This window comes from Corylus avellana, chromosome 5 (genome assembly GCF_965113065.1).
Source record: "Corylus avellana chromosome 5, dhCorAvel1.hap1.2, whole genome shotgun sequence".
In the NCBI taxonomy this organism is placed as follows: Eukaryota; Viridiplantae; Streptophyta; class Magnoliopsida; order Fagales; family Betulaceae; genus Corylus; species Corylus avellana.
Window position 1 is genome coordinate 18710675 of NC_142494.1, and position 144179 is coordinate 18854853.

Genomic DNA, 144179 nt, shown 5'->3' on the forward strand with positions numbered 1-144179 from the left:
GAAGAACTTGAAAATTACCTTGAGTGAATGACAAAAAGGTTCTTGCTTTGTCTTTGTCTTTTTCTGTTGTTTTCCGAATGACAAAAACGTTCTTACAGTAAAAAAAAAAAAAAAGAGTTGTTTTTTGGGTTGTTTTCCCATTTCTTTTGTCTTTTTCTTTGTGTATCTTCCTATTCCTTTGAAGTTGCACGAACAAGGTATCTTTTGTTTTATATTTCTTTGTTTGTCTTTTCTTATTCTTTCACATTTTCCAGTGTCTTGGTTTTTGTGTTTATGCACAGTTAACGTTAGACTTAACGCTTCTCTTCTTTTGTAAATGAGGTGTCCATTTTGAGACCTTAAATTGCTTTAAACAAATCTCAATCGTGAACTAGATACTCTCCAGTTGCATTGGATTGGAGAGGATCCCATTCCGATGACGATGATAAGTGTAAATTTGAGGGTATACGATTGGAGCTAGAGAATCTACTAGTGCGCATGGCCATGATTGTGAAAGAATACTACTACCATTTCATACACCATGTGTAAGGGTTTGCATTCTACAGAGGACTTCTAAGCTGACTGGCGCGATGTGGATACACTGGGTGCTTACCAATCCGAACCAAAATACATGCTATTAGCAATTTCGTATGTTGCCCAAGACTTTCTTGAAACTATGTAACACACTGAAACACAATGACTTTTTACAAAGCAGCCGGTATGTTAAGATCACAAAGCAAATTGCGGCATTTTGCCTTGTAATGGCACAGTGTCACATGCAAAGGACGGTAGCAGATAGGCTACAACGACCATTGCACACGATAAACATTTAAGTTAATCGGACGGCTAAAGCGCTGTGCAGGCTTGGGAAAACTATTATACATCGAGCTGCGATGGAGATTCCTCATCCATACGTCGTATGAAATAGCTGCTACTATCCATGGTTTACGGTACGCCGTAGTATAACATATCGTATTACTTGTAAATAAATGGCATATATGTATTGTCTTTGGTGTCATATATCTGATCAATTTTTCAGTAATACTGTTATAACCAGAAATGCATTGGGGCAATTGATGGCACCCACGTTAAAGCGTGCGTTCAATGTAAGAACATTATGCCCTACAGAAGCAGGAAATCCACAATAACACAGAATGTCATGTGTGTCACTGACTTTGACCTTTGCTTCACATACATTTATGCTGATTGAGAGGGCAGCACCCATGACTTGCGAATTTTCCTGGAGTGCATCCATGATCCCACCACTCTTTTTCCCATGCCAGTCGAAGGTACTATACGGAGACATGTCTATGTTTCGAGTTTAGGGACTTATAATAATACATTTACCCTTACTTTTATATTGGAACCCTGTGTGATATAATATCGTACCTGCTTATCTTCAGATTACTTTTACTTGGTTGACTCGACCTACGGATGCTTCAAGGGCCTTTTACCCCCACATCGCAACGAGCAATACCATTTGCAAGACTTTCGTCATGGTCGACCTCGTCTGATGAATGCAGTAGAACTGTTTAACTATAGGCACTACTCACTACAATTAGCTATGGAAAGAACTTTTGGAGTATGGAAAGCCCGATTCCCTATCTTCGAGAATATGCATCCATATCCGATTGAGAACCAACGACTATTTGTGGTCGCATGTTGCGCGGGACACAATTTCATTCGCAAAGACTGCGGAGCTGATGATCCACTATTTCGTGTTGCCTTAAAGACGCATTACGAGCAAGATTGGATTGATGTAGCGCAATTGCCAACAATGACACCAATACCATACGTACACACGGACAACCACCGAACCGAACCCTCAAAAGCAAGGAAATGATGATTATAGTCCGAGAGGCAATGACACCTCACATGTGAAAAACCGCCAATGAGGAGTAATTTATGTTAACTATGTTAGGTTTTCCTTTCTTTTTATTGTTGTTTAGGACTATCTAATATGTATCTTAACTGAACTTGCTTATTTAATGCAAGTCGTTGAGCCTAGAATTGCATGTGTACCTTTGCATCTAAGTAAACAGTGCTATCTAACAAATCCCACAAATGGCAATCAAGTAATTCAACAATGCTCAGCTCAAAGGAGTAGCACAATTAAGACAAGAACACCAAAAAATAAAAATTACGACTTAGGGTTAAGTATCTGCTAATAAAGGGAAGGAGTTCGTCTTAACATCAACTTATTAATACTAGATCCGTTGTAACCGCCAACATAAAGTAGCACTAGCAAGATAATCAAAGCCAACACAGCCTGATACATCTTTTGCTTTAACTGGAAATTGTTTTCTGTAGAATGGTTATGCATTACCATAGATTTCCACATCTCATCTCTAGACTATAACACGTTCTCCACAAGTGCTCTATAATGTGCTTGTTCAGTAGCCAACAATTTCTTAAGTCCACCAACTTATGCCCGGGTTTGCTCTTTAATGTCCTTCAATCATTGCATTATTTTTTTTTTTCATAAATTGACATTTCATTATCAACCCAATGAAAGAAGCCACAGTCACCAACTTGCTACAAGATACAAAAATTGGAAGAAATGTCAAAGTTGGACATAACCAAATAAAATTTGTCCAAAAAGTTAGACATAGAAAATGAATGTCAGACGATACCTTATATTTTTTACACCCATACCACTTTCTACTATAATTCTCATTTGTCCAGGAATACCTTACGAAGGCAACAACTCCACAGCGACATAGTGGACAGCCGCCCAACGCATCACTATTTGCAGACATAATTAACTCGTGACGATTGTGAAGGGAAAATGATTTTGTGAAAGACTGTTGACACTGCTCTTAAGAGAAATAAAAATAGAAACAAAAAATATCCATCAATGTACTTACCATTTAATTCATGTGGAAATGATGCACGATGCTATCATATCGCATTATGATTAAAATTGCAAAAGTGTGAATTAGTGTTAATAAGAAATCTTAAAAGCTATAACTTCATAAGGGTATATAGTTTAGTGCAGAACTTAGCAATCAAGAAGAGAAATTTCAAACTCCCTAATTATATATCTTATCATAACGATAAGTTTCAATGTTAGATGTAGATGAATTAGCATTTGATGGTTAGTTTAAGTAATGCACATTAGCAATCTTTTTGGACACTCTGGGCTTGTAATATACATAGGCAGTGCTTGCGGGAAATTCAACCAAAAAGTGGCCAATAGAATCAAACTAAACTGTCACCCAACACGCCTAATCTAACAAAAGCTTGCCTCTTGTTTAACACGAAAGCGATCCAAACAAACAAGCAATTAATTGGAAAATAAGTAGAAATCAGTCACGAAAGGATCATCATTGGAATCTAGAAACTAGTGGTGTCAAAACATAAAAGAAAATGATCTAGGTCCAGACTCTATATTCATATGATTCTATTTTATACATGCAATGTTATTGATTTTGAAATGCAATGATCAAAAAGTTTCAAGCTACAGCTATTTGATGCCAAGTAATAATCAATTTCATGCATTGATGGTAGTGATCCCATCGAAATGGTTCTATAAACCTACAAAGTCTCCTCCCACTAAATCAGTTTTTGAAACTAAATGTACAAGTTCATAAACAGAACGAAAGAAAATATACAAAGTTGGATGTCAAGAAAAGAATTATGAACGATCGTTATCCACTACAATGCCAACAATGTGCCCCAAAAGCCTCATGTATAAAGTCTTAAATGAAGATAAAAAACACACAAGGCAAACAAGAACGTAACAAACAAGACCAACATCTAGTAGTAGCCTGTTTCCCGATGCATCTTTCTCATCCCAAAACAGATCATTAGAGCAAAGCGTACCAGAGCAAACAGTGAAGAAGTGGCTATGATTCCACCCAGATAATAAAAGACGATCCTTTCACAACCTAAACAAAAATAAACGAAAAACGATACTTAAAAAAATAAATAAATAAAATAAAACGAAAAACCCAAATGCCAAAATGATAAAAAGGCAGTGTAGAAGTAATATCAGAATTCAGAATCACACTTACAAAAAAAAAAAAAAAAAAAAATTCAAAATCACGTAATCCACAAAACCCAAAAGACAAAGAGGGAGTGTCAGCGTGTGTACCAGCTCTGCAAAGGGAGGAGAGGAGAGGGCAATGGCATGACTCACACTTGGCAGCACAACTGCACAAAAGAATGAGGCCCTGGGTAGATGGGCGTCACCGATCGACTTCCGTGGTGGGCGTCGCTGCTGTGGGTCCGTGGTGGGTGTCATCGATCGACTTCCAGGGTAAGTGGGTGTCGCTTGTAAAGAGGATGGCTGTCAAGACATGACCAGAGGATGCAGGTTTGGGGGTGGGGGGTGAAACAAGCTCGCAAGGGAGAAGACAAGTCGTGAAGGAGAAGACAAGCCATGAGGGAGATGGAGGGTAGACCAGTACGCCGAAAAACAAAAGGAAATAAAATTAAGGCTAATAGGGTAATTTTAGGAAGTGGTTCATGAGGGTTACGTGTGCAATGCACCTAAACCAAGACTGTACAGTGTCTAGGCAACCCTCAACCCGGTTGCCAAACACCGCCTAAGTAAAAACACACATGATAACACATTGATGAGGTGAGCCCTTTTTTATAAACATGTAAGTAAAGCATTTCATGTATTTAAATCACTCTTAAGATACTCAGGCCATCAAAGGAAAACAAATTAAATCACTCTTAAGATCTTCTCCACATAGAAAATTATACACCCACATGGCTATTAATGTGCTATACATGGTAAATTACACTCTACAAGAAAAATCACACCATATTAATTTCAAGGCAATGATATTGGACAAGATGCCTTTCTTATAAAAAGAGGTACACCCAGGTACAAATTATGCTCAGATGGCTCATTCTCCCCAAAACTCTCTATTCAGTTTTCTCATTTACTCAAGATTGGACCAATGACTACTTTATTTATTTTCAATCAAACCTGCCTCACGGTTACAAGCTTTCTTGTGTTTCAAGAGGTGGTAAAGTGAAAAGCTTATCCAACTCTTCACAATCTCTAAGTCCTACATTCTTTCTTTTTAAAAAAAAAAAAAAAAAAAAGAGTTAATAACTTTTTTGGTACCTTGATTTTCACTTCTTCTTTTTTTCCCCCTAAGTTTTAAAATGGAATAAATCTAATACTCAACCTATGAGAAAAGACAAAATTAATACCTCCATTAGCGGAATTTTTACATATCACTCCCATAATATGCCACGTGTCCTAAAAATTAAAAATAATTAAATAATAATTAAAAATAATTAAATAATTTTATTTTTAATTATTTTTATTTTTAGGACACGTGGCATATTTTGAGAGTGACACGTGGAAATTCCGTTAATTGGGACTCACGAAACTAATGGAGGTATTGATTTTGTCTTTTTCCATAGGTTGGGTACTAAATTTGTCCCCAAAAAAAAAAAAAAAAAAAAAAGTAAAAACCAAAGTACCAAAAAAGTTATTAACCCTTTTTTTTTTAATATATATTGACAAGTTTACTTTTTCTATTACTCTCTGCAATTACCCATTTTCACGCAATCTATTTTGCCAAATTTTACTTCACTTATGAAAGTAACTTTGTTGGTTACTGAAAGGGCCATAACCTCAAAACAAAAAGGAAGTTAATTGCTTTAGAAAAGAAGGCACTGTGTTGGCCACCTAAGAGCATTCCCAGCAGCTATCCGATCATTTTTCCTAAATTTAAGGATCCAAACTACTTTTTGCTTCCCTATGTCAATTTACGCCCCAATAGATTTCCTATATCATTAAAATATTATATTTTTATTTTACTTTTTTTATATTTTATTCCTTTAATTTATACTTTCTCTCTCCCTCATATTTTCTTCTTCCTATGATTTCTTCCTTTTCTTCTCCTCTCAGCAAGGAAGCTAATGTCCTCACTCCCGTCCCTGTGATCCTCTTGCACCCAACCACCTCAAATTTCTTCAATTTCCAACACCCCTTGCGATGGCTATCAACCTCATGTCGTCCAAGTCCGCCAAGTTCTTTATCGACAGCGACTCCAGCCCTTCGCACAACGCGACCCCATCCAACTGCGACCCAATCGGCATGCACATGCCTTGTGTCTTTGATTTGATTTCTGGGTTTCTTTGGTTTGATTTGATTTATGGGTTTCCAATTTTCGCTATTTTTTAAGCACAACTTTATGAGATTTCTGAGTTTTTTTGGTTTGATCAGTTGAAAGTTGAAACAAATCTCTGATTCGGTCTGAAATCTCTGGTTTGATCGGTCTGGGTTTCTGGGTTTCTTTGGTTTGAATGCATTTGCTGCTCGTTTGGTGGTACGAGCGAGAAAGAAAGAGAGGTGAGAGAGAGAAGTGAGACGAGAGGAGAAAGGAGAGAGAATTTTTTTTTCTAATTTAATAAGCCTTTGAATCGCTACAGTTGAACCCAAAACATTGGGTTCAACTGTAGCAGCTGATGGTTTAAGGAATCATATAAAGAATCTACTGTGGGATATTTTTTGCGATTTTTTAGACATATTTCTTAAACTTAGATAACAGACTCCCTTATAGGGAGTCTGCTGAGAATGCTCTAAGCCTGTTTGTTGTATACATTTAAGACGCTTGCACCATTTCAACCGATGAGTTGTTTGAAAACGCCATTGAACAGGCAAATCTGAATATTTATTTTTACAAGCAATTAGGCATTCTGGTATGGACATTTACATGTGGTTTCGTCTATTCTAATAATTTGTCCATGACTTGGTACATTTGTTAATAATTTGTACGATTTGATTTTAACATTTCCCCTTTATATATATATATAAAGTAGAATGCACTAGCTCTATGGACATTTTGCTCTTGTTGATTCATTGATTTGGTAAAAGTTTTTGTTGCCTTATCATGACTAATGTTTTTGCTATATGTATTAGAATCAATTTATAGCATTTATACCCGTTGAGTGTGCCACGCTGACCAAGACAATAAAAGATGAGACGTTGTACATGGAAGGGCCCCTTGTAAAGGTTATAGCAAGTCAATATTAATCCTTTTGACATGAAGGACGAAATTTACGTGTGATAAAGGAGAACACAGAGGTCGGACGAAGGCTTTGACCAGAAACACCCCTTAGCTGATAATGTAGGATACAAATACACCTTGGACCCAACAGACCAATTGTCTCTCAAATCTGAGAAACTACCTCGAACCGATCGTTTCAATTCCACAACACCTCCTCGGGTCTACGGAACCACCTCGAACCCAAGGGGGCAATATTGATCTTGAGGCACCTCCTCAGCCCTCAGACTAGCAGTCTCAAACATGAGGGACTACCTTGGACCAACCATTTCAGTTCTACAACACCTCATTGGGTCCATGGAACCACCTTGGACCCGGGAGGCAGCATTGATCTTAAGCCACCTGGCCCTCAGATGGGTAGTGCTACAAGCAAACACTGCACAGGTCTAAGCTCTCGGAGCTTCGCGTATACTTTTGCTTTATACTGTAAATAATGTAAAACCTTTTTGCACAAGCATTGATCAGACAATGTCCAATCTTAGCATGTTTGTTTATTAAGCTAATATGTTGTACTAACATGGACTAAGCTCCAACCATATTTGAGCTAAACAAGCAGCAAAGTTGTTGCGACATGTTTTTGTCTATATTTAAGCTTCTTTAGGAAACACCTGAAATATGAAGCCTCCTCAGCCATCATGCTCAAATGTTAGTCTATTATGCATCCAACCTGCCAGAATCTCCAAATTCGCTTTTCAGCTAACTAAAGACATGGCCTCGCTGCCCGTTAAAGATGCGGCCTCGCCCATAGTCCTACCCTCGGGAGTGTCCCACTAGGCTACTCAAAATCCTCCTTGGGACCTCATGATGGGCTTATCGTGCACGTTGCATAACGTAGGTTTTCCCTGTATAGAATTGCAATCCAAACACGAGACAGCTACAAAAGTGCTCTTCTACTCTACTATATTTTTGCAGAATCACTTTTAGAAATGAACTTTCTCCACTTAAAGGAAGTACCTCCCATTTCCAATAAAGCTTTGACCAAATGGGATTACAGATGTTAAATGAGGAGTTAGAGCAAAAAAAACTGTGAATAAAGATAATCACGGATCTTATAATAATCCTCACATAAGGGGCCTTCAATGAGAATTTGCTGAGGACCAGATGCCCCACCCTGGACACAAAAAGAAGAGAGTTACTAGTGAGGCTTTTCCTCCACAAACTCAAAAAGGGGATCAGAGACCTGCAATTTCCAGTTGAACTTCCATAACTAGAAACAAAAATGTAAAGCAGAATCACTCACTTTCTGGCTCGCATCCCCAACCTTTCGTATCGTCACATACTCACCGCATCGCAAGGCTCCACCGGCAAATTCAACCTGTAGAGGTTATCAAGCTATCATATTTCTTTTATCACGCACATCCAATACTGGCCTAAACCGTTTCCCAAGTCTAGCTCTAGAACATAAGATAAGTTCATTTCCATATTGTGCGACCAAACATGGCCGATGACTGACGGGTCTTGATCATCCAGCCGCTTACATTTATGGCATGTATCATAGCAAAAACATGGACAAGGATCCTCTCCATTTCAAATATTTGAAATGAATAGTATCAATTTCACGTTAGTGCATCTAAATGATGCACAATATGTGCATTTTATTGAAATTTTTTAAAAGACATGTGAACATTGACATCATGCTCACCACTATTAGATGAATCAACTTTAAATACTGACCATTAAATGGAGAATCCTATTCTGGGAAACAGAAGGTGACATGTCACCACAACGGAGATTTTAAGCAGATTCAATCAACTGTACCTGGATGCCCTTACTGGCGAGAAACTGTTTGAAATCTGCCATTTTTAGATCACCAACAAGAACAGATTTATGCGGTGGAGCTGTAGTTGAACAGGGATTTAAAGACAGCATGCCACCGTCTGTCTTCGCTACTTCAGCATCTACCCAAGCTATTTCATAATCTCCAAGCTGTTAATTGCACTTACATTAGAAATGCTGAGGGAGATCACGTATAAATGATCCGATATTTTTGAGACAATACTACATGCTTACCTTCTTAAAGAGCACGTTACTCATCAGCTTTTCAGAAAGTTGTACCTATATTTCATATAAGAAGAATAAAATGAATTCTAGTTTCTAAAATCATTGGTCCATAAAACAACAGACAATTCTCTAATTATACCTTATAAGCACACAAATCAGAGGTAACATCAATTGTTTCCTCAATATGGGGAGCATACACGTGAGGGCAAACGTGTTTCAAGCAGTGTTGCTTTAAATGTTCTGTGGCTTCAGCTGATCCATGCACCAGAACCTCCAAGGAGAAAGAAAGTATATTTATGTGTATATGGTAAGTAAAAATAGATGAAGCTTCCACATGCAAGTGCTGAAAGGAAAAACATTATTAACTCAAACAGTAATAACTAATAAAAAAAGTTCAAGCCCGCTGACTGTGAGACTCTGTGAAGACTGGATCAGCTTATAACACTTACAAAAGACACTCTCCCTTTCCTACCATTCTAGAGCTTCACATGCAAGTGCTGAAAGGAAAAACATTATTAACTCAAACAGTAATAACTAATAAAAAAGGTTCAAGCTCGCTGACTGTGAGACTCTGTGAAGACCGGATCAGCTTATAACACTTACAAAAGACACTCTCCCTTTCCTACCATTCTAGAGCTTCACATGTCTTTAGCCAATTCCCTTTTGGAACACTCTCAACCTCATTTAGAACTTCTCATTGCTCAGGAAAAAGTACTGGACACAGAAAGCATTGTACTCTCATGCAAGCATGGCAACTTCATGTGAAAATTAGCAGACACAAGATGTATGCACATGATTATATGTTTGCATAACAGTGGCAAGAGATATCATCCTAACGTTAACTACAAAATCTTGACCTTAACTAACAAAAGTACAATAATAATTAGGGAACTGGTAAATTAATGAGTATAAAAAGCATTCTTACAAGCTTCAGGGGAGCCACATGGGAGAGAATTGATTTAATAGAACGCCCATCAGAACGGCCCTCAAAGTCCATGTAAATCAATAAACACTTCACTTGCACCTGAAAATAGAGAACAGCATGAGCAACGTAGGACATAACTTCAATGAATAGCCAATTCATGAAGTCACAACAAAACAATAGCACAAAAGGAACTTAAAATAGAGAACAGCATGACCAATGTAGGACATAACTTCAATAAATAGCCAATTTATTATGACATGTCTCTTTCTTAGATTATCCAAGGTCAAGATCCTTTCTAACGTTGATGTCTAAACAAAAAAAGTCACTCTCGAAAGTGCCTTATTTCTGAAAATGCACTTACAAGGGAAAGAATGGCTAGGGGGCCAAGCGCATGATAAAAAGATCTGGCCTCGAATGTCTATCTTTTGGAAGGGGTACAACAGATACTATCCTTGCCACCTCGACTCAGCCTCATAAAATAGAAGAGATTGAAGAATGAAGTGACCAACTCCATCTCCCAACATGCACAGATCTGATGAAGGTAACATTCTACTGCCAGGTGTCATTCGAAAACAGCATATGGTTTGCCACTAAGGCCTCCTTAAAGCGAGCAATGCTAAACAACACTGAGAAGGCTTCCTTCATGGTCTGATTTCCACATCATATGTCATGCCAAACCGAACCTTAGACCCGCCTCTTACCTCAAATCTCACAAATATAGAGAAATCCCCCCACCCCCTGCTAATGTTTTTTCACACCCTTACCCCATAGGACCTCTACAATGCGTTGGAGCATCACCCACCCCACATGCTCTCATATTTAGCTTCCACCACCGATCTCCACAAAGCCTCCCTCTCCATAGAGCAACACCAAAGCCATTTTTCCAAAGGAGCTCGGTTAAACAAAATCAGGTTCCTAACCCCCAAACCTCCTGAGGACAACAAAATACAAATCTTAGACCAACTGACTAGATGGAATTTAAACTCGTCACTGACTCCACCCCACAAGGAATCCCGTTGAATGTTCTCAATACGGTTAGCAACTCCAACTGGGATGGGGAAAAGGTGCAGAAAATAGGTAGGCAAATTAGAAAGAGTGATTTTAATCAAAGTGATCCTACCACCCTTTGCCAAATATAGTTGCTTCCATCCTGTCAAACGCAGTTCTACCCGCTCCATAGAGCAACACCAAAGCCATTTTTCCAAAGGAGCTCGGTTAAACAAAATAAAGTTCCTAACCCCCAAACCTCCTGAGGACAACAAAATACAAATCTTGGACCAACTGACTACATGGAATTTAAACTCGTCACCGACTCCACCCCACAAGGAATCCCGTTGAATGTTCTCAATACGGTTAGCAACTCCAACTGGGATGGGGAAAAGGTGAAGAAAATAGGTAGGCAAATTAGAAAGAGTGATTTTAATCAAAGTGATCCTACCACCCTTTGCCAAATATAGTTGCTTCCATCCTGTCAAACGCAGTTCCATCTTTTCAATATTACCATTCCAGATAGATTTTGCCTTAAATGAAACTCCCAACAGAAGGCCAAATACTTCATAGGCGGAGAGGACACCCTACAACTAAGGATACTAGCCAAGCCTCCAACTCTTCTATGGCGTCAACAAGGACTAACTATGATTTAGCAAGGCTAATTTTCAACCCCGAAACAGCTTAAAAACATAAGAAAAGACACCGCAAATTATGGAGATGATCAAGATTAGCCTCGCAAAAAATCAAAGTGTCATCCGCAAATAGGAAATGATGCAAAAGGACCACACTGTTATTCTCAGACCCCACCAAAAAGCCTAATACCCCCCCCCCCCCCCCCCCCCCCCGGTGGCAAACAAGATTCTACTCGACACCTCCATGACAAAGAATAAATGATCCACTGATCCATATGTCTCAAGCCACAGGAACTATTAAAGAAGTCGGATGCAGTTGTTAATCAAGTCAAAGAAACGCACAATAGAGATGCAATGAACTATCCATTCACGAAACCACATCTCAATAGATACAACAGGAAATCCCAATTAACATGATCATAAGCCTTCTCTAGGTCCAGTTTACAGAGCACACCTGAGACCTCTAATTCTACAATTGGGACATTCATTTGCAATAAGGATTGAGGCTAAAATATGCCTCTCCCTGATAAAAGCATTCTGAGACCTAAAAATAATCTTCTCCTGCGCTGCTTTCAGCGTGTTAGTTAGGACTTTAGAGATGATTTTAAAGACACCACCCAATAGCGCAAAAGTCCTTAATATCTGCCGCCCTAGCTTTCTTGGGAAGAAAGCAAACTTACCACGAGGATGGAACTCATGAAAGGCATTCATGACATCTTCTTTTAGAACCTCCCAAATAAGACTAGAAGAAAGCCAAACAAAAACCATCCAGGCTCAAGGCCTTATCGCCGTTAAAATCTTTCACCACCTTGTAGACCTCACTCTCCTCAAAGGCTCTTTCCAGCCATGTAACCTCGTCAATACCAACAGGATTACAAGTAAGACCATCCAATTTAAGCTGCCAAGTGAATTGTTCTTAATAAAGATGAGTGTAAAACCTTGGTATATGCTCGCTTATAACCTGAAGAGACGAATCCATTAATGTTGTTCCTTCTATTTGAAATTGCTACACGGTGGAAAAACTTTTTATTCTTGTCTCCCTCCCTCAACCAAAGGGCCCTCTCGATTTCTGTCTCTAGCTCATTTCTTCCAATATAGTAGTCCTTTCCAAGTCAATAGTAATGTCGGCCTTTCCTTCCTTTTTGATAGGGATCTTTCTTCTACAATAGCATCCAGATCATGGAGTTCAACCAAAAGAGCCTTCTTCCGCTTCTCGACGTTTCCAAACACCTCCACATTTTATTTTTTCAAGTCAAGTTTCAAGGCTTTTAGTTTGTGAGCCAATAAAAACTAGGGGATCCTTGAAAGCTATAGACAACCACCATTGTTTCAACCTTTCCACAAAACCCTCTGATTTTAGCCACATATTCTCAAACTTAAAATACCCTCTACTCCTAATGATATCTACACAATCAAGCAATAAAGGAAAATGATTCAATAAAACTCTAAGGAGCCTCCTCTAAGAAACATCAAGAAAGTGGGCTTCCCAGTCAAGAGAGAGAAGAAACTTGTCAATTCTAGACCATGCCAGAGGATCACGATTATTAGACCACGTGAAGATACCGCCAACAAGAAGGATGTCCATAAGATCTTGTTCAAAAATAAACTCGGAGAACTCCAACATAGTTATGGACGAACATAAACCGTTAGATCTCTCGCTTGGGAAGCAAATGATGTTAAAATCACCCCCAATACACCACGGACCATTCCCCCAACTAGTCAACCTGGCCAATTCATCACAAAGAACTCTTCTATCACCATCAACATTAGGACCATAGTCATCAGTGAAAGCCCACTCGAAGTTGCCATTGACATTTCTAAAGGACAAAGGCACAAAGTATGCCCCCATACAATCCTTAATTTTTTCTTCAACCCTCCTATCCCACATTAACAGAATCCCACTAAAAGCCCTAAAGAACCCAAATAACACCAATCCACATGAATACAACCCCATAAACTTAGCACAACAGCCCTAGACACATACTCCAATTTATTTTATGGCAAACAGACAATATTCTCCGTCCATTCTCTAAGAAGATTTCAGACCCTCCACCTTTTATCCCTCTCATATCTATGACCTAAGGCCTAATCCACAACCTTAGGAGAGCGCATGGGCTTGTAGCTCCAAGATGAGGAATGTTTGCCTCATCAACAGCGGATGAATTGTCCAAAGGAGAACCCAGAACCAAAAGTGGCCTTGGGACTAGACCGACAATGAGTTATAACCTGGTACTTAAGCCAATCCGAGCTTGGCCTCTTAGATTGCGCCTTAGCGGGTTGGGCCACTAAGAATGGGATGGGGCTGAGGCACCATGGCCCACAGGCGAACGGGCTCTCCCTTTAGCAATGGGATTCAACTCCTGAGTATAGCCAAGCTAACTAGAACATGAGCCCGCTCCTAAGCCCAAACCCACAATAGAGTCCCCCTCCCTCCCTCATGCTTGGGCCTATATAAACCATTGGACTTAAAATCAATAGGGCCTGAAATTAAATAACCCGAGCAAGCAAGCGAAGTGAGCAGGGCCTTCCCCTTCTGCTTGGGCTTCAACTCAGTTTCCTTCGCATGGCCTACATCTACCTTAGGTTCATTGTACTCCTAACCCTCTAAACACTCTAGCCAACGTTCTAGTACTTTTAGTAAAACCAACAGCTGTCTCCAAATGTGCTTATCTGTATTTTCACCTACAACATCCTTCATGTCCTTTGTATTGACAAAACTAGCTAGAAATCTAAGGTTGCTATAGAGAGTAGCCCAGGCACCCCTACCCCTTAGGTCTCTGTCCTCCAAGATACCCACTTTGCTGCTAGTCAACATGGCAAAATCCGAAGGTTGCCCCCACTCCTACCAATGCTTCCACGTAAGACCCACTGCCACCATCCGCTAGAGCCTTGCCAGCATTGATGAAGAGCCAGCCAAGATGAGCGATTGAGGGCCACCAAGGAACTTTCTAGACTGCAACCTTCAATTGTGGAAAGACACCTCGAGAAAAGCTGCCACTTTTCGCAAATCGGCAACACAAATTCTCCATCCCCTTCCTTCACAACCCTCCGGGATGGCAATGAAGCTTCTTCAACCACCACCCCCGTACTACACCAATGCTAAGAACTGGCCAAGACTATTTCAACACCTCTATCCAAGGAAAGCTTTGCTACTGACCCTAGAAGATTTTATAAACTCCTACCCGTCCCCTTGGACCAGCGCCTCCACAATAGCCAACAGCCATACCACACTCACCTTGCCCTTGTACACTGCTCGAGAGACCTCTCTGCTTCTTTCAAATATACACAATACTGAACGCCCTCTTCGACCAAAAGCTCAAAGGCTTTAGCTTCAAAAACCAACTCAGCAAACCCATCACTGAATACCAATAACAATAATCTAGAAAACAAGAATTACAAGAAATAAAAATGACAATATTAGAGGGAAACACATTTTTCCAAGGTAATAATTATTGCAAGTAGCAAAAGGATGTGAAACAGCCAAAATCACATTTCTAATCATCATAATATATCCATTTCCTAAATATGAAACCATATATGGCAATGCAACACAAAAAGAAATGACTCAAAGTATACTATAATGCCATATGCACCCTGTCAAATGTAAAACACAGTATCAATTATTCATAAAATCTAAAACATATGCAACCTTAGTATGATCAATGACGAATAACCCTTTTATACAACCCCAAGGCAGAGTTCAACTTACTGTTAATTCATTAGACACGACTTTTGAAGGTTTTGTATCAAGCATCATACTGGTAGATCCTTCATCAAATTTTCCATCTAAATAGCCACCAACCTGAGATAGATGAGAAACACAGTGACCTCCATAAGATGAAGCGTAAAATATCCAATTTTCCATCCATTATATTAAAATATGTAATAGCAGAGAGATGGTAGTGCAAGCATTTTCATAAGTGAGAGATGCATGAGTGATAACATCTTCCAATTAAATCACAAAATTATGCATGCAACCCTAGCTGGAACCTAGCAAATACTGCTAGTTTAAACCACCATCTATTTCTGTGAAAATTATCAAACAGCATCAATTTTCAGATCAAACTACAGATTCCTTCACCTAATTTCTCATAACCTTTAGGAACCAACAGTTTTCAAATGCTTTATCTTTTTTTAATACGACCATCCATGTTTTCTGTCTCTACTTTTTGCAAACCTCACCATGTTCCATCTCATTTCTTTCTGAGCTCTCCACACATTAAGAACTGGTAAAGCCACTTCGTCAATCTTGTGTTGTGACTATTCCAGAACTCCACATTCTAATGTCACTTTTTTTTGTGGGCAACTAATTTTGATCTCGTTTCACTTGCTATAGGTGCAGGTTTCCTTAACCCTGAATAAGAAAATGCATTAGCATTTTTATCCAGGAAACATATATAAAAAAGCGTGAAAGCCATTGATCAATAGTTATGCAAGGCAATCAGAGATCCCTACAGAGGATAGCTTTCAGAAGCCTCAATGTTGAACACAGTCATTACTATCATGCAGCTGTTCCTCAAAAATCCGATTTAATGAAATTTGCACTTATCAATGAAAGTTTTTGATAAGTAATAATGCATTAAAGAGCGCAGAGAGGCGCAACCCAAGGATAACTTAACTTTCACTTATCAATGAAAGTTAAGTCATTGTTCTATATACACTCCAATATAAGAGGGCACAAGTAGTCAAGAATATTCTTCTCTCAAGTAGAAGATAAAGTTTAAAAAGGATAACTTTCAGTGTTTCATATAATGACAAGGCAATTCTATAATAGAAACAGTATCCCCGTAAACCAAATCAGCATACAACCGAAAAGCACATTCAAAAGCAAAATATGCTTATCAAGTATTGAACTTCACAGCAACCAAAGGGGTACACATCTCACAAATAGAACTCACATGCATTCCTGTTTGGTCCATGTCTTCATCCTTGATTACATAATCATCAGGATTTATGACTTCACCAAAATCATCCCACTCAAAAGTATTTTCATAAAAGGGAAACATTGGGGCAACACTGGTGGATGAAGGAACAAACCCATCGATTAATATGTCCCGGTATCCAGCACCATGTGGACCAGCCACTGCAAGGTACAGTGAAAATAACTCAGTAAATGCACCAGAAAATGGTTTTGAGTTTAGTGTACAATGAATCTAAATGTTAATGGAATACATTATTATCCCTTCACCTCAAGACCCATAGCACCTCAAGCTTCACCATAAAGAAGATGAAAAAAAGAGCAGAAACAAATCACACATCCCAATCAACGGAAAAGAAACATATGTGAGAAATGTTAAGGAAAAATCACAAGGGTTGTTGGATGCCTGCAATGGTAATTAATGTATAAACTCTTGATAAGACGAACACAAAAATGACAATTACATATGGATAAATTCAAGAAGTCAACATGTCATACTAATACCATTATCAGTGTCATTCATGAGCACATAAAGACACTATATTTTGGTTACGAAGCTGTGGAACAAGACTCGATGCAGTAATAAGTTCTAAATGCAGCATTCATAGTATGATTCAAAGAAGGCTAACGGAGGTCAAGTCATCTGCGTTTTATTTCACAAATTACGAAGATCTATATCACTTTCAAGAATCCAGTTAAGAAAAGTAGATCCTCCAATTCCATGCAAAACACATTTTTATATTAACAAGATATCATTCAGTTTTAGACAAACAGAATTAGTCAAAAGACCCAAAACTGAGAGCTGATATTTCAGGGGGATTTTACAGCAAATGTTGTCGAACAAATACATGAAAAATAAAATAAAATAAAAATTAAAGGAGAAGAACGGAACTGAACTTTGCATAGTTTATTCAAGTTACAGAAGTAATATATATATATATATATATATATATATATATATATATATATATATATATGTGTGTGTGTGTGTGTGTGTGTGTGTGTGTGTGCATGTACACATGTATATACATGTTATATAAATACATGAAAAATAAAATAAAATAAAAATTAAAGGAGAAAAACGGAACTGAACTTTGCATAGTTTATTCAAGTTACAGAAGTAATATATATATATGTGTGTGTGTGTGTGTGTGTGTGTGTGTGCATGTACACATGTATATACATGTTATATAAACACACAAGAACAGCAGCAGCAGAAACCACCACAATAACAAGACATTGATGTTCATTTTCAACTAGAGCATGCCCTTCCAAGGGGATTATCAAAGATGCTCAGGATAATCCCTCAAGCCATTAGTTCCAAGGAAGGAAATTGCAATTCTTGCGATCATACCATCTGGCAAAGCATGAGTGTTGCTAACGTCAACAACCATTGGATCACTTGCATCAATATCAGCACCATGAGATGCTTTTGTCTCCTCTTTGATGAGAGTAGCTTTTAAAGTTTCTTCTTTTTTTATTCGGTTTTGCTCTTCTTCATAAGCAATTAGCTCCTCTCCAACCAAAGGAACCCTCTTGGACATGGCGACTTTAACAGCTTTTGGAGGTGGATCTGCCTGGAGTATACGAGCTAATGTAGCAAACTACATATTCACTGTAAGGTGTCAGTACCGTTCCTATCTTATAACAGAAAAAGAAGTTCCACATAAATTTGAAACGAAATTGGCAAATAAAAAATGGGGACATCATACTTTAAAGTTATGTAATGAGTACTGAATGTTATCATATAAGGCCGAAAGTAAAAAATGGCATTAAGTTTTTTTTGATAAGTAATGTCAATGTATTAAAAAATGCACGGGGCGCAACCCATATACACAGGAAGTATACAAAAGAACCCACAAATACAAGCTTTAAACTGAAAATGACGCACATAAATCTAGAAATTCCGCAAGCGTTGAAACTTGGGAAGAATACCACAACACTCTCCATGAGAAAAGTGTTTGAAGCACCCTTTTCTTCAATTCTATAATTCTCATTTCACGATCCTCAAAACTCTGTGCATTCCTTTCTCTCCATAAGCACCACATTACACACAAAGGGATCATCCTCCAGATTTGCATGACTGACCGCTTACCCCCTTTGCCCTCTCCAACTTCCCGAGCATTCCTTCAACCTACCCAGCATCACCCACGTTACACCAAACAGCTAAAGAATCATATTCCATATCTCTACAGCAACTTCACAATGCAATAATAGATGATCAATAGATTCACCACTCTTCTTGAACATATAACACCACTCCATCACAATGATGTTCTTCTTACGTAGATTGTCCAACATTAAGATTTTCCCCATCACCGCCGTCCATACGAAATAAGCCACTCACGGAGGAGCTTTTACTCTTCCAAATAATCTTCCAAGGGCCATCCACCGGGTCTGAATTAATCTTCACAATATAGAATGACTTCACCTCAAAATTCTTTCTCTTTGAGGGAATCCAGCAAATTTTATCTACCCCACCATGCCTTCCCTGTTGGGAATACAGCATTTCGAAAAATCTCGAAACCTCCTCCAGTTCCCAATCATGAACAGTTCGAATAAACCTTACATTCCAATGAATAGCACCATTTACTGTCTCCATATTCTCCTCTACCCATGCCTCCTTTACACATGCTACATTGAACAAAGCGGGAAACAAAGTCTTCAATGATACCTCCCCACACCAAACATCCTGCCAAAACAATACTCGAGACCCGTTTCCTACCTCAAACCGCACATGTTGCTTAAAATCATTCCACCCCCTTTGGATACATTTCCACATTCCCACCCCATACGATCCTCCTACCTCCTCGGAACGCCAACCACTCCTCATCACCTCATATTTAACCTTCACTAATTTCCTCCACCACTCATAAAAAAATGGCATTAAGTACCAACATCACTTGGATAAAGAAAGGAAAAAGACTATCCATGTGCAATCAAGTTGAAAGAAAAACAATAATATAGACAGAAGCGGGAAATAAAAAGTTATCTCACAATGCTTACTAAAAATTCAAAGATAAGTCCAAATAAACCTTAATAACATGGATTCTTTGATTCCCATGTTTATAATATCAGTAACCACAAAAGTTCATTAAACCTCAAACAGAAGGAATTTTGCAGCTATATGCCATATAGAGAAAAATATATCTAATTCCATCAATAAACAAATCCTTAGGAGAGGAAAATCAGGAAATGCTCTCAACAAATGTGACATGTTGACTGGAAAGGGTCCATAATACATCAGAACACTTGAATATAAAGAAATCCGAGAATCAAATATCTCTTTAGCTTATGGTCAAATGGTCATTGCCAGACAAACTTAACAAACTTGTTTAAGAAGATGCCCAATGATGCCTGTCTAAACATATAGTTTTATTTGAAAGACTAGAACAGGGATGCTATAAGATAGAGCGATGAAAGGATGCTTTAAAGCAGGTTGTAATTAAACAAAAGCTAGGCTTGCTAGTGAGAGAATAGTTAAAACTAATGGCCACAAGGCTGGGAAACTAATGGTCAGGATTTGGGACAAATCAACCCAAGAGTTAACAGGGGCAGTTGGAGAGGATTAAACAATATGCTAGGGCAGGATGAATGAAGTGGAGAAATTTTTGTGGGTTGCATTATTATTAGTTGTTAATAGGTTTGTAGCAAGAAGTTTGGAGGGAGAAGAGGAGGCTGCTGTATTATTCAGCTTATTATTAACCTAATACAAACATCCTAACATATAGGATTAGAGAAATATCACAATGACCAAACTACCATCAAACCCTAATGACTTACTAACCCTAATAACTCTTCTAACACTCCCCCTCAAGCTAGATGATTTAAATCATATAAATCCAGTTTGGAAGAAACAAACAAACAAAAAACACATAAAAACATACTCTAACACTCTCCCTCAAGCTGGATCAGCTTGGAGCACACAATACAAAGACCCATAAAAATAACAAGAGAATTTGCTAACACTTCAACGCCCGTCGAAAACTCATCGGAAACTGCAACAGGCGATCGGATCTCGCCGAAAAACACCAAGGCCGATAGGATATCGCCGGAAAACAACAAGGACTGGTCGGAACCCATCGCAAAACACCAAGGCATGTCGGATCTCGCTGGGAAACACCAACGGTTGATCAGATCTCACCACAAAACACCAAGGCCGGTAGAATCTCACCGGACAACAACAATCGGTCGAAAACCACCATAAAACACCAAGGCCAGTCAGATCTTGACAACTAACAACGATCACATTTCACGTGATCAACCAACAAGTCTCACTGGAGAATCGCCGAAGCTTTGCCGGAGATAGGAAGACCTTGCCGAAAATACCAAAAACAGAAGAAAAACCAAACAGAAACCTTCGTAGGAGGCTTGTTGGAGACTCGCCAGAGCATCGCCGGAACTTCACCAGAAAACCCGAAGACCACCCAAAATTGACGAAAACACCCCAAAACACCACAAAGGTCGCTGGAAACTTGCCGGCAAACACCATAACAGCCATCGGCAACCACAAAAACCATTGTTAATGGCTAGACGTCGCCGATAAGCACCACAGAAACCTTCAATTAACACAAGAACTACTCAAAGGAACACCACGAAAAAAAACAAACAATCGTTTTTTTTTTTTTTTTTTTTTTCTCGGTTTCCAAGAACAACTCTAAAGCTTCATCAAGGCACTGCCCGTGTGGGCACTATGCCCACATGGGCCATGCTGCCACCAAAAGGAGCCTCACCAACAACAGGACGAAAAATTCAACCAAAAGAAAAAGAGCGGAAAATTAAGACAACAAACAAAGGGCCAAGGATTTAAACCCTAAGGCTTTGATACCATGTTAATAGTTTTGTAGTAAGAAGTTTAGAGGGAGAAGAGGAGGTTGTTGTATTATTCAGCTTATTATTAACCTAATACAAACATCCTAATATATAGGATTAGGGAAATATCACAATGACCAAACTACCCTCAAACCCTAATAACTCTTCTAACATTAGCAATGCTTATCATCTTATATCTTTCATAAACAGCTATAGCCTCTAAGGTAAACAGTACAGATGCCAGGCAATCAGAAAAATGCTGCAAAGTGTAGCTAAAATGGGATGTAGAGATTAATCTATTAAATTACCAGTTATCCTAAAAGCTTAAGATGATAGGAAGAAATAAATTTAAATACTTAATCATTACTTTAACACCCCCCCTCACGTGTGGGCTCAAACTCTCTTTTAATAGGTGAGGCTCAACATGTGGAATATTTAATTTAAATGGAGAGTGAATTGACGGAGTCAAGGTTCGATCCCAGGACCTTTGGCTCTGATACCATGTTAAATCACCATTTGTCCCAAAAGCTTAAGCTAATAGAAATAGGCAAATTTAATCACTTGATCCTTACTTTAACATAATCAACAAGAATTCGAAGAAAAATATAACAAGAGATCAATGCACTCATCCAAAACTAGTACAGCACCACTTGAAGGCAAGATGAGGGAAACTTTGAAATGATCTACAACACATAACAATACGCAAAATACAAAAGTTACAAATCAAAGGTGCCCCAAAGCAAGAAGAGAATAAGTGGTTTTGGCAATGACTCAAAATACAGTATAAAGGATATCAACCTTAATAGAGAAATTTGACTAACAAGGACCCTGCAGCCAACCCAAAAAGTTGAAAAAGCTGATAATACCCTAGCAGATACCTATGAAAGCATCTGTTCTCCTTAACATTTTGAGAATGAGCAGCAGCATCAATTTAGACCAAGGGTGAATGGTAAATTCTACATGAGCAAAACGATTGATTTCCTTAAGAAAAAAGAACCATGACGAAGTTATTAATTTCCTTGAAAATGATACAGCAACAATGAAAATAATGAAATGGAAATGAAATCAAACACAATCTTCATTATTTTCAGAAATAAAACTTCCACAGCTATGATGACAGAGGATAGTGACTTCTCATATTCCAGCTCTAAATATAGCACATTGAAGTACACTAAGTCAGTCACGACATTAGCTTCTAGGAACAGTCATCCATCAATCAGATCAATTACCAATATCAGAATTTCAGAAAACAGAAGACAATGCTAACAGTTCTTTCACGAGTGTAATGCAGCTTAAAATGCGTATCATGGAAAAGTAAACCAAAATACCTGGCCTCTTTCCGTAAAGAGCACAAGATTCTTGGCATCGGATGCCCATTCAACGAAAATATCATGAGAAAAACCAACTTCCAAGCTGGCCATGGATGCTATAACAACCTATATACGATGTGTAAGTCAATTCCATTGACAGTGGCAGAAGTGAAGTTAAGTATACACAATTAATCTAACCTTTGGACCATCTGGAGCATTATCAAGTTCGCTCTTGTTAATTAGAAACGTAACATTCCTACAAGTGACAATTCCCAATAAGTAATATCACCAAGACTATGAACTTGCATAATGCATGATATTAGCGATTCAGATATTTAGATCTTTTTTAAGTATACAGCAAACTAGAAGATGAAAAGCACTCTAAGGTAGCACAAAACGTGAAGACAAATATACACTAAGAAAGAGCCACTTACTTCAGAAGAAAGGGATTTTCACGATTTTGTTCAAAAGACTTTGCAATGGAATCACTCATCCACTCAAGGAAACTCTTGACATAATCTATGGTGCTAGATGCAACATATGTAAGAAAGAAGATGGGATAGTTCAAACTTTTATCTGTCCAATACTGCAATAATCACCAAGATCCAATGTTAAAAGTTGTTTCATGGTTTTTGTACAAGGCACAATGCCTGCCACTTAACTCAACTGAGAAAAGCAGTGTTCTCCCTGCTAACCTGTTCCAGTATCAAAATAAGTTCGAATACTCGCCCAGCCGTGTCTACAGGTAGGAGTACATTTCCACCGGCACCTAGAGTTTTCTTTATAGTTTCTAAATTAACAAAGGAAGATAGCATAAGAATTTCGAATTATAAAAATTAAGAAAATGAATAAATAAATAAAGGTTCATCAGCAACTTGAAATATATGGTTGTCATCTATGACTGTATGCTATGCTTTCATGCATGTGTGTATAATTTTGAAATGGGAAAAATGATATTACAAAATTAGGGCGCAACAACATGAATTATCTTACACCAACATATTTATCCAAATCCATTGTTCTTTTTGCATCTATAAGGCTGGTGTTTAAAGCATTGTCAACACCTGTTATTAGAACAGTGGGTCACAGAAAGATGCTAAACCACTTCCCTTCATGAAAGGTAGCATGCCAATCAATGTGCTAGGTAAGTTGGTAACACACACGTCTTTGCTATGGGAAATATCAAAATTGAACATACAGGCAGACAAAAGTATGGATTTAAGCGGGGATGACAAAGTTCAAGATCATTAGAGCTTAGTACCTCCAAATTCATTCTCCTTTTCACCACGTCTATAAGGCTGATTGTTCAGAGCATTATAAGCATCTGTTATTAGAACAGCTGGTCGCACAAAAGATGCCAGAACAGTTCCATTCAAATGCCTGATAAAAACCACACCAATAAGTAGCCTTTTTCATATTTTTTACAGAAGTGTATAAAAGTAAAATCAATCCTATGAAGCAAATTTTGTAATACGTATATGGAAGGGATATGGGAATGTGGCAAACCACTCCTCCCAAAAACAGGGATTAATTGCATTAGGTTTAAAAACTTAATAACATATAATTTAATAATATTTGAAATATCGGATTCAAAATTATATAAATAAGGAAAGAAAATGAAGGTATTTTCAAATCACCATAAGTTTCGAATGAAGTGTACCAAGTTTTGGATGGAGTTGTCCGGAACACATTTCTCTAGGGTGATGCTCTATTACAGCAAGGTAGTTGGAAGGAAGATTTACCTTTCTTTGCGATGGTTTAAGTCCACAGCATATATAACATCCTCACCATCCTTTGTTATCTTCCATACAGTACCTCCCAACAGATGCCCAGCCACATGAGGAGCAATTACAATTCCCTCCCCTTTGCCTAACATTAGTCATAAGGTTACCGAAAGCAAAGCCAAAAAAAAAAAGGGGGAGCACACAGTAAGATTTCAATGCATCCAAAGTAAATGTCTTAACCACATTTCACTGATATTGTAAATATTGTCAACACGATCTAGCATCTGATCCTTTTGACCTGTATTAGAAACAATGAGAGGGGACCAGGTAGAAGCTCTTCTAAATGTGGAAACATGCCAAAAGTTTATATGCTCAAAACAGGTACTGCCTTATGTAAGAGATAATATGTCTTCTTCTTTTCTTTTTTCTTTTCTTTTTTTTTTTTTTTTTTTTTTTGATAATAAGTCAATTACTTTAGATCCATCACTGTCCTCACTAGGTGCAGGAGCATAAAAGACCATCAATTCTCATTGTCTACCACATGTATATCAAAAGCCTTGTAGAACAGACAGCAGAACACCTCAACTAAAGAGAAAAGAAAAGGCTAAATCAACAAGCACAGCCATGTTACCCAGAGAATTATTATCAACATTGAAAACACATACCAGACAGATGATGGTTCTGAGAGTAGGTTAGCCTGGTCACTTTTTGGAAAGCAGAATCAATGTCATCTAAAGTAAAGAGATCAAAATCCGATACTTGCTACAAAAGAGGAGAGAGAATTACACGTCAATTTAACTTATCATCATTCATAACACAAACGCTTGCAATGAAGACTGAGATAATGCAAACTGACAAAAGGAATAAATGGAACCTCTCAAGAATCCCAATCAGAATACAGGGACTAAAGGAAAAAGTCTGATCTTCACAAAAAATTAAATAAATAAATAAACAAAAATGCTTTGAGAAAAAAAAAAAAAAAGAGCAGTTGAGGGATTGTGATTAAAAGGCCAAAAGGACAACAACATAAGAACAATATGTACATAATATAATCAGGTAAGTTACTCTGTTCCAATGACATTATTACATAAACTACATAGTTGGGTGTATATTACCTTTCTCCTTTTTTTCCGGATTAATAGCACAGGTTCTAGGTTTTAAATTAAACTTCTCTACAACCTAGATTTAGTAATGGACCATATATTTTCATTTGTTTCTTGATATACTCACCAATCACACAAAACATATATGCAGAAAAGGTCTAAATAAAAGTTACTTTATCATCAAGTTAGTAATGTATTAAGATATATATAATCAGGTTCATGATGTGCTTATAAGCCTGAGATAAGTCAAGCACCGTCAACAAACTCAGAAAGTAAAAACTACAACTCAGCTTAAACAATCATGGATTGCGAACAATTTAAAGAATTCTTTGGAACTCAAAGAAATGGATAAAACGATTAAAAGCATTTAGTTATCAAAGAAGCTCAGAAGTCCAGGATGAAATCTTCACCTTCCGGGAGAGATACTGATCGTACATAGTGAGGAGACCTAATCTGTAGGTCGGCTCCGTGGTGAAAACCGGAGCGGAGAGGCCAAGCTGTTTCACGGCATACGGCAAGGCACCGAGGTGAAGCGTGTCTGGATAGGACAGTAACACAGCATCTATAGTTGATGCTACCCTGCACAAACAGCCAAAACTTCATATATCGAAGGAGAAATTTGAAAGAAATGGTACTGAGAGTGTAGAGAGAAATTGCCATTAGACATTGTGAAATTAGGTTAAGCAATTTCAAGCGCATAGTGCCGCTCCAATGGAAAGAGAAAGAAAAAGGAAAAGAAATAGCAGAGAGTACTTGGAGAGGGGTTGCAGGATGGTAGGGTCGAAGTGGTCGTGCCAGCCACAGTCGATGAGGAAGTTGAAGCCGTCGATGGAGACTAAGTACGACAGCGGGTTCTCGTTGTACACTCCGCACAGCGGAGTCACCTGCACCGACGTCCCCATGTCTCTCTCTCTCTCTCTCTCTCTCTCTCTCCGGCGAAGGCGAAGGCGGTCGGCGGGGAAGCAGTTAGGCGGTCTCCTGTCAAGTGTTTTTTGAAAGCAGTAAAGTGTTTATTCTCGTAAGATTTAAGTTCCTTTTTGTACGGTGTCGTTTTGAGTTCATTCGTGCTTGGGAGGTGGGAACCGTGGTTGGGCAAATGCATTAAACCAAGCAGCCCTGTAGAAACCCTTTGGCAAGTAATTTAAAGGGAAATTCGGAACCGTGGTTGGGCCTCGCGATAAACCAAGCAGCCCTGTGGAAACCCTTTGGCAAGTAATTTAAAGGGAAATTCAAAATATATATATATTACCTATCTAAAGTTTAAAAACTCGCAATATGATGTATCAAACTTTTAATTTTTTACAAAGTCACCTATTTGTTAAATCTTGTCAAAAAAATTTAAGATATCTCTGTGTTTTTTATTTAAAAAAATTGCAAAGATTTAGGCATCGATATTTTTACAAATTCCTAACGCCTGAATTTTTTTTTTTTTAAATAATGAGGGGTATTTTAGTAATTTTGACACCTCTAAGTTAGGATTTAACAAATGAGTGACATTACAAAAAATTAAAAATTTGATACGCTTGAGAGTTTAAACTTTGAAAGCGTAATTGCAAAATTGATAAAGCCACCTTTATAGGGTGGAGGGATCAGGAAGAGGATCCTCTCCAGTCCAAAATGAATTGGAGAATATCCGGTTAATGGCTAGAGAGATTCGAGGTCATAAATAGGACATCTATCCATTAATAAAAAATAATAATAAAATATTAGGTAAAGTCTACTTAATCCCTTCAAACTACCACCCCAATGACAATCTACTCTCCAAACTATTAATTGCGACAATTTACCTCCAAAACTACCAAAACAATGACAATGTATCCCAAATTTTAACAAAATAACAAAATTACCCTTGCTAAAATTAAAACAAAAATACTAAAATTTATATTTTTTTCAAATTTTTAAGGGTATTTTTGTCTTATTGAAAATTTTATAGGGATAATTTCGTCATTTTGCTAGCATTGGGGGTACATTATCATTGTTTTGGTAGTTTAGGGGGTACATTATCGTAATTAATAGTTTAGGAGATAGATTGTCATTAAAGTAGTAGTTTGAGAGGATTAAATGGACTTTATCCTAAAATATTATATATATTTTAAAAATAACTGCCTTCTACCACCCCTTAAGTTTTTTACATTATTTTTTTAATTTTTTATTACTTTGTTTTTTAATTATTTATAAAATATATATAATATTTTTTTTTATTTTTTTATTAATGGGACAGATGTCTTATTTATGACCGTACGATCTCTCTAGAGAAATCTTAACCATTAACTGAATATTCTTCAGTCCATCAAAGGGGCTGTCCTACTCACCCATACAGTTGAGGGTGCAGGCTAGCGTACACACCAGAGAGTGGGGAGACTTGCACCCAACCCCTCATCCATGTGGGCGGAGGATAAAAGTAAGATAGCCGTCCTACACACCCATACAGATGAGGGTTCAGGCTAGCGTACACACCAGAGAGTGGGGAGACTTGCACCCAACCCCTCATCCATGTGGGCGGAGGATAAAAGTAAGATTATATATATATATATATATATTATTGAAAAAAAAACTCATTCTCTCATTAGCTTTAACTACAACTAGGATTTGGTAATACAGTGAACAACATTAGACATATTAAAAGCTTTAGTTGCTATCAGCCACTTTTGAGCCATTGTGTCATCGACTACCTCTCTATGTTTCACAGGGCATGCATTTATAAGACATCAATTTACATCAAAACACAGGAAAATTCTGATTAGGTTTTCAATTCTTGTAATTACTGCCAAAAGCCGTGTGTAACCTTCTTCTCAATGCCTCAAGACATTAGGTCACGATTTTAGAATTGGAAATGGATAATTTATCTTGTCACAAAAGATAACTCATAATAGGTTTATGCAGGGATCACATAAATTTCCCTATTTTCATTGCTGGGCAATTAAAGGGGAAACATTTTGTGCCAAATGTTAAATGCCCAAAATAAACATATAATTGTTGATTTTCTATTGAAGTTTAACAAGGATAAGAGGTTTCAAATGAATCTACAACTTTCAATTGGTACTTCCAAGTAGTGAGGAAGAATTGGACCATAAAACATCTCAAACTTCTGTTTGGTGAGCTTTATCGTTTAGGTTCGGTATGTTTCCTTCCCATAACTCCATTAGCTCCTTCCTAATGTAAGAGACCACAATAATTGGTCCTAGCGTGGAAGGCACCTACATTCACCAAAATAGCATAAAGGTTAAGAGGTAGAGAGGTGCAATGATTCTTCCTTGACATAAAACTACAGCACCTATTGTAATTGTGATGCAGCCAGATATTTTCATGAAAAAGATGCAAAAATCGAGTATAACCAGCTTTCTCCCTGAAATTAATCAAATCCAAAGCCTTTTTTTCTCCCTCTCTCTCTTGTGGTGAGTAGGAGGCGGGTGGATTTTACAGAGTTTAAAACCAATAAATCAATCCTCAAGTGTCATCCAATCAAAGATTGCAGGAGACTCTCAAAACCATTTTTAACATTTACTGCCCATAGAAACCTACAAGGGACACCAAAAAATTACATTGGCTTGGACAACTTGAACAATCAAGTTGTGAATGGTGACTGAGCTTTCTGCTTATAAATCTTATATGGAGTCATATATGCAATAAACTGTTACCAAGAACAGAGAAAAATGAATTTGCATTCAAATTTCATTATTGCAAAAACATTAGCAGAAGATACCATCAAACTTGACAAAGATAGCAACATAATAGTTTTAAAAAGAAAAAAGTACCAGATAAAGAAGTGCAGGTTGAGGTGCGTGAGTCAAAACACCGGCAGATAAAGCAGTTACCAGTCCAATGGCATACCCAGTAAGGGCATACCATATGTATTTGTGCCCCTTTGCAGAATTTATGTCTATGAGATTTACTGAATCCCTGCTCTTTCGATGATCAAAGCAGAGGACTAAAGCCAAAAGCATGGAAGGAATAGCCTGCGATGAGAACATAACCAAAAGTTTTCTTTTAAGATTTTCTCAGATATAGCAGAAGACATAATTAGCTCAAAAAAGGCAATAACATTCTGAAATTCTCAAAAGAAAAGTGAAGCAAAATATGTAAAAGAGAATATTTCTTTCTTGGCATATGCATTTTGATATAGTATATATATCTGAGACAAACAGAAACATCCAAGAGATGCTAGATATTGAGCAATCTCGTGCTCTCTGAAAGACAATAACTCCATTGAAAATAAAACTTTTGGCTTTATGTCAAATGTTGTCAAGATGTTCATTATCGAGTATGCAAGAAAAATTTAGAAAACATATTTTCAGTTGGGCCTTAGTGTCACTCTTCAGGATAGCTTTACCTTAGGCATAGCAATTGGTCAGCTTTAGTTGGCAATATGACCCATCACAACCAGAACAGTCAGGTATTATGGCGCTTGATACCATGCAAGAAGAGATCGATAAAACCCAAGCAGGTGCAGGATCATTTTGGGAATAGGGATGATGATTTTGCTGGCCTCGCAAGGGCCCTGCCCTAATGGGGAAGGTTTCCCACACTGTATAATGCAAGGGGGTAGGCACGGGGCTTTTTACTAAAGCCTGCTCCAAGTATAATACATACATAAATACTTTCTTTTTTTAATAAGTAATGTTGTATATACCAAAAAGCGCAGAAGGGCGCAACCCTAATACACAGGAAATATACAAGAAAACGCCTAACTAGAAAGAGAAAAGAGAGTAAGAAAGTTGGAAAAGCTAATAACTAGAGGAACTAAATAAGCAGCTATCCAAGTAAAGAGAGAAAAAAGAAGGATAAGATCCTCTAAAGTCCTCTCAGGGTCAATGAAGATCTTGTCATTTCTTTCCCTCCAAAGGCCCCACATAAGGCAAAAAGGAACCATCTTCCACACTGTAGGGCTCCGAAAGCAACCCCCTAACCACCAATAGGCGAACAAATCTGCCACGCTACTAGGCATAACCCAAGAAAAAACAAAGTGACTGAATATAGCATTCCATAAAGCACTGGCGATCTCGCAGTGGAGGAAGAGATGATCGACAGACTCCCCGTTTAGTTTACACATGCACATACAACACCTGTTGACCACGATTAGATGTCTAATCCCGAGATTGTCCATGGTGAGAATCTTCCAGAGTGCTGCCGACTAGGCAAAGAAAGCCACTTCCAAAGGGGCCTTGGTCCGCCAAATACTCTTCTAAGGGAAAGGAAGATTATCTTTGTGAACTAGAATCTGGTAAAAGGATAACATTGAATTCCCCTTTGCTTGTCCACCCCTACTCTATTCCCCTTAAATGAGTACAAGAGGGAATAGAAGGAGGCTCATCACTTCTCAATCGTGAGGCAAACAAATAAAACCGACATTCCACTAAAGGGAGCCACTCAAATAATCCATGTTAACTGCGACAAACACATCCTTCGCACTAGCGATGTTATATAATACTGGATAGGCTTCCTTGAGACATACCTCGCCACACCACACATTGTCCCAAAATTTGAACATACATAAATACATATACATGTGCAAGCATATGTGTTTACTTTTTTAGTGTTCTCTACCATGCCACTCTTTTTCAGCGCCTCCTCCACAAGTTCCCCTTCTCGATGCACAAATCACCATATTCAAAATCCCAACCTAGTCCTCGCAATGGTGGCAATGGGAGACCTATCGGCGCTGTACATGGTAGTGATGATGGCATTGCAGGTGGAGATGGGGGCTAAGCATTGGAGAAGACAGAGCAGCAAGCCAATGGCAGAGGTGGCATCGAGGTTGTTGACTCTAATGAGGGACTGGACATGGTCGTGGAGGTTAAGGCAACCTGAGGCCATGGTGCCCTGAAGGCAAGTCGCTGCAAAGGGTGTGAAGAGAGGTTCCAGTTTTTTTGTTTCTTGGGGTTCTGTTTGGTTTCTGCATTTACAAGTAATTGTAGCCTTTGATCTTGGGGCCAGAGACTATAGAGAGGTTTTGATAAGTACTTTGGATCAAAAACATAACATGAGCATTTAGATGGATGCTTGTGCATAATTGGATCAGTGGTTAAGAGTGGGAAGTAGAAGGGGAGGGATGGGGCAGGGTAGGACAGGATGAGTTTTCACATACATAAATAGGGTGGGGACAGGGCCTCTCGTTAAACCTTGGCAGCAGGGATGGGACAAGGGTAGTTTTAGGTGAGGCAGGGATGGGGAATGGGTTTGCCATACCAATTCCACCCTATTGACATCCTCTATTTTGGAGTAGAGTTGGGTAATAAAACCCAGCCAGGTAAGTGTACATATTAAATAAAAAAGCCTAGTGAATATCATATTTAAAAGAGTGCCCTGGACTATTTAGGGCTCTAAAATCCATAACTATCAATGGGCTATGTTCTGTGAAAAGGATTCTTTCGTTTTGCGTTGTCCCTCTTTGGCATCAGCAAAATATGCTAATTGTTCGTTGCAGCATCTTCCCAGGAAAGGATAAGATTAACCATCAAAGTCATTTGAGGATTCTCAATCACCAGCTAAGAGACATTGAAGTCATTTGATGATTCTCCTAGTTCTAATATGTGACTTTGACAGAGCTTTCACAAAATTCAAGAGCATTTATACATCTTGCAAGTCTGGACCACATTTTTTTTCTGAGAAGTCCTGACCACATTTTTCACATGCAAAAGTATAAAGAACACAATCAAAAAGAAGTTATTTCCTCATAAGTAGTAAGCATGACTCACTGAAGTCATTGGTTGTTGTATTACATCCAACTTCTCTCTCATTTTCATTTCACTAGCACAAGACAGCTTGACATTTGTCCCAAAAAGGTTAAGCTTTTGAGATTTAGAACAGCTTCCGTGAGCTGAGCTCAAGCTGTTCGCCAGCTCGCTCAATCCCAGTCGAGCGAGCTCAATCCATGACTCCCTGACCATAGACGAGCTCGAGGCTAGCTCAAAAGGGATGCACATAACATGCTCTACTGGTGAAGCAGTTAATTGCATGTTATGCAGTATAGGATGAAAAATTGCCAGGTGAGTGGGTTAACCAATTCAAATCTTGACGCTATGGGTAAAGTAAGAAAAATAGCTGTCCACTTGTAAAGAAAATCACAGATCCACATACAAGATAATTAATATCTACTTGGGTCTCAAAACTCAACAAATTTTATGAGTTTGTCTATACATCCAAATCCATCACACATCTCCCTGAAAATTTTTCAACAGTGCCAACAAAGCTGATTGCATTAACTAGGGTTGGTATTGGAGAGAGTGAAAGGACAAGGATATGAGAATATGTGGATAAATTCAAAGGGTTTTGTGGAACAGGTAAAACAGTGGTGGGTGTCGTACAGTTACTCTTTTGAAAGTAAGCTAGAGACTGAAGTCAGGGGGCTCTTTGGTCGGGGGACGGGGACAAGAATACAACATCTTTCCACTTTATGGCTAATTCAAATAGAAGAAATAACATTGTGGAATGCTAGTTGTTAATGGTTCTATTTCTTCAAATTCTTCATAAATTAGTGAGCATATTTCACAGTTTTACACCCAATTGTATTTAGAACAATTAAGTTGGTAGCCTAAATTGGACAGTCTTTCTTTTGATGCTGTCAGTACGGAGGAGGCTATGTGGATGGAAGAAGCTTATGAGGAGAGCAAGGTCTTCAAGGTGGTGAAAGCTCTTAATAGGCTAGTATTTTGGGTTATTGAGTGTCTTCTCTTCCCATGAAGTACCTAGGTCTTTCGTTGATGGCTCTGTTTAAGGTAAATCAATTTGAGACGGTATTATTGGAAAGATGGAATGCTGCCTGGTTGGTTGGAAGAGGATGTACTTGTCAAAGGGTGGTAGGCTTACTTTGATTAAAAGTTCTCTTTCTAACTTGCCTCCTTATTTTTTATCACTCTTCTCCATCCTTGTTGGAGTTGCAAACTGTATTGAGAAATTTCAGCGAGATTTCTTGTAGGGCAGAATTGTAGAGGAGTTTAAATTCCATCTAGCCAGTTGGTCCAAGATTTGTACCCCGATTTCCTCATGTGGTTTGGGGGTTTGAAACCTGCTTTTGTTTAACCAAGCTCTCTTGGGGAAGAGGTCATGGCTCTATGCCATGGAAAGGGAAACTTTGTGGAGAGCAATGATGGAAGTTAGATATGATAGCTTGTGGGGCGGGTGGTGCTCCAATGCGGTTGCCAGGTCTTATGGGGCCAAGGTGTGGAAAAACACTAGGAGGGGATGAGGGTAGTTCTCAAGATTTGTGAGATTTGAGGTGGAGATGGGTCTAGGATCCAGTTTTTAGCATGATGATCGGTGTGGAGATCAGACTTACTAGGAAGTTTTCCCAATGTTTCTATCGCTCGCCACAAGGAGGCTTCGGTGGTGGATCATGTACAGCTTTCTAACGGCTCTCTACAATGGGATGTCCCCTTTATCAAAGCATCAAATGACTGAAAGGTGGACTTGGACAATTCATTTTTTAATCTTTAGTATTCTCTTAGGTTGAGCCGATGAGGATAGAATGTGTTGGATCCCTGTTAGATCGTTTTATAAAGCACTTAGCTTCCCCATTGGCCTCCCTTTTTTTTTGTGGAAGAGCATGTGGAGAAATAAGGCACCTACAAGAATGGCGTTCTTTGCTTGGACCACTGCATTGGGGAATATATTGACTTTGGATAACCCGAGGAAGAGGCATATCTTTATGATGCACTCGTGTCGAATGTGCAAGAAGAGCGAGATATCCATTGATCGCCTTCTACTCCATTGTGAGGTGGCTAGAGTCTTGTGGGTTTCAGTCTTCTGTCTTGTTTGAGATAGAGTCATGCCCCAACAAGTGGAGTCGTTGACTAGTTAGAGAGGTCAGTTTGGAAGCCACTGTTATATAAGCCCGGAGGATGGCTCTCTTGTGCTTAATGTGGTGTATTTGGCACGAATGCAATATACAAAACTTTGAAGATTGTGAGAGCTCAGTGGTAGAGTTAAAAGCTTTCATGTTCAAATCCCTCTGTGATTGGGCAGCTTCTCACAATAGTCTTTTATTTTCTAATTTCCTAGAGTTTCTGGGTATGTGTTCTTCTCCCTAGTTGAGTGTCTCTCATGCATACTTGTGTTGTACCCCTTAGCGCTTTATAATAAGATTTAATTACTTATAAAAAAAATAAAAGGAAATTCTAATCAATAACTTGAATGATGAAATTCTAAGCAATAACTCAATATAATGGCATATCCATGAGTTGAAAGTGTACTGCAGAATAATTTGTACAGCACAGCTAGGCACTCATGGAACAATAAAGCCATGCAAAATATATCATGCCTAGAGCAGTGTATAAACAGGCAAGGTCACTCAATAATTTTTAACATTGGGACACAAACTTTCAATCAACCAATAGAGCATGATAAACACATTGTTGGATCTACTAATATCTTTGCGCCGACAAAAAAATATGAAATCATTAAAACTTAAGGATATGCCCTAATAAGTACTTCCCTAATAGAATTGCAGTGGTGAACATCCAATGATGACTGAGCACAAAAATCAATTGCATCAAGATACTGACTAAAATGTGATAGTGATCAAATACTTCCAAATTTGGTAAAAAAAATACAGAATTGCCACTAAAGAGAAACGGATGTCGTACCATATCTCCTAGACCAAGCATCATGAAGTCTCTAGCACTTTCTCCAGGAACCACTCCGCCCAACAAATTCCTAGGGAAAACAATCTTCACGGGCAACTCCAGCTTCTTTGTTATCAATTGCAACCCCGGAAGACTCAAACTATTAGCAACTGTGTGCACAGGATTCGATGCTTGTTGTGTGGCCACTGATACCATGACATTCGCCCCAAAAAACCTCTCAGAGAAGAAAACCCAGAATATGTCGTATACGAACAAACAAACAAGGAGCATTGCACATATTTTGATGTTCGGCAGACGCACATGGCTCACAAATGCAACACATATGGAGATACCCAACAAATTATTTAATATCCAATGGCCAGAAACAAGCCAGGCTGCAACAATACCAGAGCAGGTCAACAACAATAACCCTTGAGTTCGCGTGAACGACTTTGAGCAGCACCTTGACACAAATGGATCAGTCAAACCAAACTGTGACTTCATATAGGCAACATAAGGAGATAAACAGAAGAAAAGGGATGAAACAGATGCAATGGCTGTGAATGCAGTAAGGAGTTGTGAGACAGACGAGAACAGGTAGAACATCAAAAGCAAACTGCAAGAGCTCATTATGGGGATCATTAGTGCTTGTGACCTATCTAATGTAATGGATGCTTCAGAGAAGTCACGGTTTCGCTCCATTTCCTTTCCATAATTTAGAGCCCGAAATGCAGATCCAAATGTCACAGCTACTGCAGTCACAATGAGCGTAATGGGTGCTGGCTCCAGCAAATATGAAAGCTTCCACAGGGGCTCCATAACTTACTAGTTCCTTCCAATTTATTATCTTAAACTTTTCTGTCTCGCATAAATAAACTTCAACAGAGGAAGTTGGTAGTTACAACGTCTGTAACCAAAGTAGCATTGTCTCTCTGATAAACACTTGACCAAAGAAATCCATGCAAACTGCAAAATAATCATATCAAAGGAAAATGAAGGGTGCATGCAACTAGTATAGCCGGAAATATTAGATGCTAAATCAACTAAAAAGTCAGCAGGGCCTAACTCATAGATTAATACTTTGATGGTTGCTGATAAACTGCAGGAAATGAGAGAGACATAAAGACTCGAAACGTCATGGGTCTACTGGGTTACGTTACAACCATGTAGTTATTGAAAACAGACAAATTTTAGAAAAATTGGAGAAGCAAATGCAGTGAGAAGTCCATTTGGGCATTTCCTATTAATTCATCTTTTAGATGAAACGAGAATATGAAAATGTGAAACACAACTCTTGACAGTTGCACAGAGGGGGGTTGTGTGTCAGGGCATTTCATGTGACGTGTTTTACCAAACATATTTGCCGAATTTTCTTTTTCATATTCTTTCTTTTCTTGGTTTCAGAAGCACCCAAGCATGCATCTTTTGGATCCCAACGAAAAGTAAAACCACACACACACGTTAACTGAAAAGTATCTTTTGGAATAAGTATCCCAACAAGGCAACAACTGAAAACCTCAGGCAATAAGAAATCCTACTTGTCTAAACCTACATTAAGCCTAAAATTTCTACCTTCCATTTTTTTTTTCAAAAATAAAAGAAATTGAAATAAAAAGTCTCACCTGTATTCTTTCCCAAGAACCCAAGATAACAAAGACCACCCCCCCCCCCCCCCGACACACACACACACACACTAAACCGAGCCTAGAAAACTACTACCTTTCCTTATTGAGCTGAAAATTTGACTAATTCATAAACCAAAAACAGACAAAAGAGTGAAATTCTCTTAATTTCTCCCCCAAAATAGTCATCTAGGGTTTGCGAAATAGACAAACAAAATTGGCGCGTGTGGGTACATGGATACAGATGAAAGAACACATATACATACATACATAGCTGAAGATCTGAAAAGAGAAGGTGATGGAGTTAGGAAATCAGGGCTTTCGGAGTTGATTAATGTGAATGATTTTGGGAAGACTAACCTTGGACTTCTTGAAGAGGTTGAAAAACCAATCTTTTGCAGCTCTCTCTCTCTCTCTCTCTCTTTCTGTCTGATCAACCCGGTCTCATTTCTTTTCTCTAGGCTCTATATATAATTTTTGGGTAATTTTCTATTCGGCCCCACCACTCCTTGGAACTTGCAAATAATATTTTTTTCTTTTTCTCTTTTATTTTTTCTCTTCCAGGAAATTCATTGAAATGGGGTTGTGCGTCTTCGCTTGTACAAAGTGGCCTTTTAGGGAGAAATAGGGACAAAATCACATCGGCGAAACGTGAATATAGAAGAACACTTCAGTCTTTTTCGAGTACAATTGCCTTGCAGAGTTGTGAACATGAAAATTGTTAGAGAAATTCCTATTTTATTCTTTTTATATTTTCTGACGTGGTTGTGTGACCTTTACTGCTGCATGGAAAATAAATAAATAAAAAATATATATTTTTTGCTCATAATCACTGAAAAAAAAACAAACATTTAATCCAAAACACAGATTTTTTCCAAAATTTTAGTTAATATATTTTCAAAACAAACTCTAGCAAATTACTTATTTTGTTCTCTATTTTCTTTATATATTAATTTTCAATATTTTGAAAGAGAGGAACCAATAAAAAATAAAAAATAAACTATTGCTCTTAATATTATATTGAAAAGTTTATTGTAGCAAACATTTTACTTTGAAGCATACGTTGGAGAGCCAAAATAACTCATTTTAGTTAAATATAACTAATATGAGCCATTTAAAGCATATGTTGGAATAATGGCCATTTTAGTTACTTAGTACCCACATTTTGTCCTTAAGGAGTAACTCAATCAGCTAGAGACCACGCCTTATAAAATAGAGATATCTAGTGCGAATCTATCCTCCCCTTTTTGAAGCATACGTTGGAGAGCCAAAATAACTCATATTAGCTAAATATAAGTGATATGAGCCATTTAAAGCATATGTTGGAGTAATAGCCATTTTAGTTACTTAATACCCACATTTTGTCCATAAGGAGTAATTCAATTGGTTGGGGACCACGCCTTATTAAGTAGAGGTCACTAGTTCGAATCTTCCCTCCCTCCTCTTGTATGGACATGTCAAAAAATAATAATAACCACATTTTTTCTAGGAGAAAATACATTTTACCCTCGAAGTTTGACCTAATTTTCAATTTATATCTCAATATTTAAAAATTTGCAATGTACCCTCACAAAATTACAAAATTTTGTAATTTGAACAATCCGTTAGTCAATTCAGTATTCTCAAACGAAAAGCTAAACACGTGCATGGCACATAAGAATTTTTCTCCCAAACATCCGAAATTGCTCATAATTTATTATAAAAAAAAAAAAAAAAAAAATTGCCAAATGGCCGAATTAGGGGTTGCGAGCCACCCTAATGCCCAAAAGGGGTGGCTAGCCACCCCCCAAATGGCGTAGCCACCCCCAAATTTTAAAATAAAAATAAATAAAAAATTAGGGTCAATTTCGGATGTTTAGGAGAAAATTTCTCACGTGCCACGCATGTGTTTGACTTTCCATCTGAGAAGATGGAATTGATTAACAGATTGTTCGAATTACAAAATTTTGTAACTTTATAAGAGTACATTATAAATTTTTAAATATTATGATTCAAATTGAAAATTGAGTTAAACTTCGGAGGATAAAGTGTATTTTTCCCTTTTTTTCTATTTTGACTACTACATTTTCAATATAAATCCAACTGGTTATATATTTCATTCTTTACTTTCTTTAATTATTATTTTGGAAAAACATCATAAAACTCCCCTAACTTTCATTCATTTTGACACTACCCATCCAAAGTGTTTAAATCTCTTAATTAAGGTTATCAAACTTTCAATTTCTTTCAATTACCTCATTATGTTTTGATTTTTTCGTTAAAATTTGTCAAAATTTCCAAAATACCCATGTTATATATAAAAAAATAAAAAAAATTGCAAAGATGCTGCAAAAATATTGCAAATATTTTTTTTTATAAAAAAATAAACACCTGAATCTTTACATTTTTTTATTTTGAGAATTTTAACAAGATTTAACGAAATATTCTTATGAAATTAGGTAATTGAAAAAAAAAAAAAAATGAAAGTTTGATACCCTTAATTGAGAGATTGTGAACTTCAATGGATAGTTAAAAGGAGTTTTATGAAGTTTCCCCTATTATTTTTCAATGTGTTAAAGGGAGATATAAACCAATAAAAAAACGAAATGTAAATCATTGCAAAGTTCATTGTAATATAAATTTTAATTTGAACAATCTCTCAGAGAGTTTAAATGGCTCATATTAGCTAAATAATATAAGCTCTTTAAAACATCTGTTGCGGTTCAAATGGTAGGAAGCTAAGATGAATGTTTAAGGCCTTCAAAGATACAAGATCTTTTTAAAAAACAAATAATAATAATAATAAGGGTTAAATACTAAATTAGTCCCTAGGGTTTCACAACTTTATTTTTTCCCCCCTGGGTTTTCATTTTTATCATAGGAGGTCCCTGTGGTTTTGATAAGTGACCAAATTAATCCATCCGTTAGTTGACCGTTAGTTGACCGTTAAACTGGACACGTGGACCAATCAGACGTCGACACGTGGCACATATATTAATTTTTTTTTTAATTTTTTTTTTAATTAAAAAAATGTTTTTTTTTAAAAAAAAAAATTTAAAAAAATATATTAAAAAAAAAAAAAAAAAAAATCGGAAAAAACTGGGGGTGGCTCTTGGCAATTTGGGGGTGGCTCGGCCACCCCCTTTGGCCATGGGGGTGGCCAGGCCACCCCCATCTGGCCGGATGGGGGTGGCCGAGCCACCCCCTGGGCACCAATGGTGGTTTCGGCCACCCCCAAGGCTCCATGGGGGTGGCCCAGCCACCCCCAGTGGGAACCGGGGGTGGTTTCGGCCACCCCCTTGGGGCCCAAGGGGGTGGCCGAGCCACCCCCTGGTGCCCAGGGGGTGGCTCGGCCACCCCCATCCGGCCAGATGGGGGTGGCCTGGCCACCCCCATGGCCAAAGGGGGTGGCCGAGCCACCCCCAAATTGCCAAGGGGGTGGCTCGGCCACCCCCAGTTTTTTCCGATTTTTCTTTTTTTTTTTTTTTTTTTTTAATATATTTTTTTTAATTTTTTTTTAAAAAAAAAACATTTTTTTTTAATTAAAAAAAAATTAAAAAAAAATTAATATATGTGCCACGTGTCGACGTCTGATTGGTCCACGTGTCCAGTTTAACGGTCAACTAACGGTCAACTAACGGATGGACTAATTTGGTCACTTATCAAAACCACAGGGACCTCCTGTGATAAAAATGAAAACCCAGGGGGGAAAAAATAAAGTTGTGAAACCCTAGGGACTAATTTAGTATTTAACCCTAATAATAAAATAGTATTTAAGGTCTCCAAAGGTACAAGATCTCTTTAAAAAACAAAAACTTTAAAAAAATTGTATTAGAACCCCCTTGAAAAATAAAGACCTCCATCCTCAAGGGGTAGCTCAATCGGCTGTGGACCACGCCTCATGAAGCGGAGGTCACTAGTTCGAATCCCCCATCCCCTTTCCCTTGTGTGGACATGTCAAAAATAAATAAATATAGACCTCCTAATAATAAAAAACAACATTAATATCTCATAATATCAAACTTTAATGTACTCATAATATGTTCCCTCCTCTCCCCTTCCCCACTACTACCCTTTTATTTCCTCCCCCCTCCCTTCTTTTTTTTTTTTTTTTTTTTTTTCGTCCATTGCCATCTCATCGAATCTGATTGGGTTTCTAGATCTATTTTCTTCAAAATCAAATATAGTTTTCTCCATTAGTTTCGTCCATCCATGCTACCGCTTATCGTGCTTACCGGCCACCCTTCTTCTAGCCGCCGACCTTCATGCATCAATCTAACAGCCACACGCTGGCGTGTTAGAGACGTCGTCACTAGCACAACTTCAGTCCATCAGATCTACTCTTCCACAGTCTCACACGCTGGTCTGACAGCACTGATCGCTGATCCAGTTTCTATGTCACCACTGGGAGTGGGGTGTTTTGCCGTCTTTTGTTTTTATTTATGTATTTTTATTTTTGCTCCTAGCTTTTAAAAGCTAATGATGGATAGTTTTGATGTGAAATGTTATCTCTTATGGCCGGTAAAATAAAGTTTTAAGGAAAGTTATGCTACCCATGTCTTAGATATAGAGCATGTTTGGGATTCAATTTGAGAAATAGAGTTTTTAAGTACCAAAAAAAAAAAAAAAGTTTTTTGCCAAAAGCTGAAAAATTGAGCTTTTGTCAAAAGTGCGTTTTTTCATTTTTAGGCTTTTTGGATCCTTAAAGTGCTTGCAATTTTTTTTACCAAACGGGTAACTTTTTTTTTTCTTTTTTTTTTTTGTGAATAAACTGCTCTCATTCAACAATGAGTACAAAGATTACAATGGGGAAAACAAGGGAATACAAAGAGAACAGCAACAGGAAACAAAAAGAAAATACATGCTTAACAGAAAAAACAGATCTAGCCAAACTTCTAGCACCTCAAAGTCCTAGAAGGAGGAAGTAACCTGCGGATGTAGCCAAAGATAGCTGCGGCGCACTTTAATGGATAAAACCATCAGAGGTAAAAAAAAAAAAAACCCTATAAACTTAAAACTACACAAGCTTCCAAGGAAACTGTGAAGATTAAGAAACATAACAAGCCCAACCATATCTGTTTAAACGAAAAGCAACAAGATCGAGAACACAAAAGATAAAAGCACATAAAATAAAACTAAAAGCAGGAAAAATCTAAGAACAAAAAATAGCAACAGAGGCGGTGGAGGAGGAGGTTTGGAGGAGCTCCGGTAGGCGCGTGAGGGACACTTGCCGACGTAGCTTGCCTGAAAGATGACGGGGAACGCCAAGAATGGCCGGAAACAGCATGGATGGGAGGAGGAGCGCCATAGACGCGACCACACGTGCCAAAAAGTGAGAACCACTCTCAGGCTCGTGTGGGCCACGCGCCGACTTCTGGTGGTCCGATGGTGGCACAGCTAGTGGCGGTTGAAAGTTGGAAGGCCCAAGATCTCAATGGAGTGGTGCAATGATGGATATGACTTCTTGAAATTTACAGATCTAATTTTGAAAAAATTAAATCTAAAAACTTCACAAAGGTTACAGATCAGGGGCGGAGGATGACTGAAAGTTGCTGAAACCGGGCATCTAGCGGTGAAGAAATAGTTGGTTCTGATTTTTGGCGCAGATCGGATGACCTCCGAAGAGGCAGATAAAGCCTCCGAAGAGGCAATAACAGGAAGGGGAGGGGGAAAGAGGAAGGGGGGAGTAGGGGGAAACGGGTGGGAGGAGGGAGCCGTGACTCCCTCCCCTATAGCTGGAGCTTGCTTCTGGATGAGAGAGAACATAGAGTTTTGGTGAAAAAGAAACTAAAAGGAAGGGTTTTGGGGTAACTTTTTTTTCAAATGGGGGTTTTAAGTGTTAAACGCACTTTTAGATCCCTCAAACGCACACCCAAACAAGCCCATAGTTTGCTTTTGAAAGCCAAAGCATATATGTTCCATAAGTGAAGTTGTGCATGTGTTAGCGAAGGCTGCTCTCATAGATAGTTTTTTATTGTGATATTTTACTAACTGTGTCTATGACGTTATATTAACATAGCTTTGGGCTATATATATATATATATATATATATTTCATATTTTTAATATTTTAGCCCCTTAATTTATATGTGTTAATCTCTTAATTGTGCTATTTTGTGTTGTTTTACTTCATTTTTGTATTTTTGTCTGTTTTTAGGCGTTTAAAGGAAAATGAAGCGTTTTTTGAAGTTTTGAGCATGAAAGATCAAATTTGGGAAAAACTGGAGCATGGGATCAATCGGATCAGAAACAGGCTCGAGCGCATCAGACATAAGATCGAGTGCAAGGTAGCGATCGAGCACACCCTATGCGATCAAGCGCATTCGGGCGACCCAGATGCGGAAATACTTATTTTCCACTTAAAATTAGGTTTTACAAAACCTAATTGGATTAGGGCTTTGTCCTCTAATTTTGTTAGGTTTTCTATGGTTTTTAGGTTTTCCAAGAGCCTATAAATAAACCTTTAAGTCTCACAATTTAGAGATTCAATTTTGGAGAGAGGAAAATGAGGCTACTTCAAGAGCATTTTTTCGGTTTCTTCTTTCCCTTTTTCTTTTTAGTTTTAGTTTAATTATGTGTAACTAAACTCCTTGTTAGGGCTAGATTGAAGCTCTAATAATGTCTTTTAAGTTTTATACTAGTGCCTTTGTTTCAATCATATGGTGATTTATTTTAATTGATTATGTCTATGTGATTGAATTTCTCATATTTTATGGTATGGATTTGTTAATTAAGTCAATTTAGATGACTAAATCTTGGGCTTAATAAAGTAACAAAAGAACCTCATCATGGGTTCTTGACTTAATCAACATGGGTACTACGAGTAGATACCATGCCCTAGAACTCTTGTGTTTATTGATCTCCATAGAATTATGTTTCTCTAAAGAACAACTTAGTAGATATCATGTTAAATCCTTTAGGGAAGAAACAAATTAAATTAGATACTATGTCTAATTCATTGCTTAGGGAGATCAATAATTTAAGGTGTAGATATCATGCCCTTAGGTTGACAAGCATTAATTATACCACTTGATTGGAACATTGGCCTAGTATTTTCTGAATTAGTCGAATTAGTGGTGGATATCAGAATCCTAACATTTTCATTATCTTTATCTTTTTTAACATTACAAATTTGTGACAATTTGACAATTTAATTTGAAATTTTAATTTTAAATAAAATCATCAACTCTCGTGGGAATGATCTCGAATTTGTCGCATTATACTATCGTTTGATCTTGTGCACTTGCGAGTAAAACGTACAAAGTATTTCCCATTAATTTAGATGGGTATTTGGCACAACAAATATATATAACAAAGAAGCTTAACTTAAATTTATCGTTTTAGGCCTCAAAATCTATCAAACTAGTCCTAAATCACCTCCATGATCGCGATCACCCCAACATATAGTTTGGCAGTCGCAACCTCCATAGCAAGCGATTGTGACCATCCCGCTTGGGGGTTATGGGTGGCATTAACAACAAAATGGGGAACAATTTTTTTTTTATTTTTTTTTTTTTTATTGGCACTATCACATCATAAAGTAGGAAAGAGAAAGTGAAATAAGAATAATGATCTATTTGCAATTTCGAAATGGACGGTTTAAAAATAGTAATTTTAAAGATGTGATTTCACGATTTAAAAAAAATACAGTTAAACATTTAGGAAAATCATTGTTTGATTTTTAAAATCTCAATTTAGCATTTACAATTGTGCATTTATAAAAATTTTCTCATTGCCTGTTATTTGAAAATGCATATTTTTCTAGATTTTTAAATCATAATTTTTTAAAATCACACTCTCAAACAATATATTTTTTGCAATTTAATTTAAAAGAATTGTTTACCTACATAATTACAATACCAAATGCACTCTATATAGGGTCTGGCTTATGTGCTGTAGTAGGAACTACAGCACATGTTTTGTAACAAAAATGGAGGGCTCGGGCTCAAATTTAATCAAACTCAGTTTAAGCCATATGTTTGTCGTGTTTTAGTAAACTCAAAGTTTTCTTCTTCCCTTACTGACAAGATAGAAAAACACATTCCAAGCAATGGAGAGAAGCCAAAGAATTACAACCAATCTATATAAGTACTCAACGTACCCAACTAAAACACTATACAGTTTTCGCTCATATAGTGCCATTCAAAAGCCAAAATACATTAAAAAGAAACTACATTTTATGATTTAAACCAGTAAATCAACCTTTACACCTAAATTAGCTTGGTTCTATCCTTAAAAGTTTACTTGAGTCAGCTTACAACAACATATTATTATCCTTCAATAAACAACAAACCAAGAGTAGAAAACAAAATTCTCTAAATTCTATTCCCAACCCACAAAATAAACTCTTATAAACCAATTTAATCAGCCTTTATGCTTAAGGGAGATATAAATAGTATGGGTATAAAAAAAAGAAAAAAAAAAGAAGAAAAGAAATTAAAACACCCTAACCTACATAGATTCAGTCATGATACACAATGTATATGAAAATTTTGATTTTTCATTAAATATTCCATAAACTGGAGTTCGTCTCTTGAATGGGGGAAATGAGGTTATTAGTGGTGAAAGACAGAGAAAGACAATAAATTTAAGAACCTACCAGCGGTGGAGTAGTAGCGGAGGAATCGTTAACGTTAGGCGGTGCTCATAAACAGAGGAGAGGGTAATGGCTCGATTTGGTTCTTACCAATTGAATGAGGAAAATATTGGGGGTGGGTGGGGGGTGGGGTTTGTTGATTGAAAGGAAAATGGTGGTCTTAATCCTATGCTTTCATGTTATTCTTATTTGGTGTGACATGTTGATATGTCCATTTTCTATTGGAAGGCATAAAAGATTTCATTTTTGCCAAGTTCATATAGAAGTTGTTTTCAATTTTTAACTTTTGGCATTTTGAGACTTAAAACCTAATCACCCTTAAATTAATTATGATTGTGATACATACTTTATTATTATTATTTTTTTTTTGTTAACAAGAATCTTTGTAATTTCATTGATAATAAGATTACGAGCATAAAACTCTTACATCATAGAGCATAAAGCTTTGAAAAGTCATAAGCCCAAAGACATGAGATTACAATGTCATAGATTTAATACAGATCTTACAATTAAGTACTATCTATGACCTCAACTTTTCCGCTAACCCATGTATAACTACAGTTAATGCACAGATCTGCTACTGGGCAGACTAGATCTAAGACATAAGGTAGCCATATTTTTCAACCTTTATTTTTCAGCCATGAGAGAAAATCCATCACACCGATTTAATCCTCCTCAACCCAACAGTTATGATACTAAATCCTTCACCTCATAGATCGCTTATGAGGGCAAATATAGAGAGATGAAAACTCTTATTCAAAAAACACAAACACAAACAATTAACCAGCAAGCAGCAACAGTGGCCGGAGCGAAGGAAACGATGCACACTGGTCGGTGTTGGCTCATGGTGGAGCGAAAACAGGTTGAGGAGAATATATCTAAGTTTGAAGAATTTGATCTAAAACCCCACTGATCTCAAGGAAGAGATGAGCGGCACAGCACAATGGAGGGTGGACGGAAGAGGTCGAAGTTGCTCGTCTAGTCAGAGAACACCTACAAACAAAAGGAAAAAGAAAAAAAAAAAAAAGGAGGGGGAAGATAGAAGTGGGGAGTGGAGGGGGTAGGGGAAGAGGAGGAGGGAGCAGCTTAAATCTGGTATTTTGAAAAATTGATACGTACTTTATTTATATTTCAATATCTTATAATGATTTCACAATATGTTTATATAATTTTTCACTTTTTAATTATTTATGAGTGTTACATTTATGACCTTTGACTATGTCACAATGTTGAGATTTTAGTGTTTGCTACTTTAACATTTTAACATGTGGTCTATGATCATGTATGATAAGGTTTAAATGAGCATTATTGGGAATGCCACTTGACTGAAGTTGATTGGCATGAAGATGAAGGGAAGATTATTTGGTACCACATATGTGTTGTGTTTGTACCCACTATTGGCATGTTGTGTTGCTTCTTGAATATTATGACATAATTGTGAGTGCATCGTGTGTTTGTGGATGTTAAACATTGATATGGAATATTGGACTAGAGAGGAATTAGAAATGCTTAATATGATGTGACCAAACATAATGAAACGCTTTTATAGATGTTGTTATGTTGGTCCTTACAAGATTTTTGTATAGTGCTCCCAACCTTTTTATAAATGTGTGCTTTGTGGTCACATAGTCTATTTTTCAGTATGAACATGATTGAAAACAAATAGAGATCGATCTAGATACATAACTGGGTCGTGCCCACTATGTATAAGTGAGAGATGAAGCCAAAATTGGTGCCCAGTAGTTGCAGGTCAAATGTTGTATAATGGAGTAATGTTTTGTACGTTACTCCACAATATTAAAGATACAGAAGATACAGCAAATGCTAAAGTAAAAGTTCTTAACATTTTGCTATTTCAGTAATGTTATTACAACATTTTTATTTCACAATGCTAGCCTATTAGTCTTAACTAACTCTTGAATTTTTTTTATTTTTTTATTTTTTAACAATGACTATTCAATAGATTAATTGGAACTGCCATGTCAGTATTATGAGATGTTTGTTGGATAAAAATGTTGTTTCGAGCACTTTGCCACATGTCATAATTGACAATGTGGAAATTTCTCTCCCTCTCTCAAGAGTCGAACACGTGGAACAATTATATCATGCAAGTCTCAATATAAGCAAGATACGTTAATATTTTATTCTGTTAGTTTTTATTTTTATTTTTGGGAAAACTTCACAAAACATTCATGAACTTCTACGCAGTTTGAAATTATCTCCATAATGTTCAAAATTTCTCAATTTAGGGTATCGGACTTTTAATTTTTTGCAATGTCCCCACAATTAAGATTTTCCGTTAAATCTTCTCAAAATTTCTAATTTATCATTTTTTTTAATGGCAAATATTTAGGCATATGTATTTTTGCAAATTCTATTATATCATAACCAACGCCTAAATCTTTACAATTTTTTCTTTTATTTTTGGAAAAAGTTCACATACCCTACTTAAATTATCACCTAATTGACAATGTCCCGCTCCCAAACTTTCAATTGTGATAATATCCCCTGCCAAACTACCAAAACATTGTCAATATTCTCCAATGACGAAACAACCATTAGTAAATATAAACAAAAAAATATTAAAACTGTAAACTTCTAAAAACAACCTAAAATTGAAAGAAAAAAAATAAAAAAAATTGGAGTAGCCAAATTAAAAAATAAAATAAAATAAAATCCATTTTAAGAAAAAATAAAATTTTCGTTTCAAATTTTTTTTTAAAAAAAAAAATTAAAAAGAAATTCTTTTTCTTTAATTAAAATTTTTCATTTAAAAAAAATTAATTTTTTTTTTCGAATTTATAGGGGTATTTTTGTCTTATTGAGAAATATATAAGGACATTTTTATCTTTTTGCTAGCCTTGAGGGGACATTGACAACATTTTGGTAGTTTGGGGAACATGGTCACAATTAAAAGTTTGGGGAGTCCATTATCAATCGAGTGGTAGTTTGAGTGGGTATGTATGTTTTACCCTTTACTTTTTAATGATAAAAATGAGTACTTTGAGAATTTTGACAAGATTTAACGAAAAATCCTAGCAAGGGTAGACATTGCAAAAAAATAAAAATTCGAAACCCTAAATTATAAGTTTTGGAACATTGAAAATAATGTCAAAGTGTGTGAAAGTAAAAGGAAAATTTTATAGCTTATAAATGCCCTGCACTACAAATAAAAAGCTCGATTAGTGATGTTTGAAATAGTGACGGTTTTAGAAAATGTCACTAATTTGAGACATTTTACTATTCAAGCACCCCTATTCATAAAATAGGGGCATTTGAATAGTATGTTACTATTCAAACATCTCTAATTTTGAAAATATTAGCACTTAAAGTTTGCGTTTATAACAACTACTCACACCCAAAAACTTCAAAATTTTTCATCTTTCACCTACACACTTAAAACTAATTATTATTAGGGGTGCAAAGGCGGGCGGTTAAAAACCGCCCGCTAACCGCTAACCGCTATAACCGCCAACCGCCTAACCGCCTAACCGTTTAACCGCATTAACCGCTAACCGCCTAACCGCCATAACCGCCTAGCGGTTAGCGGTTAGCGGTTATTGGGTCTACTAACCGCTAACCGCCTTTTTATATAATATATTTTTATAATTATACATATAACATAATCACTTGATCATTAAATCACAATTTTTTTAAAAAATAATTAAATCACAATTTGAGTATTAATATATTATCACTATAATTTATATGATTAGGGTAAAGATAAAGAGCACGCGGCGTGCATGGCACGCCGCGTGCAAAAAAATTTTTTTTTTTTTTTTTTTTTTTTTTAAAAAAGTGATTCCTGCACGGGCGTGCTACGCACGCCGCGTGCAGTGAATCATGACTCATATGATTATATCATATAATCACTTGATCATTAAATCACAATTTTTTTTAAAAAATAATTAAATCACAATTTGAGTATTAATATATTATCACTATAATTTATATGATTATATCACATGAGATTGATTATTAAATCATTTGATTATATAATAACAAATTATACATATATAATATGACATAACTCATAAGTATACTAATTCATACTAATATAACAATTAAATATCTAGAGACTTATTTCCAATGTATGTTATAAACCTATAAGTCTATATAAGTCTACATATGTATATGAATAATATAAATGTATAATATCAATAGTTAATCATATGATTCAATGACAATTCAAATACTTTATTCAAGATTTCAAGTGAATCATATTATTAATGTACAATGATGATATGATTCGTATAATATCAAATTAAATAATTGACATTGGATTAAACAATGACCAATGTGTTACTTATAAACATAATTTAAGTATTAATGTATTATCATTATAATTTTAGTAATTTATATATTATCACTATAATTGATATGATTATATCACATGATGACTTGATCATTAAATCATATGATTATATAATAATAAATAATACATATATAATATGACATAACTCATAAGTCATAAGTCTACAAGTTAATCATATGATTCATGTACAATGATAATCACAATTGATTCAATTGAATTAAACAATATGTTACTTATAACTACAAGTCTACAATTTAATTAAAGCATTATTAGATACTTTAGGAATTTAGGATTTAGGAGTTTGAACATTACCATTTACCATTAGATATTAAGTTCAATTCAAAGAAAAAAGATTATAAGTAAATATGATAAGAATTTAAATAATTAATCATATGAATCATATGATATAATTTAATGAGACTATATGATTATATAATATCAAATTAAGTAATTGACATTAGATTCAACAATGTGTTACTTATAATCACAATTGAAGTATTAATGTATTTTTTGAACATTTTTTAGAAAAAGAAATTTAACCATTTTTTGAAAGAAAAAAAAAAGAAAATTAACAATTTTGAACAATTTTGAATTATATATATATATATATATATATATATATATATATATATATATATATATATATATATAATTGCTTATAGTTATATTATATGCATATTGAATAATATAAATGTATAAGATAAATATTTAACTATATGATCCAATTACAATTCCAATACTTAATCAATTATTCATGTACAATGACAATGACAATGTGATTCATATAATATCAAATTAAGTAATTGACATTGGATTAAACAATGTGTTACTTATAACTACAATTGAAGTATTTTTGTTTGTTTGTAAGTTTATAAGATCAACACTTAATCATATGATCCAATGACAATTCAAATATTTATAGCAATTTGGCCCAAGAAGATATTAAAAATACAAGAAAAAAAAATGAGGGTAAAAAAAAGCAAAAAAAAAAAAGCCCAATTTTAAAAAAGCGGTTAGCGGGCGGTTATCTATTTCACTAACCGCTAACCGGCCACTAACCGCTAACCGTTAACCGCTAGGCGGTTAGCGGTTGCGGTTAGTGAAATTTACTAACCGCTAGGGCGGTTACGGTTAGCGGTTATTGCCACTAACCGCTAACCGTAACCGCCTTTGCACCCCTAATTATTATTATTATAAAAAAAAGCTAGCCAAACCAGCAGCCACTCCTTCTAGAAGGTGACATTTTATTATTCATACATCCCCTTCTCAAATGAGACGTTTTTACAAAAATGTGGCATTGAGACATTTTTACTGTTTAAACGTCCATAATTTTTATTATAGTCACTATATTTAAGAGCATTTGCAAAATGTCACTATTCGAATATTCCTAATTAAATAGAGACAATTTTTGAGCTTAAAATATGACATTTCACATGTCACTATTTTGCCTAATTTATGTAGTTGAATCCTCCTGGCACGCACTGATTAGCCATAAAATCCAACTTCAAGACCCAACCATGAACGGTTTCAGCTTACAAGTGGTTCGTTACCTAACTAAAATAATAGACTTCAACATCCACACCCACGTTACACGGCACCATCACAGATAAGATTTCAGCATGTAAAATCATATTTTATTTAAAAAAAAATTAATTTTGTGCAATGGAACGCTTGTGCACTTGACAAAGATGGAAAATTAGAGAAAAAGCTACTAAATTTGCTTGCTGTGAGGACGAAGGAAAGAAATTTCTCCACGCTGTCATCGTCATCAACTACCATTCGTTATGCTGTGTGGGTCCCATTTACCCTTCCATCTCTCTCTCTCTCTCTCTCTCTCCCTATTGGCTTAAGGAATCCGCTAACGACTCGCATCACATTTTTCACATCCCCTCTGAATCTGCGTAGCTTCTCCTTTGTTCATCTTCATCTTCATCTTCTCCGGAAACTTTCGCATCCAAACCCTTCAATTTTTTGTATTTTGGTATAGAAAGAAATCTGAACCCTTGGTAGAATATATATTTTTCCCAACAGATTTAACCGAAAACGATTCATTGCTTTAACTGATTTCGTTGTTAATTTTCATAAAAATAGAATTTTCAAAGTTTCTAGATTCCATTAAATCTCGCTAATCAGAAAACCAATGCCACTGACACTGATATATCTCTCTTTTGCCAGCCCGCATCATACGTAAAAGGTAAGAGATGATATGGTTTGATTATATTCCAAAAATATCCCACCTTATAAATACCCCCATTTCTTCGTATAAAGTATATATATAAACACAGTACTCATCAATCATCAATATATATTTTTCTTCCTAGTTTGAAAACTTGTATGAGAAGTCTGAGAAATCCGTGAAAGATGAATTTGAATGGAGTAGTCGTCGCGCTTGTGCTGGCCCTGCTAGCGTGCGCGCCCCGGCGCAGTTACTCGCAGCAGCGGCTCGCCGTGCCCATGACTTTGGTTCGAAACGCTCCCGCTCTCGGCGCTTGTAAGAAAGTTAGCTTTACGCTCTGTTCTGTACATGTTCTTATATATATACTCAGCGCCTTGAAAAAAAGTTTGTTTTCATTATTATTATTATTGTAAATAAAAAGTAATTTCTTTGGAAATATCTGGGAACCGCAGTTTGCTTGGATGGGAGTTTGCCGGCGTATCATCTCCACAGAGGCTTCGGCGATGGCGCAAACAACTGGCTTTTACAGTTCGAGGTAACTTTTTTTTTTTTTTTTACTTTTAAATTTTCTTTAAAAAAGTTGACAAAATGCGAACAAGTTGGGCTCGGACCGTGGTGGGTACTGACTGATTGGTTTGGTGGAGACTTTGTTCTGACAACCAGTGTTTTTGTGTGATTGGATGGATTTCCCGGTAAGGAAAATACATATAGGACAGCGCTTTTTGTGTCACCTAGGGTTACGTGCTTGTCGCTGGGCAGCTAGCTGGCTCATTATATAGTATAATATATTTCGGCGGCCGACAAGTGGCTTTGCCGATTGTATAATATTAAGCGGGCAACCGGTCAGGTAAACGAATGTCAAGAATCGTCACACGACGACTGTTGTCCTACTATTACGAGGATAGTTAATTAATTGATTTTCCTTAGATTAGCACGTGGGATTCAATTATTATTATTATTATTATTTGTTGATCTGCATGTTATTCATCGTGCTATGTTTTGGAAAATAAATTTAGCTAATTTTTTTTAAAAAAATAATGCAACATTAAATAGTAACGATAAGTGGGGGGCCGGTTAGTTAGGTTAAGTCGTAGTCAGTGGGACCATGGGGTCTTAATTTGTTTTTGCATTCATAATGATTAATGATATTCTTACAGGGTGGTGGATGGTGCAATGATATAGCGTCATGCGCGGAGAGAGCCGAAAGTCGCAGAGGATCAACACGTCTGATGACCAAGTTGGAAATCTTTTCTGGAATTCTAAGCAACAATCCCTCTCTCAATCCAGGCATGTAATTTCTTGAATTTTCTTTTTTTAATCTTTAATTAAAAAAAATGGTAAGTTTTGTTTTTCAGACATAAAGGGTTTTGGTTCGATTCTGTAATAAAACTTGATTGATATAAAAAAAAAATGTTTAATTTGAAAAAAATTTAAAAAAAATTATTTTTTAATAACTTTTTATTTAAATAATAATAAAAAATAATTAATATAATGTAAAAAATAAAAAAAATCAAAATAATAATATTGAATCAAAATAATTTAGCAAACGATGTTCTTTTGACGAAAGGGTGAATCTGGAAACATGATATATATATATATAGATAGTGCAGGTTCTTCATATTCTCTGCTGTCCCTTTCACGTGATCAATACATGAGAGCTCAGCTTATAGCACTTTTGCTCACAGTTGTAGCTTTTGACAGCCTATAATGAGCCCTGCAAATTTTGTCTCCTGTATGGGACCCGTGACCTTTTTTATTTTTTATTTTATTATTATTATTATTTTGGCAAATTTGTGTCTCTTTACTCATTTGTAAAGACAACATATGCAGCCTTTGTCAATCCTACGCGTTCCTTGATTATTTTTTTGTTTTTTGGGTAGGTAGTTCTTGATTTTCTTGGTCGACAGTGATGCGTAAAGAACTTATATATATATTTTGGTTTATAGATCATAGACTCGGCAATTATCTTAAAAACGAAATAGGATCTGAATATTTTTTTTTCAAATGACATAGATAAAATTCTAATTGTTAAAGACACTTGGTGTCAGGTGTATTAATAATTATTATTGTTGATTTATGTACCAGATTTTTACAACTGGAACCGTGTGAAGCTCAGATATTGTGATGGAGCTTCATTTGCTGGAGATGCCACTTACGACAATGGGGTAATATTTCTAGAAACCAAAAAAATTTGTTTGCTTTTAGTTGCCCATTTGTAGCGTGCTCCTGCATGCTCTTGGTTACTTTGTGCTTTTTAGTTCCAAATATCAAAATGGGTCCAATCAAACTTTTGAGCAAAACCCTTTAGTTCTTGGGAATCGGGATCCTTCTGCTTTATTTTTTATTCCCCCAGAATTTTACTAAAGTTCTGCAGTGATTGTTAGTGGAATTTTGGAGCGCCCAGAAATTATAGCCACATATGCAATCGTTCACTTTTCATAATGGGCGGTGGTTCAACCTTAAAAGGGTGGTAGTTTAGAGGCTTTAAGGCAATTTCGATATGATTAAGTAAACGTTAGGGTAAGTTCGACTTTTGCAACAACAATTTTGTATTTAATTAGTGTAAATTACTTTAAATCTCACTGAAGACTGAATTAATTTATAAATCAATTAGACTTGATAAAGTTAGAGTAACATTTATGGCGATGACTCAGTTTCATTGTGAATCCGACAATCACTGCAAGAAGTGACTATATGTTGCACTTTATAAAAACCATGTCAGATTCTTTTATCTTTTCATTTTTTTTCTTCTTTATTTCCTGGGTAATATGACAGTGTGGCCCATTTGTATAGTAGAGCATTATAACAGTTCAAATTTATTCATCTAAGAAAAAAAAACAGTTCAAATTTTTCTATGTTTGTTATTTCTTTGAGCAGTCAACATAAAATAAAACCTTATCGTTGTTGTGATTTACGGTAGAAGTTTGCATATTGGAATGACTAAGTGATTAACTTGTTTTTCTTTTTTCTTTTTTAATAGTCGAATTAAGTGATTAACTTCAATCCTTTTGTGTGTGTTTGTGTAAAACAAATGACAGACGTCACTGCTTTATTTTAGAGGGCAAAAGATTTGGGAAGCAATTATTCTTGACCTTCTACCAAAAGGTTTGGGACATGCGCGCAAGGTAAAACTCAAACCTCGGTGGATTTATTGATCTTTTCCTCTTCAATTCATCTCTCTAAGCTTCTTAGACATGATTCGTGGTTAGAGTTGGCACAAATCCAACACAAAATTAATATGTTATGTTTAATGAGTCTGACTTGGTTAATTAAATGAAATGAGTTATAGTTGATCTACATAGTCTTATAAAAATATATAAGGACTGATAATTTTTGACACGATTCACGAACCTAACACAAACTCAACATGAAATTTGCAGGTTAAGGTCAAGGGTATGATTCGTTTAATTAAATAAGTTGATTTATAACCTTATGCATATACCTTGACATTACTCAAACACAAGTTGCAACTCTCACTACAAAAAAACCTTAGAATTAGGGACATCTTTATTGTGACATCTTAAGGCCAAAAAACGTCTCTAATTAATTAGAGATGCTCAAATACTGACATTTTGTAAATGTTCCTAATTATAATGATTATAATTAAAAGGGTAAAGTCCACATACCCCCCTCAAACTACCACCCAATTGATAATGTCCCCCCCAAACTTTCAATTGTGACAATGTCATCTCTAAACTACCAAAACATTGTCAATGTCCCCCCCAAGACTAGCAATAAGACAAAAATGCCCCTATAAATTTTTCAATAAGACAAAAATGCCCCTATAAATTCAAAAAAAATAAAATTGATTTTTCTTTTTTAAAAAATTTAATTTAAAAATAATGTTTAAAAAAATAAAAAAAATTTAAACAAAAATTTTTATTTATTTATTTTTAAACGGAAATTTTTATTTTTTTAAAAAAGCTATTTTTTTTTATTTAGTTTTAAAAAACAAAAAAATTCATTTTATTAAACGAAAATTTTATTTTATTTTTAAAGTAAATTTTTATTTAAATAAAATTATAAAACAAAAATTAAAAAAAAAAACCGAAAATTTTCAATTTTTATAAAAAAAAAAAAAAAAAATAGATTTTTTTAAAAAAAATTTCTTATAAAATTGATTTTTTAAAAAAAAAAAACTGGCCAACGTTTGGATTTTTTTTTTTTTTGGTTAGTTTTAGGTTTTTTCTAGAAGTTTTAGTTTTAGTTTTTTTTTTTTTTTTAAGGGTAACTTCGTCATTGGGGGGAACATTGACAATTTTTGGTAATTTGGGGGGGAACATTGTCACAATTGAAAGTTTGGGGGGGACATTGTCAATTGAGTGGTAGTTTGAGGGGGTTATGTGGATTTTTCCCTAATTAAAATTAGGAATGTTTAAACAGTGAAAATGTCTCATTTTAGAAGGGGTCATGTTACTATTCACAACGGTGAACGACCCCTGTGAGTGGGGTCGTTTACTGTTCAAACGACCCCTCTCAGAAGCAGGGGTTGTTTGAACAGTGTTGTAATGTTTAAATGACCCCTCCTTCTGAGAGGGGTCATTTTACTATTAAAATGACCGTTGGTGGGGTGGATAAAACCACCTCATAAACAAATGTCCATAACTCTTAAGGTTTTTTTAAGTGTCTTAGAGGCAGTACTTTTATCTACACCCAATACCATGCTCGGTTGGTGGTTACCTGACACAAAAAAAAAATTGATCAAGATTGATGTGAACCTTAATAATAATTTAAATAAGTATTGATTGGTTTTACTTAAAAAAAAAAAAAAAAATTAAATTATTAACTCCCTCTCCCCTCTCCCTGTAGGCTTTACTTTCAGGTTGCTCTGCTGGGGGTTTAGCATCCTTTCTACATTGTGACAATTTCACCAAGTACTTACCAGAGAATGCCAATGTGAAGTGCTTAAGTGATGCTGGATTTTTTCTTGACGAGTATGCATGTTTGCTCTTGTTCAATCAATCTTAAATGCAATATTATTCCATCTTCTTTGTTTTTTACTGAAGAAATTTTACTCTTTTTAATTTTTTTTTTGCCTTTCCTTTTCTACAGAAGAGATATAAGTCTGAACAGCAGTATGAGGCTTTTCTACAAAAAACTTGTTTCTCTACAGGTACGACTCTCCACTCATGACTTACATTATGAAGCACTCGTTTTATGTGTATAAAACTTCAGTGCACTTCTATTCTTTGAAGATGTAAATTGCTTAAACTATAGAGTCTGGACATTGCACATATGCAGTGTAATGTTTCACGTATAAAACTTTAAAATAAGCATTTAACATGCTAAGAACTACTAATTTGACCTGAAACAATTCCTTTGATTTGGTTGAATCATGTACGCTGAAAATTATAATTACTAGTAGCCAGATTTTCCTTTCCTTTCCTTACTCTTCTTTTTTTCATGGACTTCTAACCAAATTATCAATGTCTTAAAAGACATCATACGCAATTCATGTATATATATATACTATCACCCATTGGACCCATTGGAAGCTAAAATCTTATGCCTTCTAATGACAGCAAACTAACCTTTATATGAAAAACTTAATAAAATCTTCCCATCACATACTCTTAACCTTGATTAGAATTTCAGGCCTACCTATGTTGAGTCATATTCCTATACAACTAAGGTGTATAATGCTCAAAACTTAATGATCACTCACTAACAAGATATTGGGCCTACATGTCTATCATTATAGGTTAAATAGTCAACCCGTTTTAGCAAATATAAAAATCACAATCAGTGAAAGCTCATTATATCACATAGCATTTTAAATGGCTCTCTTTTTTCCTGAATTTGTTACATCATTGTGATGATTACCTTTCCTTAATACTTTACTTTTGACCAGGGGTGGGCAATGATTTTATTCTTATGGTCAGTAAGTGCATGATACCCATGAGATAAAAAGTAATGAATTTATCATCATGTAACAGTCCTAAATGCTCAAATAAAATTCTCTAAATAAAAGTTAGGACAAAAGAAATACTCTGTATTGATATATTGGACAGCGGTGCAGAAAAAGGAAAGAATGTGGTTCCTTTTATGACAACAATCATAGCAAGTACTGAATTTCCATTTGGTTTTTTCAATATACATATATATATTCAATTGTGAGAAGTGTGTGTGTATGTATGACAGGGGGTAGAGAAGAATCTGGATAAAAACTGCACCAATTCCCTCAATTTGCCTTATTTGGTATGTTGCAGAGGTCTTCATTTGTGGCTGCGTTATATAGCTTATATGTTTCTGACATTTATCTCGTTATGGTGCAGTGCTTCTTCCCACAGTATGCATTGAAATACATTACCACGCCATTTTTTATCTTGAACTCAGCATATGATGTTTTCCAAGTAAATATTTTCTTCTACCTTAGTTGATTTTATATCTAATAGATTTCTAATGAACAATGAGTAAAACTTTTAATGTTGACAGTTTCATCATATATTGGTGCCACCTTCTGCTGATTTGAATGGACAATGGAGTCATTGCAAGCTGAATCCAGCAGCATGTGATGTAAACCAGATAGAAACTTTGCAAGGTTGCTGACCAATTCATTCTTTCAGCAAATATAGACCACACTTGATTAAATGGCATCAGAATTTCAGGCTTTGCAAAAGAATTATTAAATTTGTTGTATTTGATTTCTTCATTCTTGTTCTCTGCCCCCTAGGTTTCAGGCGGGATATGCTTTTAGCATTGAGAGAGTTCACACATTCAAGAAGTGGGGGGATGTACATAAACTCATGCTTTGCTCATTGCCAGAGTGAGTCACAAGACACTTGGTTTGGAGTGGACTCCCCAAGAATTCACAATAAGGTACTTAACTTAATTACACCAATTTATTTATTTTCCCACAACCCAAATAATCAAACCCTGTATACCAACCCAACCTAATAAGCAGAGAATGCTAAAATTCAGGAGTGGTCTGTTTAATACATTTACATTTTTATGTTCAAACATGATTTGGAGTAAGATCCGATTCAATCAACATGCAAATTTATTATTTTTTTCAAGAATAATATTTTTTAGTTACTGCCATATAACTTGATAATGTGGCGGTAAAAATAAGCAATTAAATCAGCACTTGTTAAAAAAAAAAAAACACTGAGCCAATTTTCACTGTCACGTCATTCTAATTATATGACAATCATATAACGGTCTAATGAATGACATTACTCTTATTTCTATTTGTTTTTGTTGTTTAGTTGTAAATCAGCCATGTGTTGCTTCCTGCCTAGAAAAAAAAAGGAAATGTGTTACTCCAAGCCAAATTATCAGTTCAATTGAAATGATTAATAGTACTTGAGTTTCAGAAGTGATTACCAACTTAGCTATTTGCAATTATCTTTCCCAGACTATTGCAGAAACAGTTGGTGATTGGCACTTCAGCAGAAGCGTAAAGACTAAAGAGATTGACTGTGCATATCCATGTGACAGTACCTGCCACAACATTATACCAGGTGATGTCTTATGAGTTTCAATTATGGTTTTTTCTTTTTAGCTTTATTTGGAGCACAAGGTGTTCTTATTTCTATTTCTTGTGTGGATAAGTTATTATTTCCATTAATCTGAACCAAAGGGAAATATTGCAGGTCCACAATAAGATTCACATTTTGGAAATGACAAAGGAGTTTGTTTCTACATTCAAGGAATCAAGGGATAACGCAAAGAGCAATTCTGACACAATGAAGACTATACCATATATATAAATATGTGTCTACAACAAGATCACAAATGAAGAGGAAAGATTGTACATGTACCACATTTTTTAATTCAATCAACCAATAAACTGCCACTAATTGCAGTTTGATTCTTGAATGGTTTTTGTATTCTTTAGAAAATTTAGAGAATTATGATATTTATGTAGTTATAATTCATGAAATGAATCAAACTCCTCAAGTTATATTGAATGTGATTAAAAAAAGTAATTTTATCTGTTATTGCATTTAGAATGCATTGAATTGGACCACCATAAGCTCTGCTGGAGTGCTGGTAGGTGAATATATTAAAATATTTAAAAGGCATAGTATTACATTTAATTGTCCTATTTAAAAGACAGTTTCTTTTTTTATTTTTCTTTTTTTGTTTGTTAGTGTCATAAAACTTTCTGACAGAAGTTAAAGTTAAAATTAAGAGATACAAATTGGTCCTAATATCTTCTTAAGACATCCAAGAAGTATAGCTCAAAGTGTCATGTAGCATTGGACAATATGACTTAATGAAACCAAAAAAAAAAAAATCATTTGTATTAAACCTAATTTGAATTTGTTAAGTGAAGTTATGTTTAAAATATGTATATTAACTTTAGTTTTAAAGGTATAATCAGAGAGAAAGGGAGGAGAGAGATGGAAGTCCATACTCAACTCATTAACAGTGGACAATGAAGAAGAACAAGATGGTAATACAAGTATACAGTGTGATACCTTTTATTATGAAAGGCCATTTGTATATGCTACACTAAATTTCTACCTAAAATAGTTAATTCATACTACCTTTTTATTTTTGCTAAAGGCTTTTCAAATACATTATACATCCTATTATTTATTTTTTATCTGTAAAATTTAAATATTCCTTATTTGTCTTTTTTTTAAAAAAAAAAACTAAAAAGAGAGAACAATTTTATTAAAGAGAGAGATTGAAAGAAATAATTGTACTACATTGTGCTACAATGCTTCTCTAAATTTAGTTTTAAAGAAGTAGCTCAATCGGATGAGGGTTACGCTTTATAAAGCGAAAGTCATTAGTTCGATTTTTTTTTTCCCTTTTCCTCCATTTATGCGGACATGTTAAAAAAAATAAAGTACACTTTACATTAGATAATAATTGATATAGCTCATTGGATTTAGAGTACTTATGAGAGTTTCTATCTAATTTTAGATAGCAATCTATTTTAAGGAAAATTACACTTTACCTCCCCCTCCCAAAGTTTGGGGGTAAAGTTTGTGGTTTTTAAGATCACTATTGGATCAAACTTGTCAAATGATTTAGTAAAAAAAAAAAAAACCTGTGACTTTTATTGTTATCTTAATTATCTTAACGGATTGTTGTCTTTATAACATTTAAAAAATTTTCTCTTAAAACTAAAATGAGAGTGCCGCCTAGGTTCTCCCCCTCCTCCCCTTTTTCTCCTTGGTTTTTCTTCCCCTTCCCTCCCCGCCTCTTCCCTCCCCCTCTTTTTGCCCTTTTGCTTGTCTTTGTTTTATGCTTGTTTTTTTGTTTTTGGCACACTTTGTGGGTTCCGTTCTTGGGGGATTCACTCAAACTACCCGTAGTTTTTTTGAGTGCACCGCTTTGTCATCCACCGTTCACTGTCAGGTCTGTTATTGCGCCCCCCTCACCGCGTTTTACTGGCCCTATTCGCTTCCAACGCCAACTTCAGTTTCCGGCAAGCACGCGATTAGCCTTTCTTCCGGCCGTCGTCATCCGCCTAGTGTGTTCTTGTTTTTTGGCTTTATGGTTTTTTTACTTTCATTTTCCTTGTATTTTTCGATTTCTGTTGTTTTTTCCTTTGTTATTTGTTCCTTATTTTATATTACCTGTTGTTTTGTTGTTTGTAATAAGGCCATATTCTCTTGTTGATCCGTGGTGTATTTGTTTATGGTCCAAACCCTTAGGCTGTGGATGAGATCTATATTCTAGCTTTCGGGTCGAGGAGGAAGAGTTTCGGTATGAGAGTTTTCTACTCCTAGGTTGAGGAATAAGAGCTACTTATGCATTAGAATGAGTTTGTCTAGAACAGATCTGTAATTATATCTGAAAATTAGTTATAGGTTAGCGGATTTTGTTTGAGATTAGGATGGTTGTATCTTTGATATTTTGTAATCTTGTAGTTTCGGTTATGATTGCTTCAGAGCTTTTTACTCTATATTGTAAGAGTTTTATGCTCGTATTATCTTTAAATGAATGTGATTGAAATGTTTTCCTAAAAAAAAAAATAAAGGATTGTTGTCAAAGACAAAAAAAGTGTCAAAGTGACAAAGTCGGAGAAGTTGCCCAAAAAAGACAAAGCCAAAGAACTACCCAAATACGAAAAACAGGACCAAAAAAATATTATTAGGTAATTAATTTTCTACCTTTATTGCCCACTGCGATTTCTTATTTTCCACAATGGCAATGCGATGGTGTTCTTCCTCGAATCCCCGTACATGAAAATCAATAATGTTATCACAATAAGAATAAGAAAAAAGAATAAGTTCTCCCCATCATGCAGCCTAAAAAGAGAGAACTGATGCGATATTCTTTGTTGACACGATTACCTACCGATCCTTTTACACAAGAAACATTTTATTTGATAATTACAATGTAATAGACTGTTGTATGACTATAATATAATTAAAATAATGCGATAATAAAAAATAAATTATAATTTTAATTATACAGAGATCAATTCAATAATTGATAAAGACTATCACATTCTTACATTACTATAATATAATTAAAATAATGCGATAATAAAAAATAAATTATAATTATAATTATACAGAGATCAATTCAATAATTGATAAAGACTATCACATTCTTACATTATCGAATTGTATCATCGGTCCCACGCGTTGATTGGAATTCCTTGGCTTTTTCACAAAGGGACATGGATGTCATTACGTTACGTGCAAGGACAAACACTGTAATTTCACCCCAAACGAGGGCCTGGCCACCCATACCACATCCAACTATCCAACCAAACCCACACCCGCCCGGCGCCCAGAACTAACTCTTCTGACTCCTCCATTCCCCGCAGCCCAACAAATAACAAACACGCTGACGCTACACACCACCCCCGCCACTATCGGTGAAATTACCGAACCACCCTCTCACGAAAAGCATGCAAAGCCCAACATTAGCGAAACTCACCGTTTTACCCTGCACCCCACCCGCGTCGCGGCTTTTTACTACAGCATTTCTCTCACTCATTATTAGAAGGCCCAGCACAGCAGCAAGAAGAGCAAGAAAGAGAGAGTGGGGTGGTGGTGGTAGCAAGGTTAGGGCGATGCCTAGCTCTTCTATTGGTGATACCAGCGGTGACGATAATGGGCGTTTGCGTAACTTCAAGCTGAACGAGTCGACCTTCCTTGCCTCCCTCATGCCCAAGAAAGAGATTGCCGCCGACCGCTTCATCGAGGCTCACCCGGAGTACGACGGCCGCGGCGTCCTCATCGCGATCTTCGGTATAAATCTGTGATATTTCTGTTTGGATGAAAAGAAAAACAAGAGAAAATTTTAAAATTCTAGAACACGTATTCAGGAAATGAGGCTGTCAACGGGAGGACTAAAACTTGATTGGTGAATTGAGTTTCAAAAACGAAAAGGATTTCTTTTTCAAATTCAGTGAATTTAATTCTTAGTATGTATTTATAAGATGCTAATCAAGAGAAGGTAGCACCTTAAATAGTAAAATCCAAATTTGCTGCACATTTTAGTTCAGGGAGGAAACAATGTAGAGAACCTGGGACGAATTTTTTTTTTTTTTTTTTTTTTTTTTTTTTTTTTTTAGAGTAGGTGTAAGCGTTTTTAACAATACGTATTGTGGTTTGACTGTTCCATGTATTTATCATAGCTATTGAAATGATAAGAATGAATTGTTTTCAGATTCTGGTGTTGATCCAGCTGCGGCTGGGTTGCAAGTTACCTCGGATGGGAAGCCGAAAATCCTAGATGTCCTTGATTGGTATTTATTAAGCTACTTGAGCATAGAAATGGTCTTTTTGAATTTCTTCTAGAAAGACTGACAGTGTTTGACCTGGTATTTTCTTTTTTCAGCACCGGGAGTGGAGATGTTGATACATCAAAGGTGGTGAAAGCTGATGAGGGCGGTTGTATTCGTGGAGCTTCAGGTTGATGTTATGATATTAGCATATAGTCTATGGTTATTAAGCACAAATTTTTTGTTGTTTGGTGTAGTTCAAAATCTTAGTCAACGGAAACATTTTACTTGATCAACGAAAAACGAAGCTAAGTGGGCAGAAAATATTTTATGCTTTTAAAGTTTCTCTCTTAAGGCATTACTATTCTAGTTCATTGTCCACCACATCGATGTTGGTTGCCGCTGCCCTTTCATTGCTGTCTCCTCCCTCCCTCCCCCCCTCCCTCGTTGCCATTTTTGTCTTCTTCATATGCTATTTTGCCTACCTCGGTCACCTCTTGGGCAAACCTGTAGACAAACCCATGGAATCTGCCCCTGCCTTGTTGGCTTCAAGATCCTTAAGGTCGCCAACATGTTGCAAGGCTCTTGCTGTGTGCTCCTTATTGATCTTTCTCGAAATGACCAAAAAAATGTGCACTGACAATGCTTTCTACTTGTTCTCCATGGTGGTTGGCAACATTCTTGACGTTGCCGCTGGGTTGTGGTGGCCGGCAGTGAGTGGGATATCGGGTTTGTTTATTATTATTAATTTTTTTTTTTAGATAATGGACTGGCAGTTGTGTTGGTTAATGATTTCAACACAAGCCTAATAGCGTATAATGGTTTCAGATAATGTTTTTGGGGTTTTAGCCAAACAGCAGAAAATTAATAATTTTTTGACAGCAAATGTTGTAGGTCAAAACAAAAATAGTGTTCAACACTTTATAGGCTGTAATTAATTATTGTATCTAATTTATGAACGTGTGGTGGGAATTGAAGGCTATGGCAAGTAAGGATCTTTTGTTCTTGTTGTAGCCACGAAACTTCCCACTAGGAAGTCTCTTTCTCAAACTCTAAAACTTAGTTGGATCATTGAAATGTACAGTTTAGGGTTTTTTTACTGTTCAAAATGTGAGAGAACGGTTGAGGGGGAATGGAAAGTCCCTAATCATACTTTTATGCTGATCTACTGTAAGTTTGGCATGCAAATTTTCTATACGTGCGTGAATTGAATACTCGATACAGCCTCAGCTTGTATAATGTGCATGACCTTTATAGATGCAAGATATGTGGAATGTTCCCTGATGTACATGGCAGAAATATAAGTTCGGATCGCCTTATCAATAACTGCCGGCCCTTTGGTGGCCTACTTCAAATACTATATGTTTTTTTTTTTTTTTTGTTTTTTTTTTTTTTTCTGGGCCATCAAATTCTGTATCTGAACCCTATTCTTCACACCTGGAGCATTTCCTCTGGTAAATGGCAGAAATAATTAATTATGCCTATATTTTACTCCTATGCTGTCAACTAGTGAAGGATCTTTAGCTGCTAAAGGATGTTGCTTCTTTGAAATTTGGAATGGGAACATCTCTAGATTTTGAGCCGGGTTCTGTTCCTGAAACTATCCTGCCTGGGTTTGAACAATAATTATTGCAGGGGCTTCTTTGGCTGTCAATTCTTCATGGAAAAACCCTTCTGGTGAATGGCATGTGGGTTATAAGTTGGTGTATGAGCTATTTACTGACACATTGACTTCTCGGTTGAAGGTAAGCCTCTTATGATCCATTTGGTGGATTATATGAACTGCACTCTTTTATCTCAAGCCTTACTCTTCCCCCCTGGCCCCCCTTTTATTTTGACAGAAAGAAAGAAAGAAAAAGTGGGATGAAAAGAACAAGGAAGAAATTGCTAAGGCTGTTAAGCTTCTTGATGAATTTGACCAGGTGGTTGACTATCTGCTTGTTAGTTTTTATTAACTTAAACTTAGATTTGAAGTATGTATATCTTAGTCACACAATTTGTGCTTTTACATCACACTGAGAATATTGTGTTCACAGGAGTGTTAATTAATTTGTAGAACTTATTGCTGCATTTTTTTTTTCGTGTAGAATTCGTCTTCCTGTGGACTTGGATTGTGTGAGTCTTCACGTATTTGATTTTTGATTTTTGATTTTTTTGTTTTTTGGGCTGCAGGTTCCTTTACATTTTGTACCTTTCATCCATTCTTGCTGGATTGGAAAGATTAGCTTTTTTCCATTGTTTCACGTAAAGACAAGCTATGATAATTTAAGTAGAGTTTGTTTAGCATTTAGAGACACCGTTCATTCCTTTGGTTAGCAATATAGAATGATGGAATATTGTAAAATTGTAGGTCAAATTTATCTATCAGATGATAAAAGTTTGTAGAAGTTTATTTGCCAACTATTCAACTATCATGTTTCTAGATATTTTTCACTGTGCTTGCATTGCATGCTGTGTTTCTTCTCATTTTTATGTAACTTACTATGATATTATCTTTCTAGAAACATACTAAAGTGGAGGACGGAAACCTGAAAAGGGCTCGTGAAGACCTCCAAAACAGAGTTGATATTCTACGAAAGCAATCTGAAGTGGGTGCCAAGTATCTTAATTTTTTTCCCCCAAGTTTCCATTGTTACTAAGTCGTGATGTTTCTATGTTGTAGAGCTTTGATGACAAGGGGCCTATCATTGATGCTGTTGTGTGGCATGATGGAGAAGTATGGAGGGTTGCTGTTGACACACAGAGTCTTGAGGATGACCCAGATTGTGGGAAACTTGCTAACTTTGAACCCCTAACTAATTACAGGTATCTTAGGTTACTTGTGACTGTAGTATGTGTCCAGAAGATTCTTCATTAAGCAGAAGTAGGAAGATGATGAAAGGAAGTGAATGTAAATATAAAAACATGCTTGACAATGTTCATATAAGTGATATGCATCTTCCATTTCAGCATATCACTAATAGTTTCTGCTATAAATTGCCTGATAATGGTCTTCAATGGCAATTGTATAAAAAATTCTTTCATTTTTCTTCTTTTTCCAATAGAGCACCTGAAATTTGCCTTTTCTGATCTGTCTTCGGAGAAATGAAAAAGAGAAGGGGTAGGAGTGTGTTTGCTACTAGTTGTCTGGAAGAGGTACAATTGAAAGGTGTACTCTAGGTTATTGAAATGCTATGTGGTAGACCCTCCTGACTCGCAGAAACCATGAATAATTACAAAGAAAGAGGAAGGGGTTTCCCCAACAGGTACTTGAACCACAAAATTACAACAAATAATTTACAAGTGCAAATGAATGCTAATAACCTGATAAACAGCTAAATGAGAATGTGCATTTCGGAAATAGATCCTTGTCTTTTATAGTATATGCTCATTTGCCAAATATTCAACTTTTGAATGTCCTGCCCTTGGAGTTTTTGTACCGCGTAGCTTGTGACATTCCAATGATCTTCCAAATGTAATGGAGATAAAAAAATATATTTTATTTAACTTGGGACGTTGAAAAGATAAACTGACCCCCTAGAAAACTATACACGTTTCCTCTTACAGTCATAGTTTAGTCCCTTTGCCAGAGTAGGATGTGTCTCCTATGGTATGATCCCAAGGTCTTTGGGCTTAAATAATTATGCATTAAAGGGATAAGAAGTCGTTATTTGCCATCGTCAAATTAATAATGAGACTTGTCTAGTAGGCATTAAAATTCCTTACTTGCAATTATTTGAAGCCTTGTCCATTAGGGACTAGGAACTTTGGGAGGTCTATAAATTGTAGTTCCCTGTCACTTATCAAAAGAAATAAATTGTAGTTCCCTGTGGGCTTATTATTTAAAAAATAAAAAAATTAAAGCTTTTTGATATGATCTCATGATTTTTGGGTTGAAATATTTGTGCATTAATAAGTAGGAATTCTTGTCCATTGGGGATTAGGAGTTTTGAGAGCTCTACAAATTTTAGTGTCCTATGGGCTTATTATTCAAGCAGTAAAAGTAAAACTGTCTTAGAGGGTTAGATCATCTCAAAGAGATCTAGGAGTTTAGATCCCCTTGAAGTGATCTCTCTTTTCTCTTTTTCTCCTATTTGATTTATTCATTTACAATTCATAGAACCCTAGGGTTCTGTTAGTTGGTATCATAGGATTGGCCTGGTGCATGCCATGGCTTCCGAAAACAATTTTCAATGGATTGATGAGACATAGTTGGAGGATTGAGGCAAGAATTATGGGCAAGGTTCGATCATGTGTTTGAGTAATTGTAGGGTTTTTTTTTTAAAGGATTCAATCAACAAATCTTTTGCCAAGAGTTGTCAAGAACTTGGTTCTGGCGCGTCCGCTATTTCTTTTGTTGGTGGTTCGAGTTCCTGAGTTTTTTGGGTCCCTTTAGTTCTTGGTGTTAAGGGAGGATGTTGCTGATGGTGTTTTGGAGTGGTTGATGCATTAGTATTTTGAAGGCACAATGGGCAGGTTCTTTGTTGAATCAAAGTTGTTTGACTACTTTTCCATCCATTCTAACTTCTGACACTGGTAAAGGAGCGTTTTTGTCACAAAAATGGTAGTTTGGTGGATCTTCATATCACACTTGGCAGTTTATGGAGTCAACTTGAAATATTGTGGTAATTCATGGGGCTTAAGTATATATTCCCCTAGTTTTTAGCAATTAATTATGTATTCTTGTTTGGTGTTCTAATTTTCAATTGTCTATAATTGGTGATGTTGGAGTTTACAGATCTTACTATTTGAATATTTTTAACTCTATAGAATCTAAATGTACAGGATTGAACGGAAGTTCGGTGTGTTTAGCAAATTAGATGCCTGTACATTCGTTGTTAATGTGTATGATGAAGGGAAAATTTTGAGTATTGTGACAGATTCCTCCCCTCATGCCACTCATGTTGCTGGCATTGCGACTGCTTTCCATCCAAAGGTACCATCAGATAATCTCATCTTATGTTTATCCATCCACTGCAATTTTTTTTCTTTTTATACAGTGTGAACCCTTATACCTTCTAATGTATGTGATTGTTTTTAGGAGTCCTTGTTGAATGGTGTTGCACCTGGAGCACAGTTAATTTCTTGTAAAATTGGAGATTCACGCTTAGGTTCCATGGAGACAGGGACTGGCTTGACTCGGGCTTTGATAGCTGCAGTGGAGGTGCGTTATGGTTTATTTATATTGACTACATATTTCTCTACAATGAACATTTGGAATTTTTTTTTGTGTTTTGCTACGGAAGATAGCACTGTGGTAACTTTGTGTGTGAGCCTTTTTTTCTGGTTGTGGGGGTGGGGGGGGGGGGGGGGGGGGGGTGTTGGGGGTGGGGGTGGGTTTGAAGTGGGTGTTTGTGCGTGTGTGTTTTTACTGTAATATGCACTGCAAGTGAATTACATTCAAGATTTGTTATGTTATATAATACATCTTAACCATGGTCAATGATTTTTGCAGCATAAGTGTGATCTCATCAACATGAGCTATGGAGAACCTACATTATTGCCAGATTATGGTCGATTTGTTGACCTTGTTAATGAAGTACCAAATCTTAACTCAGTGAACTCATGTTGGATGGTTATTTTTGTTTATTATTTTCCTTCTTTTGTCTTTCATGCTCTCTAATATGCTATAAACATCTGTTGTTTTTAAATTTAGGTTGTGAATAAGCATCGTCTGATATTTGTGAGTAGTGCTGGCAATAGTGGGCCGGCATTGAGCACTGTCGGTGCACCTGGTGGTACTACTTCAAGCATTATCGGAGTTGGTGCTTATGTCTCTCCAGCAATGGCTGCTGGTGCTCATTGTGTGGTTGAACCTCCTAGTGAAGGGCTTGAGTACACTTGGTAATAAACTTATTTTGTCTGGCTCTGAGCTTTAACATGAGTTCCCTGCTTTTGCTGCCTTTAGGTCTCTGTTTTGGCTTTTAAATTTGAGCGAAATATAATGGGCTTAAATTGCATGCAGGTCCAGCCGAGGGCCAACGGCTGATGGAGATCTTGGTGTCTGTGTAAGTGCTCCTGGTGGGGCTGTTGCTCCTGTTCCAACATGGACTCTTCAGCGACGAATGCTCATGAATGGAACATCAATGGCATCTCCATCTGCTTGTGGTGGAATTGCGTTACTCTTGAGTGCAATGAAGGTCTTTTGATTTGCTGTACTTTTAATCATGTTTTTGTCTTTGTGCCATCCTGCTGCTAGTTATGATGAAGCTTATGATATTTGATGTTTTCTAAGCAGGCTGAGCACATTCCTGTGAGCCCCTATAGTTTAAGGAAGGCTCTTGAGAATACAGCTGTTCATGTAGGTGGAATGGCCGAAGATAAACTAACCACTGGACAAGGGCTTATGCAAGTTGACAAGTAAGATTTTGTGCTCTTGACCTTTGTTCATTCGTAACTCTAAGACATAGTTTGACTTCTATAATCATAACTATCCAAAAAAATTCTTCATGACAGGGCATACGAATATATACAGAAGTCCCGAAATGTTCCGTGTGTTTGGTATCAAATAAAGATTAATCAATCTGGAAAATCAAGTAAGTTTAGGTTCTCTCCCCCTCTGCCACAGAATCTCTATGTGCTTCTAAAAGGAAGAGAATTTTTGCTTATGGTTTTTGGTTTATCAATAGTATGATATTTATTAAACCACCAATTATAAAAAAAAACTTAAAACTGATAGGATATAGTGAATTTAGTCATATAGTTAATATTCTAACACTTCCTTTCATTTTTGGGCTCAAATTCCCCTCAATAAGTGAGACCTAACATGTGTAATATAATTTAAATGGGGGCGAACTCTCCTTCATCTTGGAGCTTTGGGAATTAGGAGTTTGTTCAATTTCAATCAAGCCCTTTTTGGAAAGTGGTTATGGAAGTATGTTGCCGAGAGAAAGGGTTTTTGGTGACATGTAGTGTATAAAAAATGTGGTAGTTTGGTGGGTGATTGGTACTCTAGTGTTGTAACTGGACCCTATGGGTGAGTTTTTGGAAACATATTAGGAGGGGTTGGGATGACTTGTCTAGTTTTGTTTGTATCGAGATGGGTGATGGCTTTTGAACTAGGTTTTTGCATGATTTCTGGTGTGGGAATTGTTCTTTGAAGAAATAGGGATGCTATGCTGGTGGACTACATGTTTGGTCACAATGATGAGGTGCATTGGGACATGGATTTTATCAGATTGGTGCACGATTGGGAGGTGGATTTTAAATCTTCTATTTTCAATGCTTTGTATTCCGTTAGGATGGGTCAAGGAGATGGCGATAAGTTCTGTTGGATTTCTTCAGAAAGACGATATTTTGAGGTCAAAACTTTTAACAAAGTTCATCCCAACAATGATTTCTCATTCCTTTGTAAGAGCATCTAGAATTTTAAGGCTCCTTTAAGGGTGGCTTTCTTTTGTAACGATTCCGGGAAAAATGCTAGCCATATCTGCGCTACCACACCCAAAAGACTAGTCAGTTTGGAGCTTCCCAATAATCACTTATAAACCCAGTTTCACATAATAAGTAAGCAATGTGGGACTTAATACCCATGAGTCTCTTTATAAACTACTCACTCTATGTGGACCGGTGTGTTACAACACTTGAACAACATCTTTAGGAAAAATTCTCAATATGGATAATCTACGCAAGCATTACATTATAGTGATGGATTGGTCTTATATGTGTAAAAAGAGGGGAAAATTTTGATGACCTCTTTCTTCATAGTGTGATATTGTGAGAGAGTTATGGAATTTGGTTTTTCAGATGTTTGGAATATAGTGGGTTATGCCCTGACGTGGATAAAGCAAATCGACTTTGATTCTTGAATAATCCACATCACTTCTGCTTCGATTGTAACAAAAGATTCCTTTTTTATGTGGAAAAGGCCCTTGCCAATAATTATTATTTTATGTATGGACAATTCCTCAATATCTTGTTCATTTACAACAAAATATTTTCTTTGTGCGGCGGTAAAAAAAAAAGAAGCTTTTTTGGAGAGAGATACTATCTCACCAATCGAGTCACAGGTCTCTAACATATTCATACCTAACAATTTTCCACAAAGTGATAATGAAAGGTATAACATGTACAAATCTTTCCATTTTCCAATTCGATCCGATCCTTTCTTATTTAATGTGGTGCAAGGAATGCTCAAAGTTTTGAGGATTGTGAGAAGACGAGTTTAAAGTTACTACTTTTTTTTTCTTAAATGCCTCTTTGAGAGGATTTCTATTAACGTCCTCTTTAACTTTGTATATTTTTGTGCTCTCTTTCCTTGTTCTTGATCTTGTTGGTTGTTTTTCTCTTGTATATGTCTTGCGTACTTGGGTTGCATCCCCTACACTTTTAATGAACTAGCTTTACTTATAAAAAAAACTTGAAATGGGGTGAACTGTAGAGTCAGGGATTGAACTCAAGACCTTTGTTATAATATTGTGTTAAATCACCAATTATCCCATGAGCTTAATCTGATAATAAATAGTGAATTTAATCATTTAATTAATATTCTAACAAGAGTTTTTAAGATATCAAAAGTGATGGTTTTGTCTTGCCTATAATGGAGTATATATTGCCTCTTTCATGGGCTTGTTTTTGTTTATAAATCTTTCAGCAATTGTTCAACTAGTGACCATGACTTCTCCCAATTATGTCAATATTTAAGATTATTTATTTATTTATTTTAAATTCTTGAGTTTTGGTTGTGAAGTGAAGTTACATATTTTTTTATGTGATTTAACTGCAGGTCCTACATCTCGAGGCATCTACCTAAGGGAGGCTAGTGCTTGCCAACATTGTACTGAGGTGAGATTATTGATAGACTTTATGGACGTTAACTGTATGATATAATTATTTCTCTTTGAGACATGATCTAATGTTAATTATTTGGTTGCTTATCTATATTCCAACAAATGCTTCATCCATTCCCCATTGCTATTACTCTAGTTATTAGCTAAATGTTACCAAGTTAGTTCTCTTTCTATCCCAAGTATTGCTACTTTAAACTTTCCTCTATTTTCAAACATAAGAAGTATCTTTTGCTACTGCGAACAACATTTATAGTTTCTCTTCATGCCTTTTGCTATGCATCCGTCTGATTTTGTTATTTTGATGGCAATGCATTATTTTGTTATTTTGATGGCAATGCATTTTTGCTTTCCAAAAATCAGCATCATGAAGCGTGGTGGCCTTAAAGGTATTAAAGGTATCTTATAAGTTAGCTTTGTTATTATCCTTTCTTTGTAGAGGAGAAGGCTAGTGAAGTTGTAGAGCAACCCATTTCTCCACCTTCAGCACCCCCATCATTTGTTTGAGTACAATGAACTCTACCACCAGAGGAAGGAAGTTCAAGTGAAGGACCATGAAGCAAGTGGAGTCTTCAAGTAATATATGATATCACAGAAGAGGTAACAAAAAGATTAAATAATCTAACTTGTTCGACGCCAGAGAGAGACCAAGGAGACCCAAGGAGTAGTAGAACCAAACTGCATTGTTGTTGGCTTCGCTGGTGAAGGTGCACAAGGTGGGTGGCCGAAGATGGATTTTGTGGACGGTTTTATGTTGAGGCTAAAACGTTCGAGCTCTTGGTGGTTGAAGGGGCCTTTGTTCTCTGGCCGAAGGAAAGGAGAATGGGCTTGCCTTGTGTTCCGTTTTTGGGAATAATGTGTACTGCTTGGTTGAAGTCCACGGTGGAGGAGTTGGCTCGCATTTCTGAAACAAAGGAATTTATCAAGTTGTTTAGAGAGGGATCCAAGGTGTTTATTGTCTAGAGAGGTTCCAACAGGTCTGACCGGTTTCTAAAGGTGGCGGTGTATGTGGTGGGTGGTCGTGGATAACTCATCTTGTCCTTTGAGGCTCAAGAAGGGTGGGGATGGTGTCGTTTTGCCGCCAAACTTGGTAAGATGGTCTTCTTTGATTCCAAGGTTGGGAAAGGAACCACCTCCGTGGTGTTGCGTCAGCCGTCTGGTGTTCCCTCTTCGTTGGGGAAGGAGGCAGGGTTTGGGGTGGGTAAGGTTGCAACCCATCTTGGCGGGAAAGGGCCCACTTGTGGTAGATGGCTCTTCGTCATTTGCGGAGGTGGTGCACTCTATGAAAAATTTTTCAATGTTGGAGAGGTGATGACGATGTGTCTGGATGGTCTGTTGGACAAGAAGCAATCTGACATTGTTAGATCCATGGGTCAGAAGTTAGGGTTCATAGCTTGAGGATCGGTTTCTTCCCCATTTTGTGCTTTAGAGGATTATGCGATTTCTCAGGATGGAAATGAAGGATTTTGGGCTGCTTTGGGCATGGAAAGGTCATCTTGAACAAATCAAAGTAGAGGTTGACCGGTCCTTTTTGTGTGTGCTTGAAGGATTGGAGGTTTTTGGGCTGGGCCCTGAGCACCGTTCTTTAGTTGCTACCCAGAAGCCCACTTTTATTCCTAAGGGCTTGTTTGGGATTGCATTTGAGGGGTCTAAAAGTGCTTTTAACACTCAAAATCCGTTTAAAGAAAAAAATATGCGTTTGGTAAGAAAATAAGAAGCGCTTTTAATAGTCCAAAAAGCTTAAAAATGGCTAAAAAACACTTTTGGCAAAATCTTAAAAATGAAGCTTTTGTCCAAAAGCTCTTTTTGACTTAAAAGCTCTATTTCTCAAATGCAATCTCAAACATGCTCTAAGACCACTAAGCTTTGTAAGAAGGGGTGAAGTTGCAGGCTGGATTAGGCCTTTTCCTTGACTGCAAGCCCAACGCCAAGAGGGCTACCAAAATTGGGCTTAAACACGGGTCTTGTGTCTAAAGTGGGCTCTAGTGCGGGTTGTGGTTGCCCAAGTCCCCCTTCGCCTGGGTTGATGACTCTCCAAAGGCCTTGCTGGTGATTATGGCTGACGTGCGAGCTTCTCTGTACCCAACAATTACGTCTGGTGACTTCTGGCATGATGGGTCTGCTTCAGCTAGGTTGAAGTTGTCGGATGTTGCTGGTGGTCATTTCCAGCTCTCGCCGAGGCCGGTTCTCTCACCAGTAGGTTTGACATCCATGAACTAGCTGGCAGCTCAGGGTCTCTATTAGAACTCGTCGGAGATTTCATTCTCTGACTCCTTTTTTGCGTCCTTTGTCTCAGAGGGGCTTGGATATGGCCAATATGGCACTGGTTGTGGGTTCTAATTTTGATGTTTTGTAGTTTGATGCCTGCTCTGGCTAGGTTGAAGCTGTCAGATGTCGCCGGTGGCCATTCCTAGCTCTTGCCAAGGCAAGTGTTTGTCTTTGATTTTGTTGGGGATCTTTCCACATACTCGTTGGTAGGCCTGGCCTCCTAGAACTAGCCAGTGCATCTTTGCCAAGCATCCTTAATCTCCTCTGTGGTGCCTACCAGTCTGCTAGTTATGGGTAGGCAAGAAGTTGTGGTTGACGTTGCCATTTCCCCCACCAGCGCTAATCAAAGTTGGTTTTGTCTTGGGGGGGGGGGGGGGGGGGGGGGTTGAACAACACAAGGAAGGGAAAGGGAAAGATGCTGCTTTGTGTCTCGTGGATGAGATGGATGGGGGTGGTGATGGTGGAGTAATGTTTACAAGTTCTTCTTGAGTCCCTCCAAGAATGATATGGCTATTAAAATCACCATTAGGCTTGTGATTGATCATTATTGGATTTTGATCAAATGGTAATTTTAATAGTCACATCATTTTTGGAGGGACTTAAGAGAGACTTCTAGAATTACTCGTGATTGTGAGGTTGGAAAAGTCCTATTATCTCCTTTGTGTACCTATTCCCGTATTGTGATGGGTGAGACCGGCTAAGATTGGGTTGTGCAATGTGCGAAGGAGATCTATCCTGTTGTGGAGATTTCGCGTGTGCATCATGAGGAACGGTTTTTGGCTCTTTTGACACTTCTTGAAGAGGAACATCGTCTTGAGGTTTTGTCTTCTCTATCTAAACTTGGTATGAAAGGTAGTAGGGAGCTAAGATATTTAGAGTGCTCTATCAACTATGCCGCAAAGTTTAATGTTCTAGCTGCGGTAAAGGTAAGTGAAGGTACCTCTAGTGTTTTGAGGAAGCCCAGATTACTCTCCTAGAACATGAGAGGGTTGAATGAGGGGAGGAAATGTCTTGAGGGTTAGGACTTTGCTTAGAGATTGGAAGGTGGATATTGTTAGTTTTCAAGAAACTAAACTTGATGTTATGTCTTGTAGTGTTGTGTGCAGCTTATGTGGATGTAATCATGTGGATTGGTGTTGCTTGGATTCCGGTGGGGCTTGAGGGGGTATTTTGATTATGTTGGACAAAAGGGTGGAGAAGTAGATGAGTGTGTGGGGACTTCACCTTGGCTATTTCCTTAAGAACGTTGAACATCATTCCATTTGAGCTTTTGCGGGTGTCTCTATGGCCCTAATTCTGATAGGGATATAAGGCTTCTTTGGGATGAGTTGTCTGGTTTGCTTAGTTGGTGGAACCTGCCTTGGTGTACTAGGGGTGATTTTAATGTTACATGTGGATGCGGTTATTTGCGATATCCGCAGCCGTATCCGTAAAATGCGGATATCACTTTTAGATATCCGCATTCGCATCATGTTTTTACTAACTGCATCTGCGCGGTTATGGCAGTTATTATTCGCCATCCACATTTTAGGTATAGAGCCACATGCGGATGCAGATATTTCTTCCTTTCCAATTGGATTATTTAATAATATTTGTCGATGTTTCTACCTTTTTGTTTTGTTTTTTGTTTACACAGTTACATGAAAGATACATCTATAATATCTTGTGACTTCATGTTCTCCTTTTTGTTCTGCTTTTCTTACACTTTTCTCTATTGGAAAATTTGTCTCAAAAGTGTTCTTGTGTCCTTGTCCATGCAACATATTCTAACTCTACTTGATAGTGGTTGGCTATCCTACATGTCTATTGGCTCTGCTTGAGAACTGCAGTGTAGTAGGCTTGTTCTTGAATGCTCTTAGGACTCTTGTTTTGCCAGAAAAGTTATATGAAACTTGCGGTTTTCTTTGACATATTTAGTAAGCTTCTGATGTAACCTGAAATGCTACAACTTTTCTTTGTTGTGCACTGAATACGTAGGTGGAACTTTGAGTAATTTATATAGGTTTCTTGGCCTGGCTTATATTAATTGTACATCATTGGCATTGATTAATTATGTTTACGAGAATATGAGAATATGGTTTGTAAATTACTTATTAAGCATCTTGAAGTGGACTCTTGCGCATTTCCTTCCTTTTCACCCAGCGCAATTCTTGTTAATTCTGAGTGTGAAAGTGCTGCCCTAACTGTCATAATGCCCATTACATATTTTAGTGTTGTGTTTTGAACTAAATTCATTACGTATCTTTCTTCTTTCAATTTAGAATAAAAACAAGAAAGATAATGGGATATATCAAACAACTGAAATAAGTTAATCAATTGTGGTGAATTTTTTCTTGTTTATCTTTCTGAGTACTAGTTGGCGTCTGCATATTGTTGTAATCACTACTGCTTATTTCAAAGAAATCATCTTTTCTTTATGCAGTACTTTGTGAATTATAATTATCACTATCTATTGTATTGAATTTCTTTTTGTTACATAATGTTTTGTCCTATGTTGTATGAGATATTCATAGTTGCTTCTGTATGTTCATACCACTTCTGTTTCATTCCTTTACTTAGGTTGAATAAATCTCTTGGCAAGAATTTTTTCTGTTTACAATGTTATATTTCCACTGCATCTCTCATTTGTACAGCAACTAAAGTAATATCCTTGACAGTGGACAGTGCAAGTTGAACCGAAATTTCATGAAGATGCAAGTAATTTAGAAGAATTGGTTCCTTTTGAGGAATGTATTGAGTTACATTCCAGTGAAAAGGCAGTGCTGAGGGCTCCGGACTATCTCCTTCTTACTCATAATGGGCGTAGCTTCAAGTCAGTTAGCATTATTTCACCTTTCCTTCTTCTTCCTAAGTATCCATATATATGTTAAATTGTACATGTTATTTCTCTCATTTCCCAATATTCTCTTTTGCTTTTAGTAATTATTTTCTGATGGAATTAATGCCTCAAAATCAATTGTTGCGAGCATGTAGACTTAGTAGTATGTGGCTTGAAGTATGTTACAGCTTTAATATTCAATGCATGGATTCATGCAATGTTGTAGGTGTGTGGATGTGGGTGGTGTGCCTGTCATTCTTTTTCTTTTTTTCTTTCTTTTTTTTTTTTTGGTTGGGGATGGTACTGCTCCCGTTAGCAGCTGTGTCCACTCCTTGGGAAGCCAAATTCCTGGAAGCAAGCCGATAGTCAGTGTTGAGCTCTTATATGCATTCTTGCATCTAGTTTAAGAATTGAAGTTTGCTAGATGTGGCTTCTATTGGCCTTCTCATGAGGTTGATTATGAGAATCCTTTCAATGGCTGAAAGTTGGATCGTTTTCTTGGGTAGAAATTGTTTAATATGCCAATTGTTACAAGGTGGGAATACATATTTGAAATGGAAAATTCTCTGTGACAGATGCGTGGTGGTATTTATGATTTGTTTCATAGTGAATGTAATTTATTCACTTTCTGAAGTTGATTTTGAAAGAGCTCAGTAATAAAGCAAAATTTGAATAAGGTATTAGAGCACTAGCAGCAGATGCCTTATATGGCATTCCCTTCCCTATGTTTAGGGAAAAAAGAGAAAAATCCACAAAAACACACCCACGTCAATAGTCCTAAATTTAACCTACCCCAAGGGGTAGCTACAGTGTTTCTCAATGCATTGGGAAACACTGTAGCTACTAAATGCTTTATTTTAATGATAAAATACTACAAGTCTCTCTCCTCTCTCCTCTCACGTTTCTCGATCTTTTCTTCCTCCACTCTTCTTCTTCTTCACAGCACTTCCATCTTCCTCTCCGCCTCTCTCTCTATCTCTCAAGGAACCAGATCTCTATCTCTCATGTTCTCTCCTCCCCCATTCTCAGTCAAGAACATAACTGAACAAATAAAAATAAATGAAGACCAAACTTTTCAAAATGATGAAACCCATAAATTCCTCAAAAAGAACAAATCACAAATCCACAAAATCATCAACCAAAAAACATTGAATATTCCACCACTCGAAATCAGTTATGGAGGAGGAACCGGAGAAGTTGTGGTAAAAAATTTCCCTATCGAAGAAGGAGATGGTGGGAATCATGTTGAACGACCACGAAATTTCAGAGCTTGAAAAGAAAGGTAAATCAACAAACAAAAAAAATATCAGAACCTAGAAATCAATGCAGACTAGAGAGAGAGATTGAGAGATAGAGATGAGAGAGAGAGAGAGAACGCAGATGGAGAAGAGAGAGACGGGGAGAAAAGGGACATATTTTTCTAGAATAGAAAAAAGAAAGGGGAAAATACATTTTACCCCCCCTGAACTATCCACCCATTTGCACTTTTACCTTCAATGTTTAAAACGTGACACTTAACCCCTCCAAACTTTCAAATTGTTGCAATTCGATCATTCTGATTTTTTTTTTTTTTTTTTTTTTTTTTTTTCCAAAATGCCCCCATCCCAAGTTAAAAAAAAAAAATTTTATTTAAAAAAAAAATCAAAAAAAAAAAAAACCAAAAAAAAGAAAAAAAGAAGAAGAAAAGAAGAAATGTGCTGGGGTGGCCGAACCACCCCCGGCCACCCCCTATGGGATGGTTTGGCCACCCCCTAGGGCCAAACCCTCAAATTTGTTTTTGAGGGTTTGGCCCAAGGGGCGGCCGAACCACCCCATAGGGGGTGGCCGGGGGTGGTTCAGCCACCCCAGCACATTTCTTTTCTTTTTTTTTTGGAGCCACCCCCTAGGGCCAAACCCTCAAAAATGGTTCGGCCACCCCCAGACGGCCAGCCTGGGGGTGGCCGAACCACCCCCTGGCCAAACGGGATGGCCGGCCACCCCCACCCCAGCATATTTCTTCTTCTTCTTCTTCTTTTTTTTTTTTTGGTTTTTTGTTTTTAAAATAAAATATGTGATGGAGGCATTTTGGGGAAAAAAAAGTCAGAATGGTCGAATTGCAACAATTTGAAAGTTTGGGGGGGGTCAAGTGTCACGTTCCAAACATTGTGGGTAAAAGTACAAATGAGGGGATAGTTCAGGGGGTAAAATGTATTTTCCCCAAAAAGAAAAGTAAAATAAAAAAAATATTATTTTAATGATACAAGGAAGATTTAGAGAATTTATTGTGGGGTGTATTTAGATAGGGAACTAAAAAGTAGTTTGGTTCCTTAAATTTAAGGAAAATGATTAGGTATTTGCTGCTAGTGCTGTCAAGGATGTTGCATTACAATACTAGAAACTTTTTTGTGTCTGTTCTCTATCTTATATCTTTATGTATCACATAGTGGCAAAAACATCAAAACATTGTTTAGCCTGTTTTTGTTTATTAGTGAAAATCATAGATTAGAGTCAAATGCCTCTGTAATTCTGACCTTGGAGTAATCCCATAATTTATAAAAGCTATGGCCTTGTTTGGGAATGCGATTTTTTGGTTTTGAACTCAATTCATTTTTGAATTTTTTTTGAGTGTGAATATCGAGGAGAAAAAAGAGTTGAGATTATGTTTGGATGGTAATTGATAAAATTAAGTAAAAATATATATAATTTAAAAAAATATTAGATATTAAAAAAAAAAAAAATTAATTAATTAATTTTTAAAATTAGGGGCAGTTTTGAACCAACCCTAGGGGTTGCTGGACCACCACCGAGGGGTGGATCAGCCACCCCCAGGTGTCTAAAGGTGGCCGAGCCACCAAGGGGTGGATCGGCCACCCCCAAAACTAATGGGGGTGGCTCCCAACACGAGCCACCCCAAAAACTGCTTAGTCAGCCCCAACGGCTACTTGGGGGTGGTCCATCCACCCCTAGTGGGTGGATTGACCACCCTCGAAGCTAATGGGAGCCACCCTCAGCTGCTACTTGGGGGTGGTTTGCCACCCCCAAATTAGACGAGGGTGGGGGTGGCTCGGTCACCCACCATTAGGGTGGTCCGACCACCCTATGTATATTTATTTATTTTTTAAAATCTTTATTTATAAATTTTATTAATTGGGTTGAGAATTTTTGAGTTAAGTTGAAATTTTTTGAGTTGAGTTTAAAAAATTGCCAAACATGAATTTAGAAAAAGAGATGGAAAATCTAGTTTCCCAAACAAGGCCTAAACCTTCCATCTTGTGTACCATAATACATACAACGGATACAGAGACACATTGCCTGCAAAGTGTGGTCAAAAGCACGATTTGAGATATGCATTCCACCAGTTTGTTAAGTGATATTTCGTTGCATTACTGATATTCATGATTAGATTTAAGTTTTTGAAGAAAGTAAAATCCTAATTAGCTTAATTCATGACTCAATTTAAGTTTTTTAGTAAGTAAATATGATTAACTTAAGTTATGAGATAAATGTCTAAAAGGGCATCTAATTTTTTGAAGATGATGATAAACCTATATTACAATAAACATTTGAGTGAATCTATGTATAGATTGTAGAAAGCATTGAGATTTTAATTAAGTTATTTGATCTCATTGGTTTTTAAGCATGAATTCAGTTCCCTTTATCTGAAGTCAGACTACAGTTGACACTTTGTGTCTAGATTACATGTTCTCCAAGTACGATAATTAATGAAGTGCGTTCATTGTGGCTTTTCCAGTAGCATATTGAATCTTAGATCACTGTAGAAAATGTTTTCCCTTGCAAATTATGCGGTTGATCATTTTCTCAAATTATGTTTCTGATAATATTCTGTTGGCTCTTTTGTTTCATATATTTTCCCCTCTTCCTTTATTATTTAATCTTTTTTTTTTTAGATATATATTTTCCCTATTTTTGGAGCATTAGGTTGTGTTATTCTACTAGAAATGTATGTGCCCGTGGGGGACTGACCTGAGCTATAGGCAAAGGACTTTGATAGGCAGCATACAGCACTTGGACATAAAATAGCTTTTGAGTCTGTATGTTGAATTATTAATGGCTATAATCTGTTTGATTAATCATTTCATGGAAGTGTGACAATCTTGAATTACATTTACCAGTTTTTCATAAGAATTTAGACAGACTTGAGTTGGAGGGATGCCCTATAATTAAAGCTTGACTGATTGGATGGTTAATATTGTACAATTAAGACTATATTAATGATGGTAGACGGTAGACGAGTCCTACTGGCTGGAAACTGCATTTGACTTTTGCACAATGAACTTCCTGGCATGGTGACATGCAGGAGATGCTCTTGCAGCCTCCAAGATGGGACTTTAATCTATTATCCTGTAAAACAGATCCTAGCTCTTATTATTCTAGAAATTGTTTAAACAGTGACACCCATCAGGTTGTAATGTTATGTCACTCCCGAGCGTATTGTATGTTAAATTTGTGATTGGTTAAACCACCATTAGTTCTTGCTTACTGAATTGGCTAGAATGCTTTTATAATCATTATGCAGACACCAAAGTGAGTACAAACAAGTGCACATATATAAACCTGAGCGCAAGCAGATCAGTGGTGGTTTTGCTGAGCTGCTAATCTGTTACCTTTATGGCTATTGTTGTTTTGTGATTTGAGAAGTTTATCCTTTCAAGTTTGTTGTAACTTTAGTCTTAATGCTGAATGGTAATCACTTCTACTAAATAATTTCAAGTTCTTTCTGTCTCTTCAGTATAGTTGTGGATCCTACCAATCTGGGGGACGGTCTGCACTATTTTGAGCTCTTTGGGGTTGATTGCAAAGCACCATGGCGTGGGCCTCTGTTCAGAATCCCTATAACTATCACTAAACCTATGGCTGTAGTGAATAGGCCTCCTCTAGTTTCATTTTCAAGGATGCCATTTCAGCCAGGTGTAGTGTCAACTGTCTTTTTCTCCTGTTTGTTGTTACCATGGTTGTTACTGTGCATTTGACTGTCTTGAAATTGCTTCTTTAAAGGCAGGAAAATTCAACAAGTGGTCCTTCATCTAGTTTCTGGTCGTACTTTAATAACTGGAACTAATTCATTTTTCTCTTTCATGGATGTACTGCATTATTAGGCCACATAGAAAGGAGATTTATAGAAGTGCCACTTGGTGCTAGTTGGGTTGAGGCAATGATACAAATATCAGGATTTGATACAACTCGAAGATTCTTTGTTGATGCTGTTCAGGTACAGTATTTGATGAGAAATTCTATCAGCTGTCTAAACCTGCTTTAACATTTTTGAAATTTCCAGATTTGTCCTTTACAAAGGCCTAAAAAATGGGAGAGCGTTGTAACATTTTCTTCTGCTGGGACAAAAAGGTTTGCCTTTCCTGTTGTGGGTGGTCGGACAATGGAGTTGGCCATTGCTCAGTTTTGGTCAAGTGGCATAGGAAGTCATGAAACCACTAATGTTGAATTTGAGGTAGCATGCTTTTATCAAAACTTTGGATATATTGTGAATCTTTGAAGTTCTTAAAGTTTTCCAGCTTCACCATTTTTCTCCATTTGGACGTCTCTTTATTTATTGTGTTGTTTGTGGCTCACTTTCTGGGCATTTGGTCTTGAGTTAGCTGTATGTATTGCTTCCTTTAGCCAGCTCATGTGCACTTTTTTTACTGGAAATGGTTCTTCTAATCTCCAGAACATGTTCAAATATTCTCATGTTTCCTTACAGATCAGATCCTCCACTCCTTTTTAAAAGTTTTATTTTTGAATGAATTTTTTGTCGCAGCATGTATTCCTTCTGGTAAATTTAGGGTTATCATGTCTATTGTGATTTCTTTAAGAGCGGTAGAATTCTTCTGGATTCACTATACATGTGACTTTTATATGAAATTCCTAGGTCGTGTTTCATGGGATTGACATCAATAGAGGGGAAGTATTACTTGATGGAAGTGAAGCACCCACCAGAATTGATGCTGAAGCACTATTAGCATCTGAGAAACTTGTACCTGCTGCCCTTCTTAACAAGGTGATTGGTCACCTTGTACAGATGATGGGGGTCATATATCTTCATTAATGAATAATTTTTTTTTAATGCTGTCAATTGTACTGAAATAGCTTTTACCTTTCTTTGTTCCAGATAAGAACTCCATATCGTCCTATTGAGTCTAAACTTAGTGCCCTTGCAACGAATCGTGACAAGCTACCTTCAGGCGAACAGATTCTAGCACTGACATTAATGTGAGTTATGGTGTGATTTTTGTTAATTTCCTACTTCATTTGGCTTCGTTTTGAGATTATATTGATCCATTTATTCTTCTAATTCTTCAGTTACAAGTTCAAATTGGAAGATGCAGCTGAAATAAAACCTCAAATACCATTACTTAACAACCGCATATATGACACTAAATTCGAGTCTCAATTTTATATGATTTCTGACACAAACAAGGTACATAGACATTTCATTATAATGAAATTCTGTAATGCTTTTATTTGAAGTTAGGGGGTATAATTTCCATTCTCAAATGCAATCCTTTTGAATTAGTTACATACGCTCAAATAATAATGCTGTACTTGTATCGCAAATCCATATTCTGAAATTTGAGTGCCATGGCGATTGATGAAGTTTATCTTTTATATTCTAGCAGTCTTTTCATTTCCTTTTTATTTTTGTTCTGATGGTAGTTTACTTCCTATTTCCCTGTAGATATGCTGACTCAATTTCCAATTTTTTCCTTTACAATTGTAGCGTATATATGCAATAGGTGATGTCTATCCAAAGTCTTCAAAACTTCCTAAGGGAGAATATAATCTACAGTTATACCTAAGGTATGGGCCTCTAAGGCAGTACATAAAGTGCATGCAAGCACATACTCTTCCTTCTCTCTCTTGCTCTTTCTTTCTTTCTTCTTTTTTTAGTGAAATTTGTGCCTACTCGGGCTTGATTTTGCTACATAAATTTATTAGTCTGGTTTTTCTTTTTAACGTAGAAGATGGTAATATCTTGGTAAGGAAACCATATAAACCACAAATGATGGCTCTGTCTTCTTTAGGGGTGGTTACCAACCCCTTCAGGGCAGAAATCTATGTTTTCTGAATAACTTTTGAGTGATATGTGCAATCGAGTTATAAAACTTGTTGGAGGTGATGAACAATGTTAAATTACTACTTATTCCAAAAACTTAAGCTGATAAGAAGAGATAAATTTAATCATTTAATCAATACTTTAATTAATCAATAGAAACTTAACTAAGTGTTGATAAGAAGCCATGGCCCTCCTTAGTTTTCATATTTTTTCTTAATTTTTTTATTATATATATAAATTAGACTTGATCCATCACTTATATTTTAATCCCTTGGATGAAAAAAATTGGTTACGTCCCTGATTACAAGGAAGGAGAGCCATGCTATCTGAGGGGGTTGGAAATGGAAAGCCCGTTACTGACCTTGAGCTGAATTCTGTGTTTACTGCACAGTGTCGGAATTCTCGAGTCAGCTCGGGGTCCGGTTTACCATCGGAAATTCCTTTAAAAAAAGTTTCTATTTGTTTGGTTACCGAAAGGAGAACACAAATGAAAACGAATTCCATTCCTTACTGAACTCTTTGTATACATATCAACCAGAAAAGAGAGAAGAACAAGTCCTGAAACAACCAAAGCAAATACCACCCGCCCATCTCAAATTCAACACGTAATCGAACCAAAATTCCAATATAACCATCCCCACGAGCCCACATCCAAACCAACTGTAACGAAAACACCACCAATGTGTGTGTGTGTGAGAGAGAGAGAGAGAGAGAGAGAAACCATCTGGTAGATTGGCCCAAAAGGGGGCGGCAGGCGGCCGCAGCGAAGAGAGAGCGGAAAGGGAGTGGGTGAGCAGTGTGTGTGTGTGAGAGAGAGAGAAGTTTTTTAGCCTTTTAGGTTGGGGTTTTTTGGAATACTTATCACCCTTATTTTTTTTTAATTAAATTATCAGGTCGTGTTGGAATTCTTGTTTCTGGTGAAATGGATACTGAATTCCACCCTGACCCAGCCAGAAATCCAAAACTGGTTACGAAACCTGATCTTACCCGAGTCAGGAGCTGACCAGGTGGTTTGGGTTTGTGTGGGTTTTGCCCAGCCTAGTTTTCTTTTCCTAATTTGAGCAACCTGGTATTTTCTTAGAACACCAATATTGGTGTAATCCTTGAAAGCTGCAACAGCTTAAAGTAGACTTATTTTACAATTGAAGAACTTCTGAAGAATTTGAAATATAAGTGGTGCTTCCACCCTCCCAAGTTCCTTTCTCTCATGGCAATTATCTTATTCCAGGCATGACAATGTGCAGTATTTGGAAAAGTTGAAGCAGTTGGTCTTGTTCATTGACAGAAAGTTGGAAGAAAAGGTGATACGTCATGTTCTTTAAATAGCTGTCACAGTCTATGAAGAATGTTTTGCTTTGATGTTTCAAACATCTGGTTTAGCGTTATACTTCAGCAATTTATTTCATGCATTTTGCTTATCTTATTTGTATTATGTTGTGCTTACTCAAACCTCTAGTTTTCTGCCTTTACTTTATCTAAAGAATATTTTTTGACTGGAAATTGAAGTTTTGTTGAAGTAACATAAAGTAGCATGCCCTTCAAATCTGCTGAGTGTCCCCTTAAAACTAGCCTTAAAGCCTGTGCAGGATTATGTTTAGAATTCCTTCCTCCCATGGTTGAGCCTTTCTATATCATACATTGGTTGACACTATTTGGTGGCTATGTTATTTAATTTATAAAATCTAGCTAAACTATCTGGTTACTCAGTTATCGGTGCTCTCTCGGGCTTTGCTTTTGCTATGATAAAACTGTTAGGGAAATTGGATATTGAAATTTATCTACCATTGGGCATATATTTTGAAAGAGTAATTCTATTCATTACCCTCAATCCCCCCAAAGCCAATATGGCATGGTCCCCTAACCAAAAAGCTAATCTCCGTGCGCCAAATGCTATGGGAGGCCACGCCAAATACGCTTTTTTGGGGGGGGGGGGGGGGGGGGGGATGGGTTAATTTTGACCCTTCCTGGTTTGCTCTTGTTAGCTAATGTGTTCCGCTTAATGAGCAGACCGTGTGGGGGGGGGGAATAGGACTGTACACGGCCTCCTATGGGTGGAGATCATCCATTTTCTGCCACTGTATCCACCTCCAGTGGATTTCACCATCCAGCCACCCGTCAGCAGGAGGCGGAGTCCATCCGTATCCACACACGGGCGGTCGGACAATTTCACTTAACTGCCTGATATGTATTCACCAAATTATTCTTATTGTCACCTTACCCTAATCAAATCTATTTATGTGGTAGTCCTTGGAGTGGGGCAAGTTTCTTAGCACACTGTACTCCCTGTTACATTTGAATTATATGCAAACATGTGTGCAAGCGCACACACAAATACACATACATATGTGATACAAACTTTGCATGGGGCTAGGAATTTGTCCATATATGATTGTGTTGGTGCTGAATAAGGTGACTATTTTTCAGAAGATCTTTGCTATTTATAACAATGAAAAGCAAGCGATTTAACCAGTTCTGTGTAGGGAAACTTCCGAGGGTGCGGTGCACGGGATCGGGGTTTACTCAGTAGGGGTGGGTTTGAAGGGCCCTGCCTTGGAGAGGTTCCCCGATGTCAAAAAAAAAAAAAAAAAAAAAAAATTTATAACAAGTTCTTGTGTACTTCATGCTTTTATGATGTGTGAGGTCTTCATGGGGTTTAATAACTCCGTGAAACATTGAAACTGTTACTATTTAGGTTAATCTCTGTTTGATATAAGAAGTATTTAAATAATATTGCAATTTAAAAATTTAACATGGATTGTATTAAATAATCTGTTTCTGTTATTTTAGGTATAAGATCTATGTTCCAGTGTTTCAAAGAGGATAGTTTAAAATTATTAATATCTTCACTGAAATGACCAGTGCGGATGAGGAGTTTTTTAGTAAAGGCTTATGCAGCCAACGATGCGGAGTGCACATTTTAAATTTCTATTAATTTTTCCAGTGGTTTGTTTTTAATCCAGGATGTTATTAGATTGAGCTTTTTCTCTCAACCAGATGGCCCTGTTACAGGAAGTGGCAGCTTTAAATCCTCAGTTTTAGTTCCTGGGTATGCGCCTGAATGATTTAGTTGTATGGTTTACATATGTTATTATCTTCATATGGTAGTTATTTTAACTTAATGCATTCTTTTGGTAGAATAAAAGAAGCAATTTATTTGGGGCCACCATCCAAAGACAAGCTTCCAAAGGTACTGCGTTCTCCAGTTTTGTTTTCCACTTAAATATAAGTGCAGAAGGTGTTAAACAATGCTTGTAATATTTTTGTAGAATTCTTACTTATCAAAAAAAAAAAAAAAATTTTTTGTAGAATTCTCCACAAGGATCTGTATTGCTGGGAGCAATCTCATATGGAAAGCTATCATGTGGTGGTCAAGAAGGGGGGAAGAATCCACAAAAGAACCCTGTGTCCTATCAGCTTTCTTATATAGTGCCACCAAATAAGGTTGAAAAACATGCTGTGATGAATTCTTCTCGTGTCACTTGTAATGGTGTAAAACAATAGTGTAAATTTGGTTATGCAACTGTCTGGGCTTCAGTTGCTTGTGATGTTATTCTTGTCCTTTTATGTCCTAACTCATGTCCATTTGTCATTTCATTAAATACTTTTGATAGCTCGATGAGGACAAGGGAAAAGGTTCTTCCTCAACCGGCACCAAGACTGTTTCTGAACGTTTAGAAGAAGAGGTATGCGAGGCACAGGAGTGAAATCTTTTCATATGATGTGGGTTTATGAAAGCTTTACTGATTAGTTTACTTTTTTGCATCTATTGTATCGATAACTGTCAATTCGTGTATCATATGGAGTACTTCTTTGTTTCTCAGGTTGCTTATGTATCATAATGAACACCATAAATTGAAATACATTCTAAAATATGCAATAAGTATGAAAAGTTTATTCTTGAACATCCTTCGTATTATTTAATGCTGTAAATTTGGACTCTTTATACGATACATTTTCAAAATCTGATTCCACTTTGAATTGCTTCAAGTAGGAATTAAAAAAAAAATCTATAAAATTAGTGCGTCTTTCAGTTTTTTCCCAAATATTATGTAATTTAAACTTGTTTCCTAGTTTAACTTTGTGCTTTCTTTCTTTAGTTACAGAATTCCCGGGTAGCTTAAACTGTTTCCATTCTTGCTTTCTCCTAAATTTTATTGCTTATCCACCAAAAGGGAAAATAAAATTTTGAAAAAACCGCAAATCTATATTGCCATGGCGAATGTGACATTTGGTCATAAGTATTGACGAGAAGATAGGAGTGGGCTCGTTTTATTCTAAGGATATGTATTAATGGTGCTAATACATATCCTTATAATACATTTGCTTTATAATACATTTACTTATCAAAAAAAAATATGTATTAATGGTGCTAATACTTGTCACCATGGAGACTTCCCTTTTTCCACAGAAAAGGCATAAAAAGCAAAAATGCTTTCTTTTAACCTTTGTATCAAACAATTATATATAGTCTCGTTAGAATGTGGAATAGCGTAACTTATCAAAAAAAAAGAATGTGGAATAGCGTATTATTTGTATTAGAATTTTTATATGACACAGGACATACACATGACAAACTTATATTATTGCTTTTGAAACTGATAGCAAATTTATGTTGTGAGTTCCTTCACTTCTCTATGATCTTGTTCCCGTGTATAGCCTCTTGTTTTGATTTAATTTTCCAGCCTGTTAGATTGTGAATTTCCCAGTTTTTCCTTATCTTGGTTAAACAGAGACATGATGCTGTTATTTGTGAATCAGGTTCGAGATGTGAAGATTAAAATTCTTTCAACCCTAAAGCAAGACAGTGATGAGGAGCGCTTGGAATGGAAAAAGTTCGCTTCCTCTCTCAAGGTTAAAGCTTGTCATACTTTGAGTGAAAGTTATTATTGTTATCTTTTTTTGATAAGTAATAATGCATTAAAGAGCACAGAGGGGTGCAATCCAAGTACACAGGGAGAATACAAGAGAGCGACTAAGCTGGGGAGAAAGAAGAAGAGAACATAAAGAGGAAATCAGGAAAATTAATCACTAAAGGAGCTCCGATTCACACATACAACATCGATTAATCACCACAATACCTCTCTTCCGAACATTATCCAATGTGAGAGATTTCCCAAGGGCAGCCGACTAAGCAAAAAAGGCCACTCTCGAAGGAGCCTTTAGGCGCCAAATACTTTTCCAAGGGAAGTGGTTGAACTCTTTTGAGACAAGCATCCTATAAAAAGAGTGAACCTCAAACTTCCCTCTTCTTGAAGGGGTCCACCACATTCGATCCTCCCCTTCCCCATGAATCGATGACGAATACAAGAGCAAGAAGAGAGAGGCTAAGACCATCTCCTCCCAATCATGAATTCTACGGGTAAAGGTAACATTCCAGTGAACCATACCATTAAAACACTCCCGGATATCCGCAATGGAAGCATCCTTATTGCTAGCAATATTGAAAAGACGGGGAAAAGCTTCCTTGAGGGACATCTCGCCACACCAAATATACTCCCAAAATTTGACTTTCACCCCCAGTCCAGGATCAAATCTAAAATGGCACTGAAACGACCTCCAACCCTTACAAATGTGTTTCCATAACCCCACCCCATGCGTTCCACGAGGAACTTTAGAACGCCAACCACCCCAATCCACCCCATACCTTGCCACCAAAATACTTCTCCACCAAGCATCTTCCTCATTTGCAAATCTCCATAACCATTTCCCCAAAAGAGCTTGATTAAAAAGACGCAAACTCCGAATCCCTAGACCACCCTTAGCAATCGGAGAACAAACCTCGTGCCAACTGACCAAGTGGAACTTAGGCTCGTCGTTGAAACCCCCTCATAAAAAATCCCGTTGAATCTTCTCAATGTGATTCGCCACAGAAGCAGGTATGGGGAAAAGAGACAGAAAATAGGTGGGAAGATTGGATAAGGTACTCTTGATGAGAGTGAGCCTCGCCCCCTTGGATAGATACGAACGCTTCCAAGGGGCCAACCTTCTAGCGATCTTCTCCAACATATCATCCCAAATAGCCAAAAGCTTGAACGATGCCCCTAGCAGAAGACCCAGATACCACAATGGCAAAGAACTAGTGCCACAACCCAGAATACCAGCCTGCTCCCCCGTCTCCACAGAACCTCCGACTGGGTCCAAGACAGATTTGGCCCGGTTTACTTTTAACCCTAAGACTGCCTCGAAGCCAATAAGGAGGGCTTTAATAAATCTAACTTAGTCAGGAGCGGCCCCACAAAAAACCAGCGTATCATCAGCAAAAAGGAGGTGAGAAAACAATTACCCGCTCAGGCTCTCTAGCACCCACATAGAAGCCGTTGATGAAACCCCTATTGATAGAAGCATTAATCATCCTACTGAACGCCTCCATGACCATAATGAACAAAAAAGGCGAAAGAGGATCACCTTGTCTCACCCCACGTGAACTCTCAAAGAAACCGGAGGAAGAGTCATTAATCAACACCGAGAACCGCACCGACGAGATACAATGCTCAATCCATGTACACCATTTCTCATCAAAACCACACCTCCTTAACAAGTAGATTAAAAACTTCCAGTTCATGTGATCATAAGCCTTCTCCATATCCAGCTTACACAAGAGGTCGGGATCCCTAGATCTAATACGGCTGTCCAGGCATTCATTGGCTATAAGCACCGAATCCAAAATATGTCTTCCTTGGACGAAAGCATTCTGCGGGTTAGAAATCACCCGATTCATAACTCTCATCATTCTATTGGCTAAAACCTTCGCAATAATCTTATAGATCCCCCCCACAAGGCTGATAGGGCGAAAATCTTTCAGATCGGAAGCCCCATGCGACTTCAGGATAAGAGCAATAAACGTAGCATTAAGGCTTTTTTCGAATTTACCTCGGTCATGGAACTCTGCAAAAACAGCCATGATGTCCAGTTTGATCATCTCCCAGCAATCATGGAAGAAAGCCATAGAGAAACTATACGGGCCTGGAGCCTTGTCCCTATCCATTTTTTTGACCACCTCCCACACCTCCCTTTCCTCAAAGGGAACTTCCAGACTAAAAGACTCATCCACCTCCAACATATCGAAATGGAGATTATCCAACCTCGGTCTCCAACTAAGAGTCTCTGTGAAGAGCGACTCATAAAAGCGAGTGATATGATTACTAATAGCCTCTTGATCAGAAGTACTAGTGCCATGAATGTTCAAAGACTCAATATAATTCTGTCTTCGGTTGGCATTAGCGATCCGATGGAAGAATTTTGTACACTTATCGCCCTCTTTCAACTAACGGATCTTAGATTTTTGCCTCCAATTGATTTCTTCTTGAAGAAAGGGAAGATTCTAGCTCTATTGCGAGCGCCCTTTTCCTCGATCTCTTCCGTAGATAGACCTCTCTTCCTCCACACTCTCCAGGGCTTTAAGATCTTCCATACGAGCCTTAATACAAACCCCCATGTTGCCAAAATCTTGAGCATTCCATCTTTTAATATCCCACTTAAGAGCTTGTATCTTTTTAGAAAGAATGAACCTCGGAGTACCCTGAAAATGATACGAGTCCCACCAGCTGCGCACTTTATCCACAAAACCCTCCACTTTGAGCCACATATTCTCAAATTTAAAAGGCCTTTTGCCTCTTGAGTAAGGATTGTAGTCCAAAATAATAGGAGCATGATCAGAACAAACCCGAAGCAACCTCTTTTGACGCAAGTTCGAATGACGGGCTTCCCAATCCGGAGAGACAAGAAAGCGGTCAAGCCTAGACCAAGAACTATTATTTGACCAGGTAGAGATCCCCCCCAACTAAGGGAAGGTCCATGAGGCCTTGCTCCAATATGAACTCACCAAAATCCCTCATTGTAGACCGTGAGTGAGCTCCCCTCGACCTTTCGCTTGGATAGAGGGTGACATTGAAATCCCCACCGATACACCACGGCACGTCCCAGCAACTCATGACCCCTGCCAGCTCCTCCCAAAGAAAACGCCTAGAGTTTACTCTGTTAGGACCATACACCCCCGCAAATGCCCATACAAAACCATCCTCAACATTCTTGAAAGAGCAAGCCGCCACATAACTCCCCAATACTACATCTACCTTCTCAACAGCCCTCTTATCCCACATGAGTAAAATGCCCCCTGAAGGCCCAATGGAAGGAACATAGCACCACTCCACATACGGGCAGCCCCATAAACTCCTCACTAAGTTATACGAAATAAAATCCATTTTTGTCTCTTGGACACAAACTACATCCGCCTTCCAACTTCTAAACAAATTTCTAACCCTCAACCTCTTATCCCTCTCATTCAAACCTCTCACATTCCACGAAAGAATCTTGAGCTTCATGATTTAACTCGCTTGGCCCTCCCCTTTTTCCTGTCCCTCGAAGAATACTCCAAAAAATTGACAGAAGATTGCAAATGATAAAGCTTCCTCTTACCTTTTTTAGCTGCAAAAGTACACTCTTCTCTTTCCAATTCATTGCCTTTGTTGTCAGCCATCAGTAACCCAATGGTCTCCTCAAGCTTTCCTTCTTCTCCGTCACAAGATAGTTCGACTTCCTTGCAAGCCTTAGTGATAAAGATCCTCTCTTGCTCCTCCAACGGCTCCTCAGGAAGAGAGTTTGGGACAATAGACTCCTGGAAAGTAGAACCCTCTACTGCGATAGGAACTCCACCCAAACTTTCAACCGGTGTCACACATAACCCTGGCTCCTTGCCCAGAATACCCAACACAGAACCACCTAGAGACTGATTAGCAGGGTTGCTCCCCAATAAATCTTCCCTCCCGGACTCCTCACAGACACCGGCAGCAGACCCAGAGAAAACCGGAGACGCCCACTTGCCAGGCTTCTTACCCAAAATCCCTGTAGCAGAGACACTCGAACCCCCCTTCGGGGAACACTGATTAGCAAGACTAAGAGGTGTGGAATCGATCGGCAGGATAGAAACGCCGTGGGCCTCCTTGTCGCAGGGCATCAACCTAGTAACGGGGCTTACAAAATCACCGGCCGAACAGGCTCCTTCCCCAAAATCCCCAAAGTAGACGCACTCGACACACTCCTCGGTGAGCTCTGATTAGCGAGGTCGATCACCGACAGAGGAAAAGCATCAGGAACGATGGGAGTAACTTGTGCCTTCACTAGGAGACCCACGACAGAATCGCGCAGACCCATCGTCGGCGTTGCCTGACCAGTGTAGCGCATTGTCGAAACGTGACCCTGACTACCAACCTTCGCTGGATTCTTCCTCGCTGGCTCCTTTCCAGACACTTCTACCTTCGTCGGTGCCTTTGCCGTGAGCTCAGGAACGATCGGCAAAGGAGGGACAACATGGCCGTCCTTGGCGAAGGGCAGTGACCTAGGAGCGGGAGGCTCAGAAAAACCTATGGCACCCACCGGAATACTAGGACCGCCTGCCACAAGCTTTGGCGCACCCACCGGCTTCGTCCCTGCACCCGAGCCCTCCCCTATCTCCAAAGGCCTCGTCACAGCCTCCATAATAGTATAGTCTTGCAAAGCCAGGGCCTTACTATCAGGGCCTGGCTCGTTACCGAGGTCCAGAGTGAGCCTTGCAAACTTCTTCCTAAAGTACTTCTGGACAAGTTGAGGAGGCTTCTTCTAATCCAGCTTGGACCACCCACGCTGCAACAACTTGGGTTGGGCCACATCAAGCTCAGATTTATCCCCTCTAACTGAACCACCATCACAAAACCCACCAAGTTTGGATGAAAAGCTCCGACACTCAAAGTTTTTAATTGCTAAGTCTAACCTATTCAAACCCACGTCGACCTCACCTCTCAGTCTGCACAACAGCTCCCTAGCATTAATGAGCTCAACTTTAGCACGAAAGAAAGATTGCTTATCGTGGCAACCATCCCCCTCCTGTCCCTTCACGTGATCAACAACAATATTTGAAGTTGACAGCCTCGTCGAAGAATACCAATTGCTCACCGGAGATTGGCCTCTGTTCGCCGGAACCCTGCTGCCCTCTCTCGACGGTCCCCCTTCCTTTGGGTTGCACTTTCCTGCCACAGCAGCAAGATGGGTCTTCATAGTACCCTCCACACAACCGCTGACAGACCTCACCGGAGCTATAAATTTTTGTGAACCCAGCCCTCGCTTGCCGGAAATATGGGCTTGCTTGTCCATCTCTGCCGAAGCCTCTTTCAGCCACCTTGGCACCCTGGCTATCGGCTCTGTATAAGAATTGAAGCATTCCTCTGCCGGTTGCACCGACACACCCAAATCCTCCACATAACTCCTCCTTCCCACCCCCTCCTTAGCCTTCTTTCCCTCCTTGGCCTCTTTGAATTCACAAAGGAATGACTTTGCCAGACGCACCTCCAATATAAAACGTTTCCATCCTTGACCATAGCGACCTTCTGGGATGATGATCGAGCCACTTCTTTGCCTTCCATTAAATTCTTCTACTGTCAAAAAACGCCCATGTCTATTGGAGCATATTTGCGCAATAATCCATGGATATCCTGCTTTGGATTGATCCCAAAAAACTTCAGAAGTTTCTACTGCCACCAAATCCTCCACTATGTGCACCAGCCACACTAATTCGTCCTTCTGCAAGAAGATAGCTTTTTGTTTCCTGCTACTTCTTTCAAAGATCCTCACCCCTGAGGCCCCTCCCTTAATCAGCAATTCAAAATCTTTGGACTCCACAGACCATCTTCTCGAAACAGCCATGACACTAACTAATGACTAAAGACTAAACACCAACACAGTTCTCACGCGCCACCCACGCGCCTATACTTAGGCGGGGGTGGAAGAGAGAGAAGAGAGAACTAAGCTGACCATTCTTCATCTACCTAGAATCTTGTGAAAGTTATTATTATTATTATTGTTATTATTTATATCTGCAAGTTAGGATATTTATTGAGATTAGCAGCAGCAATATTTATGCTTCTTTTACCTGCTTTCTACATGCTGAGGATTTGTGAGCTCTAAGCCCAGCTAGGAAGTTGATTTTTCCAGTCAGCTGGAACGTTTAAAGTTTACTTTTGCTCCCACATAGTGCGAATTAGAGGATGTTAATTTTACATTGTCTTTGTTGGAGATATATATATATATATTTTGATTTTCAACATTTGTGATTGTAATTGGTGGGGGATGCTTGATTCAGCATTTGTACTTTGTTTACTTATAAAAAAATATAGTAGGATTTGTTGGTTACTCAATAAAAGAATCTTCCTGTACCTTTTATTTATTTATTTAATTTTAGTGTTGGACTTATCCAACTTTTGAGATGACATTTTCTTTGGTATCTGATTAGAACATCTGCATTTAAGTCTCTTTTGGAACTAGTTTTTGTGGTCTGCCAAATTTATGTTCAAGGTGCTAAACTCCATGTGTTTCATTTGTTCTTTGGCAGTCTGAATATCCAAAATACACTCCTTTGCTTGCAAAGGTTTTGGAAGGTTTGCTTTGTCAGAGTAATGTCGCGGACAAAATTCGCCATGATGAAGAGGTGAGTACTATACAAGCATATGGTCAATAAGTGGAATAGTTAAAAGATAAGAGGGAAGAATTTGAGCTTATTCTTTCTTGATGATTCTATGATATATCTACACACTTATAGAGAAGCAATACACACTGATATGGAATCACAATAAATGAAACATATAAGGAAAGGAAATCAAATCTAGAAATCAAACCCTGAGATAAAATCAGATTTGCATATCTTCAACACTCCTCCTCAAGCTAAGGTGAAGATATCTTGTATGCTCAGCCTGCACAAGGCCGAATGAAGAACACTATTGGACACTCCCTTCATTAAAATATCTGCAAGGTTCTCCCCTATGTTCACATAAGGTGTACAAATCAACCTTGCATGCAATTTTTTCTTGATAAAATGTCTATTAATTTCAATGTGTAAGTTTGATCATGCTGAACTTGATTATGAGCAATATTAATCGCGGCTTTGTTGGCGCATTATATTCTCATAGGCTCCTTGCAATCATATCCAATTTCTTTTAGCATAGGCTTCAACAATAATAACTCACATATCTGATGAGTTATGGCTCATGGTTCAGCTTCTGCACTAGATCTAACAACCTTACTACACCAAGTAACTAGATTTCCTCCCACAAGTGTGCAATATCTCGAAGTAGTTCTTCTCTCTGTGACTGACCAAGCCTAATTGGTGTGTATAAGCTTCTACATTCAGGTGTTTCGGGGTGAAGATTTCAAATATTGAAGTATTCTATAAATTGCTTTCTTTTGAGACTCTCAGGGTGAATGCATAAACTGAATCACTACATTGGATGAGTGTGCGAAAATATATTAACTTGCCAACTAATCGTTGGTACCTGCCTTTATCCACTAAAGGACTCTCAACACTTTCTTCTAACTTTTTATTTTGATTTACTGGATTGTCAACAACCTTACAACCGAGGATTCCCGTTTCCTTGAGTAGATCAATAACATTTTTCCGTTGGGAGAGGAAGATGCCTTTATCCACTAAAGGACTGTCAACACTTGTGCAAGTTGGTGGTCCTAAGGAAGGACGAGGAGTGCCGTTGTGTGGAAAATGTTGCCCTTATGTTTGTTTAGGACTATTTGGAGAGAGAAATAATAAATGCTTTGAGGACTTGGAGAACTTGGTGGAGGCTATTTTAGCCTCGTAGTTGATTACTTTGTACATGTGGACAGCAGCATATCTTGCCCCTTTCCCAATTACTTACGTGGACTTCCTAATCCGTTTTTCCTTTTCTAGTTAGGTGTTTTCTCTTGTATACCTCCAGTGTACTTAGGGGCGCCTTACGCTTTTAATAAAACATACTCATTACTAATCGAAAAAAAAAAAAAAAAAAACTTTCTTCTAACTTTTTATTCTGCTTTACTGGGTTGTCAACAACCTTACAACCGAGTAGGAAGCTTAGGTGTTTTCTCTTATATACCTCCAGTGTACGTAGCGGCGCCTTACGCATTTAATAAAACATACTCATTACTTATAAAAAAAAACAACCTTACAACTGAGCATCCCTGTTTCCTTGAGTAGAACAAGAAAGGAAAATGTTACATCCCTCTACAGCCCGCATTGCCCTTTCATTATTTTAATTATCATGGGATTTGCATAGCAAGCCTTCACAGATTCCTAGGTATATCAAAACTTAAAAATTTTGGAACTCAAGTGAACCATTTCTAATACCTAGGGTTGACTACCAACTCTAATATAGGGCATCTTCACCCATCTTCTGTTGCCTGGAAGTTCATGGATTGAAGAGTACGAGTTGAATGGGTCACACCTTAACCAAATACAATCTCATCTTATATGTGAATAATTTTGTTGAAAGCATTTGGTACTTCAAATGTGTGGTTGGATTTCTTAAGATAGAGGCCGTGTTTCACTGACGGTGAAAATGTTCATTTGCAAATTGGTAATATGTATGCTGATTTCCTTATGAAACAAATTTTTTCTTTGTTATTTTCTGCCTGACTATTGATGAATTAACCATTAATTTTCTAGGGGTTCTCTAAAAGTGTATACATTCCTAAATGAGAGGATCCTATGAATATAGGTTTACCTGGACTTACAAAGTGCGATATTGCAGGTTATTGATGCTGCAAATGAGGTGATTGGCAGTATTGACAAAGACGAGTTGGCAAAAGCTTTCTCCCTCAAAACTGACCCAGAAGATGAGGAGGCAGAGGTGTGTATCTTGTTGTAAAATTATTATTCTTGTTTCTTTGTTTCCTTATACTTGTTTCCCTTTCTGAATAAAAATTATTGGAAGTTCATCCTTAGCAATTCCTTCTCTTTGAACATCTGTTTCACTCTGTTGCTTAACATTATGCCACTATATGTCTGTGTTTCTGGTTGAGAGACAATTAATATTTTCTTCTTTTTATCTAGAAATTCAAGAAGAAGATGGAGACAACCCGTGATCAATTAGCAGAGGCATTGTATCAAAAAGGATTGGCACTAGCGGATATTGAATCTCTAGAGGTAGGAGCAAGTAATACTTATGGGCTCATTTGCTAATGCTTTTTAGGAGTACTTTTTTCTTTTTTGTTAAAAAGGAAAACAAAGAACCAAATGCATAAAACTCTCACAAAACACTCAAAACTACTTTCACCTACATCACAACCAAAAAGTAAAAAAGTAAAAAGCAAAAAAAAAAATTCTCCTACGTAAAAAACTACTTTCACCTAATCTGAGTAAAGTTCTCCTACGTTATCAAAAGAAAAAAAAGTAAAAAGCGCCTTCTAAAGAGTATTAGCGAACGAGCCCTATGTTTTACAAGAAATTTTGACATGAAGTATGACATGTGCGTGTGATCTTGTAACATTCTTGTAAATTGCCTCGCTGTTTTTGGACAAGTAAAGAATAGTTTTATTACGAAAGAACAGAGAAATGGTGTAAAGTGTGAAGATGTATAGAAGAGGTCCTTTTGAAAAGTATAAAGTTTAACAAATCAAAGAAAATCTAGAAATGAGAGATGGATGACGTTCCCAAATAGTCCTCCATTCATACAAAGTCTTAGGAATAGCGCTTTGAGCTTCTCTATAGAAAGCTCATCCCTTTAAAATCTGATTTTTCTTTCGTAGCAAATAGTCCACATTATGCAAGGTGGGATTTAGCATTCCAGAGCAAACAACTTCTGTGGTGGCCATACACCTCTTTCCAATAAAGATGCACTTCAACAAAGAAAGGAGCAAAATAAAAAAGAAAAAGAAAAAAGTGACGACAAACCTCTTGCAACTGAGTAGCGCACTGACAAATGGTCAATTGTCTCTCTACTAGATCTACACGTGACACCAATTTACGATAATAATGTTCCTCTTTATGAGATTATCAACCACAAGAAAATCTTCTCCAAAGTGGCTCGTGGTTACATATATGGTTCTTACAACAGTGAACTTCTAGCATGATAGTGTGGATTTTTTTTTTTTTTTTTTCATTTTTCTTATCCCTATCTGATTTGATGCCAACGGCCGCCAAAATCAAGAGCTGGACTTGTAAATTTCTTTCTTATGCAGGTAGGGCCTAACTGGTTAGATAGTTATTAAACTAAGCCCACTTACTTCACCTCGATACTCTTCTTCTCTTCAAGGTCAAACCTGTCCCCCGAACCTGTTGGCAGATTGGGGTCTCCCTCAGAACTCACCCATGCCCTTGAAATTTTACAATTGCAAGAACAAGGCCAAGTGGGTTTTGAAGATGGATGCTGGTCTTGTGGGTGAGTGTGTGCTGGGCTTTAGTGCCCCGCCTGGTTTTGCCTCTGGTCGGTGGCCAGTGCACCGGGTTTTCTCGGCTGTTTTCGGTGGTGGAGCCTTATGGTTTGCAAGAGGTTATGCTGGAGGAAGTTTTGGTCCTGGCGAGCTCATTTTACATGATCCAGCATGCTGGGTCTATTATGGCGAGGTCGTTGCCTGCTGACGTCAGAGGTCAGCTCTCGCCTAGGCCGGTGTTTGTGTTGACGACAGTAACAGGGTGCTTCCTTCAGTTTCTGCCAGGTTTGTTGGCATAATTCCTTCTACATCCTTCTTAGTTGTTTCAGTGGCCTCCCCTTTCTCATCTCTCCTAGAGGCCCGTGGCCTCCACTTTGAAGGGAGGTAATGTGGATGGGGCTGGTGTTGGAGAGAATGGAGAGGTGGGGGATGTCGGTTATTTTGAGGCAGTGCATAGTGCAAAGATCTTCCCCTTTCTTGGGATCACTTGTGGGGTAATGAGAAAAGGCTTCTGGATCTTTTGACCGTCGTACAAGAGGGACGTCGTCATGAGGTTTTGGTTTTTGTTTCTAAACCAAAAGGGAGGAGGGAGCTTAAAAACTTTGAGCGCTCGATAAATTTTGATGCTATAGGTGAGTGTTCAGGCCCTGGGTAAAGGCAAGAGGGTTTTTCAATGTTATGATGAAGCGCATGGCGACTTTGCGGGTTTAGGGTTTCTTTTGGGGTTGTCTTGGTGTATTTCCTTTCTTTCCGGTTTTTGCAAGTGGTTTTGGCTTGGTTTTCTTTATTCTTTTGTTTTTTTGTTTTTGTTTTGGTGTTCCTTGTGTATACTTCTTGTGTACTTAGGACCGCCTCATGCTTCCTGTGTACTTGAGGGTCATCTCTCCGCACGATACATCTGATCTTGGACCCATCTCCCAGCTCAAATCTGGTATGGCTAAAAAACAACCTCCACCCCTCCTAATATTCTTCCAAAGTCCCATCCCGTGCGACCAGGGGGATCAATAGAACACAACCCGCCCCAAGTACTACCAAATTTAGCGTCTACAACAACTTTACACGAAACCTCTATGCAAATTAACGCCACAACCATTTCCCTATAAGGGCCCTATTGAATGGCCTCAAGTTCCAAACCCCCAAACCTCCCTCAGAAGTAGGAGAGCAAACCTTGGGCCAACTAACTACGTGATATTTAAATTCTTAACCTATCCTACTCAATAAAAGATCTCGTTGAAGCTTCTCTATTCAATTTGCCACACCAGCTAGAATGGAGAAAAAAGACAAGAAATACGTAGTTAAGTTGGAGAGAGTGCTCTTTATAAGGGTAAACCTACCACCCTTAGACAGATACATCATTTTCCAACTAGCCAACTGACACTCAATCTTTTCCACAATGCATCCCATATAGGCTTGGCCTTATAACAAGCCCCCAACGGAAGACCAAGATGCTTGAAAGGCAAAGAGGAAGTGCCACAACACAAAATGCCAGCCAGCCCATCCACATTGTCCATATTACCCACAAGAACCAAAACTCACTTGGTCATATTAACCTTTAAACCAGAAACAAGTTCAAAACATAAAGAATAAAACACGCATATAGCGATTAGCGAAGATGATCAAGATTACAAAATTATCATCCGCAAATAACAAGTGTGAAATATTTACCACATCAGAGCCTAGATCCCACATAGAGGCTTGAGAGAAGGCCCTGTCAACAGTAGCAATAATCATTTTACTTAATACTTCTATGACAACTACAAACAGAAGAGGACATGGATCACCCTGCCTCATCCTACGAGAGTTACTGAAGAAGCTGGATGGAGCGCCATTAACCAAGATGGAGAAGTGCACTGAAGAGATGCAATGCACTATCCAAGAACACCATTTCTCCCCAAAACCCCACCTTCTCAACATATACAATAAGAACTTTCAGTTAATGTGATCATAGGCCTTCTCAATATCTAGCTTGCAAAGCACCCCTGGTTCTCCAGACTTGACACGATTATCCAAAAATTCGTTAGCTATAAGAATTGAATCCAATATTTGCCTACCTTTAACAAAAGCATTCTAAGGCTTTGAAACAACTTTCTCCACAACCCTTCTCATTCTATTAGCAAGAACTTTAGCAATGATCTTGTAGACACCACTCACAAGAGTCGAGACTAATAAGCCGAAAGTTCTTGAGATCAATTGCCCCAGACTTCTTCGGGATTAGAGCAATAAACGTGGCATTAAGGCTGTTTTCAAATACATAATTTTGACACCAATTAAAAAAAGAAAAAAGAAAAAAGAAAGAAAAGAAAAGTAGCAAGCAAGGTGCCAAGGGCTGGAGGTAAGGTCGTGGATTCAAGAACCATTCGATGTCTGTAACTTATATCATGAAGAAAATAAAAATAGAAAAAAAAAAAAAAAAAAAAAAAAAAAGGAAGCAAAATTTAATTAAGTGTTGCAATCATCATTGTCGTCATCATCATCATGAATCTTATTGTTGTCATTTCAGGGTGAGAAGGCATCAGCCCTGGCTTCATCCAAAGATGCAAAAGATGTGGACAAGACTCACGATCAATCTCAATCAGATTCTGGTGTTCAGCCAGATTTTTTTGAAGAGAACTTCAAAGAATTGCAGAGATGGGTTGATGTGAAGTCCTCTAAATATGGAACTCTCCTAGTGCTACGTGAGAGACGTAGTGGAAGGCTTGGAACAGCACTGAAGGTATTTTCTTCATTCCTTTTCATATATTGTGTCTCAGAGAATCACGAGACTTCATTATTTCATACTTTTCCGTGGTTTGAATGATTATACACTTGGACAATGAGTCACCAAATAAACTCTCTATCACAAGTTGGTGGCTTCCATTGACATGTAGAGATTACCTCAAATAAATGTTGTGCAATTCTTTTTTTTTCCTTCTTTTCCCCCCTCATCCTATAAATACCATGGACCTTACCTATTCCACATATATCCTTTGAAACAGGATATGGTGGCCCCAACTCAGATACCTATATTCAGTCTTATGTTTTTCAGGCTGGCATGCTCATTCACTTTTATAATTTATATGTGTTTAGTTAATTATATGAAAACATATTTAAGATAAGAAAGACCCAATCCAGCCAGAAAAATATAAAAAAATAGCTCCATAAGAAATAACCAAAGTTATCTTACCCGGTGAGCTGGGATTATAATTGTATTATGTCAGTGAAATTTGTTACCCTGCAGAAAAATATTTATTGTTGCAGTAATTCGATATATATATATATATATATATATATATATATATATATATATATATATATATATTCTCAAGTGGTATAAAATATTCTTCGGCGCCTGTTAGTTATCAACTTTGGGTCGAGTATCATAGAACTCTATAATGTGAATAAAAAATTGTTTTATGTTTGTATATTCTTCGGTCAAAATGATGGTAGTTAGGTTCACATGATTGGCAACTTAAACTTTTCAGATTTATAATATTTTCAAGCATTTATCAATTTTGCAAAATTCTCCTTTATTACTGGTTGCGTCTCCTTTCCTAAATATGGTGTCCAACAGGAAAAACCTGGTATCATTTGAAGAATATCGAAAATGAATTGATATATTGTGAAACTTAACCCTTTTACCTGATCAGGCACTGAATGACATAATTCAAGATGATGGGGGGCCTCCAAAGAAGAAGCACTATGAACTAAAGCTGTCTTTGCTTGATGAAATTGGATGGAGTCATTTGGCGACATATGAGAGACAATGGATGCATGTGCGCTTCCCGGCAAGCTTGCCACTTTTCTAGGGTTGTCTTGTATTTGAATAAGTAGGGCTAGGCCCATTCCCATGATTTGATTCCCGTACGCATGGATCTTCGCACAATAAAATTAATATTCTCTGTACTGTTTTATTTCCATTTTTCCCAATTGCATTTGGATGACATATTTGAACAATGAAAATATGTTAACCCATTCAACCTTAAGCCAGACTCCAATCTGACACTTGTTTATTGTTGCTTGTTATGCTATTGCTGGAGACTTTGATGCACTTATTATGCTTACTCCTGACTTCTTAGCCAGTGATAGTATGTTCGGTTGCGAGTATATATATATATATATATATATATATATATTCACAAATATGTTAAGTTAAACTACTGTTCATGTATTTTACCACTATATATTTTAACTATTTTAACTATTCATGTCTATCACTGAAAATATTAAAATCGTATGTCAACATGAATAGTTAAAATAAATATAATATGTAAACATACTATGCTTGCTCCTGACTTCTTAGCCAGTGATAGACACGAATAGTTAAAATATATATGTTAATCACTGGCATGAATGGTTAAAATATATATAATATGTTAAGTTAAAATTGACGGTTTCAAAATGTAAAAAATTGTAAAAAGTTAAAAAGGACCATTCCCCTTATTCGCGGAAGTACATCCACATGGGAGCAGGGGTTTCTTCCACCCTTTCCTTCTAATCTAGATCCATTATACGCGGTACACCACCTGATGGATATGATTTTTTTTTTTTCCAAACCATATGGTCGATACAATAATTTGTTTTGATTACCTTAAATTAATGTTAACTCTACCTAATCTTTATTCTACTCAATATGGGGAGTGTTCTGCCTAATCTTTGATTGGAGGTTTATTGGCACATGTTGGAAAAATTTGCAAGAGATGGAACCCAAACATTAAACAAGTTGTTTGGTCAACTAGTGCAACTTACGTTGCGTTGTGATCTTATCTGCTATATCATCCACCTATTAAAATTAAGGGCACCAAGTCTTTTCTTCTACTCCAAACTCAGAAGCTAGAGAAAATGGGTGGTGCTGGCAATGAAGAGAAAGCTGTGGTAGAGAGCAGAGAATGGTACTTGGCGGCCCATGCACCAGAAGGTGTTCCAACCTCCGATCATCTCAAACTCCGTACTGTCCCGCTATCGCTCTGCACCGATTTGATCCCTGACCGCCATCTCGTCGTCCAAAACCTCCTGATCTCTGTTGATCCGTATCATCGTGCCCAAATGACTGGTCTTGAAGACGGGCTTTACTTGCCTCAGTTCAAACTAAATGAGGTACTTTAAACAAGAGTAATAATGCATACTACACTTCCATTTCACTTCACTTTCATTGAGATGATGTGGCATGCTCATCAGCTTTTGATTTTTTTTTTTTATTATTATTTTTTGATTTATTTATTTTAAATAAGGGGCATTGCCAGATTAATCAAGTGAAATAAGGTGTAATATGCGTCATTTACTCTTTAAACAAACATCACCTCACACCACTACAAATATACTGGCTAACATATGCAACGATATTAACCTATGTATTCATGAGTAATGCTATATATCATATTTTATCCTACAATGTTGACGTGACAATCCCAACTAATCATTGATTTTTTTTTTTTTTAGCATTTTGGTTAATTGTGAGATAAAAATGTGATTTATAGCATTACTCATTCATAAAATGCTATATATAATTGACTATTGAGTGTTGTTAGACGTTCTACAATCTTTACTATAGTTTTTTTACAAATACATGTGTCAATATATAATTAGTAAAATAATTAAGCAAACAATTTGACTTGTCAATTTAATTAATTCGTGATTGACTTGTCAACCATAGATACAATCTTAATTGTTCATTAATTAAGATTGTCATATTAGTTTGTATGAGGATTATAGTAAAAGTTATATATAGTGGCCCTTCTCCTTCAAAAAAAAAAAAAAAAAGGTTATAGTGGTCCAAACATTTAACATTTTCCTATATTATTAGCTTATTTACCTTATAATATATTTGTTAGAATAATTTATATTCTATTCTATTCTATTCTATTTCCTTTCCTATTTTATTTAGTCTAGGGGTTTCTTGCTCACTACTTTTGTCTTTCTATAATAATCTCTTCAAAATAATCCTCATAATCCCAATTCTAACGCCACAAAAATCAAGCCAAAAAAAAATCTGTACAGATTTTCAAAAACCCAACAAAAATATAAAATTCTAAACTGGTATTAGTTAAAAGACAATTATCTTTGTCCATTTCATGTTATCTTAATTACCATCAAGTCTGATACTACTTGTTAAGGAAATAAAAATCGTTAAAAAAATTCAATAAAATTAGATATAAAAGTCTTGTCAAAATTTTATTTTATGTTTTTTATTTTCTATTTCAAACACAAAAATAATTTTTACCTTTATGTCATATTAGAACTTTTTTTCCAAAGTAAAAGTAAAAATTACCGCAAAATACATATATGCTGACATGTTAACATTAACGTAAATTTTCAAGTTTATAGATTTTACTCCAGTTATATTATTAGCAATAATTTATTATTAAGATACTATTCAAGGTGAGGCTTGTATATATATAAAAATTGCAGGTGATAACTGCAATCACTGTTGGAAGGGTAATTCGATCAAAGGACAATAATTACAAGGAGGGTGATATTGTCCTTAATCTTTTCTCTCCGGTTGCTGAGCATTGTGTTGTACCATCCGAGTTACACATACAGAAGGTTGATCCAACATCTGGGGTTCCGTTGCCTGATTATCTCAGTTCTATAGGTAATATTTTTTTCTTCTTTTTAATTATCCTAATTTTTTTCTTTTTCTTAATATTAGTTGTTTAAACTTAAGTCCCCAAGAGGTAGCTCAATCGGTTAGGACCACGCCTCATGAAGCGTAGGTCGATCGCTAGTTCAAATCTCCTCCCCCCTCTTGTCTGGACATGTAAAAAATAAAAAAAAGTTGTTTAAACTTAATTTTTATCCTCTAAAGTTATACTTTTAAGGCAATTATATAATGAGATATGAAATATGGTATATATGTATTACAGGGATACCAGGTTTTGCAGCGTGGGTGGGTATAGAGGTGCTAGGAGATCCAAAGCCAGGGTCAAATGTGTTTATTTCAGCAGCGGCTGGAGCGGTCGGAATGTATGCCGGACAATTGGCTAAGCTCAGAGGTTGCCGGGTCATCGGAAGCACTGGATCTGATGAGAAGGTATGTGATGCAATTGCAAACCATGAACGTTTCTGGTAAATGTAATATTTCTGGTGATTAAAGTAATATTAATTAGTTGGAGACCCAATCATAATAATATACTTTCGAATGGTAGTAATCATATATTATATTTGGTATCCTCTATTGGGCTTGTAGAATGTGTCTCTAATATTTTTTTGGTTGTCATGGTGAAATGTGGTAAAAAAAAGAAGAAGATAGAATTCATTGGATTGCAAATAAAAGAAGGGAAATGTCACAAAACCCTCATAAATTTCAACACATTTTGAAATTACCCTATAATGTTTAAAATCTTTCAATTTAGGGTATTAAACTTTCAAATTTTTCCAATATCGATCTCACATATGTTAGGATTTTCCATTAAATTTTGTCAAAATTTTCAAAATACCCATTTTTTTTTTTTAAAAAAAAAACAAAAATTTAGGCGCAGATATTTTTACAAATTCTATTAAATCATGACCAACGCCTGTATCTTTGCAAATTTTTATTTTATTTTTCTAAATAAAAAATTGGTGTTTTGAAAGTTTTGACAAGATTTAACGGAAAATCTTAACAGATGGAGAACATTGCAAAAAATTGAAAACTTGATACCCTAAATTGAGAGCTTTTGAACATTAATTAGGGAGTAATGTCAAAACACATGGAAGCTTAAAGGGGTTTTATAAATTAGTTTCTCCAAAAAAGAAAGTGAAATACAATTTGGAAACTAGTGGTGATTGAATGCCATGTTATTTAGCGGTTGGAACTGATGGCATGTTTAAATCCCAAATTGATGAAATTCTCCTATAAAATCATATCACATATATCTTATCTTGACTTCATGTTATTTTTGATCTTAAAGGTAAAGCTCATAAAGGAGGAATTTGGATATGATGATGCATTCAACTACAACAAAGAAACAGATTTAGATGCTGCTTTAAGCAAGTAATTAATTACCATTTCACAGTTTCTTCCTTATATCATTTGTGAAGGACCCCATAATGATATGTATCTTAATGTAATAGATACTTCCCAGATGGCATTGATGTTTATTTTGACAATGTTGGTGGCAAGATGCTTGAGGTGGCCCTCAACCATGTCAACAAGCATGCACGAATTCCGGTCTGCGGCATGATATCTCAATATAAGGAGGTGAATCATGTTGATGTCATCAACATACTTTCATGGTTTAGTATTGAGCTGACCATGCATGCATGCATATTAAAGTTTCTTGTTTGTTTGTTTGTTTGATGCAGATCTGGACAGAGAGAGAAGGGGTGAGAAATCTTCTGAATATAGTAGGCAAGGAGGTAAGGATGGAAGGGTTTATGCTGTTATCATATTTCAATCGCTTCGGGGATTTTACAAAGGAAATGCAGAGCTACATAAAAGAAGGCAAGATTAGTTCTAAGCTCAAAATCTACCATGGAATTGAGAGCTACTTGGAGAGCTTAGGCTCTGTCTTCACGAGCTCCAATGCTGGAAAAGTTGTAATTGAAGTTAATTTGCATGTTTGAAATGGTTGGATTTTTGAGCCATGTTCTTCTTATTGGAATGATGCAGCCAGCCCTGTTTGAAAGCGACAAAATAAATTTGAACTCATCTTGTTCTATCATTGTTCAGTGTTCTGTTTCAGAACAGAATTGATATGCCTGAATCATTGTTTTTATCATTTATGTGTTTGATAACTTTTGTTTCTGAATTTCTAATTGTAGGCCATGACACTCTTGGTAAAAATATAATACACCCAACTTTCATGGAAAAAGTGGAATGTTTGGCAAATCCTTTTATCCACCTGTTCACACACAATTTTCCCAAAAAAATCAACATCAAAACATTCTAACTTTTTCACTTTTTATATCACATTATTCACTTTTTTATTACTATTCAAATAAAAAAATCAATACAAAATAAAACTTTTTCACTTTTCAATACAAAAAATTCAAAACTTTATACTACATCAATCATTTTCAGCTAGAGTAACAAAGAAAAATGGGTTGTCAAACACTTGTTTTGTAGAATTTATTTATTTAAATGGTATTAAAAAGTAATGGTGTGATATAAAAAGTGAATAAAGTGAGAATGTTTTGATGATTTTTTTTTTTTTTTAAATGTAATAAATAGTATTGAGAGGAAGGGAGGGGAAGGGAAGGGGTTTAACAAACAATGCCAAAGGTTTGCTAGGAATTCTGTGAGGTTTTTTAAGTGTTGGCTGAGCTAGGATCAAGTAACTCAGGGATGCCTTGAAGCATTTCTGTCTATGGAGCTTGGTTGCCGTCTGATGGAGCATATGGAGCTTGGTTGACATATGATAGATTAGTGGGATGTGGCATGATGGATTAGTGGGGATTAGTGGGTATGATGGGTAGGAGAGAAATGATGAGTAGTTAAATATTTTTTACTGCCTTGTAAATGCTTATGTGAAAAAACCCTAGGCATAGATCAATTTGAAATAGTTCAATTTAGGTCTGTAAAAATTGGTGCAAATATTTGTGATTGAGAAGTTTAAATTGTGGGTCCCAATCACAATGTTATTGGATTATAAGGTTGTAATTAAGATTGGTCGTCTATGATTACAAGCTTTTTGGTTAAAATGTGACTTAGAAGGTTTAAATTAAATGAAAAAGATTAGATTTATTATGTCATCAACCTAAATCAGCTCAATTTCAAACTTTATTTTGCTACGTCTTCAAAATTTGGATGCACCACCAATTATTTGAAGCTTAGAAGGTAATTATCTTAAATTTTAGTTCAGAATGGCACTCTCAACAAGTTCGAGCTTGATCTCGAGCGAGAGTGAGTGCTTCTTATAAGCCAAGCTTGAAAGCACATTTCATAGCTCGGCACAAGAGCTTCGATCGAGATATCAGCTCAAGATCTCGACTCAAACTCGAGCTCTACTCGAATTGGTATCCTCCTAAACGAGTGGGCCTTATAAAAATTTGAGGATTTTGGGAGTAGTCACTGAGAAAGCCGCCCAGAAGGTCATGGATGATTGTAATCTGGAAGTGACATGTGCCCTATATCTTAACGTTCTAGCTGCAAGAAAATTTGTCAAACCAGAGCTGACTAAGGCTGGATTGAGGGAATTGGTAATAGAAGTGCTTGGCGAGGAGCTTTCGACACAGAGAAAAATAAGAAGGAGCAAGTGAGACAAGTCCCAACTTAATGCTGATCAGGTAACGCATGCCTGTCTTGAAGCTTTTCTTGTACATAAACCTCAGTCGGTTGATTCTCTCTCAATAAATTGTTTTCTTCAATATTTATGTCAGCGTTAGTTAGTGAGTGAATTTAAGATATATCATATAGCCTAAGACACAATGCAAGCAATATTGAAGAAAACACCTTGGACAGCAAACACACTGAATGCCTTCATAAAAATCACGAGACTAATGAATCAAAAAGAAAAAAAGAAAAAAAAATAGTTGGTGTACGTGGATGTACGGTCCTCGTACCTAGTTTTGTTGGGTTTAGGAAGGGTTACAAATTTTCTAAACAACGGGTTCCATAGAATAAGGGTGTCGACATAACGCTTTAACAATAATAACCTATTGCAAGAACCAACCCCTCAAAATTCTTCAAGCGTTTTGTATAAGAAACTCAACTCTATACTTTCATTAAACGATTTGATTGACTGGTCTTGTTCACTTGTTTTCCAAGGCAAGTGGTGACAATAGTGGTAATTTAACCATGGCGGTGATTTGCCTCTTCTTTACTCCTTAGTCTTTACAGAAAACCGTTAGAAAGGAGAAGACCATCATTACTACTGACATATTGTTATGGGAACGGTTTCTTGGCCGAATCTAAGCCTAAACACATCGATGCTCAGAGTTGGGGTGGAGGATGAGCTTGCCAAGCTCAATCATGGAGATCATGTGCCCAATGACTGGAGTTGGCCGGGTTCTTTTTTTTTGCTTCGTGTAGGAAGACATTTGTTTTACAATTAGATGTTAGATGATATTTAAAAGCCGATGCCATCTTTTTAAAATTTAAACCATTAAATCTTGGCCGTGTGATTCTTAGCTGTATAAGACGGCTAATAGGGGCTTGAGTGGCGCATTTGACTTTGCTGGCTCCGACCATGGTTCACTCTGATTTGCAAGCTGCAACGCTCAAGAAAAATTCTCTCCAATTACATGTGGTGGCGCGCAAGGTATTCTCTCGCTAACATAATATTTTGTCTTACCTGCACTACACTACACCATTGCACCCTTTACGCTCACACCCTCATCTCTCTCACTACTCACTCTCGCATGCTCATTGCACCTCTTATCTCTCAACAATGGAGGTTACCATGAACTCATCAACGAGCTCTTGTCCAATGGCCAATTTTTTTTTTTCTTTCAACTATATATATATATATATATATATATATATATATATATTTTTTTTCTAATTCTATACAGGTCAATTTCTTAAAAAAATGTTATTTCTACCATTCAATTAGTTATGTTTTTCCAATTTATCAATTTAGTTCATAGTTTAAACGGATGGATGAAAAATGTTTCTCTTGAAACTTTGGAGTATGAAAAATGGTTTAAACGAATTCAAATTGAGCAAAACCAAAGACCAACGTATTCCTCTTGAAGTATCCTGTATATCTGTAAAATTTGGTAAAAATGATATTTCGGAAAGTAGATTAAAACGGGCCGGGAATCTATTGCCTTGTGGTGGTACGATTTTACACATGTGAATGCACGGGGCTACCATGTCATCCTGTACTTTGGAGGTTACGTTTAAATTATCTAAAAATTTATTTATAAAACTCAATAATACTATTGTGAAAACATTGTAATTAAGCTTCTACAATTGTTTTAGAAATTGAGAAAATTTCTAATTCAAATTTTGACGTATTTCGACTTTTAGCCTAAAAACTTAGATTTGACGAAAATTTAGTCAAACAAGCTCAAATATAGTCAAGTAAAAAACTCATAGTACTTATACTGGGATCCTATATTATATGGTATAATTTCAAGAAAATCAATTTTTTAAGTTTTCTGACACGCGAGTTATTATTCATTCGCCAAAACGAATTTTATATATATATATAATTGATTTTTTTATTTATTTATTTCTTTTGATAATCGAAATATTCAACAAGAGGATATACAATTGTTGAAAACGACTGGATTAGACTCATTTATATTTTTAATCTCACAGATCAGAGTATTACCAAGTAAGATCATGACTTAATATATGATTAATCATCTAAGTTGGGTGCCATTAATATAGCAATTCAATGTAATTTTTCAATGGATCCTATTATGTTACAGAAGGCAAAGTAAGCGAGAGAGTGAACTCACAAGGTGTCAAATTCTACCATGTCCTTATCAACGTACACTTATCCAATAGTCAAATTAATTTTTTTTTTCTAAGCTGTATATATATTTTTTCTAACTCTATACATGTCATTTTCTTCGAAGAATGTTATTTCTACTACTAAATTTGTTATGTTCCTCTTATTTATCAATTTAGTTCATGGTTTAAACGGACGGATGAAAAATGTTTCTTCTGAAACTTTGGACGGATGAAAAATGGTTTAAACAAATGGAAATTGAGCCAAACCAAAGCCCAACGTACTTTTCTCGAAGTCTTCTATCTACCTGTAAAATTTGGTAAAAAATAATATTTCGGGAAGTAGATCAAGACGGGCCGAGATTCTATTACTTTGTTTATAGAAGAAATCAATTATATATATAATTGATTTCTTTTATTTCTTCTGATAATCGAAATATACAACAAGAACATACAACTGTTGAAAACATTTGGATTAGACTCATTCAAATTTTCAATCTCATGGAACAGAGTGTTATCAAGTAAGATCATGGCTTAATATAAAATTAATCAAGTAAGATAGGTGTTATTAATATAACAATTCAATGTAATTTTCTAACGGATCTAATTATGTTACAGAGAGCAAAGTAAGCGGGGAAGTGAACTCATCAGGTATCAAATTCTAGAATGACCTACCTCATCAACGAGCTCATGTCCAATGGTCCATTTTTTTTTTTTTAGCTATATGTTTTTTTTTTTTAATTTCTAATTCTATATATGTCAATTTCTTCAAAAAAAGGTTATTTCCACCATTTATGTTTATCTAATTTATCAATTTAATTCATGGTTCAAAAGGACGAATGAAAAATGTTTCTCTTGAAAGTTTGGACGGATGAAAAATGGTTTAAATGTATTTAAATTGAGCAAAACCAATGTCCAACATACTCTTCTTAAAGTCTTCTATCTACTTGTAAAATTTGGTAAAAATAATATTTAGGGAACTAGATCAAAACGGGCCGGGAATATGAAGCCTTGTAGTGGTACGGTTTTACACATGTGAATGTACGGGGCTACCATGTCATCCTGTAGTTTGGGGGCTACGTTTAAATTATCTAAAAATTTATTTATAAAACTCAATAGTACTATTGTGAAAACATTGTAATTAAGCTTCTACAATTGTTTTAGAAATTAAGAAAATTTCTAATCCAAACCGAAGCCTAGCATAGTCTTCTCAAAGTCTTCTATCTACCTGTAAAATTTGGTAAAAATATTATTTTGGGAAGTAGATTAAGATTGGCCGAAAATCTATTACTTTTTGCCAATAATCAAGTTGAAGTTTTCTATCTACTTGTAAAATTTAGTAAAAATAATATTTCGGAAAGTAGATCAAGACGGGCCAAAAATCTATTACCTTTTGCCAAAACTCAATTTTATATATATATATATTTCTTTTATTTCTTTCGATAATCGAAATATTCAATAAGGACATACAATTGTTGAAAACGATTGCATTAGACTCATTCAAAATTTTCAATCTCATGGATCGGAGTATTACCAAGTGAGATCATGGATTAATATATGATTAATCATGTAAGATAGTACCATTAATATAATAATTCAATGTAATTCTCTAGTAGATCCAATTATGTTACGGACGACAAAGTAAGCTGGGGAGTGAACTCATAAGGTGTCAAATTCTACGATGACATCATCAACGAGCTCTTCTCCAATGGTGAAATTGCTTTTCTTTTTTTCTTTTTTTTAGGTGTATATTTTTTATTTCTAATTCGATAAATTTCTTTTTATATTTTTTTTTCGAAAATGTTATTCCTACTACTTAATTTGTTATGTTTCTCCAATTTATCAATTTAGTTTACGGTTTAAACGGACGGATGAAAAATGTTTCTTCTGAAACTTTGTAAAGATGAAAAATGGTTTAAACGAATTCAAATTGAGCCAAACCAAAGCCCAACGTAAGATAATAATTTGGTAAAAATAATAATTCCGATAGTAGATCTAGACGGGCCAATAATTCAGTACCTTGTGACTAAAATCAATTATATATATATATATAATTTTTTAGAAAGCATCTTATGTGTGGTCTTTGCATAAAAGGTTACTTTTGTTATGAATAGTAGGCACAAAAGTTGAGTTTTGTGCACCATCCACATCGAAGTTATTCTGAATTCTCTAATGGATCCAATTATATTACGGGGAGTGTTATGAGAGGAGGTATTGGAAAGTGATAAGGAGTCTTGCATGCTGGATTTGTTTAGTTAGAGTCTTTTAATTAAGATATAGCATCCCTAGGTTTATGCTTTGCTTTATGTTGTTATTAGTTGGAGTCTTTTATTTAAATTGAGTTAGGATATGTATTGCATTAGATAATAGTGCAGCACTTATCAAGTTATCTTGTTTCAAGTCTTAGGTTATCTCTATTAGTTTAAATTACAAATAATCCTCACTGGATTGAATTTCACGTGAATGAGTAAGTGTCATTGTAGGAGTTGAATTCTAAGTTCTAGAACTCAATTCCAAGAAGATTTAGTTTCCTCTATTTAAAGAGGAGATCCTTTAATAAGAAGGCATGCAAATTATATTCTCAAACTCTATTGTTTGAAAGAGGCCCAGGAACCTCCAATTTCCTACGCTAATTTTCCCAAGTTAGCACCATAGGTAAGAATAAGAAGCAAGATCCTGCTTCTTATCTTATCGAAGCTCGAGTTACTCGGTCAGTTACGCAATCACGTAACAAAGTGGTATCAGAGCGTAGTTCGATCTTGATGGCCGATCCACGTATGGAGCGAATGGAAAAACAACTCGCCAACCTTTAAACCATGTTCGAAGGAATGATAAAGAAGAATAATGAAACTGCCAAAATGCAAGCCGAGAACTCCAAGGAATCTGCCAAAATGCTATCCGAGAACTCTAGGGAAATAATGGAGATCAATAGAAGGTTGTCCAAAGAAGAAAAAAATTATGGGGAAAATTCTACAGCAAGAACTCGTGACAAGCCACACCATGGAAACCAAAATTCCACGGCGCCGAAATTAGCCAAGCTGGATTTCCCAAAGTATAATGAAATGGACGATCCTACAAGCTGGATTTGCCGAGTAGAGCAATTCTTTGAATTTCAAAGAACTGCCGAAGAAGAGAGGTTACCAATGGGAGCCTATCACCTAGAAAAGGAGGCTCAATTGTGGTATCAATTGTGGAAGGAAGATGAGGAGATACCAACCTGGAATTCTTTAAAAAAAGCACTCCACATACGCTACGGCCCAACCATATTCGAAGATCATTTTGACGACCTTACAAAATTGCAGTAGACCGGATCTGTGAGGGAATACCAATCCCAATTTGAACAACTTCTTAGTCGCGTTGGGAAGTTATCAAACTCGCACCAATTAGGGTGCTTTATCAGCGGCCTTAAAGGAACAGTGAGGACGGAGGTGCAAGCAGGTAGACCCAATTCATTAACTGAAGCCATCGGTCTGGCCAGATTGTACGAAGCAAGGAATTGGAGTTTGAAGAAACCTCCAATATCAGGCGAGAGGCGCATAACACCAAAGGAGACAATTCCTCCGTTGCCTCCCTTAAATCTGGACAAGGGTGAAACTATTCCAACACGTCGCCTATCTACCTCCGAGATGCAAGAACGAAGAACACGAGGTTTGTGTTTCAATTGCGATGAAAAGTTTTGTTCCGGGGCATCGTTGTAAAAAATTATTTTTCATCGAAGGAGTATACCTGAGTGAGGATGAAAACGAAGAGGAAAGGGTCCACGATGATGCAAACTTGATGGGGGTGGAACCGATTATTTCAATACATGCACTAACAGGAACAACCGACCCACAAACAATGCGTGTGAGAGGGTATCTAGGAATAATGGGAGTGGTTGTTTTGATGGATTCGGGAAGTACTCATAACTTTCTCAATCCACAAATAGCCAACAGATTGGGATTGAAACCAAAACCCATTGGAAAGATGCATGTTATAGTAGCTAGTGGAGACAAAATTAGGTGCACAGGTCTATGTGCAGGGATACCGTTGTGCTGCAAGGAGAGCCATTCACGGTGGATTTTTTCATATTACCCATGGATGTATGTGAGGTGGTTTTGGGTACTCAGTGGTTACGCACGCTTGGACCAATATTTTGGGATTTTTCAAAACTCTTGATGAAGTTTTCATGGAAGAACCGAGAGGTGGAGTTAAGAGGCCTCAAACATCTTGTGCACCGATTGGAGGAAGAGAAGATGATGGAAAGAGAGGCAAAAAGAAGGAAGATCGGGTGGGTCCGTCATAAATGGACACATCAACCAAACCTATCATGCAGCAACAACTTCCAGAAAATTGTCCTTGAGGACAATGACAGTTCAAAGGGGGGAGGAATGTTATGAGAGGAGGTATTGGAAAGTGATAAGGAGTCTTGCATGCTGGATTTGTTTAGTTAGAGTCTTTTAATTAAGATATAGCATCCCTAGGTTAATGCTTTGCTTTATCTTGTTATCAGTTGGAGTCTTTTATTTAAATTGAGTTAGGATATGTATAGCATTAGATAATAGTGCAGCACTTATCAAGTTATCTTGTTTCAAGTCTTAGGTTATCTCTATTAGTTTAAATTACAAATAATCCTCACTGGATTGAATTTCACGTGAATGAGTAAGTGTCATTGTAGGAGTTGAATTCTAAGTTCTAGAACTCAATTCCAAGAAGATTTAGTTTCCTCTATTTAAAGAGGAGATCCTTTAATAAGAAGGCATGCAAATTATATTCTCAAACTCTATTGTTTGAAAGAGGCCCAGGAACCTCCAATTTCCTACGCTAATTTTCCCAAGTTAGCACCATAGGTAAGAATAAGAAGCAAGATCCTGCTTCTTATCTTATCGAAGCTCGAGTTACTCGGTCAGTTACGCAATCACGTAACAAAGTGGTATCAGAGCGTAGTTCGATCTTGATGGCCGATCCACGTATGGAGCGAATGGAAAAACAACTCGCCAACCTTTAAACCATGTTCGAAGGAATGATAAAGAAGAATAATGAAACTGCCAAAATGCAAGCCGAGAACTCCAAGGAATCTGCCAAAATGCTATCCGAGAACTCTAGGGAAATAATGGAGATCAATAGAAGGTTGTCCAAAGAAGAAAAAAATTATGGGGAAAATTCTACAGCAAGAACTCGTGACAAGCCACACCATGGAAACCAAAATTCCACGGCGCCGAAATTAGCCAAGCTGGATTTCCCAAAGTATAATGAAATGGACGATCCTACAAGCTGGATTTGCCGAGTAGAGCAATTCTTTGAATTTCAAAGAACTGCCGAAGAAGAGAGGTTACCAATGGGAGCCTATCACCTAGAAAAGGAGGCTCAATTGTGGTATCAATTGTGGAAGGAAGATGAGGAGATACCAACCTGGAATTCTTTAAAAAAAGCACTCCACATACGCTACGGCCCAACCATATTCGAAGATCATTTTGACGACCTTACAAAATTGCAGTAGACCGGATCTGTGAGGGAATACCAATCCCAATTTGAACAACTTCTTAGTCGCGTTGGGAAGTTATCAAACTCGCACCAATTAGGGTGCTTTATCAGCGGCCTTAAAGGAACAGTGAGGACGGAGGTGCAAGCAGGTAGACCCAATTCATTAACTGAAGCCATCGGTCTGGCCAGATTGTACGAAGCAAGGAATTGGAGTTTGAAGAAACCTCCAATATCAGGCGAGAGGCGCATAACACCAAAGGAGACAATTCCTCCGTTGCCTCCCTTAAATCTGGACAAGGGTGAAACTATTCCAACACGTCGCCTATCTACCTCCGAGATGCAAGAACGAAGAACACGAGGTTTGTGTTTCAATTGCGATGAAAAGTTTTGTTCCGGGGCATCGTTGTAAAAAATTATTTTTCATCGAAGGAGTATACCTGAGTGAGGATGAAAACGAAGAGGAAAGGGTCCACGATGATGCAAACTTGATGGGGGTGGAACCGATTATTTCAATACATGCACTAACAGGAACAACCGACCCACAAACAATGCGTGTGAGAGGGTATCTAGGAATAATGGGAGTGGTTGTTTTGATGGATTCGGGAAGTACTCATAACTTTCTCAATCCACAAATAGCCAACAGATTGGGATTGAAACCAAAACCCATTGGAAAGATGCATGTTATAGTAGCTAGTGGAGACAAAATTAGGTGCACAGGTCTATGTGCAGGGATACCGTTGTGCTGCAAGGAGAGCCATTCACGGTGGATTTTTTCATATTACCCATGGATGTATGTGAGGTGGTTTTGGGTACTCAGTGGTTACGCACGCTTGGACCAATATTTTGGGATTTTTCAAAACTCTTGATGAAGTTTTCATGGAAGAACCGAGAGGTGGAGTTAAGAGGCCTCAAACATCTTGTGCACCGATTGGAGGAAGAGAAGATGATGGAAAGAGAGGCAAAAAGAAGGAAGATCGGGTGGGTCCGTCATAAATGGACACATCAACCAAACCTATCATGCAGCAACAACTTCCAGAAAATTGTCCTTGAGGACAATGACAGTTCAAAGGGGGGAGGAATGTTATGAGAGGAGGTATTGGAAAGTGATAAGGAGTCTTGCATGCTGGATTTGTTTAGTTAGAGTCTTTTAATTAAGATATAGCATCCCTAGGTTAATGCTTTGCTTTATCTTGTTATCAGTTGGAGTCTTTTATTTAAATTGAGTTAGGATATGTATAGCATTAGATAATAGTGCAGCACTTATCAAGTTATCTTGTTTCAAGTCTTAGGTTATCTCTATTAGTTTAAATTACAAATAATCCTCACTGGATTGAATTTCACGTGAATGAGTAAGTGTCATTGTAGGAGTTGAATTCTAAGTTCTAGAACTCAATTCCAAGAAGATTTAGTTTCCTCTATTTAAAGAGGAGATCCTTTAATAAGAAGGCATGCAAATTATATTCTCAAACTCTATTGTTTGAAAGAGGCCCAGGAACCTCCAATTTCCTACGCTAATTTTCCCAAGTTAGCACCATAGGTAAGAATAAGAAGCAAGATCCTGCTTCTTATCTTATCGAAGCTCGAGTTACTCGGTCAGTTACGCAATCACGTAACAAAGTGGTATCAGAGCGTAGTTCGATCTTGATGGCCGATCCACGTATGGAGCGAATGGAAAAACAACTCGCCAACCTTTAAACCATGTTCGAAGGAATGATAAAGAAGAATAATGAAACTGCCAAAATGCAAGCCGAGAACTCCAAGGAATCTGCCAAAATGCTATCCGAGAACTCTAGGGAAATAATGGAGATCAATAGAAGGTTGTCCAAAGAAGAAAAAAATTATGGGGAAAATTCTACAGCAAGAACTCGTGACAAGCCACACCATGGAAACCAAAATTCCACGGCGCCGAAATTAGCCAAGCTGGATTTCCCAAAGTATAATGAAATGGACGATCCTACAAGCTGGATTTGCCGAGTAGAGCAATTCTTTGAATTTCAAAGAACTGCCGAAGAAGAGAGGTTACCAATGGGAGCCTATCACCTAGAAAAGGAGGCTCAATTGTGGTATCAATTGTGGAAGGAAGATGAGGAGATACCAACCTGGAATTCTTTAAAAAAAGCACTCCACATACGCTACGGCCCAACCATATTCGAAGATCATTTTGACGACCTTACAAAATTGCAGTAGACCGGATCTGTGAGGGAATACCAATCCCAATTTGAACAACTTCTTAGTCGCGTTGGGAAGTTATCAAACTCGCACCAATTAGGGTGCTTTATCAGCGGCCTTAATGGAACAGTGAGGACGGAGGTGCAAGCAGGTAGACCCAATTCATTAACTGAAGCCATCGGTCTGGCCAGATTGTACGAAGCAAGGAATTGGAGTTTGAAGAAACCTCCAATATCAGGCGAGAGGCGCATAACACCAAAGGAGACAATTCCTCCGTTGCCTCCCTTAAATCTGGACAAGGGCGAAACTATTCCAACACGTCGCCTATCTACCTCCGAGATGCAAGAACGAAGAACACGAGGTTTGTGTTTCAATTGCGATGAAAAGTTTTGTTCCGGGGCATCGTTGTAAAAAATTATTTTTCATCGAAGGAGTATACCTGAGTGAAGATGAAAACGAAGAGGAAAGGGTCCACGATGATGCAAACTTGATGGGGGTGGAACCGATTATTTCAATACATGCACTAACAGGAACAACCGACCCACAAACAATGCGTGTGAGAGGGTATCTAGGAATAATGGGAGTGGTTGTTTTGATGGATTCGGGAAGTACTCATAACTTTCTCAATCCACAAATAGCCAACAGATTGGGATTGAAACCAAAACCCATTGGAAAGATGCATGTTATAGTAGCTAGTGGAGACAAAATTAGGTGCACAGGTCTATGTGCAGGGATACCGTTGTGCTGCAAGGAGAGCCATTCACGGTGGATTTTTTCATATTACCCATGGATGTATGTGAGGTGGTTTTGGGTACTCAGTGGTTACGCACGCTTGGACCAATATTTTGGGATTTTTCAAAACTCTTGATGAAGTTTTCATGGAAGAACCGAGAGGTGGAGTTAAGAGGCCTCAAACATCTTGTGCACCGATTGGAGGAAGAGAAGATGATGGAAAGAGAGGCAAAAAGAAGGAAGATCGGGTGGGTCCGTCATAAATGGACACATCAACCAAACCTATCATGCAGCAACAACTTCCAGAAAATTGTCCTTGAGGACAATGACAGTTCAAAGGGGGGAGGAATGTTATGAGAGGAGGTATTGGAAAGTGATAAGGAGTCTTGCATGCTGGATTTGTTTAGTTAGAGTCTTTTAATTAAGATATAGCATCCCTAGGTTAATGCTTTGCTTTATCTTGTTATCAGTTGGAGTCTTTTATTTAAATTGAGTTAGGATATGTATAGCATTAGATAATAGTGCAGCACTTATCAAGTTATCTTGTTTCAAGTCTTAGGTTATCTCTATTAGTTTAAATTACAAATAATCCTCACTGGATTGAATTTCACGTGAATGAGTAAGTGTCATTGTAGGAGTTGAATTCTAAGTTCTAGAACTCAATTCCAAGAAGATTTAGTTTCCTCTATTTAAAGAGGAGATCCTTTAATAAGAAGGCATGCAAATTATATTCTCAAACTCTATTGTTTGAAAGAGGCCCAGGAACCTCCAATTTCCTACGCTAATTTTCCCAAGTTAGCACCATAGGTAAGAATAAGAAGCAAGATCCTGCTTCTTATCTTATCGAAGCTCGAGTTACTCGGTCAGTTACGCAATCACGTAACAAAGTGGTATCAGAGCGTAGTTCGATCTTGATGGCCGATCCACGTATGGAGCGAATGGAAAAACAACTCGCCAACCTTTAAACCATGTTCGAAGGAATGATAAAGAAGAATAATGAAACTGCCAAAATGCAAGCCGAGAACTCCAAGGAATCTGCCAAAATGCTATCCGAGAACTCTAGGGAAATAATGGAGATCAATAGAAGGTTGTCCAAAGAAGAAAAAAATTATGGGGAAAATTCTACAGCAAGAACTCGTGACAAGCCACACCATGGAAACCAAAATTCCACGGCGCCGAAATTAGCCAAGCTGGATTTCCCAAAGTATAATGAAATGGACGATCCTACAAGCTGGATTTGCCGAGTAGAGCAATTCTTTGAATTTCAAAGAACTGCCGAAGAAGAGAGGTTACCAATGGGAGCCTATCACCTAGAAAAGGAGGCTCAATTGTGGTATCAATTGTGGAAGGAAGATGAGGAGATACCAACCTGGAATTCTTTAAAAAAAGCACTCCACATACGCTACGGCCCAACCATATTCGAAGATCATTTTGACGACCTTACAAAATTGCAGTAGACCGGATCTGTGAGGGAATACCAATCCCAATTTGAACAACTTCTTAGTCGCGTTGGGAAGTTATCAAACTCGCACCAATTAGGGTGCTTTATCAGCGGCCTTAATGGAACAGTGAGGACGGAGGTGCAAGCAGGTAGACCCAATTCATTAACTGAAGCCATCGGTCTGGCCAGATTGTACGAAGCAAGGAATTGGAGTTTGAAGAAACCTCCAATATCAGGCGAGAGGCGCATAACACCAAAGGAGACAATTCCTCCGTTGCCTCCCTTAAATCTGGACAAGGGCGAAACTATTCCAACACGTCGCCTATCTACCTCCGAGATGCAAGAACGAAGAACACGAGGTTTGTGTTTCAATTGCGATGAAAAGTTTTGTTCCGGGGCATCGTTGTAAAAAATTATTTTTCATCGAAGGAGTATACCTGAGTGAAGATGAAAACGAAGAGGAAAGGGTCCACGATGATGCAAACTTGATGGGGGTGGAACCGATTATTTCAATACATGCACTAACAGGAACAACCGACCCACAAACAATGCGTGTGAGAGGGTATCTAGGAATAATGGGAGTGGTTGTTTTGATGGATTCGGGAAGTACTCATAACTTTCTCAATCCACAAATAGCCAACAGATTGGGATTGAAACCAAAACCCATTGGAAAGATGCATGTTATAGTAGCTAGTGGAGACAAAATTAGGTGCACAGGTCTATGTGCAGGGATACCGTTGTGCTGCAAGGAGAGCCATTCACGGTGGATTTTTTCATATTACCCATGGATGTATGTGAGGTGGTTTTGGGTACTCAGTGGTTACGCACGCTTGGACCAATATTTTGGGATTTTTCAAAACTCTTGATGAAGTTTTCATGGAAGAACCGAGAGGTGGAGTTAAGAGGCCTCAAACATCTTGTGCACCGATTGGAGGAAGAGAAGATGATGGAAAGAGAGGCAAAAAGAAGGAAGATCGGGTGGGTCCGTCATAAATGGACACATCAACCAAACCTATCATGCAGCAACAACTTCCAGAAAATTGTCCTTGAGGACAATGACAGTTCAAAGGGGGGAGGAATGTTATGAGAGGAGGTATTGGAAAGTGATAAGGAGTCTTGCATGCTGGATTTGTTTAGTTAGAGTCTTTTAATTAAGATATAGCATCCCTAGGTTAATGCTTTGCTTTATCTTGTTATCAGTTGGAGTCTTTTATTTAAATTGAGTTAGGATATGTATAGCATTAGATAATAGTGCAGCACTTATCAAGTTATCTTGTTTCAAGTCTTAGGTTATCTCTATTAGTTTAAATTACAAATAATCCTCACTGGATTGAATTTCACGTGAATGAGTAAGTGTCATTGTAGGAGTTGAATTCTAAGTTCTAGAACTCAATTCCAAGAAGATTTAGTTTCCTCTATTTAAAGAGGAGATCCTTTAATAAGAAGGCATGCAAATTATATTCTCAAACTCTATTGTTTGAAAGAGGCCCAGGAACCTCCAATTTCCTACGCTAATTTTTCCAAGTTAGCACCATAGGTAAGAATAAGAAGCAAGATCCTGCTTCTTATCCTATCGAAGCTTGAGTTACTCGGTCAGTTACGCAATCACGTAACAGGGAGCAAAGTAAGCTAGGAAGTGAACTCACAAAGTGTCAAATTCTACCATAAACTCATCAACGAACTCTTATCCAATGGTCAAATTGCTTTTTTTTTTCTTTATATATATATATATATATATATATTTTCCAATTCTATACATGTCATTTTCTTCGAAAAATGTTATTTCAACTACTAAATTTGTTATGTTTCTTCAATTTATTAATTTAATTTATGGTTTAAATGGATGGATAAAAAATGCTTTAAACGAATTCAAATTGAGCTAAACCAAAGCCCAACATACTCTTCTCAAAATCTTCTATCTACCTGTAAAATTTGGTCAAAAATAATATTTCGGGAAGTAGATCAAGACGGGCTCGAAATATATTACCTTGTGCCTAAAATCAATTATATATATATAATTGATTTCTTTTATTTCTTTTTATAATCGATATATTCAACCGTAGGACATACAACTGTTGAAAACATTTGGATTAGATTAATTCAAATTTTCAATCTTATGGACCAGAGTTTTACTTAGTAAGATCATGGTTTAGTATATAATTAACCATGTTAGATGGGTGCCATTAATATAATAGGTCATTGTAATTCTCTAATGGTTGCAATTATTTTACTGAGAACAAAGTAAGCGGTAGAGTGAACTCACAAGGTGTCAAATTCTGTCATGACCTCTGCAACGAACTCTTGTCTAGTGGTCAAATTGTTGTTGTTGTTGTTGTTTTTTATTTTTTTTATTTTTTTTAAGTTGTATATTTTTTATTTCTAATTCTATACATGTCATTTTCTCCAAAAAATGTTATTTCTACCATTAAATTTGTTATATTTCTCCGATTTATCAATTTAGTTAATGATTTAAATGGACACATGAAAAATGTTTATTCTGAAACTTTGGACTAATGAAAATGGTTTAAACGAATGCAAATTGAGCCAAACCAAAACCCAACGTAATTTTCTAGAAGTCTTCTATCTTCCTGTAAAATTTAGTAAAAATAATATTTCGAGAAGTAGATCAAGGCGGGTCGGGAATCTATTACCTTGTGCTTAAAATCAATTATATATATATATATATAAAATTGATTTCTTTTGATAATTGAAATATTCAACATGAAGACATACAACTATTGAAATCGTTTGAATTTAACTTATTCAAATTTTCGATCTCATGGACTAGAGTATTACTAAGTAAGATCATAGTTTAGTATATGGTTTAGCGAGAGCGAGAGCTTCTTATTGGCCAAGCTTGAAAACACATTTCATACCTCGGTTCGAGAGCTTCGATCAAGATATCGGCTCAAGAGCTCGGCTCAAGATCTTGGCTCGAACTCGAGCTTTGCTCGAATTGGTATCCTCCTAAACGAGTGGGCCCTATAAAGATTTGAGGTTTTTGGGAGTAGTCATTGAGAAAGCTGCCTAGAAGCTCATGGATGATTGTCATTTGGAAGTTACCCGTGCCCTAAATCTTAGCGTTCTAGCTACAGAAAAATTTGTTAAACCGGAGTTGACTAAGTCTGTATTGAGGGAATTGGTAATAGAAGTGTTCGGAGAGGAGCTTCTGGTGCAAAGAGAAATAAGGAGGAGCAAGTAGGACAAGTCCTAGCTTAATGCTGATTAGGTAACTCATGCATGTCTTCAAGCTTTCCTTGTACATAAACCTCAGTTGGTTGATTCTCTCTTAGTAAATTGTTTTCTTCAATATTTACGTTGGTGTTGGTTAGTGAGTGAATTTTAGATATATCATATAGCCTAAGACACAATGCAAGCAATATTGAAGAAAATACCTTGGACAACAAACACAATGAATGCCTCCATAAAAATCACGAGACTAGTGAATCAAAAAGAAAACAACAGTTGGTGTACGTGGATGTACAATCCTCGTACCCAGTTTTTTGGGTTTAGGAAGGGTCACAAATTTTCCAAGCAATGGGTTCCACAAAATAAGGGCTCATTTGGTTCGCTGAATACCTATTCCATTGTTAGAGGCAATAGTTATTATTGGGAATGGAAGGGGTTGGAATGGAATAGTTATTCAAATTCTCTAGTTTGCTAGCAATACATATTTCATAATTGGAATTAAACTAAAATTACTAAAAAGCCCATTCGATTTCTAATTTTTCCAAATAACAATTTTTTTTTTTTTAAAAAATGGTTAAACGTGTGGTGGCCGACCACCCCAATGGCTGACCGACCACCACAGCATGCACTGGGGGTGGCCGCGGGCCATCGCCTTTGAGATTCTAGGGTGGCCTTGCCACCCCGATTCACATCGGGGGTGGCTGCGCCACCCCCAGAAAACCTCGCGAGGTCGTCTATAGGTGGTGAATCGGGGTGGCCAAGGCCACCCCCAATGGCCCTAGAGGTGGCGTGGCCACCCCCAGAGGGCCTCGCTAGTCCACCGCACCCTCCGAGGGTGGCAACGCCACCCCCAGGGTCTTCTGTGGGTGGCTGGCCACCCATTGGGGTGGTTGGCCACCCATATGATTTATTTTATTATTATTATTATTAAGGTTAAATACTAAATACCCTTTGGGGTTTCATTGTTTTATTTTTTTTCCATAGGGTTTGATTTTTATCACAGGAGGTCCCTATGGTTTTGATAATAGACCAAACTAGTCATTCTGTCAGTTGACCGTTAGTTGACTTAACAGAAATCCATGTGGACCAATCAAATGTTGACACGTGGCACTTACTTTATTTTTTTAAAAAAAGCATTTAAAAAAAACAAGAAAAAAATTGGCCATCCCCTTGGCCATTTGGGGGTGGCTCGGCCACCACCATGGAGCCTAGGGGGTGGCCGAAACCACCCCCAATTTTTTTCGTTAAGTCAACTAACGGTCAACTGACAGAAGGACTAGTTTGGTCTATTATCAAAACCACATGGACCTTTTGTGATAAAAATCAAACTCTAGGGGGAGAAAATAAAGCAATAAAACACTAGAGGGTATTTAGTATTTAACCCTTATTATTATTATTATTATTATTATTAAGTTTGAGAGAGAGAAAAAAAAAAAGAAAAAAAAATGAAGAAGAGAGGAATATCTATTCCTGTGTGGATGAGAATAACTATTCCCAGGACCCCTACCAAACAGAAGAATGACTATTCCATGAGAATAGCCATTCCATTCCAGAGGTCTATTCCGCAAGCCAAACGGGCCCTAAGGGTATCGACATAACGCTTTAATAGTACTAACCTATTGCAAGAACCAACCACCTCAAAATGCTTCAAGCTTTTTATGAGAAACTCAACTGTATATTTTGATTAAACGATTTGATTGACTGGTCTTGTTCTATTACTTGTTTTTCAAGGCAAGCGGTGACAATGATGGTAATGTATCTGTGTCGGTGATTAGCCTCTTTTTTACTCCTTAGTCTTACTGAAAACCGCTAGAAAGGAGAAGACTATCATTGCTACTGACATATTGTTATGGGAATGGTTTCTTGGCCGAATCTAAGCCTAAGTGCATTGATGCTCCGAGTTGGGGTGAAGGATGAGCTTTCCAAGCTCAACCACGGAGATCATGTGTCCAATGCTTGGAGCTGGCCGGGTTCTATTTTTTTGCTTCGTGTAGGAAGACGTTAGTTTTACAATTAGACGTTAGACTTGGACGTTAGATGATATTTAAAAGTCGATGTCCTCTTTTCAAAATTTAAACCATTAAATCTTGGCGTGTGATTCTTAACCGTATAAGGCAGCTAATGGGGGCTTGAGTGGCACATTTGAGGCTGGCTCCAACGATGGTTCGCTCCGGTTGCAAGTCACAAGGCTAAAATTTTTTTTTCTCCAATTACACGTGGTGGCGCACAAAGGTATTCTGTCGCTAACATAATATTTTGTCTTACTTGCACTGCGCTGCACTATTGCACCCTTCATGCTCACACCCTCACCTCTCTCACTGCTCACTCTTCCATGCTCATTGCACCTCTCATCTCTCACGGGTGACTATTACAGTGCCAGTGCCATTTTCGAATTCCTCTGACACCATCCGTACGATTGTCACCAAGGACCCATCCGTTGTCGAGGGTTCGCTCACTCAAATCAAGATGGAGATGCACCTTGGACTGATAGTAGGACTTGGCGTCCGGTGGCGCTACACCTTTGTCAGCCAACAGGAGTTTGAAGTTGCCACTTTGCATTTGTGTGTGGGCGGATGGTTTCTCATTTTCCAAGTCACCCAAGCCGGTTTCTTTGTTCCCCTCCTTCTCTCAGAGTTTCTGAGTAATAAGGATTTGAAGATTGTTGGAGTAGGCATAGAGAAAGCTCTCCAAAAGCTCAGAGATGATTACAATGTAAACCTGACCGCTCTAGATCTTTAGATTCTTGCTGTTGAAAAGTATGCCTAGCCGGAGTTGAGTAACGCTGGGATGATAGAACTAGTAATGGAGATTCTAGGACAAAAACTTCCATCCCAAAGAAAAATGAGGAGGAGCATATGGGACATGGTTAAGCTGAGCCAAGATCAAGTAATTCACAGATGCCTTGAAGCATTTCTGTCTATGGAGCTTGGTTGATGTCTAATGGATTAGTGGGATGTGGCCTAATGGATAAGTGGGGATTCGTGGAGATTAGTGGGTATGTGGATTAGACAGTGGATTAGACTCTTACTGGAAATCTGACTTTGTAATAATTTATAGCAGAGATTATAATAAAAACATTCAAATTTCTTTCATTGAACAATTCTTTTTATTTTTATTTTTGGATAAATAACAATTCACTTTATTTTTCTTTTTAAAAAAACCCACCATTCTCTGGAAAATGGGTAACTAATTTGTATACATAATTATGTATCTTAATGTAACATGTACTTCCCAGATGGCATTGATGTTTATTTTGACAATGTTGGTGGCAAGATGCTTGAGGTTGTCCTCAACCATGTCAACAAGCACGCACGAATTCCGGTCTGTGGCATGATATCTCAATATAAGGAGGTGAATCATGTTGATGTCATCAACATACTTGCATGGTTTAGTATTGAGATGACCATGCATCATGCATGCATTTTAAAGTTTCTTGTTTGTTTGTTTGTTTGATGCAAATCTGGACAGAAATAGAAGGGGTATGAAATCTTCTGAATATAGTAGGCAAGGAGGTAAGGATGGAAGGGTTTATGGCTTTATCATATTTCAATCGTTTCGGGGATTTTACAAAGGAAATGCAGAGCTACATAAAAGAAGGCAAGATTAGTTCTAAGCTCAAAATCTACCATGGAATTGAGAACTACTTGGAAAGCTTAGGCTCTCTCTTCACAAGCTCCAATGCTGGAAAATTTGTAATTGAAGTTAATTCGCATGTTTGAAAATTACTATCTCCATGCCTTTCTGGTTTGAAGATTGCAATAACAGTCGTTGGATTTTTGAGCCATGTTATTCTTATTGGAATGATGCAGCCAACCTTGCATGTTTCTAAGCCATGTTATTCTCATCTTGTTCTATCATTGTTCAGTGTCCAGTTTTAGAACAGAATTGCGATGCCCGAATCATTGTTCATTGTTCAGTGTCCTGTTTCAGAACAGAATTGCTATGCGTAAATCATTGTTCCTGTCATTTATGTGTTTGATAACTACCACTCACATGCGTGCTTTCAATTCCGTTATATGATCAATTTGGGTGTGTTTGTTTTCTTTAAGCATTGTAGCTGACGTGGATTGATGTGAAAAAAGTAAGAATATTTGGTGTAAAAAAGTGAAAAGTGGTATGAAAAAGTCGAGTGTTTGGCAAGCCCTTTCATCCACCTGTTCACACACCATTTCCCCCAAAAAAATCAACAAAAAAATATTCTAACTTTTTTACTTTTTATATTACGTTATTCACTTTTTATTATTATTCAAATAAAAAAATCAATACAAAACAAAACTTTTTCACTTTTCAATACAAAAAATTCAAAACTTTATACTACATCAATCATTTTCAATTACAATAACAAAGGGGAAACGGGTTGCCAAACACACTCTTTTGTTTTGTAGTGATTTTTTTAATTTATTTTATTTAAATAGTAGTAAAAAGTAAATGATGTGATATAAAAAGTGAAAAAAGTGAAAATGTTTTGATGTTGATTTTTTTGAAAAAATGAAATGAATAGTATTAAGGATAGGGGAGGGGGAACAAATAGTAGCAAATGTTTGCTAGGAATTCTATTAGGTTTTACGTGTTGACAAATGTAGTGTCAAAACATATTTGGTTGTAAGTTTTAGTTCATGATTAAGTCGGTGAAAAAGTTGATCTATTACATGCTTATTCAAGTTTATGTATGTTGTCATCAAGATTGACCTAATCGAATTAAAGTGGTCATAACTTTTGATTCTAAACTCTGATTGAAAGAAACTTATTAGAGGTAGAAAGTTGACTCAAAATGATACAACTTTGTATTTCATGAAAATTTTCTCGTTAAAATGTTTACTAGTTGAAAACGGAGTGTGAAGTGAGACAAAAATTATGGATAGAATTGCTTTACTACAATCGTTTATGAACGAGTTTGCAGCCGAGTTTTCCATAGAATGCCTCGTTTTGCGTACGAACAAGCTGCAAACAACCGCCTCAATGATTTCAGGTCAGGTCGGAAGAAATTGGAAATGGTACCCATATTCTAATTTTTAACCCTACTTTTCAAAACAATAAATAAATAAATAAAGTGAAACTTCACTTTAAACCCTTGAATTACTTCGCGTTTTGACAAGCCCCCCAAACTTTAAAACCTCTCAATTTGAACCATTGAACTTTCAATTACAGTCAATTTGAACCCCTCGTCAGATTTTAAACGTTAAAAGTGAGATGATGACGTTTATACCCTTGACTTTTTTTATAAAATTCTAAATTTACCCTTAATTCCAAAACTTTTTTTTTTTTTTTTTTTTTAGAGGAAAAATCAGAAATATGTTGGTCTTTTTTGGTATTGTCATTAGAAGTTAATGGCTAAATCTGATGGAGGAGTTCAAATTGACTGCAATTGAAAGTTAATGGGTTCAAATTAAGAGGTTTTGAAGTTTGAGGGCTTGTCAAAACGCGCAGTAATTCAGGGGTCTAAAGTGAAATTTCTCCAATAAATAACATCCGAATCTTACTCACTTGCTTACGGTTAAAAGATGCACCGATTGAGTCATAACCGAATTGTATGCGGGTTGGATTTCTGAATTTTCGGCTCTAAACAGCCCTACTGTCTACTGAGACAACCGTAGGCCAGATCCATTCAGAACCATACCCAATCATTAGAATGAGAAATCCTATTCTCACTAAAGCCTATGGTTTTCCAAGAGAGTACATAAAATTGTGGGCCTCTACATTGTATCGTTGATGTACTTAATTTTTGGTCATGAAAAGAATTAAGTCATATGCCGTGGGATCAAAATTTAACATAAGAGTGTGATGGGCGGTGTTCTTTATTAGTTTATTGTGTTGTGTGATGTCCATTGGAATGGCAATGGTTTTTTTTCTTAAGCCATAATTTTTCAAAATATTCCTTAAGCCATAATTTTTTTTCTTCCTTTAACTCAAATGGGGGCTAATTAAAGTTAATCGGAGTAACTAAATAGAAAAAAGAATGAATTCCACGATTGTGCATATGTGATAATTTAACATAATTTTACGACTAGGAACTTTTTATTTTTGTTTTTAATATAGATGAGTTGAAAATCCAACTAGTTGCATAGACCAATTAAAAACAGATATGTAGCTCTTAAGTTATAATTAAGGGAGCTAGCCTTGCTTGGTGGAATCGGTGAGTGGGAACGTTGCTAGTAAAATTGGTTATAGCGACTTTATTGATGTTTATAGGTGGAGTTGTGAGTGCGTCTAAAGATACTCATACATCTTAGCTTTTGGCCAACTTTTGGAGAAGCTGAAGAGACTCAGAAACACTGAACAATAATGATATATACGGTCCCTACAAGAGTAGAACGACAACGACGACAAAAAAAAAAAAAAAAAAAAAAAAAAAAAGGTACGACATGTAGTGTGGCCCGAATCTGGATCTGGAAGCCTCCCATATGTTAAGAAGGGACACCACATGTAGATTCAGAGGCAGAAACTGGTAGAGAAAGACGAGGAATGCTGTAAATCTGACTTCTAAAACCAAAACAGAGGAAGAAAAAAAAAAAAAAAAAAACCCTAAAGGGTGAAAGGGAAAAACAAAGAAATAGTGAGAGAGATGGTCCGAGATATGGAGATGGAGGCTTTTCAGAGAGGGGTATGGCATTCCAGTTTCAATCTGGACATATGATGCCTCCTTTTGGATATCAAAAAGGGCAATGACAACAGAAAAGAAAACTAGTAAAGTTGCTTTCAAAATATTCCTTCCTTCAACCATAATTGTCTGCTTTCTTTTTCTTTTTCTTTTATATGGTTGTATTGTATTATAATTAATGTGAAGAAGTCTGAAACATTGATTGCGGGTTTTCTTTTGTAGATATCCGAATTCTTTGTTCTGATTATATCTACGACTTGGTGGTTTTCTTTTCTGCATGTGTAGAAAACAAAAGATTCTGAGTTTGTTGGATGGCCTTCTCACTTTATTTTTTGGTATTCCTAGCTTTTATATTAATGTTCAAAAGAATCATCATAGGAAAGAACATATGCGGATAGATAATCCTATGCATTATTCGTACTAGGATCCACTCTGGATCTGACTTTCTATCCATTGAATTAATACTGAAACTTGGGTAATATTTTTATGGATGTGATCAAATTTAATTGAATCACAACTTGTTATTTGTTCCTGATTAATTAAGAATGTGTATCTGAAAATAATTCAATTACTAATTAACTCATGTCTTTCGGTTGGGTTTATGATGTTAATTTTGGGTGTAGCATGGATTTGGTTTTCAAATCCAAGCCTCTGGTGTGGCTTTGGTGCCTGCAGATTATCAAATTAAGGATCTTTAACTGAACTCAAATAATTTGTAATGCAATATTATTCTAACATTTAATGGTCCTACACCAGGATTTGTAGTCAAGAGTTATTAATACCACATAATTGTTAGGAGAAACTTCGTTTACCTTCTTTGAAGTATTAATGGTTTTGCAATGTCACCGTCAAATTAATTATCAAAAGTTGTAATGTGGGTGTTTCATTTTTTAGCCCCTTTCATTCCCCTACCATTAGGGTTTCGGGTTAAATCAAACGGCTAATAAGTGAAATGTCTTTTATATCCTTATATAATGAAAAATAAATAAAAATTTATCCTCAATTAAAAAAAGAAAAACCAGATCCACAACAATTTTCACCTTTTTTTACAAAAAAAAAAAGAAAAAAAAAAAGAAGAGGGTATTTTCGTCATTTGGCATCCTCGGTTAAGATTTAACCCAAAAAAAAAAAAAAAAAAAAAAATTAGAAGGAACTGAAAAATAGAATACCCATGTTGCAACTTTTTTATAATTTGACGTTGATGACGTTGCAAAACTTGTGATACTTGAAAGAGTAGGTGAAGTTTTCCTTAATACCCACTTTGTGATCGTGAAGCGACCTACGTCACCCAGTGATGGACAATTTTTGTTTATCTTATTTTTACCAAAGTGGAATACCAGTTTTCACACTTTCAGTTAAAACTTCAATTAACACATGACTGAAATTAAGATGGACGCGCGACAATGAAGGCAGACTAGCTGCTATACATTATCAGCTAGGCTCTCTCCATTGTGTAGACTTAATTAATTAATTATAAGAATTAGCTCTTCCAATACGAGATCAAATAGCAGTTAACATATTGAGATGATTTTGGAGCCATAATTTTAATGGTAAATTAAGGAACACAGCCATCTATTATATAATTTCATTATACATCATGGAGCTAGCTATATAAATGAAAGATGATTAATATATTATTTCTCTACAAGCACAAAAAAGAAAAAAGAAAAAGAAAAAATATGCCTACTAGCTAGTACAATAGAATTACTAGTTGGTCTGAAGAGGTTGAACTATGAGAGGCAGCCCATACTGAGGCCTTAGAGAGAGCAAAATAGAAGGAGAATGAGTATAAGTTGGGGAGAGGGTGAAGGAAAACTTCGAGAGAATTAGGGTTAACACAATCTTGTACTCCATGAACGTCAAGTTCCTGCCGATACACATTCTCCCTCCAAACCCAAAGGGCACATACCCCATCTTGTGCTTGCACCCGCCATAGATTCCGTCTTCCTTGAACCTCTCTGGCCGGAATTCATTCACATCGTCTCCCCACAGTGCCGGGTCGTGATGCATGGCGATCACGTCGATCCACATGTTGGTACCATTAGGAATTGTTAGGTCATCTACTTGGATGTCTCCTCTTGCTTGCCTTTGTACGTTTGGTGCTGATGGATACAGTCGAAGAACCTCATTCATTACCCATCCCATCTGCATCATTAAATGCACATTCATTTGTAAGATTTTGACATAACAAACTAGTGTATTTGCTTTTATTTAATAGACGGTTATATAATTATATAATAATAATAATAATAATAATAATAAATAATTTTCTTATCACGTCATTTGAATTATAAAACTAGCCGGTTGGTCTCAATCGGCTGTTGTTGTGTGCTGTAGACGGCCCAACCAGACAAGGCAAAGTGTCCTCAGCCTTGTGTGGCTTTATAGGAGTTTTTGCATAGTAAACCAATAGGGTGTTGCCAAATGTCATGGGAGGGAGTTTGTAGTATCCCTAAAGTGGTACTCTCAACTCTGTATCGATATGACGCTGACACGGGCCCTCCTTCTAGATTCCATCAAATACTGTAGATCACGCGCTTTGCCGCGTGTGGTAGCAAGCACTTCTTGGTGACCGTTGACCAATGAGTGACCTTTTTTCCAAGGTCGGTAGTTGACACCAACTAGGGTAACGATCGACCGCCAAGGCAACAGTTCTTCGGATTTTTTATTTTTTTATTTTTCAAGTTAAAATTCAAGGAAGAAAAATCTTATTGACTATGTGACCTGGCTACATTTCATTCCGTAAACTAAAGTATTTAGTCAATTCTAATCCTTTTTTAAACTACAAATTCAATGAAGAATTTTCTGATGCATTCTTTTCAATTTTCTAATATCCCTATCCCCCACTCCCAATAAAAGATTGTACATATATCGACTAATTAAGATCACATGCATCATGTTCACGACCACAAGAATCTATGCGATCTACACCTATAGTACAATGCATCGACATTTATTAGCATTTGAAGAATTTGTTAAATTATTATTTGTCTCTAATTTATATTATAACATGCTTTCACCTCACATGTACAACCAAAACGAACCTATAGTGTGTGAAAGAACGTATAATGTTACCTTCTTTAGTCCGGCAAGCTTGCTGACATCGATCTCCTTATCTTTAACAACTTCTCTAATCTCATCTCTCAACTGATGTTGCCAATCTTGATGGACAGCCAGAAGCAGCAAGGTCCACGTGATTGCCAATGCTGTCGTCTCATGGCCTCCAAAGAAGAAAGTCTTGCACTCATCGACGAGCTCCCGTGGCGTTAATGTCTTCACCGGCCGGCCGTCGACACGGCTCCCTTGAAGCAATAACCCTAGCAAGTCGTTAGAAGCAGGTTGTTCTTTAATCGTTTTTTGTCTGTCGGTTATGATTGACAAAAACAGCCGGTCGATTTCTTTTCCAAGCCTTTTGGCCTCTAGGGCTTTCTTAGGGAATAATAATTTGCTAAAAGGGACCCCCACGAAGCGGTTGGTCTGGAACAGAGTAATTTGCAGCTCTCTTAATTTGTGGAAAACATTTCGGCCACTTTCGTTACTTACGCCGCAGCTTGTCTTAGCAATGATCTCTCCAGCCGTTGTCGTGATTTCCCTCTCAATGTCAATCTCCGGTCTGCCGGAGTTGATGAGGGTAGACCACTTATCAAGCATTCTAGTGGTCGAGTCCACCATTATGGATGCCATAACCTAAAAAAATTAACAAGAAATACCCAATTTAGTGGGTAATTTAACAAGAAGGGAAATAAAATATGTAGAGATCAAATTTGAAATTAATGACCGATTTTTACTACCACATTATATATATATATATATATATATATATATATATATGTTGTATAACATTTCTCAATTTAAAATAAACCATTCTAGCAAAAGAAGTTAAGTATTTGAACCCTTACGTAAAAAAGGAAAATGGTTGAAAAATTGTTGTTTCTTTATGATTATACCATAATGATCATGAATTTTAAAATTAGATTTTTAGAAAACCGACTAGATCTTTCTCCTTATTGGGTTAATGCGATGTAACACCTTTACGTACGGCAATTGTATTCAAAAGTTTTGTACTTTTTTCCTTTTTCTATATTTTCCGACCAATTTACCGTCCATATTGATGCATGAGAGATCTAGAGAGAGAGAGAGAGAGGGACCTTCAAGTTGGAGGGGTGGAATGCCGGAGTGATGGCGTGGCGGTGGCGAACCCAGTCATCGCCTTCAGTCATAACCAGACCATTGCCAAACATGGCGTCTCTGTCATTTTTGAATACAGTGGGTTTCCCCCAGCTCCTTGCCATAACCTCCCCAGACATTTTCTTAAGGAACTCAGGATCCGCTACATATAAAAATGGCTCCGTGCCTAGCCAGTAGATGAATACTTTTCCTGCACCACAAAACACTTGGCATATTAAATTTATCATCTTTTCACGTCCTCCCTCTGCATGCTCTTTGCCTACCCTATACACAAAATCTAATGCATACTATATACTACCATGCATATCGTAATAATAAATCCCATATGAAATAAAAATATATAATATTTTAATTACCATAGGAGCTCACCTTGTGACTCTTGCCATTGTGCAAAGTAGGGGAAAACCATTGAGTGAATATCATGGGGGGACTTTGAAGATCCCAAAGAAGAATATTCTCCTTTCTTCTTAGTCATCTCTCTACTATTACCCAGCGGAAAACTTGGAGTTGGGCCTTTAAACCCATTTCTCCGAAGCTTCTGATATCGCTGAGTTGGTGAAATCCAACAAGAATACAATATTTTCCATGACAGGAAGAGAAGCAGGACCACCATGGCTATGTTAAAAGCTTCAGAATAAAGCTCAAGAAACTGATCCATACTCTCTCTCTCTAGATCTCTAGATCTCTCTCTCTCTCTCTCTCTCTCTGGGGAAGCACAAATACTTGTTTATGTTGGTGGGTATAAAAAATATTAGGGAGTAGATCGAGTATTTATAGGCGAGAAAGATTCAGGTAATTCAAGAATGTCGGAACTTTGACTGTTTGAACATTTTTTAAGACCGTCTTTTCGGTTTCTAATTTTTTTTTTTTTTTTTTTTAATAAAAAAAAGTTGTTTTTTTCCCTTTTTTGTTTTTTCAACCGTTGTTTTTGGTTCCTACGATTCAAGTCCATCACGCCAAAGATGAGTTTCGCATTCTGTGTGGAAGCCGTCCTACCTTCCCATGGCATCGACGAATGAGTCTTCTCCACGTCATCTGTTTGACTGGCTCTTGCTTTTTGACACGTCATTACATGCGAACCACGAGAAAGAAAAGCCGACGGCGGGATTTCCTGGAAAGTTAAAAGTAATTAGACAATAGGATTAAATTAATACCAATATCAATTGAAAGATAATTAACCTATCACAGTAGCCAGATTTTACACATTTCCAGTATGCATGGTTGATAAATAGGGCAATAACTTAAAGTATATTACTGTATTGAGTAAATGATTAACATAATATTAGAGCCAGAAGTCTTGAGTTTGAACATTATCTCCTTCATCTATTTTTATTTAAATTAAATATTTTATGTGTTAGGTCTCACATATTAAAAAATGAGTCTAAACCTTACATCTTAATATGCTTCTTACAAAATGATCTACACAATTTGATTTTTTTTAATCTACTCCAAAGTAAAATGCATGCCGATTATTCTATCAATTTCTTATGATGTTTACTACATGCATGATCCACTATGGCGTATTCTTCTAAAAATTTACACAATTTTCTCAAATTAATGGGGAAAGATATTTCATTCGATTTAGTTACTTTGGAGAAAATTTACTCCAACCCACTTTAATAAAAGCCAAGTGTCCTCTAACATATGAGAGTTACATGTTTTCTTTAACATTTTTAATTGTCATTTATTACCCTTCTAATGCTTCCTTTCCCGTAGTCCTTCTCCCATCTTCCCACTTTTAAGAACACAATTGGATTTGTGGGGCCATTTGGGTGGGCAACATAGATTCAATGGTGATTTTAAAAAGCAGGAAGATGGAAGAAGAATGAGAGAATGATGCATTGCACTTCTTGAATCCAAATTAACATTGTTTTTTTTAGGAATTCAAACATGGTATATGACATTTAGCATTTATTAGAGTAAATTGAAGGAAATTTTATTCAAACCAATTTAGAGAAAATTTGTGTCTATTAATGAATTTGGATTCAACATGATCTAGTCTCTTCATGCAATATATATTGAAGTAACTGATTTGATAGTTTTATTGCATTATATAAGTGATTTTAGAAAATTTTCAAATTAATTAGTTCTTTTAAAAATAACGTAGATATGACTAACGTTTTTTCTAGATCGTGCGTATGCCATGACTTGTTATCATTCTTGCTATATGACTTTTGGGGCCCACTATGATCTCTACTTTCAAATCCATACCAAAATGATCAAATACCATATTTTAAATTCCCATTATGCTTTGTTACGTCAACTGTGACACAAGATTAATAGTGGAAAAGACAAAAGTGAATAATTTTGGCCAAATGGGAGCAGCAAAGATCAATCTCGCTTGTTCATATTAATCTTTTATATATAAAAGATTAATACTTTTGTGGTTAGAGACTTAGTGTTATAGGCAGCAAAGATCCTGCCCTAATTAGTGGTGGCGCTACCAACCCCGAAAGAAAAGCCAAAATGAGAAGCACATTCCGAGACTGAGAGGCTCGGTAATAGTTAATAACATAATTAGTTAATGAATTAAATTTAAAATTAAAAAGAAAAAAAGAAAAAGAAAAAAGAGAGTAATACTTTATATTTGTAAATCTCTTTAACTAAAACTTGTATTAGTTTTAAATAATACTTTTGGTCAGAAGAAAAGAAAAATATAAAATGATATTAATTATAATTTTAGGTGATAAAGTTTTAATATATGGAAGCATATTATTTATCACATGAAAAAGCTAATACTTTTAGGTAAGGACATAAATTTCCTCCAAACTGGTCTAGAGAATATATCTTTCAGCTCATTTAAAATAGTGCCAAGTGTCTATAAATATTTAAAACGTTAGTAAATTGCTATTAATGATCTTAAGAATTTAATATGTGTTTTAAATATTTATAGACGCTTGACACTATTTTAAATGGATTGAAGGATATTTTCTCCAGATCAATTTGGAGGAAATTTTTGTCCAGTAAGTAATTATAAAGGTTCGGCATGGCTGGGTGAGGTCAATCATGGGTTTTCAATATCAAAGCATGCATGGAAAAAAAACTTCCATGTATGAAAGGATATTCACCCTTGATGTAGAAACCCTCATTTAATTTGTCTTTCTAGTATTTCCGTAATAATAAAACCTACCTTATTATACCATCAAGGGTGATGGTTCAATGGCCCAAAGAAATTTTCAAGTGGTTATGGCATATATTAGGGCGTGGGTTCGAATCTCCGCAATGGAGAATCTCCACATATGTCTAATTAGTATTAGTTACTTTGGATTCCCTTTAATGGCCTAGTCGGGTTGGGGCAGGCTATGACTCAGTTGAACTTCAGGGAGCGCCTGCAATTCCCACTGTCTAGGGTCCTCCTGTGCGGCTCCCAATGGGTAGATGTTATTATGGTCACGTCCAAGTAAGATAGCCACAATTGGTTTCCCCGGCCTACCTTATTGCTTAGAAAAAAAAAAATTCCTTATTATAAATGAATTTATCAATATTGGGAGTGGCTCCCTGCCCATTGGGGAGCATTAAGAAACTCTTCAGCATGTCTTGTCTGGAAGCACAATCCTAGTCATCAAACATCTCGTTTAGATTAAGCATAATGTTTGAAGCAAGTAACATGTTTTGCTTGTGATGTTGGAGTATATTTGACAAAGTTGTAAAAATGTAACACATGGCCATCTTGGCCTCTTGAGAGGCATCTAGAGCTGGAAACTCAGGACATGGTTGAGTTAACACAAACTTGTGCCCTTCAGTCGTCAATACAATATCCATATTACGCTTCCCACCCACACAATTTGATCTAGTCAATTTGTTATAATTCAAAAAAATTGGTGAAAGGGCTAAAAGATGATGACATTTTCAATATGAAAAATAAAAAAGAACATGATTAGGGCATTTAAATTTTGAAAAGAAGAAATATAATATAGAACCCACAAACCATAAAATATAGTATGCAATGGAAACTTAATCCTGTAATTAACATTCCTCGGTAGCGAGTGAATATTAATTACTATAACTAGGTGAAAACTAATCTCACTATTATTGCCATCTAGATAACTCAGACCAAACAATAATAACTTCCCACTCTTCCCTTAGCCTTTAAGTTATGATCATAAGAACTTCGTAGGAAGGATATTACCTAACTTGGTCAAGTGTACTACATTGTCTAAATTCTATGTGATCCCCAGGCAACTCCACGGTAGCGTGGTCATTCCCGATCTAATCACATATTATCTATCCTAAAGAAGTCTGATAAGCACCGAATGTTGCACATTCTAGCTCTTTAACTCGCAAATGTTAATTCCTTAGCATTGTTATTTGTTTGATTTTGTGTTATTTTAGTGTTTTCAAGTATTTAATAAAGATACAAGAAATACTATTGATTTTGGGCTTAAAGCACACTTTGAGAAGATTTAGAAGATGTAGTTAAGGTTAATCAATCATAACATTTGACCTATATGATGTGGTTAAGTTTAATCAAATCAAAGAAATGATTAAATCAGAATTTCTCTAATTGAAGTTAAAATCAGATTTGATTAAATTTTAGATTCTGCATATGTCTCAGTATTTTGACCATAACTTTCAGCTCAAATATTGGATTAAGGTGAAACTAATGGCATTGGAAAGATAACTTAAAATAATACAAATCATTATGCAATAAAATTTTCCTAATATGGATGTTTGCTATGCCAAAATCGTCCCAAAATATAAGAACGCAAATCTTGACGAATTCTATTCCAATTTGTACTTGGATTGCTTTCTAATTTGACGAGAAGATTGAAGTATGATTTTGCTGGGATTCCTAGGGCTTGTTTGATACCTATAAATAGATCCCTAAGCTTTAAGAGAATGTGTGCTTAGTTTTAAATACAAAAATCTTCTCGGAGGAACATGGCAGGAGGTCGTCCCAGCACCAGGATGCGCAACTAATTCTGTAAGAGGGCATTGATATAGCGATTTTCAAGTAACAATGGTTTGATTATATTTTAATTTGGATTTTTCTATATTATGCATGATGGTTGTGTAACTGTGAGAATTGATCTTAATGTTTATATTCAATTATTATGAATTTTTTTATCTTATTTTCGAAAGTATTTTATATTGATTGAACTCAATCCTTTATATTTTCTGTAATTATGTGAATGATTGTTATACAATGGTTTTAATTGACACATGATCAATAGGATTAGATAGATCATGCTTAGGGAAGACGGATTGTACTATGGCCTAGTTTAATATAATTTAGGTCGATAGTTCGTGTTAACCGAAGATGTGTTATACTATTCCATTGATTGTGTGTATCCTATTAAGGAATTAGATAGGCCATACCTAGGAAAAACGGATCATACTGAATCTTAGTGGTTAGGTGAACAGTCCATGCCAACCAAAGATGGGTTATACTTATTCCTTCATGATGGTATTTTATTGATTACTCAGGTGAGACGAGCCCTATATCATGCATAATATGAATTTTTCTTAGTAATTTATGATTGACCATTGTTATATGGTTAGTGGTGAAATCAACCCCCTATTCTATCTCTCATCACTTTTTATCTTTACTTTTATGTATTTACTTTTATGCATTTAATTATAAACAAAAACCAACAATCAACTTTCTTTTAATTAAGTTATATTTAATTTTGAGAAGCTTGATAACAACACCTTCGCAATCCTTGAGTTTGACACCCTCAACATAGCTCTATCCTACAAAGATTCATCATATTGCGAGTGGTTAATTTTATTATTGATATTTTTACACACAAAAAGACTGCATCAATTTTTAGCGTTGTTGCTGGTGACTACTTAACGATTGTGTTATTAAGTTTTAAAGTTTAAATCTAGCTTAATTATTTTTCTGTTTTTCTTTATTTTTCTTTCTTGTCTTATTTTATATTTTGTTTTTGTTTTGGTTGTTTTTTTTTTTTATTTTGCTCAGGTCTGAAGCTACCCAGGAGATCCAGGACGATGCGCTACAATTTTAGGGCCATTTGTGAGTTTTTATTTTTGTTCTATTATTTTATTTTATTTCTGTTAGTTTAGTTTATGTGGGGAGGCATTCCAACACCCCATGAACCATGTTCATATTGCTATAATCCTTATGACCGTGTTAAAGATTGTCCTACCGCTGAAATTTTTCTAACTATCCTTATGACCATATGAACACACCATTCTCTAGACCGAGGAATGACCTCTATTCTGATTCCTATAACCCGGGGTTGAGCAACCGGTCTAATCTTTCATGGCAAACTCAAGCTTCTGGGAATCATGCTCCACAATTTCATGAATTGCACCATCAATCATATCCAAGGTTCAATGATCACTCCTATGATTTCCCTTAATATCAATCAGCTCCACAACAACAGTATCAGGCCGCACCATCTCCTTTGTCAGATTCTGACTTTAAATATAAGATGTTGAATCTTTTGAACAAGACTAATCAGATTGTGAAGTCTCAACAGGAACTGGTGCACTATCACCCTTAATTCTTCACCGAGATAGAAGCCAAGATAAAAGCTCATGTTGAACAAATCATCAGTATCCTCAACAGGAAAGAAGAAGAGCTTCAAAGTCAACCTGTGGCCAATCTTGATGGACACTACATTGTGGATGAGAGTACTTCTTATCATAAGCAAGCTATCACCACACTAAGGAGTGGAAAAGTGGTCAAAAATCACATGGAAGAGAGGAAGGAGGAGCAAATTGAGGCCCCACAGGATCTACATTGGAAAAAAGGCAAGAAAGTGAGCATTGAGGCTCCTTCATCATCCTCTCCTATAATCGAGACACCATATGAGTCCCGAGCCCCTATTCCAGGTAATCTAAAAACTTCATTTTTTGAGACAGATGATACTCTCCCTGTCATTATTGCTTATGACTTACCAAGAGACCAGGAAAGTAGTCTAGAAAAGCAAAGAGCGACCATCGAGGTAGAAAAATTCCTTGAGTATTCTCCTCATTTTAATCCAGTTCATAATTCCCCTATGGATGAGAAACTGTTTGAGAATACTCAGAGTGATCTACCTCGATCTGCGAACATTTGAAATTACCTACTTGTAAGTAAAATTCATTCCTTTTGGTCCAAGAGAAGAAAAGATTGGTGCTTCAAATTTAAAGTTAAAGGTTAGAGAGCACTGAGCGCATCAACGATGTGGATTCCTTTGGCTTGGCGGATCCCATATATTTTGACTAAATGAGTCAGTTTCATAGGGTCGAGGGCAGGCCTTATGCACTCGAGTCCTCCATCAGGCCAAGGACATGTGTTTTTGCATACAAGTTTGGGGGTACGATATGCCCCACATCTGCTCATTCAGGTATTCTTATCCTCTTACTATTATGTTTTAGTTCTATACACACATTGTGGACAATGTGTGATTCAAGTTTGGGGGTGTGGAAGAAAAAAACAATGTCCAAAATTCTTGCTATGTTATTCTTAAGCATGTGGTTGAGCTTTAAATTTTGATTTGCATTTCATTGGAAAGCTTAACATCATGAACACATGTTCACTTGACTAGGGAATTAGAATTTTGTTACTTTCTTTGGCAACGTGAGATGTTATTTGTTTTAATTTAATTCTCATAAGTACACTAACACGTAGTCTGTGGGGTATGAAATTTGAGATCAATTATGTTTGTTGTCAATATCTTGAATACAGTTGAGTGACTTGTTGGAGGAATAACCTTGGCATAATATAAAAATAAATAAATAAATAAATAATATTGATCACTTTGAGCTTTTCACTGAGTAACCGGACCTTTTACCTCATTAAGCAGTGAGTGTTCACGTCAAAAGGTTGAAACTTTTGTTTGATTGATAGGAAAGCTAGTTTAGCTTCGTAGCTTTTTTTACTCAAGTTAGTAAGCCTTTAGGGGTGTTTACACCTAATGCCCTAAAGCCAAATGGTTTGAAAGTCATTGGCTTAACGCTCGATATATTGGTCAATTAGAAAGCTTAAAGGAGCTAAGCATTACACAAGCCTGCATAAAAATAAAAATTAATTAATTAATTAATTAATTTTCCTTGGTTGTTTTGTCCAATGGGGAGTCCAGCGAATTTTGGGTATTGAACCATGCATGATTGAGATTAGTTTTTGAAACCTCATGACTGTGTAAAGTTCACTTTACACTAGTTGAATCTTGTGATATCTCATAATGCCATGTTTAGTAGCTTGATTCTTAATTTCCTGGAATTGTGAAGATGAAGTTTGTTTTGGCATGCTAATGAATGAGAATCATGATTTTTATGATGCATTCTTAGGGATAACATGGTAGTAACAATGTTTGTGGGTATTATTCTTGTTAAATACTCACGAGACTTCACTCGTCCTATAAGGATGCGTAGGGGTTTAAAAGGCTTGTTACATACGCTAAATGCAATCGTACATCCCACGAAAGAATGATTTATCTTGTTGTTTTTCAGTTTATTTTTTGTTTTGTATTGCTAAGGAACTAGCAATAGGTAAGTTTGGGGGTGTGATAAAAACCGAATGTTACACATTCAAGCCCCTTAACTCGCATATGTTAGTTCCTTAGTATTGTTATTTGTTTGATTTTGTTTTGTTTTAGTGTTTTCAGGTGTTTAATAAATATACAAGAAGTATCATTGATTTTGGGCTTAAAGCACACTTTGAGAAGACCTAGAAGATGTGGTTAAGCTTAACCTATCATAATAGATGACCTATATGATTTGGTTAAGTTTAATCAAATCAAGGAAATGATTAAATCGAAAGTT

The 144179-nt window shown here is 36.8% G+C and overlaps 6 protein-coding genes across 8 annotated transcripts; 3 read left to right on the plus strand and 3 right to left on the minus strand.

Annotated features, from left to right (window-relative positions):
* Nucleotides 1-7891: 7891 nt before the first annotated feature.
* Nucleotides 7892-26415, minus strand: CPSF100 (cleavage and polyadenylation specificity factor 100). Its single transcript, XM_059595659.2, has 18 exons — nt 26185-26415; nt 25842-26010; nt 24994-25090; nt 24347-24473; nt 23866-23984; nt 23300-23394; nt 23039-23190; nt 22803-22860; nt 22623-22730; nt 17837-18086; nt 16463-16647; nt 15274-15366; nt 9943-10041; nt 9157-9288; nt 9027-9071; nt 8775-8942; nt 8257-8331; nt 7892-8127 (listed from the first exon to the last, which is right to left on the minus strand). Exons 1-18 carry the CDS (start codon nt 26331-26333, stop codon nt 8026-8028), a joined length of 2223 nt encoding a protein of 740 aa, XP_059451642.2. The 5' UTR covers nt 26334-26415; the 3' UTR covers nt 7892-8025.
* A 1886-nt stretch (nt 26416-28301) lies between these two features.
* On the minus strand, nt 28302-37178 carry SPPL1 (SIGNAL PEPTIDE PEPTIDASE-LIKE 1). Its single transcript, XM_059593901.2, has 4 exons — nt 36974-37178; nt 35013-35957; nt 29187-29387; nt 28302-28628 (listed from the first exon to the last, which is right to left on the minus strand). Exons 2-4 carry the CDS (start codon nt 35808-35810, stop codon nt 28512-28514), a joined length of 1116 nt encoding a protein of 371 aa, XP_059449884.1. The 5' UTR covers nt 35811-35957; nt 36974-37178; the 3' UTR covers nt 28302-28511.
* A 14235-nt stretch (nt 37179-51413) lies between these two features.
* LOC132182406 (Pectinacetylesterase family protein) lies at nt 51414-59517 on the plus strand. 2 transcript variants are annotated; one of them, XM_088516365.1, is made up of 14 exons: nt 51414-51696; nt 51824-51993; nt 52131-52213; nt 52836-52965; nt 53764-53843; nt 54717-54803; nt 56488-56612; nt 56731-56791; nt 57820-57876; nt 57954-58031; nt 58114-58219; nt 58352-58497; nt 59036-59141; nt 59274-59517. In XM_088516365.1, exons 2-14 carry the CDS (start codon nt 51864-51866, stop codon nt 59282-59284), a joined length of 1200 nt encoding a protein of 399 aa, XP_088372491.1. In that variant the 5' UTR covers nt 51414-51696; nt 51824-51863; the 3' UTR covers nt 59285-59517. The 2 variants fall into 2 exon arrangements, with proteins under 2 accessions (XP_088372491.1, XP_088372490.1); XM_088516364.1 differs by having other exon boundaries at nt 51414-51993.
* A 2971-nt stretch (nt 59518-62488) lies between these two features.
* TPP2 (tripeptidyl peptidase ii) lies at nt 62489-103415 on the plus strand. 2 transcript variants are annotated; one of them, XM_059595562.2, is made up of 34 exons: nt 62489-62846; nt 63268-63346; nt 63439-63512; nt 64958-65067; nt 65164-65244; nt 65824-65910; nt 65985-66127; nt 68087-68237; nt 68343-68465; nt 68757-68840; nt 68958-69145; nt 69267-69441; nt 69540-69661; nt 69758-69837; nt 72027-72085; nt 77013-77167; nt 81903-82081; nt 82270-82382; nt 82449-82619; nt 83040-83168; nt 83280-83380; nt 83471-83588; nt 83889-83968; nt 85453-85525; nt 87185-87270; nt 87360-87411; nt 87531-87665; nt 87836-87907; nt 88983-89075; nt 95584-95679; nt 97766-97864; nt 98068-98160; nt 101887-102099; nt 103013-103415. In XM_059595562.2, the coding sequence occupies exons 1-34, from the start codon at nt 62504-62506 to the stop codon at nt 103169-103171; spliced, it is 4116 nt and encodes a 1371-aa protein (XP_059451545.2). In that variant the 5' UTR covers nt 62489-62503; the 3' UTR covers nt 103172-103415. The 2 variants fall into 2 exon arrangements, with proteins under 2 accessions (XP_059451545.2, XP_059451546.2); XM_059595563.2 differs by lacking the exons at nt 62489-62846; nt 63268-63346; nt 63439-63512 and adding an exon at nt 65410-65437 and having other exon boundaries at nt 64980-65067.
* Nucleotides 103416-104204: 789 nt separating this feature from the next.
* Nucleotides 104205-107906, plus strand: LOC132181953 (2-alkenal reductase (NADP(+)-dependent)-like). The gene is made up of 6 exons (XM_059595170.1): nt 104205-104459; nt 105771-105954; nt 106226-106392; nt 107252-107334; nt 107415-107541; nt 107646-107906. Exons 1-6 carry the CDS (start codon nt 104205-104207, stop codon nt 107904-107906), a joined length of 1077 nt encoding a protein of 358 aa, XP_059451153.1.
* A 25074-nt stretch (nt 107907-132980) lies between these two features.
* On the minus strand, nt 132981-136119 carry LOC132183168 (cytokinin hydroxylase-like). The gene is made up of 4 exons (XM_059596569.2): nt 135831-136119; nt 135422-135651; nt 134349-134960; nt 132981-133418 (listed from the first exon to the last, which is right to left on the minus strand). The coding sequence occupies exons 1-4, from the start codon at nt 136117-136119 to the stop codon at nt 132981-132983; spliced, it is 1569 nt and encodes a 522-aa protein (XP_059452552.2).
* Nucleotides 136120-144179: the final 8060 nt, after the last annotated feature.

Bases quoted from the DNA above. Each gene is read 5' to 3' on its own strand.
- TPP2 (XM_059595562.2), top strand. From the start codon at position 62,504: ATGCAAAGCCCAACATTAGCGAAACTCACCGTTTTACCCTGCACCCCA. The intron at 66,128-68,086 runs GTATCTTAGGTT...CTAAATGTACAG, and splicing joins GAACCCCTAACTAATTACAG to GATTGAACGGAAGTTCGGTG. The intron at 95,680-97,765 runs GTGAGTACTATA...GCGATATTGCAG, and splicing joins AAATTCGCCATGATGAAGAG to GTTATTGATGCTGCAAATGA.
- LOC132183168 (XM_059596569.2), bottom strand. From the start codon at position 136,119: ATGGATCAGTTTCTTGAGCTTTATTCTGAAGCTTTTAACATAGCCATG. The intron at 135,652-135,830 runs GTGAGCTCCTAT...TTTGTGGTGCAG, and splicing joins ACAATGGCAAGAGTCACAAG to GAAAAGTATTCATCTACTGG. The intron at 133,419-134,348 runs GTAACATTATAC...TTAATGATGCAG, and splicing joins AGCTTGCCGGACTAAAGAAG to ATGGGATGGGTAATGAATGA.
- LOC132182406 (XM_088516364.1), top strand. From the start codon at position 51,864: ATGAATTTGAATGGAGTAGTCGTCGCGCTTGTGCTGGCCCTGCTAGCG. The intron at 57,877-57,953 runs GTATGTTGCAGA...GTTATGGTGCAG, and splicing joins CCCTCAATTTGCCTTATTTG to TGCTTCTTCCCACAGTATGC. The intron at 58,220-58,351 runs GTTGCTGACCAA...TCTGCCCCCTAG, and splicing joins CCAGATAGAAACTTTGCAAG to GTTTCAGGCGGGATATGCTT.
- SPPL1 (XM_059593901.2), bottom strand. From the start codon at position 35,810: ATGGAGCCCCTGTGGAAGCTTTCATATTTGCTGGAGCCAGCACCCATT. The intron at 29,388-35,012 runs GTACGACATCCG...TTCTCATCGCAG, and splicing joins TGCTTGGTCTAGGAGATATG to GCTATTCCTTCCATGCTTTT. The intron at 28,629-29,186 runs GTACTTTTTTCT...TGGTGAATGTAG, and splicing joins AACCTGCACTTCTTTATCTG to GTGCCTTCCACGCTAGGACC.
- CPSF100 (XM_059595659.2), bottom strand. From the start codon at position 26,333: ATGGGGACGTCGGTGCAGGTGACTCCGCTGTGCGGAGTGTACAACGAG. The intron at 22,731-22,802 runs GTTAGATTAATT...CATCGTATATAG, and splicing joins ATGCTCCAGATGGTCCAAAG to GTTGTTATAGCATCCATGGC. The intron at 10,042-15,273 runs GTAAGTTGAACT...CTCTATTTTCAG, and splicing joins TCGTGTCTAATGAATTAACA to GTGCAAGTGAAGTGTTTATT.
- LOC132181953 (XM_059595170.1), top strand. From the start codon at position 104,205: ATGGGTGGTGCTGGCAATGAAGAGAAAGCTGTGGTAGAGAGCAGAGAA. The intron at 104,460-105,770 runs GTACTTTAAACA...TAAAAATTGCAG, and splicing joins CTCAGTTCAAACTAAATGAG to GTGATAACTGCAATCACTGT. The intron at 105,955-106,225 runs GTAATATTTTTT...TATGTATTACAG, and splicing joins TGATTATCTCAGTTCTATAG to GGATACCAGGTTTTGCAGCG.